This window comes from Zalophus californianus, chromosome 2, assembly GCF_009762305.2.
Source record: "Zalophus californianus isolate mZalCal1 chromosome 2, mZalCal1.pri.v2, whole genome shotgun sequence".
Taxonomy (NCBI): Eukaryota; Metazoa; Chordata; class Mammalia; order Carnivora; family Otariidae; genus Zalophus; species Zalophus californianus.
Window position 1 is genome coordinate 149,022,628 of NC_045596.1, and position 144,179 is coordinate 149,166,806.

General features: G+C 36.5%; 1 protein-coding gene, 1 long non-coding RNA gene, 1 other non-coding gene and 1 pseudogene across 3 annotated transcripts; 2 read left to right on the forward strand and 2 right to left on the reverse strand.

Moving 5' to 3' along the window:
• The first annotated feature begins 214 nt into the window (after nucleotides 1–214).
• Nucleotides 215–51,879, forward strand: LOC113925223. Its single transcript, XR_003520949.1, has 3 exons — nucleotides 215–313; nucleotides 24,203–24,411; nucleotides 51,836–51,879. It is a non-coding gene; the product is annotated as an uncharacterized LOC113925223 (long non-coding RNA).
• Nucleotides 51,880–53,798: 1,919 nt separating this feature from the next.
• On the reverse strand, nucleotides 53,799–58,542 carry LOC113925222 (disintegrin and metalloproteinase domain-containing protein 20-like). The gene is made up of 2 exons (XM_027599820.2): nucleotides 58,414–58,542; nucleotides 53,799–56,223 (listed from the first exon to the last, which is right to left on the reverse strand). The coding sequence occupies exon 2, from the start codon at nucleotides 56,085–56,087 to the stop codon at nucleotides 53,799–53,801; it is 2,289 nt and encodes a 762-aa protein (XP_027455621.1). The 5' UTR covers nucleotides 56,088–56,223; nucleotides 58,414–58,542.
• A 22,522-nt stretch (nucleotides 58,543–81,064) lies between these two features.
• On the forward strand, nucleotides 81,065–83,698 carry LOC113924966 (annotated as a pseudogene).
• Nucleotides 83,699–93,574: 9,876 nt separating this feature from the next.
• Nucleotides 93,575–93,678, reverse strand: LOC113926106. Its single transcript, XR_003521182.1, has one exon. It is a non-coding gene; the product is annotated as a U6 spliceosomal RNA (small nuclear RNA).
• Between the last annotated feature and the right edge of the window lie 50,501 nt (nucleotides 93,679–144,179).

The window sequence follows — 144,179 nt, forward strand, 5'->3', positions numbered from 1 at the left end:
AAAGTGATTGTTTGCCTCAGATTTATAACATGAGGAGGATCTAAAACAATAAATATCAATGCCACTGCAATGTCAAGTGACGCTTTAAACTGACAAGGAAGGTAATGGAGGTAGGGCCGACAGCTGTCTTCCCCCCTCCCACCCCCGAAAAAAAAGGCAGACTTCCATGCTCCCATTTTGGTTGATTATTTTATTCTTATGTTTATTTTCCTTTTTAGAAAGTGAACAAAATACGAGAGGAAGAAAAGCAAACAAGTTCAGATTTACTGTAAGAAAGAAGAGAACAAATTTATGAGTTCAGAAAATAAACCCGGTAAGTCTTCCCACACTTTAAGTTTTAATTTAGTGGCCATAAAAATGTTAGTGCACATGTCAGAAGTGATTGATAAATATTATTTCCATTTCTGGATTTCTTCATTTTTTTTCTGTGTGTTTGAAATAATGTCTATCCTTATTCTAATACAGGTTCAGTCCTACCCTCCTTTTTTGTGTTGTTATTGTCAAATATATTACATTTCTATGTTATAGGTCCAACAGTACAACTTTATAATTAATGTTTTATGCAAATGATTTTTAAATTAAAAAAAGGAGAAAAAATATGTAGTTACACCATCTCTTATCATTATCTAAATATTTACCTTTAGTGGTATTCTTTGTTTTTTTCACATGGAAATGAATTACTGTCTGGTGTCACTTCCTTTCAGAAGAAATACCAATTTCCTTTGGTATTTCTTCTAAGGCAGGTCTCCTGAAAACAAGTTCTCTCCATTTTGTTTTATTTTGTTTTGTTTGTTGTTTTTAAATCTAAGACATCATTGTTTATCCTTGGATTTTGAGGGGGTATCCTTGCTGGATGTAGGATTTTTATTTGATTTTTATTTTCTGTCAGCATGCTCAATAAATTCCATTGCCTTCTGAATTTTATTTTTTTCTGGTGACAAGCCAGCTGTCAAACTTGTGCTTTCCTTGTATTTGATAAATCATTTTTTTCTTGTTGCTTTCAAGATTTTCTCTATTATCTTTGACTTTCATAATTTTTAGTATGATGCTTCTGCAGATGGATATTTTGTGTTGATCTCACATGAAGTTCACAGAATTTCTTATATGTGTAGACTAATGTTTTCATAAAATTTGGAGAGTTTTCAATCATTATTACTTTTAATATCTGTTTTTTCCCACTTTCTTTTTCTCCTCTGAAGCTCTCATCATGGGTATATTGGGTCATTTAATGGCGTCCTGCATTTTTTAGTTGCATTATTTCTTTTTCTTCATTTTTGATGAATTTTTTTTGTTCATATTGTATACTCTCTATTGATATATATTCAAATTCACTGAATTTTTTATGCCAACTAAAATCTACTGTTGCATTCTTTTAGGGTTTTTTCACTGGGTTTGTTGCTTTTTTAACTCTGGAATTTACATGTGGCTCTTTTTGATAATGCTTATCTTTTATCGATATTCTCTGTTTGATGAGTTCTTATTACATTTTTATCTATTCATAAAAGTAGTTTCTTTTAGTTCTTGGAACAGATTTATAATAATTGTTTTGAATTCTTTGTCTGCTAATTCTGACATCTAAGTCAGCATGAGCCATTTAGTTAAAATAGTTTGTGCCTTTCTCTGGCTGACTTTTTTCACTTAGCATTAAAACTCTCTAGATCCATCCATGTTGTTGCAAATGACAAAATGCCATTCTTTTTTTATTGCTGAGTAATATTCCATTGTATATATATACCACATCTTCTTTATCCATTCGTCTGTTGATGGACACTTAGGTTGCTTCTACATCTTAGCTGTTGTAAATAATGTTGCAATAAACAGGGCTGCATATATCTTTTTGAATTAGTGTTTTTATTTTCTTTGAGCAAATACCCAGTAGTGGAATTACTTGATAATATGGTAATTTTCTTTTTTATTTTTTTGAGGCGTCTCCATACTGTTTTCACAGTGGTTGCACCAGTCTGAATTTCTACCGTCAGTGCACAAGGGTTCCTTTTTCTCCACATCCCCACCAACACATGTTGTGTTGTGTTTTTGAGTTAGCTATTCTGACAGGTGTGAGGTGATATCTCATTTTGGTTTTGATCTGCATTTCCCTGATTAGAAATGTTGAACATGTGTTTTTCATGTGTTTGTTGGCTATCTATATGTCTTCTATGATTTCATTCATATGTGGAATTTAAGAAACAAAAAAATGAACAAAGGAAAAAAAATACAAACTAAAAAAAACAGACTCCTAAATATAGAGAACAAACTGGTGGTTGCCAGAGGGGAGGTGGGAGGGAGGGGGATGGGTGAAATAAGTGAAGGGGATTAAGAGTATACTTATTGTAATGAGCACTAAGTAATGTATAAAATTGTTGAATCACTATACTGTATACCTGAAACTAATAAAACACTGTATGTTAATTATGCTGGAATTAATAATAATAATAATAATAATAATAATAAAACATAATTTGTACCCAAGACCTTTGATTCAGATTTTCACTCTACTGTTGGATGTGTGTGTGTGTGTGATTTGAGAACTGCTTTCACAGTTCAGGGAATTTGTGATTTTGTCCTGTATTCATCTAGGGACTAGTACCACTAAAGTTCTTTTCTTGATGAAGCCATTGCCATACTTGTCCATGGAAACATATATGGCTTGGGAAAGGTTTCAGATCTACCACAAGTCATACTCTGATTGCTACTGAATAGGTGCAGCCTTGCATAAATGCACAATCTTCTAGTCTCCTAAGGATGAGTGTAATCTCAAGATGAGCCTTGTTTGCTGTCTCTTTCTCTGGTTCTTTCTGTTAAAGTTCTGGCTGGTCTGTCATTTTGCTTATAGCTACTCAGTTCATTGAACTAACTCCCTCTTAATTTCTTGCTACCAAAACCTCCATTGTTTTTGACAATGCCTATAGTCATGAACATTTTTGTTCTAAATAAAGTCAGTCTCCTCAAGAATAGCTATTCTCATGGTCAAATTTCCCCTGGGTAGTACATTTATGCCTTGATGTTCAGATGTTTGGGATAATGGCCTACTTGTGAAATGAATTTTCCACTCTACAAGAGGGACTGGTAAACCCTGGTCTTCTTGACTTGCTAGTCCTGGCATGAAATCTTGGCATGGTCAATCTGGGATAGGAAAATCACATCGTCTCTATCCTAGGTCTGCTTACTGGGAGCAGAACCCACAGCCTATGAAAGGGAGCTGGGTGGTTGGGCTGGGCCATGACCACCCAGAGTAGAGCTTCCACAACACTTCAAAAGTAGCTTGCACCTGTTTGAATGAAACCAGAGTTCCAGATTTGGAGTTGAGAATTGAAGTAAGCACCATCATCTTGGCCACACATGTTCAGAATAGAATTTACATAACAAAACCTGAGAGGGAATTGTAGGAGATTGTAGCTCAAAGGCCACAGATTATTGCTGTTCTTCCAAAGATTTAGTATGTTTTATGGGTAAATTTCCTCCAATTATTTTATTTCCTGAGGTAAATTCCAGATAATTAAAAAAAGAAAAAAAAAACTTTCACTAGATAAGTGGTTGGTGTGCTGGTGAGAGGGTACACTGAGCTTCTGATACAACCAATCCAAACTTTCACTCCTATGGCAATTTGAAGAAGAAGAAAACAGGGGATTATGCTACCAGATGTCCTGAACTATGATAAAACTATAGAAATTAAGAGAGTGTGGCAATGGCCAATGAAAGAGAATGGAGAAACCAAATAGTCTTTTCAATAACTTGTTCTGGGTCAATTGGATATCCATATGGAAATGATGCACCTTTTTCTCTGTTCACACTCTATATCCCAGATGAACTTCATATTAAATGCCAGAGGTAAATTAAACTATTGGGAAAAAAAAAAGGTCAACCTTATAATCTTGGTAATGGCAAAGATTATTCAAACAAAAAGAAAATCTGTAAATGTAAAAGAAAAACTTAATGAGACTTTGAAGTTAAGAGGTCCTCTTTATCAAAACTTTCATTAAAACAATGAAAATATGAGCCATTAGTATATTTGGAGAATATATTTGCAAAACATGTATAGTAAAGGGTATGTATTCATAATATATAGAACTATTTTGAAACAATGAGGTAAAAGATGACCTAATAGAATATTGGGCAAATAACTCAGACACTTCTTGATGGCCAATCAACATGAAAAGGTGCTTAACTTTTAAGTTAAGGAGATGGAAATTAAAACTGATTAAAATTGATACCATATTACATACGCCAATAGGACTAAAATAAAAATTTTGGAACCATAAACTGTTTAGTAAGGATATGGATTAATTGGAACTCTCATATATTGACATTAGATATGTAAACATGCCTCCACTTAGAAAACTGCTTTTGAAGTATTTACTAAGCTTGATTGCACACACTCTGATTGAGCAATTCCAATCCAAGTTATAGGCCCAGTGAAAATGTCTCCATATTTTTACCAAATGACATGTAATAAAATGTTCACAGAAATACTAATTATGATAGTTAAAAAACTAGAAACACCAAAAGTCCATCAACAGTCACCTGGAGAAATAACTTGTGCTATGTTCAAATGCTGGGATAATTAATATACAGGAATGAGAAAGAATTATGTAAAATGTAAAAATATGGATGAATTTTAGAATTAATAGCATTTATCCTCATGAGAAACAAATTTACCACACAGAGTTTGTCTTATAGTTTGTTCACTTTTTTAAAAAGTTATTTAGTTTATCATCATTTTTTTCCTTCTCACTTCAGTGAAATTATGTCATATTTGCAACACAATTAAATTGTTTTGGTACTTCTATATTCCATTGCAGAATCCCATAACTCAGTATTGATTTTTGAAAGTTGCTTAAGTTTTACTCTTTGTGCATTAAAGTTCCATGAGTGTTAGATACATTCAAGTATCATGTATCCTCCATTATAATATCATACAGAATAGTTTCACTGTGTTAAAAAAAAAAATCCCTTATTCTTCATGTTTTCATTTCTCCCACCCAACCCAAGCCATGGGGTATTTAAGCCACTGCTGTTTTCCATCTGTATGGTTTTGACTTACCAAAATACCATAAACTAGACTGGACTACCATACGATGTGTTACCTTTTGAGACTTCTAATTCTCAGTATTATGAATTTAAGTTTCATCCATGTTGCAGTTATAGTTTATTACTTTCATCACTGAGAAGGATTGCATTGTATATATGTACCATAGTTTGCTTAACCAGGCACCTATTGAAAGACAGCTTTGTTACTTCTAGGTTTTGGCAATTATGAGCAAAACTATGATAAACACGCCCTTGCATTTTGTATGGACATATGTTTTCAGTTTGCTAAATATCTAGAAGCATGATTGATGGTCATATGGTAAAATTTTATATAAAGTATATTTAATGTGCATATTCCCAATAAAAGTAATGTGTGCATTTTTTCCATTCTTATTTGCAATGTGTATTTCTTCTTTGGTGTGGTGTCTTCTCGGATCTTTAGCCCAGTTTTAATTCAGCTGTTTGCTTTCTTATTGTTGAGTTGCAAGAGGTCTTTGTATATATTCAATTTATCTTTTATCAGGTATATGATATACAAGTGGTTCTTTTCCCCCTCAGTCTTGAAACTTCTGTTAACATTGTCTTCCTTAGAATATAAGTTTTTAATTTAAATAGTTTTACTTATCAATTTTTCTCTCATGGATTGTGTTTTTTTGTGTTGCATCTAAATATTTATCACCAAACCCATGAAAATCACAGATTTTCTCCTAGAAGTTTTTCAGTTTTGCATTTTACATATAGGTGTATGACTCATTCTGAGATTTGGTATAAGGTGTAAAGTCTCTGTCTGGATTATTATTATTACTATTATTATCATTATTATTATTATTGCATATGGATGTCCAATTGATCCAGCATCATTTTACTTCATCAAGTTGTCTTTGTGATTTTGCCAAACTTAGTTGACAATATTTGTGTATGTCTATTTCTAAATTTTATATTATGTTCTATTGTTCAATAAGTCTTTTTTTTTTTTTGCCAAAATCTCTGTCTTAATTAAAATAGTAACTCTTAAAATCAGCTAATATGAGTTCTGCACCTTTGTTTTTCCTTTTCTGGATTGTGTTGGCTGTTTTTGGTCTCTTGTTTTCTGTATATTAAATTTAGTTTGTAGCTTTCTTCTAAAAACCCTGCTGTGATTTTGATGAGGATTGCACTAAATCTATAGATCATATTTTTTTAAAAACTGAAAGTTTAATAATAGTGGGTCTTTTTGATATGTGAATGTGAAATATATTTCCGTGTATTTATATCTTCTCTGATTTATGTCATCAACTTGTTGTAGACTTCTGTAAATAATTCCTGCACGTATTTTGTTAGATTTATGCCCAAATACTTTTTTTGGTGCTTTGTAAATGATATTTAAAATTTTATAGGCTTTTTTAAAGAGAAATCTTGGGTTCACAACAAAATTAAGAGGGAGCTATAGAGATATCCCGTATACCCCTGCCTCTACACATGCATAGCCTCCCCCATTATTAACATCCCCCAACAGAGTGGTACATTTGTTATAACTGATGAAGCTACATTGACACAACATTATCATGCAAAGTCTATAATTGACATTAGGATCCACCCTTGGAGTTATACATTATATGAGTTTTGAAAGATATATAATGACATGTATTTATTATGATGGTATCATACATAATAATTTCACTGGGCTTAAATTCCTCTGTGCTCTGCCAGCTCATCTCTTCTTGCCCCACAATACCTGGCAACCACTAAATTTTTTACTATGTCTATGGTTTTTTCTTTTCCAAAATGCCATATAGTTGGAATTACAAAGTATTAGACTTTTCAGATTGGCTTCTTTGTAATATACCTTGAAGGTGCTTCTGTTTTTTCCATGGCTCAATAGCTCATTTCCTTTTAGCACTGAATAATATTCCTTTGTCTGAATTCACCAGTTTATTTATCCATTCACCTACTGAAGGACATCTTGATTGCTTCTGAGTTTTGGCAATTATGAATGAAGCTGCTATAAATATCTACATGCTGGATTTTGCATACATGAATTTTCAAATATTTAGGGTAAATACCAATGAGCATAATTGCTTGATTGGTGAATGTATGTTTAGTTTTATAAGAAACTGCCAAAATATCTTCCAAAGTGGCTGTATCAGTTTGCATTTTTATCAACACTGAGTGAGAGTTCCTATTGTTCCACATCCTCACCAGCATTTGATATTATTAGTGGTTTGGATTTGGGCCATTCTAATAGATGTGCAGTGGTATCTCATTATTGTTTTAATTTGCATTTCTCTGATGACATATGATACAAAGCATCTTTTTATGTGCCATCTGTGTATCTTCTTTGGTAAAAAGATATTTCTCTTTCACTTTTGAAGGATAATTCTGCTTTGTGTAGAGTTCTAGGTTGGCAGTGTTTATGTTTTTTCTTTCAATGTATTAAATATTTGACTTCATTATCTTTTTGTTTGCACTATTTTAGGAGAGAAACTGGGTGTCCTTCTTAACCTAATTCCTCTGTAATGTGTCCCTGTCCACCAGCTTCTTTCAAGATTTTCTATTTGTCTTTAAGTTCCTGTAATTTGAATATAATACAGGCACATCTTTTTTATTATGCTTTTTTTTTCTTCTTCTTCACAGATATTACTTTTTTTTAACAAATTAAAGGTTTGTGGCAACCTTCTGTTAAGCAAATCTATTGACATCATTTTTTCAACAGCATTTGCTCACTTTGTTTTTCTATATCACATCATGGTAATTCTTGCAATATTTCAAACTTTTTCATTATTATTATACTAATTATAGTGATCACTGATTAATGATCATTGATTTTACTATTGTTATTGTTTTGGATTGCCATGATCTGCACCTATGTAAGACAGTTACTTAATAAATGTTATATGTCTTCCAACTGTTCCATTGACCAGCTATTCCACCATCTCTCTCATTTCCCTCAGGCATCTCTATTCCCTGAGACACAGCAATATTGAAATTAGGTCAGTTAAAACCTTACAATGGCCTGTAAGTGTTCAAGTGAGAGAAAGAGTCACACACTTCTCAGTAAATCAAAACCTAAAAATAATTAAGCTTAGTTAGGAAGGCATGTCAAAAACCAAGATATGCTGAAAGATAGGCTTCTTGACCAGTTAGCCAAGTTGTGAATGCAAAGAAAATTTCTTGAAGGAAATAAAAAGTGCTATTCCAATGAACACAAATAAGAAAGTGGAAGAGTCTTATTGCTGATGTGGAGACAGTTTTAGTGGTCTGGATAAAAGATGAAACTAGATGCAATATTCCCTTAAGACAAAGCCTAATCCAGAGCAAAGCCCAGACTCTCTTCAATTCTTTGAAGGCTGAGAAAGGTGAGGAAGCTGCAGAACAAGTCTGAAGCTAGCAGAGGTTGCTTCATGAAGTTTAAGGAAAGAAGTCTTCTCCATAAATAAAAGCACAAGGTGAAGCAGCAAGTGCTGATGTAGAAGCTGCAAGTTATCCAGAAGATATTCCTAAGATAGTAAATGAAGGTGGTTGCATTGAACAATAGATTTTTAACGTGTATTAAACAGTCTTCTATCGGAAAAAGATGCCATCTAGGACTTTCACAGACAGAAGTCAATGCCTGGCTTCAAAACTGCAAAGGACAGGCTGACTTTCTTGTTAGGGGACAATGCAGCTAAGTTGAAGCCAAGGTTCATTTGTCATTCTGAAAACCATACGCTTCTTAAGAATTATGCTAAATCTACTTTGCCTGTGCTTTCTAAAGGGAATAACAAAGCCTGGAGGGTTGCACTTCTCTTTACAACACAGTTTACTGAATATTTTAAGCCCACTGTTGAGACTTATTACTCAGTAAAGAAGATTCTTTCCAAATAAGACTGCTCATTGACAATGCATTCAGTCATCCAAGAGCTCTGATGAGGATGTACAAGGAGAGTAATGTTTTCATGTCAGCTAACACAACATCCATGCTGCAGCCCATAAATCAAAGAGTAATTTTTACTTTTAAGTCTTATTATTTAAGAAATAAATTTAATATACTTCTAACTACCATAGATAGTGATTCGTGTGATAGATCCAGGCAAAGTAAATTGAAAATCTTCTGGAAAGGATTCACATCTGATTACCATTAAGAACATTCATAATGATGAGAAAAGGTCAAAATATCAACATTAACAGGAGTGTGGAGGAAGTTAATCAACCCTTGTTGATGACTTTGAGGGGTTAAAGACTTCACTGGAGGAAGTAATTACAGATGTGGTAGAAATGGAAAGAAAACTAAAATTATAAATGCACTGTGAGGTTGTGACTGAATTGCTGCAATCTCATGATAATACTTTAACAGATGAGAAGTTGCTTCTTATGGATGAGCAAAGAAAGCGGTTTCTTGAAATAGAATGTACTCCTGGTTAAGATTATGTGAAAATTATTGAAATGACAACAGATAATTTAGAATATTACATAAATATAGTTGACAAAGTACTGGCATCGTTAGAGAAAATTTACTCCAATTTTGAAAGACGTTCTATTGTGGGTAAAATGCTATTAAACAACATTACATGTTATAAAGAAATTATCTGTGAAAGGAAGAGTTAATAAATGTGACAAACTTTATTGTTGTCTTGTTTTAAGAAGTTGCCACAGCCACCCAACCTTCAACAACCAGCACCCTCAACAGTCAGCAGCCATAGTGTCAAGGCAAGACCCTCCACCAGCAAAAGATTATGACTCACTGAAAGCTCAGATGATGGTTAGGATTTTTTAGCAATAAAGTGTTTTTTAAATAAGTTATTGACGTATTGGTTTTTATACATAATGCTATTGCACACTTAATAGACTACACTGTAGTGTCAACTTTTGTATGGGGGAACCAAAAAATTCAATTGACTGAGATTCATATATAACATCTTATGTATATAGTAGCCTATTTTAAGTTGATGGTCACTTAAGTTTGAACACATCCTAAAACCACCACATTTTTACTCCTCTTCTCCACAATGTATGAATATGACATGATATTTTACATCTTTTTATTTTGATATCCTTAACTAATTTTTGTAGATATAATTGATTTTAATATTTTTGCCTTTTAATCTTCAGACTATCTTTATAAGCGATTCATCTACAACCTTTACCATGTATTTGCTTTTACCAGTGAATTTTTTTCTTTCATAATTTTCTTCTAGTTATGACTTTTTCTTTCCACTTAAATAAGTCCCTTTAACATTTCTTAAAGGCTGGTTTAGTGTTGATAAACTCCCTTAACTTTTGTTTGCCTGGTAAATTCTTTGTCTCCCCTTCAATTCTGAATAATAATCCTATTGGGTAGAGTATTCTTGGTTGTAGTTTTCTTCCTCTTAGCACTTTGAATATATCATGCCACTTCTTTTTGACTTGCAAAATTTCTGGTGAAAAATCAGCTGCTGGCCTTATGAGGTTTCCCTTGTATATAATTGCTTGTTTTCCTCTTGTTGCTTTTAAGATTATCTCTTTATCTTTAATTTTTTCCATTTTAATTATTGTTTGTCTTGGTGTTGGTTTCCTTTTGTTCATCTTTTGGGGGGCTCTTTGTGAATCCTTGCCCTGGATATATGTTTCCTTACTCAAGTTATGGAAGTTTTCAACCATTGTTTCTTCATATAATTATTCTGCCCCTTTCTCTCTTGTCCTTCTGGAACACATATAATGCAAATGTTAGTGTGCTTGATGTTGTCCCAGAGGTCTCTTAAACAAACAATCCTCATTATTTATTTATTTTTCTTTTTCCTCTTCAGCTTGGATAATTTCCACTATCCCATATTTTAGATTGCTAATCCATTCTTCTATATGTTGATTCCCTCTAGTGTAGTTTTTATTTTAGTTATTGTATTCTTCAGCTCTGTTTGGTTCTTTTTATATTTTCTATCTCTTTGTTGAAATTCTTCCAGGTTAATCCACTATTATTTCAAATTTGGTGAGCATCTTTTGACCATTAGTTTGAACTCTTTTTCAGGTAGATTGCTTATCTCCATTATATTTAGTTCTTTTTCTGAGATTTTGTTATGTTCATTTATTTGGAACTTATTCCTCTGTCTCCTCTTTTTCTCAGACTCTGTTTGTTTCCATGTATTACATAGGTCATCTTTGTCTCTTGATTTTAAAAGTAGTGGCCTTGTGTAGACAGCATCCTGTGAGGCCCAATAATATAATACCTCCAGGCAAGAGACCCTGACAGTCCAGGAATGTCTCTTTAGTGAGCTATGCATGCCCTTCTGTTGTGATCGGGCTGGGACTGTGGCATGCACGTTCGTGTGCAGGGCTGACTTTTGGAGCGACTGATTGAAAGGCCTGCTGCTGCTATTGCAGGCATGCCTGTAGGTGAGTCTAGCCCCCAGCACAGCTAGTGGAGGGGCCTGAGTACAATTGTAGTGGGTGTGCTGTTGAGCAGGTTGGTCTTCCTCCTGAGGACAGGAGTTGCTTTGGAAGGGTGCTTGTCCTAGCCAGGGCTACACAATGTGTTGTAGGGCAGTAGTCCCTTTGGGAGAATGCTAGTCTTGAGCAAGACTTCCCAGCAGGTGTGGTGGGGTGGAATCCATTTTGGAGGGGTGCACAGTGAGGTGAGTGGGTAAGATGGGCCAGGCCTACTGGGGAATGCCAAGGCAGGGCAAGTGGTCCTAGGAAGGTACATGGAGAGTGTCAGAACTGGCTCCCACAGTCATTGGACCAGGTAGGCTGAAGGAGAACAAGAAAAATGGCGCCAAACAGAACTTCTGTTCCTGGGGAAATTTCTGCAAATTTCTGCTCCTCTGGCAAGGCCCTAAATAGTCAATAAATTACCTTCACCTATAATTCAGGTGCTTTTCAAACTGCTAACCCTATGCTGGGTCTTGGAATGGAGTGGTATACTATGTTGGCCTATTAAGAATGAAGTTTCAGATTCCTATAACCTTCAAGCTCTCTGAGCTAAGCCCAGTGATTTTTCAAAGTCAGACTTTATGGGGGATGGTCTTCCCACTGTAGATCCCCAGGTTGGAGTGTGATCAATGTGGGGCTCAGTCAACTCCCTTCTGAGGAAGTACCTCCATGCCTATGATATCCCTCTCACTTGTGGGTTGCCATGCTGAGAGTTTGATTTCCAACTATGTCTCTGCCCCTTCTATCCTTCTCAATGTGACTTTTTCTTTATATCCTTGGCTGTGGAAGAGCTGTTCTGCTAGTCTTCAGGTAACTTTCACAGTGAGTTGCACATATGTATTTGCAGACTAAATGTGTCCATGACAGGAGGTGAGCTCAGGATCTTCTTGCTATGCCATCTTCCCAAGCTCCAAATTTACTTTACTTATTTACCATTGATGGCCACTTCAGGTGTTTCCATGTATTCCCCAATGAAAATAATAGTCAAATAGGGGTTAAGGGGAATATGGAAGAGTAGGAGGACCCAGGGTTCATTGTGTCCCAATGAATGCAGCTGGATAATACTCACATCAGTGTAAATAACCCAGAAAGTGACCCAAAGACGGACAGAACAAACTCCACAACCAAATGTAGAAAAGGGGCCACACTGAGGAGGGCGGGAAGGGCAGTGATGTGGTGGGGATCTAAACCTCCTGGGTCTGGCCACTGGAGGGAGGGAGCTGTGGGCATGAAGAAGGTTAAGAAACAAACTATTACACCAAGGAGCCTGCACAAGGAAGACAAATACCCATAGCACTTGGCTTTGAAAATCAAAGGGGCTAAATATCATGAGTTCTTATAGCAACTGGGACTTAAAGCCTGAAACTTTAAAAATCAGTGGGCTTGACTCTAAGAGATCCTAAAGGGTGATAGAAAGCTGAGTCCCCACCCTTAAAGAGACAGCACAAGAAACAAACCAAGGAGATACAGCTTAGAAGCAGCAGTTTGAAAAATGCCTAAGGTACACAAAAGGGAGAGTTAGTTACTAATCTCAGAGTTTGTTCAGGGACTTCTCCAGGAAAAAGAAGGTGGCAGATGCCATTTATGTCCCCCATCTCCCAGTATGAACATGCAGCTGTCCATAGGGAACTGCCTACCTAACTTGCTTACACTACACCCCACCCCCCTCTGGCAGGCCTGCCTTAATTCTGGCACTTCAGGTTCCTTCCCCCAGAAGACCCATGTAAACCTTGCCAACACTGTATCTCCTGACCTCCTGTTAAAGGATGTATGTACATTGTTAAAATGGCAACCATGACTTGCTTGCCCACAGTTCATAGAGTGGCCCTGGCTGGCCTGGTCTCCCCAGTTATTGTACATCCCCAGTGCAAGAGGACCTGCATGCACAGCTTGTGGTACCACACCCCCACACATGTGCTTTTTGTGGTGTGGCCCAGACAAACCTGGGTTTGGTGGCAACAGCTGTACATCCTTTGGGAAGAGGGCCAGGGACATCTTATTAAAAGTGTGCACCCACCCACTAATTTCAAGAGCAACAGACATAGCTGAATTTTCTAACACAGAGAAACAGACAGGGAGTTAGGCAAAATGAGGAGACAGAGGAATATGTCCCAAATGAGAAAACAGGACAAAATCACAGCAAGAGACCTAGGAGAAACAGATAATATGCCTGATAGAGAATTAAAGGAATGATTATAAAGATGCGCAATGGATTTACAAAAAGAGTGGATGACATCAGTGAGACCCTTAACACAGAGGTAAAAAAGAACTAATCATAGATGAAGAACACAATAATTGAAATTAAAAATACACTTGATGGAATTAATAATAGACTAGAGGAATGAACTAATGGCATAGATAACAGAGTAATAGAAATTAATCAAGCTGAGTAAGTGAAAGAAAAAAGAATTATGCAAAATGAAAATAGGCTTAAGGAACTCAGTGACTCTATTAAGCATAAAAACATTTGCATTACAGGGATCCCAAAAGAAGAAGAGAGAAAAAAGGGGGTAGAAAACTTATTTGAGGAAACAATAGCAGAAAACTTCCATAATCTGGGGAAGGAAACAGCTATCCAGTTTCAGAATATCAGAGAGATCCCCTAATAAAATCAACCCAAGAAGATCTTCACCAAGACACATAGTAATGAAAATGGCAAAAAGTAGCAAAAAAGAAAAAAAAATAATAAAAGCAACAAGAGAAAAGAAGACACATACAAGGGAAACCCATAAAGCTATCAGCAGATTTTTCATCAGAAACGTTGCAGGCCTGGGCGCCTGGGTGGGTCAGATGATTGAGCGTCTGCCTTCGGCTCAGGTCATGGTCCCAGGGTCCTGGGATCGAGTCCCGCGTCGGGCTCCCTGCTCCTTGGGAGCCTGCTTCTCCCTCTGCCTCTCTCTCTCTCTCTCTCTCTGTCTTTCATGAATAAATAAATAAAATCTTAAAAAAAAAGAAAGAAACGTTGTAGGCCAGAAGAAAGTGGCATGATATATTCAAAGTGTTAAAAGGGGAAAATATGCAGCCAATAATATTCTATCTGGAAGAGCTAGCATTCAGAATAGAAGAGATAGAGTTTCTCAGACAAATAAAAACCAAAGGAGTTCATGACCACTAAATGAGCCCTACAAGAAATATTAAAGGGGACTCTGAGTGGAATGGAAAGACCATAAGTGAGAGTATGAAAAGTAGGAAACATAAGAAAAAGTAAAAATAAGCATTTCTGTAAATATCAGTCAAGGGATTCACAGAATAAAAGGATGTAAAATTGACACCATAGACCTAAAACGTGTGTGTTGGGGGTGTGGGAGGAGGAATAAAGAATGGGTGCAAAATTAATTGACCATCAACTTCATATAGTCTGCTATATGAAGAAAATGTTGTATACAAATCTAATGGTAACCACAAATCAAAAATCAGTAATAGATATGCAACAATAAAGAGAAAAAATCCAAGTATATCACTAAAGAGAGCCAACAAACTATGAAAGAGAGCAAGAGAAAAAGGGATCAGAGAGAAACCACAAAAACAACCACAAAACAAGTAATAAAATGCAATAAATATGTATCTATCAGTAATTACTTTGAAAATAAATGGACTAAATGTTCTAATCAAAAGATATAGGGTGATGGAATGGATAAAAAAACAAGACCCATCTATATGCTGCCCACAAGAGACTCATTTCAGACCTAAAGACATCTGCAGATTGAAAGTGAGTGGATGAGAAACATCTATCATGCAAGTGGATGTCAAAAGAAAGCCAGAGTAGCAATACTTATACTGGACAAATTGACTTTAAATAACATGCTCCTAAACAATGAGTGGGTCAAAGAAGAAAAAAAATTACATGGAAACAAATGACAGTGAAAATAAAATGGTTCAAAATGTTTGGGATGCAGCAAAAGCAGTCCTAAGAGGGATTTTTATAGCAATACAGGTCTACCTCAAGAAGCAAGAAATATTTCAGATAAACAACCTAAACTTACACTCAAAGGAGCTAGAAAAAGAACAATCAAAACCCAAAACCAGCAGAAGGAAGGAAAGAGATTAGAGGAAGGAAAGATTAGAGCAGAAATAAATAATAGAAAAACTAAAAAACAAACAAAAAAAACACAATAGAACAGATAAATGAAACCAGAAGCTGTTTCTCTGAAAAGATCAACAAAATTACCTACATTGAATCAATGTTCTTTATTTATAAACAGACACCCAACTGAGTATGATCAAACATATGAGAAAATCTTCACATAAAAAGAGAAGGACCAAAGTGGCAGCAATTAACAATACTGGAGGGGATGGAGATGATTCATAGAACTTTTAAAATCCCAATGAATATATTCTAAGATTTACTGCATTTACAGACATCAAGGAGTGCTTATGTGGATCAAAAACACAAGAACGTTCCTAGAAACTTTAATTAAAATTGTCATGGGGTGCCTGGGTGGCTCAGTCAGTTAAGTGTCTGACTCTTGATTTCAGCTCAGATCATGGTCTCTGGGTTGTGAAATAGATCCCCACATCAGGCTCCATGCTCAGTGTGGAGTTTGCTTGTCCCTCTCCCTTTGCTCCTCCCCCACTAGTGCTCGCTCTCTCTTTTCTCTCTCTCTCAGATAAATGAATAGATAAAATATTTTTATTTTATTTTGTTTATTTTTATTATTTATTTTTAAAAGATTTTATTTATTTATTTGACAGAGAGAGAGACAGAGAGAGAGGGAACACAAGCAGGGGGAGCAGGAGAGGGAGAAGCAGGCTTCCCGTGGAGCAGGGAGCCCGATGCGGGGCTCGATCCCAGGACCCTGGGATCATGACCTGAGCCAAAGGCCGACATTTAATGACTGAGCCACCCAGGCGCCCCTAGATAAAATCTTTTTAAAAAATAAATAAAATAAAATTGTCACAAACTGGAAATAACCCAAATTCTACTCTAGGATGGATAAATAATATGTAATATTGCACAATGGAATTCTGTGCAACTATCATAAAATAAAACATGAACAACCGAGAGAGTTAAGTATACATAATAACATGAATAAATCTTATAGACATAATGAAAAGTGAAAAAGTCAGACAAAAAGAATACATACTGTGTGATTCCATTTATGTTAAGTTCCAAGTTAAGCAGAATTCATCCACTGTAATAGTTTCAAATTGTGATTACTTTTGCAGTATTAGGTACTCAATATGAGAAGGAATGGGGAAGCCTACTGAGTTGCTTGAAAATAGTCTACATTAACCTGAGTATTTGTTATAACTATCATCTATCTATCTATCATCTATCTATCTATCTATCTATCATCTATCTATATTTATTTATCATCTATCTATCTATATCTATCATCTATCTTTCTATCTATCATCTATCCATCTATCATCTAACTATCTACCTATCATCTATCATCTCTCATGTATCTATCTATCTATCTATCTATCTATCTATCTATCTATCTATCATCTATATCTATCATCTATCATCTATCTATCTATCTGTCATCTATCTATCATCTCTCTCTATCATCTATCATCTATCTATATCTATCATCTATTTATCATCTGTCACCATTTATCTGCATTTTTATCTATATCTATTATCTATATCTATAGGGATAACTGTACATTAAGATCACTTTCACCAGGAGAAACAAACCATCAAAGGATACTCCCAACACCATCTATTAATATCTATAACGAATAACTCTACCTTTCCTTCTGAAATTATAGAAGTGATCGTGCTCATATATAAAGCTAATCTTTCGAGTTCACGTTCGATTTCAGTCCTGCTTGTTTATTCAAGAATACCATTCCAGCAATTCTCTGTCTCTTCCTCAGTCATTTCCCACTCTCAATTAGGTAATTAACCATGTTGGTATTTTCCCTATCTTATGGAAACCCTCCGTTGTTTCCAATTCCCTTTCCTCTCTAGCTGTATTTTATTGTTATCTGCAGTTGTGCTCTTTGAAATATTTTTTCTATACACATGGTTTCTAAGTTCTCTTCTTAATATCTCTTGGATTTACTCCAGTCATACTTTCTCCTTGATCATGCCACTGAAACAGTTCTTGTCAATATCATCAATGATTTTTCCTCTGTGAAATCAAAGTCACTTTTCAATCTTCATCATACTTGACCTATTAGATATATTTTTTAAGATTTTATTTATTTATTTGAGAGAGAGAGAGAATGAAAGATAGAAAGCACGAGAGGGAAGAGGGTCAGAGGGAGAAACAGACTCCCTGCGGAGCAGGGAGCCCGACGCAGGACTCGATCCCGGGACTCCAGGATCATGACGTGAGCGGAAGGCAGTCGCTTAACCAACTGAGCCACCCAGGCGCCCGACCTATTAGGTATTTTAACAGGGTAGTTCAGTCTCTCCTTTTTGAAATACTTTGGTCACTTTTGTTATGGACAAATAACTCACCTTGTTTGCCTCTTACCACTCCTTCTGCATATTCTTAGCTGGTTACTCTCCTTACTCATAATTTATGTAATTAATTTGTCCCAGTTTTTGATCCTCTTCTAGTCTCTAGTTTGTCTTTCTTGCTCCTTCCTTTTGTGATCTGATGGCTATCAGTGCCATCAGTGTGTTGGCCATTGGTATACCCCCAGTCCTTATCTCACATCAGTTCATAGCTACATTGATGTGCATATTGGGTACTTTACATTTTGCCTGTCCAAAACTGAACCTCCTCATATTTTTTCCCAAGCCTTTTTCAGTTAAAATTGTAGCCACTTTATCATTTTAGTTGTGTTGGACTAAACTTTAAATTTTTCCTTGACTTCCTTTATTTATTCCTTTATTTATTTTACCTTGCCACTTTCAATCAACCAACAAATATCGTGGAATATCTAGACTCTGTTTTTAGAAACTCAGTCTGGCCAAGAAGTGGAGATATTTTGAAATGAAGTGCTAATGATATAACTTAAGCCAGGAAAATCAGTAACCTGTTGTACATATTCAGGCAAAAACAACAGTATTTCCTCAACCTGATAAAAATATCTGGAGAAAAGCCATAGAGCTAACATCATATTTACAGTGAAAAATTAGCAGCTTTGTCATTAATACTGGGAACAAGGCAAGGATGTCTCCTGCTACACTCCTTTTTAACATTGTACTGGAAGCCTCACCCAATAAAACAAGAAAGAAATGAAAAGTATACAGATTTGGAAGGAAGAGATAAACTGACCTAATAATTTGAGCTTTGAAAGTATTCCTTCTTTTTTAAGTTTTTGGACAATTTTGAGAAAGAATTTGCGTTAACCCCTTAAATGTTTAGTGGAATTCACCAGTAAAGCCATCTGGTCCTAATGGTTTCTTTGGAAGTTTTTGTTTACTGGTTCCATTTCGTTATTTATTATTGTTCTCTTCATATTTTCTATTTCTTCATCATTTGGCTTTGGTAGGTTATACTTCTCTGAAAATTTATCCATTTTTTTTAGGTTATCCAACTTGGGGTGTAATTGTTCATGGCACTTGCTTATGAGCTTTTTTATTTCTGTTGCATCAAATGTAATGTCTCCTCTTCATTCCTGATTTCAATTATTTGAGTCTTTTTTATTTTTTCCTTCTTCATTTAGCTATGGGTTTGCCAATTTGCCTACCTTTAAAAAAGCAGTTCTTAATTTCATCGGTTTTTTTTATTTTTTTCTACTTCTATTGCAGTGATTGCTATTCTACTCATTATTTACTTCCTTCTGCTAATGTTGGGCTAGAATTGTCCATATTGTTGGAGGTATAAAATTGATTTATTTATCTTTTTTTAATTAACTGCTTACCTCTATAACCTTCCTCTTGATAGTGTCTTTGTTACATTCCATAAATTCTGTATTTGTATTTTGGTTTTCATTTGTTTGGTATTTTTTGTTTGCTTTTCTCTTTTGATTTTTCCTAAGTCTATTGATTGTTCAGGATTGTGTTGTTTATTTTCCTCCAATTCATAATTTTTCCAGTTTCCTTCTGTTCTTGATTTCTAGTCATTTCATTGTGGTTAGAAAATATACTTGATATGATGGCAATCCTTTTTAAATATATTCAGACTTATTTTGTGCCCTAACATATGACCTAGCTTGAAGGATGTTCCATGTGTATGTGAGAAGAATATATATTCAGCTGTTTGCTGTTGGATAGAATGTTCTTCACATGTCTTTTAGGTTCATTTGGTCTATAGTGTTCAATATGCCATTTCCTTATTAATTTTCTTTACATTATTGAAACTAGGATTTTGAAGTCTCCTGCTATTACTGCATTGCTGTCTATTTCTTCCTTCAGATTTGGAAATATGCTTTATATGTGAATTATATAATGAATTTCTTTATCACTCGTAACAGTTTTTGACTCAAAGTCTATATTTGAGTATGTATGATATAAATATAGTCACCACTGCTCTCTTTTAGTTACCATTTGCATGGTAACCCTTTTTTCTATCCCTTCACTTTCAACTTATGTGTGTTCTTAAATCTAAAGTGATTGTTGTAAGCAGGATATAGTTGGATGTTGTATTTTGATCCACTCAGCCAGTTTATGTTTTTTGATTGGAGAGTTTCACCCATTTATATTTAAAGAACTTATTGATAGGTAAGGTTTTGTTTTTGTTTTTATTTTTGCTTAGCTTAGAAACCTTAGGATACTAATATAATTATATCTGTTCAGTATTTTCCATATTTTATTTATTTAATACTCCTGGTCTCCATGTTAAAGGAGCTTTTTATTTTCCTATACAAACTTTACAATACATAGCTTCGGATATTTACAACATGCTAACCCCTTCTAACTATTTGTGCCTAAAATACATTTTTAGAGAGGCTTATTCAAAATTAAGGAACCATTATAAGACAATTAGCTTTCTTGACAGTGCTCTTGGCCAATAGTTAAACACCTTTTTCTCTTTACCAGTTACAACTAAATGATAAAAAGAATAAAAAACTTTTCAACTAACAACTAATTTTCTAAAAATATTTTTCTGCATGAATGCTTATTTGTGTAACATTTACGTGTTATATCTACTAGTTCTTTTTAATACAGGTAAATCTCATGACTGGTCATACTAAAATACAATGCATATCTTTCTAATTTGGTTGATATTCAATGCTAAAGATTACTCTGGCTTCACCAGAGTTCTCATATGTCAAGATATTATTTGATTATATTATCATTATCACAAGCATAATCAAGGTATGTTTTTTAAGAAGTAATGCTTTCTAGGCACTTTGTTATAAATATTCTGTTAATCATGACTATTCTTATCCCTAAAACAAATGTTCAAAGTAACTCAATGTTTAGATTAAAGTCTATAATAAAGTCTTTTTTTATTGTAAAAAGGAAAAAAGCTCTTACTAACTTACAGACAATGTTATAAGAACCATTGTTTACTGTGATTCATTTAATACAAATTATTATTTTTAAAAAGACATCACACTGACCTCATAAGTTAAATTGATATCAGCCATATCAATCTCTCTCATATAGTCAATATTGTCCAAATAATATTATGCAACAACAACAACAAACCAGAATAAATTATTTTGAACATTTCAAGCATAATGTCGAGGAGTTCACCCAAAAGTGTTTGGATATCCAATATAATTTTGTGTATAATTTTTATGACCCAGGTGAATTGAGAAATTGAGTAAAGCAAGCCTCTAAATCTCTATCACAGTGGTCATTTCCACAGTAACAAATGACTTTTAATCAGTTGCTTAAATGATTTTAAAGGTTTTAAGTTTTATTTTATTGTTACATTTTCAAATTGAATTAAAACTTTCCATTGTCAAAGGCTAAATTTTTATATATTATCTCACACTTCAGAAAATATTATTGTGTTTTTTCCACCTGAAGAATACCTTTAATACATTCTGGAGATTAAAAAGAATCTCATTTCATAGTCAACATACTTAAGGGAACATATGAAATAACTCTTGTTAAAAAGATAATTCAAGACCGACTTTATTTCATACAGTTCGGGGAAGATTTAAAAAAAAGGACCTGCTGTGTTTTAAACCCAAAACTATATAAAATTTCAAAAATTCTAACTTGTCCTTGGCCTAGTGGTCTCTTACTATCTCTAATAAAAAATACATCGAATACTTCAAAATCTCTGTAATAATTGCTCTGTGAAATTCTTACAGAGACCAAATTCTTGGCTTGAAACCTCCTATGGTGGATTCTACATTTGTTCATTCTCATGTCTTCAGATACTGTCAGAAAACTAGTTTATTGTTCATAGCATACACCCAAGGGAGGAAGTTTCATTTCCAAAAGGGATATGCATTGCTGGATTCAACTCCATATTATATGTAACTATGAGATAGAATAAATATAGTGGAAGCAATACTAAAAAATGTCAAGTGTAGAACTGTGTCTCAAATTATCATTCCAGATATTCTTGATCAAGAATACTGTTTTATACACCAGGACATATACTAATCAATTTGAGCTTCTTCTTATAATTATGCTTTCGATCATAAAACTAGGACATCTTGTACCTCTGGAGACTAATGTAGAGGCACACTAAAATGTGTCCCAAACTAGAGGACTGTGAGTAGACTGCTAAATCACAAAATTCCACGATTAAAAAAAAAAAACTTGCCTGATGTTGACAAGCTGCAAGCAAAATCTTTCCCTTTGATTTCAGTCTTGCATCTTTGTCAACCATTCTTTTTTCAGTAAATGTACTATTGACTGAATGTTTGTATCCACCCCAAATTCACATCTTAAAGCTGTAAATCCTAATGTAATGGTATTAAGAGGTGGACTTTGGAAAATAATCACATTTAGGTAAGGTCACTGGAGTGGAGCTTCCATGTTGGGTTTAGTGACTTTTATAAAATGAGAAAGATTACCAGAGCTTTCTCACTTCACCATCTGAGATAATAACCAGTAGATAATCCTCTTTCTGTAAGCAAGGAAAACATTCTTCATCAAGAATCAAATCAGCTGGCACCTTGATGTGGACTTTCCAGGTTCCAGAATTATGAGAATTAAGTCTGATGCTAAAGTCACCCCTTCTATGGTAATATATGACAGTCCAAACTAAGACACAATATCTTTTATTTCCTAACCTGCCATTCTTAAATAACTGTAATGTTTGTCATTTTATTCCATCTTTTCAGTTTATTATCTAGCCTGAAATCTTTTTAAAATATCAATTCAAAACCTCTACATGCTTTGAGTAGACACTGGGCCCATAAAAATTATCAGATAGTTAATATTTCTCAGTACTCAAAGAAACCTAGGAAACATCACAAAATAAAGGGTCATGGAGCCAATCATAGAAATCAGAGTTCAATTATGTCATGGTTCTCATGACACCACATACTACTATTTCATACTTGTTTAATTCTTTCAGATTAATTTTTTTCTCCATAATAAGACCAATTGCGTACATATAACTGATTCCTACTGATAACCACATCTAAACACTTTTATCTCCCTAATGTAAATCTTTTGCTTCTTAACCAAATGTACTTCATGGCTTTATCAAGTGAAAAGGTGTTTTCTATATGAGCAAATAATTTTTCCAAGAACTTAAAATATTCCCATCAGTTGCTCATATTTAATAACCAAATATGTGGACTTCAACTTTACCTTGGTGTTTGAGGATTTTACCTTGGCCCAAAGTTCCTAAACTGTGATATGTGATAATAATTTTTGTGACTAATGTTCAAATAAGTTTAAAAACTTCAAATATAGAACCCCAACAACAACAACAAAAATATATAGAGATACAACAAACAAATATAATCTCACTGGCTAAAATCATAAATTATAGAACAGTTCTCAAGTATTTACACATCAGTCAATAAAATTTATACATTAGTTGTCTTTACTCATTTAGGCTGCTATAACAAAATATGACAGACTGAGTGGCTTAAAAACAGCAGAAATTATTGCTTACAGTTCTGAGGCTGGAAGTCAGAGTTTAGGGTGCCGGTATGGCTGAGTGAGGGCTCTTTTCTGTAGCACATATTTCTCTTATATCCTCACATAGCAGAAGGCACTAGTGAGCTTTATGGGATCTCCTTTATAAGAGCACTACCCCTATTCATGATGGCTATATCCTCATGACCAGCTTACTTTCAAAAGTCCTCACCAACTAATACCAATGCCCTTGGGGGTTAAGATTTCAAATATTTATTTGGGGGAACACAAACATTCAGACAATAGCAATGAATAATAAATTTTGTATGCCTGAATAAAACTGTACAAAGATGCAATACATAATATGTTACAAAAAGATAATTAATGTTGACAAAATGAATGATTTGATCTTATTCTTCTAGTTAGGAGTAGAGCATATAGAAAATTTGGGTTATTCAAAATTTCCTCATAATGTATATTGATATTCTCTTACATTTACATTTTCCTCCCTGTCTAATATCTAAGTAATTAGGTGTCACTATCCAGCATTAAATCAAGCCAAAGAGATTATAATGTGTTGAAACATGACCTCTAAAATTCATATGTTGAAGTTGTAACTTCCAGTAAACTCAGAAAGTGATGTTATTTGGAAATAGGGCCATTGCATATGTAATAAGTTAAGATGAAGTTATACTGGAGAAAAGTGAGTCCCTAATCCTCTATGATTGGTGTCTTCTTAAATAGATACATTTTGGACAGAGGGAGAACCAGTGAAGATTGGAATTATGCTGCCACAAGCCAAGGAATAACCCAATGCTAGGGGAGAAGCCTGGAATATATCCTTCCTTAGTCCCTTTGGAGAGTGGATGGTCCTGCAGACACTATAATTTTGGACTTGTAGACTACAGAATTTTCAGACAAAATTTCTGTTAAAAGACACATTTTGTGGAATTTTTTTTACAGCATCCCTAGAGAATTACTACAGAGATGAAAACCATCATGGTCCAAGTTGGTCCTCAAAGAACTAGTTGTGATGAAGCTGGAGAGAAAATGAAATCCAATGAGGGAAAAAGCATATATCTGGAATGGGCTTTCTAAGGTAGAGGGGCAATAAGAAGACACTGGCAGATATCAAACTGGCAGACATTACCAACCTCCCCTCTGCTCCACAGGTAAACTATTAAGGATTACATAGCTATTCTTGTTTCTATAGCTTACCCCCAGCGAATCTGCAAATGCAGTTTTCCCAGATTGGCAATTAACTGCCACCTAGTCAATTTACCTATTAAATTTATGTTCATGCTTTTTTTTTATAATGCTGGATTTATTCCATTTGGAGAACTTCCTTGATTCTGACAGCATGTCTTCAAATTGTTCTATGGTTAAAATTTTTTCTTTTTTGAAAGGCAAGTGGTTGTTTATCTTAAATTGTTTTTTAAGGGCCTTATTTGGCACAATAAAAATGCTATATAAATTTCCAAATTCTATTAACTTTTTGCTGGTATATGAAATTTAAATACTTGATGGAATCTAAAGCAAGCAGTCCCATGACACTATGGGATGACAGTAACAAAGTAATAACTAATGAGTGGTATCTGTTATCTGTTAGGCCAAGTAGGGAAGCTTCCAAATCAGCCTTCAGATACAAATAGACTGAATTGAGAACAATTTAATATTATATGTTAATTTGTTTTCCTCTTAAAACTGTTACTTCAACTAGGTAAATAATCACCCATTATTTTTCTCCAAAATATTGTGTTTATTATCAGTTGGCTCATCAAACTTTTATAATAATAATAGATATTGCAAATATAAATGCCATCTTAGGTACTCTCAAATCCATATCTTTCAGTGGTTAGAAGAAATGAATTTGGTTGGGTTGGCTTAGTAGGTTAAGGAAGAGGTTTCACTTTCCTCAGAGAATCATCAGCTGTCATCATAGTTCTTACATTTATTACTGGGTGAATTCAGAGATCTAACCCCCTTTCATGCACCTTGGATTTCCTTTCCTTTCCTTTTTAATCAAAATATATTTGATATATAACATCGTGGAAATTTAAGGTGTATAATTTGTTGATTTGATATATTTATATAACATGATTGTATTATAGCAATAGTTAATACCTTTATAACCTCATATAATTATGATTTTTTTTGTGGTTGAAATAATTAAGATCTAATCTCTTAGCAGTTTGATGATTATAATACAATATTGTTATCTGTATTCACTTTACTGTGCATTAGTCTCCTGCTCTTATTTACTACTAGTTGTAAGTGGTAAACATCTCTCCTATTCCTTTAGCCCCCTGGCCCTGGTAAACAATATATTACTTTCTGTTTTTATGAGTTTGGCTTTTTTTAGTTTCCACATATAAATTATATCATACAGTATTTGTCTTTGTCTGTCTGACTTATCTTACTTAGCATAATGTCCTCAAGGTCCATCCATGTTGTCACAAATGGAAGGATTCTTTTTTTTTCTAATGGCTAAATAGTATATAGATATATGATAGATAAATAGATGATAGATAGATGATAGATAGATAGATAGATAGATAGATAGATAGATAGATGATAGATAGATAGATAAATGATAGATATCCATTCATCTGTTGGCAGAAATTTAGGTTGTTTCCGTATTTTGGCTCTTGTGAATAATACTGCAATCAACATAGGCATGCATGTATGTCTTCAATATTCTGTTTTCATTTCCTTTGGGTATATACCCAGGTATGGAATTGCTGATGATATGGTAGATCTATTTTTTTTTAAGATTTTATTTATTTAGTTGACAGAGAGAATGAGAGAGGGAACAGAAGCAGGGGGAGTGAGAGAGGGAGAAGCAGACTTCCTGCCGAGCAGGGAGCCCGACGTGGGGCTCAATCCCAGGACCCTGAGATCATGACCTGAGCCGAAGGCAGACACTTAAAGACTGAGCCACCTAGGTGCCCTGGTAGATCTATTTTTAACTTTTGAGGAATCCCTATATTGTCTTCCATGTATTGTCTTACATTTCACCAACATTGTGTAAGGGTTTCATTTTCTCCATATTCTTACCAACACTCTTTATCTCTTATCTTCTTAATAATAACCATTCTAAAAGGTGTGAGACGATATCTCATGTGGCTTGACTTGCATTTCCTTGATGATAAGTGATGTTGAGCATCTGTTTGTACCCATTGGCCATGGATGTCTTCTTTGGATGTCCTTCGTCTCTTTGCACAACTTTTTAATCAGGTTGTTTTTTTATTTTGTTTTGTTTTTAAGTTGTATGCATTCTTATATATTTGGGATATTAATCCCTTTTTATTTGATATATGGCTTGAAAAATGTTTTCCCATTTTGCAGGTTGCCTTTTCACCTTTGCCTGTGTAGATGCTTTTAAGTTTGATATAGTCCCCCTTGTTGAGTTTTGGTTTTGTTGTTTGTGTTTTTGGTATCCTATCCAAAAAGTCACTGCTAAGACTAATTTTAAGGAGATTCTTCCCTGTTTCTTCTAGGAGTGTTATGGTATCAGCTCTGTGTCTAACTCTTTATTTAGAGTTAACTCCTGTGAGTAAGTGTAAGAGAGGGTCCACTTTTATTTTTCTGTATGTTCATTCAGTTTTCCTAGCACCATTTCTTAAGGAGACTACCTTTTTTTTCCCATTGGTTGTTCTTGGTTTCCTTGTCAAAACTCAGTTCCATGTGTATGTGGGGGTTTAATTCTGGGCTGTCTACTCCATTCCTTTGGTCGATGTGGTATTGTTATACCAGTACCATACTGTTTTACTATAGCTTTATAACATAGTTTGAAATTAGGAAATGTGATGCCTTTGGCTTCGTTCTTTTTTCAGGATTGGCTCTTTTGGGTATTTTGTGGTTCCATATAAATTTTAGGATTTTTTTTCTATTTCTGGGAAAAATGTCACTGGAATTTTTTTAGGGATTACATTAAATCTATAGATGGCTTTAAATAGTTGGACATTTTAGCAAAATTAATTCTTCTGATTCATAAACATAGATGTCTTTTCATTTGTTTGTGTCTTTGATTTTTCTCAATGTCTTGTAGTTTTGTTGCACAGATCTTTTCACTTCTTTGGTTAAGTTTATTCCTAGGTATTTTATTGTTTTTGATGTTGTTGTAGATGGGATATTTTTCTTTATATAGATATTTTACTGTTAATGTGTATAGAAATGCAACTGATTTCTCTAAGTTGTTTTGGATAAATCTTGCCAGAGGTTTATAGATCTTATTAATTCTTTCAAAGAACCAGCTTGTAGATCTCTGATCGGTTCTACTGTTCTTCTGGTTTCTATTTCATTGATTTCTGCTCTAATCTTTATTTATCTTCTCCTGCTTGGTTTAGGCTTTATTTGCTGTTCTTTCTCCAAGACCTTTAGGTGTAATGTTAGCTTGTGTATTTGAGACTTCTCTAATTTTTTGAGAAAGGCTTGTATTCCTATGTACTTCCCTCTTAGGACCGCCTTTGCTGTATCCCAGAGGTTTTGAACCGATGTGTTTTCATTTTCATTTGTTTCCATGACATTTTTAAGCTCTTCTTTAATTTCCCAGTTTACCTATTCATCCTTTTGTAGGATGCTCTTTAACCTCCAACTGTCTGAGTTCTTTCCAAATTTCCACTTGTGATTGAGTTCCAGTTTAAAGCATTGTGGTCTGAAAAACTGCAGGGAATAATTGCAATCTTTTGTTATCATTTGAGACCTGATTTGTGACCCAGTATGTGATCTATTCTGGAGAAAGTTCCCTGTGCACTCAAGAAAAATGAGTATTCTGTTGATTCAAGATGGAATGTTCTGTATATACCTGCAAAGTCCATCTGGTCCAGTGTGTCATTCAAAGCTCTTGTTTCTTTGTTGATCTTTTGCTTAGATGATTTGTCTATTGCTGTGAGTGGGATGTTAAAGTTCTCTACCATTAATGTATTATTATCAATATATCTCTTCACTTTGGTTATTAATTGGTTTATATAATTGGCTGCTCCCAAGTTGGGGGCATAGATATTGGCAATTTTTAGATCTTTTTTGGATAGAGCCTTTAAGTATGATATAGTGTCCCTCTACATCTCTTACTACAATCTTTGATTTAAAATGTAATTTGTCTGATATGAGGATTGTTACCCCAGATTTCTTTTGAGGTCCATTAGTGTGGTAAATCGTTCTCTACCCCTTCACTTTCAGTCTGGAGGTGCCTTCAGGTCTAAAATGAGTCTCCTATAGACAGCATATGGATGGCTTTTGCTTTTTTATCCAATCTGATACCCTAGGTCTTCTGGTTGGAGCATCCAGCCCATTTACATTCAGAGTAACTATTGAAAGATATGAATTTAGTGCCATTATATGGGCTGTAAAGTCTCTGTTTCTGTAGATTGTTTCTGTTACTTTCTGGTCTATGTTACTCTTGGGGTCTCTCTTCGCTTACAGAATGCATCTTAATATTTCTTGCAGGGCTGGCTTGGTGGTCACATATTCTTTCAGTTTCCATCTGTCCTGGAAGCTCTTTATCTCTTCTTCCATTCTGAATGACAGCCTTGCTGGATAAAGTATTCATGGCAGCATGTTCTTCCCATTTAGTATTCTGAATATTACTTGCCAGCCTTTTCTGCCTTCCCAGGTTTCTGTGGATAGGTCTGATATTATTCTGATGTTCCTCCTTCCATATGCAAAGAACCTCCTCTCCCTAGCTGCTCTCAGGATAGCTTCTTTGGCTCTAAGATTTACAAGCTTCACTATTATATGTCAGAGTGTTGCTCTATTTTTATTGATTGTAGGAGGGGTCCTCTCTGCCTTTTGGACATATATGCTTGCTCCTTTCCCAGATTAGGGAAGTTCTCAGCCATGATTTGCTCAAAAATACCTTCTAACCCTCTCTCTCTCTCTCCACCCCCTCTTGGATCCTGATAATATGGACATTGGTTGATTTCAAGGCATCATTAAATTCTCGAAGCCTTTCTTCATGGGCTATTTGTTGTCTTTCTCTCTTTTCCTCAGTTTCCTTCCTTTCCATCAGCCTGTCCTCTAGAGCACTTATTCTCTCTTCTGCCTCATTGATCTTACCTGTTAGAGCATACAATTTAGACTGCATCTCATTCATAGCATTTTTAAGTTTGGCCTGATTAGATCTCATTTCTGCAGCTGGCTGCAATACAGAGTCTGTATTGTCATTTATGCTTTTTTCAAGCCTAGCTATTAACTTTAAAATTGGTATCCTGAATTCCATCTCTGACATCTTATTTATATCCATATTGATTAGCTCTGTGGCAGAGAACATTGCCTCTGGTTCTTTTTTTTCTTGTGAGTTCCTCCTTCTAGTCATTCTGCCCAGAGAAGGATGGGTAAGCAAATGAACTGAGTCCAAAATATCAACCACAACCCAAGCAAAATGCATCCTAGAAAAAAATCTGAAGCCATCACATAAAAGCACACATAGCCAAAATGCAACAAAACTGCATATAAAAAAGGGGGGGGGGAAAGACACTATAATTTCACAGGGTAGACAAAGCAAGGTGGTCCACATGTTCCTGATTAAATTTTGGCCTGTGTGTTAGAAGACACTACATCCCAAAATTGCAAAGAGCAAAATTTATATTTATATGAAAAATAAAATTGAATAGAGAGAAAAAAGGACCAGAGTGAAACATGTATCTTTAAAATGTAGATGTGAAAAAATAAAAGTTAAAAAGAAACTTAAAAACACAAACTGGTAAAATAAGTATCTGGTTGAAAGGGAAAAATGTAAAGAAAAATAAAAAAGAAATGGAAAATTTTAGACTGAAGGATAAATGAGTCATGAGGAAACACCTGGAGCTCAATATACTGTTTTCGCTTGGTGCTGGAGTCTGACAGTCTCCTGGGATCTATACGCTTGTCACTCACCTGTTCTTCTAGTCTGTCTTCCGGAGGAGGGGACTGCTGCGCTGCTTTTTGGGTAGCTTTGCCTGGGCGGAGTTGCCCCTCCCCTTGTCAGGGGGATGGGCTTAATGTAATCTGGTCCTCTGTGTGGCTTTTGTTCCCTGGTGGCTTCCCGTGCCTCTTCAGAGGGTCAGAGCAAAAATGGCCATGACTGGATCTCCAGCCCAGAGCCAAAAGACTGTGGTACCCTCTTCAAGAGACTCTCCAGGTCAAACCATCTACACTTGTGCGCCAACCCTCGCAGACTCCCGTGGTTCATACCCACTGCAATTTTCCCCAGGGGGTGTCCCCCAGACCCGTGCCTCTCTGCAGCTTGTGTCTTTGGGACTGTGAGCATTTGTGGGCTCATGCCCGCCTCCTGCTCCCCTGCTCCCAGGTCACAGCTCGTGCTGCCTTACTGTCCGTTCTGGGGCCGCTGCCACCCTGAGAGCTGTTGCCCAGTCGTGGGTGGAGACATTTTGTCCCTCCCAGGGGATGTTCCAGTCTTTTTCCAGGTACTCACTCAAAGAGCAGTCTCCCTACCAGCCCCTCTCATGGTTTATGGTGACCAGAGCTGAGAGTCCCTCCTGGGCTCGCTGACCATAAGCAGTTTTTCCACTCCACTGCCTGGGCACTCTTTTAGTTCAGACACCCCACTCTTTCCTGGATCCTGGATCACAATGACCCACCAAGAATTCTGCCTTTTCCATCCCCTGTGCCCCTCTCAGAAAGGGAAGTGTCTCACTGGACTGGATTTCTAAGGATTCCAATTTTGCGCTCTGGTTTTATATCACATTCCAGTACTGGTTTATTGAGGCTCCCTCCCCCCTTTGTTTATCTTCTGATATTTTCCCACAGATTCACAACTTCGAACTTCCTACCTTTCAAAAAGCAGTTGCTTTTCTGCTTGTAGATTTCCAGATATATTTCCTTAACATCTCAGGCTGAATTCATGGGGGTTCAGAATGGTTTGATAGATAATCCGGCTATATTCAAGGGACCAGATGAAATGAGGTCCTCTACTCTTACTCCATCTTGCCTCCTCCTCCTGACAAAACCATTTTTGACTGAAAACGTTATATCTGTCCTAGTGGCATTTTGCAAATGGAAGAATAGTGATTTGGCACCCATTTGCCTCTTGATCTTGCATTTATTTTTGTAAAGAAAGCTTATGGTATTGACATTGGCATGACCTATGTCTAAATAAAATGTAATATACTCTGAATTGTGGAGTCATTAGTTTCATACAAGAAAACTTGTATGATTTTGCATTTACAGTGTCACATGAGGTGGGTCATTCTCTGGGTATGCTACATGGTGATGACACTTGTAAATGTGGGAATGAGAGGTGCATAATGTTTTCACAGAGAGTGACAACAACTAAACTCAGCAACACAATTATGCTAAGTACTGAACACTGGCAGAAACAAAGTATTTGTACACTTCAACAACTCCAGACAGAATCTTCAAGTATACACACTGTGGGAGCCGTGTGGATGAAGAGGGAGAAGAGTGTGACCGTGGTTCTTTAAATGCATGTACAAAAGATCCATGCTGTCACTCAAACGGCACTCTGAGTCCTGGAGCTACTTGTGCTTTTAGGTTTTGTTGCAAAGACCTCAAGGTCATGCCTTCAGGTGACCTGTGTAGAGAACAGACAAATGAATATGACCTTCCTGAGTGGTGCGATGGGAAATCTATCAGGGTCCAGAAGATGTGTATGTGCAAGTTGGGGTCGAATGCACAGGAGATAGATACTGCTATGAAAAGAGATGCAGCATTCGTGATGAACAGTGACGAGAATGTTTGGCAAAGAGGCCAAGAGTGCAAATCATAGTTGCCATAAGTAATGAACATCCAAGGTGACCATTTGGGTAACTGTGGTGTAAATGGTCCTACATCTGTACAATGTAACATATCAGATATCCTGTGTGGGAAGGTTCAGTGTCAGAATGTGACAGAAATTCCTCTTCTGAGCGATCATTCTTTTCTTTAATATTTATGTATTTATATTAATAAATATTTATTTATTTCTCTTTCAGAGAAGAGAAAACGCAAGTGGGTGGAGGGGCAGAGGGGGAGGGAGACAAGCAGACTCCCTGCTGAGCGGGCAGCCTGAAGCTGGACTCAATTCCAGAACTCTGAGATTATGACCTGAGCTGAAATCAAGAGTCAGAGGCTTCACTGACTGAGCCATCCAGGGGGCCCTTCTGAGCGATCGTTCTACTGTGCATTCTACTCACCTTAATGGCATCACCTGCTGGGGTACAGACTACCACGCTGGGATATTCATACCTGATATTGGTGCAGTGATAGATGGTAGAGAGTGTGGTGCAGAGCGTATTTGCATCCAAAGGAAGTGTATCCTTATGTCACATTTGGCAAGAGCTATTCACCTGAGACCTGCAATATGAACAGGGTGTGCAACAACAGACTGCCATTGCAAGGATGAGTGGAATCCTGCTGACTGTGGAGAAGAAGGTTTTGGAGGTAGTATAGATAGTGGCCAGACCCTCACAAGAAGAAGAACAAGATGTAAAAGAAGTTTTACATGATACTACCTGAGATAATTCTGTTTTGCTTCTTATGTGGTTTATTACTTTTGCTTTTTCTAAGAAATGAAGAAAAAGATGAGAAAAAGGAGCAAAATGTTCCACTTGTTCCAACTTTACTAGAGAAACAAAACAGAAAGCTCCACCACACCAACAAAATCTTCATGATTTTTTTAACATAGGGGATCATAAATATTAACCATTAAAAATTAACAAAATATATAATTCCCACCATGTTTCTACTTATTTTAGGCAATTTTAGTGGTTAATTTTTCATGGAATTAATCTCTTTATGTTCCTAAGCAAAGTCACACCTCATGGATGGTTTCTGTGTGTGCATGTGTGTTTAATTTGCTGTCTCTCACTTACAAACCTCCTTCCTTTTTGTAGTCTACTTTGTCACACAGGGAATGGGAACCCGCAAATTGTATTTCTTTTTTGACGGTCTTCTCCCTATATGTCAGCTGGGGGGACTTGAGGGACTCCGGAAACCTGGGAAATTTTTTGATTGATCTACATGTCAGTGTTGCTTCATTAACAACTTTCACCTTGACATCAACAGTAACTTTCTTTCGGTACAATATTTATATAGATATATAGATGATACAAAGTTGGTAGATGATAATTAGATTTTAGAATGTGTATGTCTGTGTGTGTATATAAATAGTACAAATGCAATTTTCAGAACCAACTGATAATTATAAGAAATAGAGATATTAGTACCATTATCAAGTGTCCTTCCTTGCAGTTCTAGACCCCAGGCCTCTGAAGACTCCACCAAATCCCTGAGGCTCAGCAGCATGTTGGCCAACCCTCTCCCCAGAGGTCAGAGTTTTAGATCCATGCGATCTACTCCAAAGGTGTGGGTTCCAATAAGCACACCTCTTCCCTTTGATCTCCAGTCTTCAGTGCAATAGCTACACTTCCTTTTAGGAAAGCATGGCTTCTCAGAGGAGGGCTTTGCTTGTTGTTCCTGAATTCTGACTGATACAGTACTGATCTTGGGATAATGGAGAACACTGGAAGGAGTCTGACATCAGAAGCTTTTGAATTTTCCACGCCACTGCTTTACCATCTTGGGGACATATTTTGTACTTAGATAGAATTACTTCAAAACTTAAAAGAGAGGAAAATGGTACTTGCCACTCAACCCTTGGTAAATTCTCTTGTAAAATAAGTTAAAGAAGATATGTACAATTCCATACAGGATATCTAAGTCTTAGCAGACCATATGTCCTCTGCAAAGAAAAAAAAATTAGAAATCCCAATTTTATTTTAAGAACCATATTTTAAGGACATCAGAGAGCTGAAGAAGTAATATGGAATAGATGAACTAAAATTTCAAGCAGGGTAAAATAATTCTGAAAAGGGCTGAATTTTGCCAACCATCTTTTCTCCTGAGCATATGCTGATGGCAAGTGTGAATTGAGCCTTAGGCTTGGCCCAGGTGGAGGACCTCTGCTGAGGGAAAGAGAAATCCCCAGTTTCTTAGTTACACAGGGTTAGACAGACTCTAAACATTAGACATTGAGGGCCTCTAATTCACAATTGGATTTCCCCAAGTCACAACTGCTTAATTTGAGAGCTCTGTGTGATGCTGGTGAGCTCCTCTTTGAAATTTCTCAAAGGTATAGATATGCAAATTCATTTTATATTTTGAACACAAGACATAGTGAAAGGAGGCTTATCTCAAGCACATGTTCTCAGTCTCCATAACACACTCATCTGATTTTGTTGTTGCCTGTGGCAAAACGTTGGAAGCCGAGTTGAGAACCTCTCCGTGATAGAGCCTGACCACTCATAAGCTTCAGAGCTGTGAGAATAGAGTCATATAAACTCACGGTTCAAAGCCCAGCAAACCCAAGCCTGAACAACATAAAGAAAGGAGAATTAGCCCAGGATTTACTAAGAGCCGATCACCTCTGACCTGGCACAACCCATGATTAACCTATCTTCTAACAAAGGAATAAGATAAAACCCTGGAGGAGTCACCTAAGGCTGCTATAGTTTTATACACAATTCTTGCACACAATAAAATTATCATACATGCTAAGAATCACAATTCATGATTTATTTCTAAGAGAAGAAAAAAGGAAGGAAAGAAAAGAAGGAGGAACTATAAGTATGATCTAGATGGTGGAACAAGAACACATAAAAAAAAGAAAAAACAACTATGATTACTACATTTTAAATGGAATAAAAATATACAAAATATAAGAATGTATATAGAATATCCTTAGTAAGTTGGAATCTATACAAATTTCAAGTGGAAAGAGAGATGTGAATAGAAATGATATTCAACAGCTGTCTGTTGGCAATTTTCTAAAAAATGAAAACATTAAAAAAATGAAGACATTGCTTTATAGTGGGTCACTTATTTCTGAGAGGCATGGTAAATTTTTCTTTTTTCTTTAGTTTGTGAGATTCATCTATCTTCAAAGTGTTGATTCTTTATTACATCTGCTGAAATCTTCTGCTGATCTCTTCTACTATTTTTTTTTATATTATTTGCTTTAGCTCAAGATTTTCTACTTGTTTTTTATCTATGCTTTCTGATCTCTATTCAAATACATGGCTTATGCTAGAACACAATGTTTAATTACAGTAGGTAGAGATTTTGTCTGTTTTAGCCCATAGAATATTTTTAAACATAAAAAAATGAGATATTTAAAAATAAAAATGGAAAACTAAACAAAATGGTGAAATCAAATAAGAAAGTAATTTTAGGTAATGAAAATGAATCTAATTATGGATATATAATGGGAAGTGTACTGAGAGCACAAGGAAGAAGCTGGATACTTAAAAGTAAAAGCTATACACTGTGTGTTGTATTTAAGTGAGAAATCACTAAATCCTATCCTGAAACTAATATTACACCGTGTGTTAACTAGAATTTAATAAAAATTTGGAAGAAAAATACATACAAACATACATACATACATACATACTGTGGGTGAAATAGTGTGAGCAAATTTAATAATAATAACAATAATAATCATAATGTAAAAGCCATGCTCATTTAAAGCAGAATTTTTTTTGCTTTAATTAATAGCACCAATATTTTGAAATAAAAAAAGAGGTTGACAGGTTGACTTGGGAAAGCAGTTTAGTATAAAATATAATTTCTCTAGTGATGTGTATATCATTGAAATTCTGCTGAATTACAGGCAATGATTGCCTATTATTCCAGCAATTAATAAATTTTATTTACTCTAAGTTCACTAATATTAATAAGTCATTCATTGTACCACCAGTCAGCATGATTGATTTTCAGGCCACTGAGTAACAGAGTTATGTGTTGGAAACTTAGAAAACATGAGAGCGAAAAGTAAGGTACAGTATTTAGAATGACTATGATCAAGACTATAACTATTAAGAAAAATTTTATATGGAGATTTGATAACAATCTCACTTATCTGACTTATGGAGATGCTACTTCAAAACACAACTGCCTGACCAATATTTTGACCTGAACTTTTTCATTAGTAGTTATACTAACCAAATTATAAGAAGAAAAAGAGTTATGAATTTTCATTTTCCTTTTTGACACATTGATCCAATTCCTCTAGAGGTGGAGCATATATTTCCTTGAGTGATTAACTTTGATATGTGACTTAGTAACCTCTTTAATAGATTTTATTTATTTTTATACTATTAATCTTGGAACTCTTGTTTCACTGGGCCAGAATTCTGCGTTTAAATATACTACCTAATTTTCAAATATACTACCTAGTTTTCCTTTGAATCCTAGAACACTGATTTCTTAAAATAAATTGGTATAAAATCTGTGGACTAAGGTCCAAACATAGCTGTGCTACTGTGTAATGCCATCCACCTGGTCCCCTCTATTAGTCAGTTATCCTGAATAAAACTCTGCATAAACTGTAGGGACTCACCTGCTTCGTGTTGTGGTCTCAAAGTGCCTTCTCAGTAAGGAGGACAGTTTCTCTTCCCCAACCCTCTAACAGGTACTGTTAAGAACTAATGACCTCTGCTGAGGCAAAAAGAAATCCCCAGTGTCTTAGTTACTACACAGGGTTAGATAGACTCTAAACATTGACATCAGGGGCTCTAATTCACTATCAGATTTCCCCAAGTCACAAGAGCTTAAACTGAGATCTTTGTGGGATGCTGGTGAGCTCCTCTTTGAAATTTCTCAAAGTCATCTATCCCAAAAATCATATTATATTTTGAACACAAGTCATAGTAAAAGGAGCCTTATCTCAAGCACATGATCTCTCTCCCCATAATACACTTATCTGATTTTGATGTTGCATGTGGCAAGAGGTAGAGGCTGGGTTGTGAACTTTTCGGTGATAAAGCCCAACCATCCATAAGCTTGCAGAGCTGTGAAAAGAGAGTCACATAAACTCACAGTTGAAAGCCCAACAAGCCCATGCCTGAACAACATAAGGAAAAGAGAATAAGCCCAAGATTTACTAAAAGCCACTTACCTTTGACCTGGCACCACCTACGATTAGCTCCTCAGGCTATCTTCCTAACAGAGGAAAGAGAGAAAACTCCGGAGTCACCTAGAGCTGCTATGGTTGTCTTATACACAATTCCTGCACACAATAAAAATTACCATACATGCTATGAATCACAACTCATGACTTATTACTAAGAGAAGAAAAAAAGGAAGGAAAGAAAAGAGGGAGGAACTGTACATAAGACCCAGATAGTGGAGCAAAAGTACACGAAAAACAAACAAACAAAAAACCAACAATGATTATACACTTAAAATGGAAGAAAAATATACAAAATATAAGAACAAATGTAGACTATGCTCAATATGTTGGAATCTATACAGAAATTTCAAGTGGATATTGTAGAACTAAAAAGTACAATTCATCATAGGGAATTCAATGGATGGCTTGAATGGTAGTTATATATATCAGATTGCAGAATTACTCATCTGGAAAAGGTCAGTGGAAAAATCCCCACACTGCTGTATGCAGAGAAATAAAAGCAAAATATAAAAGTCTAAGAAATATATGGAATATATAAAAAGTTCTAACATCCCTAATATTGGAACCCAGAAAAAGTAGCAAGAGATATGTGAATAGAAATGATATTTAACAGCTCATTCTTGGCAATTTTTTTAAAAAAGGAAGACATTGGTTCACTGTGGGTCACTTATTTCTCAGAGACCTGGTCAATTTTTCTTTCTCTTTTTTTTTTCTTTTCTTTAGTTTGTGAGATTCTTAATAACCAGGTGCCTGGGTGGCTCAGTTGGTTAAGCAACTGCCTTCGGCTCAGGTCATGATCCTGGAGTCGTGGGATCGAGTCCTGCATCAGGGTCCCTGCTCAGCAGGGAGTCTGCTTCTCCCTCTAACCCTCCCCTCTCCCTCTCTCTCAAATAAAAAAATAAAATCTTTAAAAAAGAGAGAGATTCTTAATAACCTATCTTCAGAGCATTCTTTATTCTGCCTGCTGAAGTCTGCTGATCTCTTCTAATAATTTTTGATATTATTTATCATTTGTTTCTTCTTATCTATGCATTCTGACTTCTCTTCAACTATATGGCTTATGCTAGGACACATGTTTAATTAGAGTAGGCGGAGATTTTGTCTGTTTTAGTCCATAGGAAGGTTTTAAACATAAAAAAATGAAATTAAAAGTCAAATGGAAAAAATAAAATGGTGAAATCAACTAGGGAAGTCATTTTACAAAATGAAAGTGAACCTAACTACAGATATGTAATGGGAAGTACACTAAGCCAATACACAAGGAAGAAGCTGGAGACTTAAAATTAAAAGCCAGGGCACCTGAGTGGCTCAGATGGTTGAGCTTCTGACTCATGATCTCAGCTCAGGTCTTGATGTCAGGGTCATGAGTTCAAGCCCCTGGTTGGGCTGCACGCTTGGGGTGGAGCTTACTGAAAAATAAAAAATATTTAAAAAATAATTAAAATCCATGCACCGGGTTTTTTATGTAAGTGATGAAGCATTAAATCCTATACCTGTTAACTAACGGGAATTGCAATAAAAACTTGGAATAAAAACAAACATTTAAATACATACATACTGTGGGTGAAATAGTGTAACCAATAATAATGATAATGATAAAGTAAAAGCCATGCTCATTCAGCAGGAGCTTTTCCTTAATTAATACCACCAATATTTTGAACTAAAAAAAGAGGTTGACAGGTTGACTTGGGAAAGCAATTTAGTATAAAGTGTAATTTCTCTAGTGATAATGTATATGATTTAAATTTTGTTGAACTATGGGCAATGATTACCTATTATTCCAGCAATTAAGAAATCTTATTTATGTACTCTGAATTCAATAATATTAATAAGTCATTCTTTGTACCACTAGTCAGCAACAACTTTCAGGCAACTGAGTAACGCAGTTACATAATGGAAACTTAGAAAACACGAGAGAGAAAAGGAAAGTACAGTATTTAAAATGATTATGATCAAGACTATAACTGCTAAGAAAAATTTTAAATGGCGATTTGATAACAATCTCACTGTTTGACTTACGGAGATTCTTACTTCAAAACAAAACTGCCTAACCAATATTTTGACCTGAAATTTTTCATTCGTTGTTATACTAACCAAATAATAAGAAGAACAGAATTGCGAATTTTTATTTTCCTTTTTGAGACATCGATTCAATTCCTCTAGAGGTGGTGCATATACTTCCTTGAGTGATGTAACTTTGGTCTGTGACTTAGTAACATCTCTAATGGATTTTATTTACCTTTACAGTGTTAATCTTATCACTATCATTTCACTGGCTAGAATTCTATTCTTAAATATACTACCTGGTATTCAAAGGAACATAGGAACACTGATTTCTTAGGACAAACTGTCATATTCATATTAGAGCAAAATCCACCTTTTCCAGATCTTTTTAGAATTAGTTTAACACATAATTATTAAAAATCATATAAAATTTATCAATGGGTATGCATAATAAAATGATAGCTAAGAAATGATAGAGTTTAGGTTAGATCACTGGGTTATATTACATCAGCAAAAGCAGTAAATATTAAAAAGCTAAGTATATAACCAAGAAATTAGAAAATAAACCGCTGAAGATACACAAACATAGAAAAGGACATGAATTAAGGTGCTACAGGAGTGTTGACAATACTGACTCCATCTTTGGCCCTCCAACTCGTTCTTGTCCTCTCTTGGGGCTACATGTTCCAGGCCCCTTGGAGATTAATATACACATACCTTAGCAAATGCCTGCCCAGGCTGTGATCGGGAAAGGCTTGCTCTGGCCCTCCATAAATTTGTTAAAGGTAACGCAGTTTCTTGCCTTCCTGACTCATAGATGGTGCCCCAAGATCTAATTAAAGGTCAGTTATCAATTAGGTGCATGTGAACCCTTTGATCTCATTACAGTGCCTTCTGCATGTCCCCTTGCTCTATAAAATCTGTGGACTAAGGTCTGGACATTGCAGAGAATAGCTGTGCTACTCTGTATTGCCATCCACCTGGTCCCCTCTGTCAGTCAGTTATCCTGAATGAAACTCTGCATGAACTGCAGGGCCTCACCTGCTTCGTGTTGTGGTCTCAAAGTGCCTTCTCAGTAGGAAGGGCAGTTTCTCCTCCCCCACCTTCTAACAGGGACTGTTAAGAATTAATAACTTTTAGAGTATGAAAATCTTTGGAGAGACTAAGGAAAAATGAAAGACAAAGATGAAAAACTATAGGGCAAAAAATGAAGATAAGACAACAGATCCAAGGGAGACTAATACAATGTTGAAAATAATATGGAAACTTAACATGAGTAAATTTTAAATGTTGAGTGGACTTTTTTTAAAAATGTGACAAACACAGAAATCAATTTTAAACACTGAACATGTTAGAATATATAAAGGAACTGGATTATTAGTATAAAATCTACCCACACCAAAACCAGCAGCCCCAGTAGGGTTTAGACATGTCTCCAAATATGCAGATTAAAAAAAAAACAAATTCAATGAGAACACTTCATATTACTATATATGACATCATATACCACTAGCATAACTAGTGGTATAAGACTAGCATAACAGAATGAAAGAATCATATAAGGATAGTATGAAAAAAATAAACTTGAAGGGAAAAGTAATTTCTGAGCCTACATAGTACTACAAGATAAATAAAGGCTAAGGGTTATTTTCTCCCCAAGGCAGTCATGAGTAGAAAATTATAAAACATAAAATAGTGGTCTGATTCCCTATGTTTTTACCACCTTAATCGAGTAAATTTTGTTTATATACTTATTTATTTATGAATTTAGGTCCTTTTTTTAAAGACTTTTTAAAAAATTTTTATTGTTATGTTAATCACCATACATTATTACATCATTAGTTTTTGATGTAGTGTTCCATGATTCATTATTTGTGCATAACACCCAGTGCTACATGCAGAACATGCCCGCTTTATTACCCATCACCAGGCTTACCCATCCTCCCACCTCCCTCCCCTTTAGAACCCTCAGTTTATTTTTCAGAGTCCATAGTCTCTCATGGTTCATCTCCCCCTCCAATTTCCCCCCCTTCATTCTTCCCCTCCTGCTATCTTCTTCTTCTTCTATTTTTTTTCCTTAGCTATATTGCATAATTTGTTTCAGAGGTACAGATCTGTGATTCAACAGTCTTGCAAAATTCACAGCACTCACCATAGCACATATCCTCCCCAATGTCTATCACCCAGCCACCCCATCCCTCCCACCCCCACCACGCCAGCAACCCTCAGTTTGTTTCCTGATATTAAGAATTCCTCATATCAGTGAGGTCATATGATACATGATTTTCTCTGATTGACTTATTTCGCTCAGCATAACACCCCCCAGTTCCATCCACATTGTTGCAAATATCAAGATCTCATTCCTTCTGATGGCGGCATAATATTCCATTGTATATATATATATACCACCTCTTCTTTATCCATTCATCTGTTGAAGGACATCTTGGCTCTTTCCACAGTTTGGCTATTGTGGAAATTGCTGCTATAAACATCAGGGTGCACATACCCCTTTGGATCCCTACATTTGTATCTTTGGGGTAAATACTCAGTAGGGCAATTGCTGGATCGTATGGTAGCTCTATTTTCAACTGTTTGAGGAACCTCCCTACTATTTTCCTGAGTGGCCGCACCAGCTTGCATTCCCACCAACAGTGTAGGAGGGTTCCCCTTTCTCTGCATCCCCGCCAACATCTGTCGTTTCCTGACTTGTTAATTTTAGCCATTCTGACTGGTGTGAGATGGTATCTCATTGAGGTTTTGATTTGGATTTCCCTGATGCCAAGCGATGTTGAGCACTTTTTCATGTGTCTGTTGGCCATTTGGATGTCTTCTTTGGAAAAAATGTCTGTTCATGTCTTCTGCCCAGTTCTTGATTGGATCATTTGTTCTTTGGTGTTGAGTTTGATAAGTTTTTCATAAATTTTGGATACTAGCTCTTTATCTGATATGTCATTTGCAAATATCCTCTCCCATTCTGTCCATTGTCTTTTGGTTTTGTGGACTGTTTCTTTTGTTGTGCAAAAGCTTTTATCTTGATGAAGTCCCAATAGTTCGTTTTTGCCCTTGCTTCCCTTGCCTTTGGTGATGTTTCTAGGAAGAAGTTGCTGTGGCTGAGGTCGAAGAGGTTGCTGCCTCTGTTCTCCTTTAGGATTTGGATGGACTCCTGTCTCACGTTTAGGTCTTTCAACCATTTTGAGTCTATTTTTGTGTGTGGTGTAAGGAAATGGTCCAGTTTCATTCTTCTGCATGTGGCTGTCCAATTTTCCCAACACCATTTGTTGAAGAGACTGCCTTTTTTCCATTGGACATTCTTTCCTGCTTTGTCAAAGATTAGTTGACCATAGAGTTGAGGGTCCATTTCTGGGCTCTCTATTCTGTTCCATTGATCTATGTGTCTGTTTTTGTGCCAGTACCATACTGTCTTGACGATGACAGCTTTGTAATCGAGCTGGAAGTCCGGAATTGTGATGCCACCAGCTTTGTTTTTCTTTTTCAACATTCCTCTGGCTATTCAGGGTCTCTTCTGGTTCCATACAAATTTTAGGATTATTTGTTCCATTTCTTTGAAAAAAGTGTATGGTATTTTGATGGGGATTGAATTGAATGTGTAGATTGCTCTAGGTAGCATTGACATCTTCACAATATTTCTTCTTCTAATCCATAAGCATGGAACGTTTTTCCATTTCTTTGTGTCTTCCTCAATTTCTTTCATGAGTATTTTATAGTTTTCTGAGTACAGATCCTTTTTCTCTTTGGGTAGATTTATTCCTAGGTATCTTATGGTTTTGGGTGTGATTATAAATGAGATCAATGCCTTAATTTCTCTTTCTTCTGTCTGGTTGTTGGTGAATAGGAATGCCATTGACTTCTCTGCATTGATTTTTATATCCTGCCACTTTATTGAATTCCTGTATGAGTTCTAGCAGTTTTGGGGTGGAGTCTTTTGGGTTTTCCACATAAAGTATCATATCATCTGCAAAGAGTGAGAGTTTGACTCTTCTTTGCTGATTTGGATGTCTTTTATTTCTTTTTGTTGTCTGATTGCTGAGGCTAGGACTTCTAGCCTCAGCAGAAGAGCAGTGGTGATAGTGGACATCCCTGCTGCATTCCTGACCTTAGGGGGAAGCTCTCAGTTTTTCCCCATTGAGAATGCTATTCGCTGTGAGTTTTTCATAGATGGATTTAATGAAATTGAGGTATGTACCCTCTATCCCTATACTCTGAAGAGTTTTGATCAAGAAAGGATGCTGTACTTTGTCAAATGCTTTTTCTTCATCTATTGAGAGGATCATATGGTTCTTGTTCTTTCTTTTGTTAATGTATTGTATCACGTTGATTGATTTGCAGATGTTGAACCAACCTTGCAGCCCAGGGATAAATCCCACTTGGTCGCGGTGAATAATCCTTTTAATGTACTGTTGGATCCTATTGGCTAGTATCTTGGTGAGAATTTTTGCACCCATGTTCATCAGGGATATTGGTCTGTAATTCTCCTTTTTGATGGGGTCTTTGTCTGGTTGGGGATCAAGGTAATGGTGGCCTCATAAAACGAGTTTGGGAGTTTTCCTTCTATTTCTATTTTTTGGAACAGTTTCAGAAGTATAGGTATTCATTCTTCTTTAAATGTTTGGTCAAATTCCTTGGGAAGTCATCTGGCCCTGGGCTTTTGTTTGTTGGGAGATTTTTGATGACTGCTTCAATTTCCTCAGGGGTTTAGGTCTGTTCAGATTTTCTATTTCTTCCTGGTTCAATTTTGGTAGTTGATACATCTCTAGGAATGCATCCATTTCTTCCAGATTGTCTAATTTCCTGGCATATAGTTGCTCATAATATGTTCTTATAATTGTTTCTATTTCCTTGGTGTTGGTTGTGATCTTTCCTCTTTCATTCATGATTTTGTTGATTTGAGTCATTTCTCTTTTCTTTTTGATAAGTCTGTCCAGGGGTTTATCAGTCTTGTTAATTCTTTCAAAGAACCAGCTCCTAGTTTCGTGGATCTGTTCTACTGTTCTTTTGGTTTCTATTTCATTGATTTCTGTTCTGATCTTTATTATTTCTCTTCTCTTGCTCCATTTAGGCTTTATTTGCTGTTTTTTCTTCTTTTAAAAGAAGATTTTATTTATTTGACAGAGAGAGTACAAGCAGAGGGAGAGAGAGGGAGAAGCAGGCTCCCAGCTGAGCAAGGAACCCAATGTAGGACTCAATCCCAGGACCCTGGGATCATGACCCGGGCCAAAGGCAGCCACTTAACCGACTGAGCCACCCAGGCATCCCTTTGCTGTTTTTTCTCTAGCTCCTTTAGGTGTAGGGTTAGGTTGTGTTTGAGACCTTTCTTGTTTCTTGAGAAAAGCTTGTATTTCTGTATACTTTCCTCTTAGGACTGCCTTTGCTGCATCCCAAAGATTTTGAACAGTTGTGTTTTCATTTTCATTGGTTTCCATGAATTTTCTTTAATTTTTTTATTGTTATGTTAATCACCATACATTACATCATTAGTTTTGGATGTAGTGTTCCATGACTCATTATTTGTGCATAACACCCAGTGCTCCACACAGAACGTGCCCTCTTTAATACCCATCACCAGGCTAACCCATCCCTCACCCCCTCCCCTCTAGAACCCTCAGTTTGTTTAATTCTTCTTTAATTTCCTGGTTGATCCATTCATTCTTTAGTAGGATGCTCTTTAGTTTCCATGTATTTGAGTTCTTTCGGACTTTCCTCTTGTGACTGAGTTCTAGTTTCAAAGCACTGTGGTCTGAAAATATGCAGAGAATGATCCCAAACTTTTGGTACCGGTTGAGACCTGATTTGTGACCTAGGATGTGATCTATTCTGGAGAATGTTCCATGGGCACTAGACAAGAATGTGTATTCCATTGCTTTGGGATGGAATGTTCTAAATATGTCTATGAAGTCCATTTGGTTCAGTGTATCATTTAAAGCCTTTATTTCCTTGTTGATCTTTTGCTTAGATGATCTGTCTATTTCAGTGATGGGGTGTTAAATCCCCTTCTATTGTTATATTATTGTTTATGTGTTTCTTTGATTTTGTTATTAATTGGCTTATGTAATTTGCTGCTCCCATATTAGGGGCATAGATATTTACAAATGTTAGATCTTCTTGCTGGATAGACCCTTTAAGTAGGATGTAGTGTCCTTCCTCATCTCTTACTACAGTTTTTGGTTTAAAATCTAATTTGTCTGATATAAGGATTGCCACCCCAGCTTTCTTTTGGTGTCCATTAGCATGGTAAATGGTTTTCCACCCCCTCACTTCCAATCTGAGGCTGTCTTTGGGTCTAACATGAGTTTCTTGCAGAAAGCATATCGATGGGTCTTGTTTTTTTTATCCAATTTGATAGCCTGTGTCTTTTGATTGGGGCATTGAGCCCATTTCCATTCAGGGTAACTACTGAAAGATATGAATTTAGTGCCATTGTATTGCTTGTAAGGTGACTGTTACTGTATATTGTCTGTGTTCCTTTCTGGTCTATGTTGCTTATCTCTTTGCTTAGAGGACCCCTTTCAGTATTTCTTATAGGGCTGGTTTCGTGTTTGCAAATTCCTTTAGTTTTTGTTTGTCCTGGAAGTTTTTATCTCTCCTTCTATTTTCAGTGACAGCCTAACTTGATATAGTATTCTTGGCTGCATATTTTTCTCATTTAGTGCTCTGAATATATCATTCCAGTCCTTTCTGGCCTGCCAGGTTTCTGTGGATAGGTCTGTTGCCAATCTAATGTTTATACCATTGTAGGTTTCATATCTCTTCTCCCAAGCTGCTTTCAGGATTTTCTCTTTGTTTCTGAGACTCGTAAGTTTTACTATTAGATGTTGGGGTGTTGACCTACTTTTATTGATTTTGAGAGGGGTTCTCTGTGCCTCCTGGATTTTGGTGCCTGTTTCCTTCCCCACATTAGGGAAGTTCTCTGGTATAATTTACTCCAATATACCTTCTGCCCCTCTCTTTCTTCTTCTTCTGGGATCCCAATTACTCTAATGTTGTTTTGCCTTATGGCATCACTTATCTCTCAAATTCTGCCCTCGTGATCCAGTAGTTGTTTATCTTTCTTTTTCTCAGCTTCTTTATTTTCCATCATTTGGTCTTCTATATCACTGATTCTCTCTTCTGCTTCATTTGTCCTAGCAGTTAGTGCCCCCATTTTTGATTGCACCACATTAATAGCCTTTTTGATTTTGACTTGGCTAGATTTTAGTTCTTTTATTTCTCCAGAAAGGGTTTCTCTAATAACTTCCATGCTTTTATCAAGGCCAGCTAGTGTCTTTAAAATCATGATTCTGAACCCTAGGTCTGACATCTTACTTACTTACATATGAGTAGGTCCCTGGCAGTCAGTACTACCTCTTGTTCTTTTTGTTGAGGTGATTTTTTCCGTCTTGTCATTTTGTCCAGAGGAGAATAAATGAATGAGAGAACAAAATGCTAACAGGGTAACAACGTCCCCAGAAAATATACTCTAAACAAATCAGAAAATACCTGAAACTGGGGGAAAAGAAAGGGAAAGAAAGAAAAAAGAAAAAGATAAAAACAAAAAAACCAATATGATAAATATGATCAGGCTGGTGCATAGATCAGTGCCACACACTAGATTTGGGGTGTATTTTGGTCTGTTAGAAGAAAGTGCCTCCCAAAATTTTAAAGAAAGAAAAACTTATATATGTACAAAAATAAGGGTTGATATGATGAAGGGATGGAATATGCCTGTAAAGATGAAAATTATACAAAATTTTATGAAAGGAATTGATAAGAAGTTGGTTGAAAAAAGAGGATTTAAAAAAAAAAGGAGAGAATGTGCTCAGGCAGGAGACTAGAACAAAGCTATACACTAGAGATTTAGGGTATATTTTGATCTGTTAGAAGAAACTGTATCTCAAAATTTTGAAGAGAGAACAACTTATATATATATGCCAAATATAAGGGTAACACCTATAAAGGGATAGAATATGACTCTAAAAATGAAAAATAAATTTTTTTTTAAAAAAAGGATTGATAAGATGTTGGTTGAAAAATGGAAAAAGAAAAATTAAAAAAAAAGACAGTTAAAAAAAATTAACTTTGAAAGACTGAAGAATCATGGTAAAAAAGCCATGAATTCTATGTGCAGTATTCCCCTAGCGCTGGAGTTCTCCCGTTCTCATTGATCGGTAAACGTGGTCTTGGCTTGCTGGCTGTTCTTGCTGATCTTCTGGGGGAGGGGCCTGTTGCTGTGGTTCCCAAATGTCTTTGCTGGAGGCAGGACTGCCCCGCGCTTGCCCCTCTGAGCTAAGTAATCTGCTCGGTTTGTTCCCGGGAGCTTCTGTTCCCTGCAAGCGTTCCCTGCAGCTTTGGAGGACAAGAGTGAAAATGGTGGCTTCCGAGAACTCGGGGCCCGCTCTTCAGTGAGCCCCAGAGAAAAGCAGTCACTCACTCCCGTCTCCCCATTCTGCGGCTGCACTCCGTGCTCACCCTGCCTGTGACCGAGCGTTTCTATCTCTGGCCCAAGACCCCATGCAGAGTCTTCAGACCCAGCAGATCCCTGTGGTGCGCACCCGCTACGCTCCTCCCGGGGGGGAGGAAGAGGAGTTTCTCCAGATCTGCCACTTGTTGGGTCCCTGCTGGAGGAGCAGGGACCCGACTGTGCCGCGGATCACAGTTTATGGCAACCCCGAGCTGCGAGCCCATGCCTCAGCTCCATCTGTGCAGCCGGCTTCCCCGATCCGATACCTGGGAGCTCTGCCACACTCAGGCACCCCTGGTCTTTCTGTGACCCTGAGGGTCCTGAGACCACACTGTCCCACGAGGGTTCCACTCCCCACTTAGCCACTGGAGCGATGTCCCTCAGTGGAGCCGACTTCTAAAATTTCCGATTTTGTGCTCCTCTGCTCTATCACTTGCCAGTAGCGGCAGACGGAGGTCCCCTCCCCCGCCGTCTATCTTCCTGAATCTCGCCTCGGATTCACTTCCCTGCATGTCCTACCTTCCAGGAAGTGGTCTTGTTTCTGTTCAGAGTTGTTGCTATTCTTTTCTTCAATCTCCTGTTGAGTTCGTAGGTATTCAGTATGGTTTGATCCCTATCCAACTGAATTCCTGGAATGAGACAAAACCCAGGTCTCCTACTCCTCTGCCATCTTTTTCCGCCCCTATTTGTTTGAGAGAGCAGAGAGAGAGAGAGAGAGAGCTTAAGCGGGGATGAGGGGTAGAGGAAGAAGGAGAAGCCGACTCCCTGCTGAGCAGGGAGCCCAATGCAGAGCTTGATCCCAGGACCCTGATCTCATAACCTGAGCTGAAGTCAGAGCTTAAGCGACTGAGCCACCCAGGTGCCCCTAAGTCCTTTTTGTTTTAAGATAATTTCAGGTGTACAAAACCATTCCATAAGCACTTCAGAGAGTTTTGGTAAATCAAATCCTGCACCTGGTTTCTCCTATTGTTAAATCTTACATTACTATCATACCTTTGCACAAATAATGAGAAAATGTTTACATATTATTATTAACTAAGGTCCATACTTCTTCCAAATTTCTTTGATTTGTATCCAATGTTCTTTTTTGTTGTTGTTATTGTCCTGGGTACCATATTGTTTTTAGTTGCCATACTTCCTTAGGCTCCTCCTGGCTGTGAGTCTTTCTCAGGGTTTCCTTATTTTAATGGCCTTGATATTTTTCAAGAGTACTGCTCAGGTGTTTTGCAAAAGGCCCCTTAATTTAGAGATCTCTTTTTGATGGTGAAGCAGGGGTTATGGGTTTTGGAGAGGAAGGCAACACAGATAAAGTAATATTATCTTCCATCATCTCAAAGGTTCATGCTACCAACATGATTTATCCATGTGATGTTAGCAATCATCTTGTGGCACAGGTAGTCTTTTTCAGGTTGCTCAGTGTAATGTCATTCCCCTCCTCCATTTCCATACAGAATTATTTGGAAAGAAGTCACTCTCTGTAGCCCACAGTTAAGGGGTGGGACTTGAGGACAGAGTGTTGACACAGAGTATTTGGAATTCTGCTTCAGAAAGTGTTCTCTTCTCCCTCATTTACTTTTCTCTTCAGTCATTTATATGCATCAGTATGGGCTGACGTTTATTTTACAATATGTTATAAATGTACAATATGTTCAAGTTTGACTTTTGAGAGGACTTTCATTTAGTTCCTGTGTCCCTTTGACATTCCTTTTGTCTTTTAGGAACTTCTTCATGTTCTGGCATTACAAGAAGTTCCAGGCTTATATTACATATTTAAAGCAAAAAGTCAAACATTATTGATTAACAGATAACATGGGTGTTTTCACAGGAAATCCCATGGGCTCCTTAAAACACACACACAAAGTAAAACATATATTTAGGCAGTGGTAAGGCACTATGTAAATTTACAAAATGAGTTATATTTTTTTTTACCAGCATCAGTTAGTTAGAAAATAAATTACATGCACAATTATATGTACAACATAAAAACTCCATAGGTATTTAATCAACTATATGCAATACCTTTCTCTTGGGAACAATAAGGCATTACTGAAATATCTAGATATTTCTAGATCTAGACCTAGATAAATGAAAATCTATACCATGTTCATGGATAAAAAGACTCAATATTTTAAGATAACCATTCTTCCCAAATTGAGGCGTAGATTCAATGCAAGCCTCATCACAATTCAATCAGGCTGTGTGTGTGTGTGGTAGGGTGAGTGGTAGGCTGATTTTAAAATTTATATGGAATTTCAAAGTATCTGCAATATCCACAGCAATCTTTGCAAAATAAAACGTTGCTATAGTAACGTTGCTATAGTAACACTACCTGTTTTCAGACTTGCTGCAGTGCTTCAGTAATCAAGACAAGATAGTATTGGTATAATGTTCAACAGCTAGATCAATGAACAACGTAATGACTCTGGAAATAGGACAATGTTTATATGGTCATTCATTTTTCAATAACAAAAAATGGAGGAAATGAAAGTCTTTTAAAGGGATGGTATTGAAATACATGTATATCTCTATAGAGTAAAATGGACCTTAACTTCTACTGTATAACATACTAAAGACACTTGAGATAGGCTGTGGACCTGAGTGAAAAACAAAACTCATAAAAGTTTTGGAGAAAACATAGGAAGATATCTTCATGATTGAAGCACATGAAGATTTCATAGACTTCAGAAATGAAAACATATGAAAAATTGATAAATAAGGCTCATCAAAAAAATTTCTCACTACACAAAGTCATTGACAAGAAAATGAAACAGAATGGATACAATTTACGAATATTAACAAAAATGTGGAGTCACCAGAACTTTCAATCATTATTAGTGGGAAAGTGAAAATAGTATAAGTACTATAGGAAAAGTTTTGCCTATTTCTTTTAAAAACCATGATCCAGTGATTATTCTCATGGGATGATTCATAGCAACTGAGTTAAAGAAGTTTGAAAAAAATGTATCATTATGCAGACTCTTAACTTTTGAGAACAACCTGATGGTTACCAGAGGGGAGGCGAGTGGGGAGATGGGTTGAATAGTGATGGGGATTAAGATTAAGGAGTGATGAGTACCTAGTGATGTATGAAATAGTTGAATCATGATATTGTACACCTGAAACTAATGTAACACTGTGTGTTAACTATACTGGAGTTAAAATAAAATGAGTAAAAATGTATAATTATGATGTGAGAATAAAACATAGAAAATAAATTAGTAACGTGAAATCCTTTTCAAAATTTCAGAGATTCACTTTAAGAGAAAACCTAAATGTTTGAAAGCTCTTGACTATTTAAAACCATCTTAGAGCTAAACCTACACTTTGTTATTTAATAATGAGGTACTTGCAATTTCATGAAGATAAAGATAACACAATTAAGTTTCCTGTCAAATTCATGCCTACAGTATTCAGATAAGCAATATTTATAGCAGCACACATACAAAGGCTAAAAAATATTTACTAACACTTGATTTTTTTCCCTTTTATCTTTCCCTACCTATAATTAGGCAATCTCTAAAAAGTTATAAAATTCTTAAATCTACTTCTTAATCTTTTATATTCTGCTTTTATTTCTCTGCATACAGCAGTGTGGGGATTTTTCCACTAACCTTTCTGGATGAGTAATTCTATAATCTGTTATGTCCAAACTACTGTTCAAGCCATCCATTGAATTACCTATTATGTATTTTACTTTTTAGTTCTACAATAGCCACTTAAAATTTTTGAATGGATTCCAACATACTGAGCCTAGTCTACATTTGTCCTTATATTTTGTATATTTTTCTTCCATTTTAAATGTATAATCATAGTTGATTTTTTTATGTACTCTTGCTCCACTACCTGGGTCATAGTTATAGTTTCTCCCTCTTTTCTTTCCTTCATTTTTTACTTCTCTTAATAATAAGTTATGTGGGACGCCTGGGTGGCTCAGTCATTAAGCATCTACCTTCAGCTTAGGTAATGATCCCAGGGCCCTGGGATCGAGCCCCACATCTGGTTCCTTGCTCGGTGGGGAGCCTGCTTTTCCATTCCCCTGCTTGTGCTCTCTCTCTCTCTTTCTCAAGCAAATAAATAAAATCTTTAAAAAAAAAAGAATATTAAGAAAAAAGTCATGAACTGTGATTCGTGACATGTATGGTAATTTTTATTGTGTGCAGGAATTGTGTATAAGACAACCATAGCAGCTCTAGGTGACTCCAGAGTTTTCTCTTTCCTCTGTTAGGAAGATAGCCTGAGGAGCTAATCGTAGGTGGTGCCAGGTCAAAGGTAAGTGGCTTTTAGTAAATCTTGGGCTTATTCTCTTTTCCTTATGTTGTTCAGGCATGGGCTTGTTGGGCTTTCAACTGTGAGTTTATGCGACTCTCTTTTCACAGCTCTGCAAGCTTATGGATGGTTGGGCTCTATCACCGAAAAGTTCACAACCCAGCCTCTACCTCTTGCCACATGCAACATCAAAATCAGATAAGTGTATTATGGGGAGAGAGATCATGTGCTTGAGATAAGCCTCCTTTTACTGTGTCTTGTGTTCAAAATATAACATGATTTTTGGGATAGATGACTTTGAGAAATTTCAAAAAGGAGCTCACCAGCATCCCACAGAGCTCTCAGATTAAAGCTTTGACGTGGGGAAATCTGATAGTGAATTAAAGCCCATGATGTCAATGTTTAGAGTCTATCTAACCCTGTGTAGTAACTAAGACACTGGGGTTTTCTCTTTCCCTCAGCAGAGGTCCTGCATCTGGGCCAAGTCTAAGGCTCAATTCACACTTGCCATCAGCATATGCTCAGAGGAAAAATGACTGGCAAGATTCAGCCCTTTTCAGAATTATTTTACCTTGCCTGAAATTTTAGTTCATCTATTCCATATTACTTCTTCAGCTCTCTGATGTCCTTAAAACATGGGTTAAAATAAAATTGGGATTTTCTAGCTTTTTTCCTAGGTTTTTTTTTTCTTTGCAGAGGACACATGGTCTGCTAAGACTTAGATATCTTACATGGAATTGTAAATATCTTCTTTGTCTTATTTTACAAGTGAAGTTACCAAAGGTTGAGTGGTAAGTAACATTTTCCTCTTTTCAGATTTTGAAGTAATTCTACCAGAGTATAAAATATGTCCCCAAGATGGTAAAGGCAGTGGTGTGGAAAGTTGATGTCAGACTCCTTCCTGTGTTCTCTGTTATTCCAAGATCAGTACTCTATCAGTCAGAATTCAATCACAACAAGTGAAGCCCTCCTCTGAGAAGCCATGATTTCCTAACAGGAAGTACAGCCATTGCACCAAAAACTAGAGATCAAAGGCAAGAGGTGTGCTTATTGGAACCCACACCTTTGTAGTAAGTCCCATGGATCTAGGACTCTGACCTCTGGGGAGAGGGTTGGCCAAAGTGGTGCTCAACCTCAGGGATTTGGTGGAGGACTCCAAGACCTGGGGTCTAGAACTCCAAGGGTAAGACACTTGATAGCTGTGCCAATATCTCTGAAGCTGACAGTACTGTTGGGTCTGTGAATTACCAAAGAAAATAATGTGTATGCATATATATTACAGATATATGTATATATATATCATATATCAGATCATTCTGTCCTTATCTATATCTACATTTATATCTGTATGTGGTAACGTAAAGATTGTAAGGCACTGCCTTTGCCAGGGTGAGTCAGTGAGGCAGCTCTGACGAACAACATTCCCAAAACATTTCCCATGTCCACGTTCCCTTTAGTTTCCACTATTCATGGTAGTTAAAAATGGAGGACTCACAAAGAAGAAATATGATTTGTAGTTTCTTATTCCCTGTGTACGAAAGCAGATTACAAAGGGGAAGGATGTTTGGAATTGTCAGAGAGCAAGTTAAACACACACACACACAGACACACACACACACACACACACACACACCCTCTGAGGGCACTGCCATTGCTCAGGAAACAGAATCATTCCATAAAAATTAATTGCTAAAATTGCCTAAAATAATGGAAAAGAGAAATGCGCTGAGAATTAGTATATTTTACTTGTTGTTCAATGGCTAGTGTTTATGATCCCAAATGATAAAAAAAAAAAAAAAAACACGGATTTTTTGTCAGTGATCTGTGGTACAAGCTGTGACATTTTTACTGCCAGGGGACTAAAACTTAAAAAATGGGCAAATTCATTTGGGATTGGGTTTCTTTTTGGAAATCGTAACTTTTTAGTTTTCATTCTCAGGTGCAGGTGGATCACTCACTTCTTGATTCTGTTCAGGTGGTGCATTCTGCTGTTCATTGGATGAAGGTGGAACATTCTGCACTTTTTTCTTATCCTTTTTTTTCCTTCTCATAAAAAACAAAATTAACAAACAACATAATAAAACCGAAGAAGGAATCAACCAAAATAATAGCTGGTAGGTCTTCTTTTGCTGTTTCTTCTGTGGCATTTCAGTCTCGTTTCTTATTGGGGGTGGGCCACTATCAACACTACCTCCTTTGCCTTTTACCTGGCAGTCAGGGGGATCCCACTCATTGCTGCAATGGCAGTGATGTCTATTGTTGCAGACCCCATTCCTATTGCAGGTCTCGGGTGAACAATTGGTTTTCAAATATGCCAAAGGGATACACTTCCTTCGGACACAGATATGTTCTTTACCACACTCTGTACCATCTTTCACTTCACCAAGATCAGGCAAGGGCATCCCATAATGGAAGTCTATACCCCAACAGATGCTATCATTGAGGTGAAGCCAGTGCAGAGTAGAATGGTATCTCAGAGTGGGGATTTTTGTCACATCCTTACACTGCACCCTCCCACACAGGGTATCTGAGGTATTACATTTTATAAATTGATTGTTCTTGAGACCACAGTTACCAAAACGGTCCCCTTGGATATTCACTGTACTGTAGCAAATCTGACTTGCACTCTTGGCATTTGGGCCAAAAAGTTGGCTACACAGTTCATCACGGCTATTGCATCTCTTTTCATAGCAGTAGCCACCACCTGTGCATTCGACTCCATCTTGCACATGCACATCTTCTGGGCATTGATGGGATGTCCCATCACACCACTCGGGAAGATCACATTCATTTGCCTGTTCTCTACATACATCACCTGATGGCATGAACTTGCAGTCTTTGCAACAAAGCCCAAAAGCACAAGTAGCCCCAGGACTCAGAGTACAGTCTAACTGACAGCATGGATCTTTTGTACACAAATTTAAGGATCCACAGTCACACTCTTCTCCTTCTTCAACCACACCGTTCCCACAGCGTGTAGACTTGAAGGTTCTCTCTGGAGTGGGTGGGTGGAAGATACATCTTGATCTTGCAGAGGTGTGCCAATATTGAGCATAACTGCAGTTGCTGAATTTAGTTGCCCAAGACTGTGCTGCATACATTATGCACACATTGTCTGCACATTTACATGTTCCCTCATCATGCCACATACCCAGAGAATGACCGAGTTCATGTGACACAACAAATGCAAAAAGAACCAAATCATTACTTGTGAAAGCATCCACTGCACAATTAGTATTGTAGTTACATACTGATCCAACATAAGATATGCCAAACGTACCATATCCTCTTTTTACAAAAACATGCGCAGCATCATGGGGCACACGGGCACTAAAGCCTTTTTCCTTCCAGGCGCAAAATAAATCCACGAGTATATTCATGTTCTTTATTTCAACAGGGTTTCCTTCATTCCAGACCTCCATTCCAACTAAACTCACGTCAATATTTAGTGGTTGATAGAAGGTATTTACGTTGTTCATAGTAGTAATCACTTCCAGTTCCACAGTTGTGACATTATATTCACGATAAGCGTATCGATTGTAGTCTACCACCACTGCCATTTCAACAAATTTCTTGTGCGTCCACAGACCTTTATACCCACTTTGCAAAGTGGAACTATTGCTCTCTTGAAACTTCATTTGTTGGGCTATTTTTTCATCTGTCAATCCACACTTCATGGGTGAGAATTGTTTCTCCTCGCCATACATCTTAAATATCAGATGTTCAAATGTGGTAGAAAGCCTTTTGGGCAAAATTTCATAAACAATGTGATTTATCTGTAATATTCCTTGAAAGCCCCCAAAACAGGTACTCAGAGAAACCAGGGAATCCGGATCCCCCTCCACATAACCATGATAATAGCAATCCTTCTGGATAAATGGCTGGTCTTCAAGAAGAGCACCCTGGTCTGTGTATGTGAACACTGGGAAGTTTTTGGACAGCAAAAGCTTCTTGACCTTCATATGGAAAACATGTCTCTGGCCTCCAAAATGCAGGCAGTAAGAGATCCAGCCTGGAGGTTTCTTGACAATGTTAGTGCCTGTTATCCTCAAAGGAATCACCACTTCTGGGGGACCATGGTGATAGGAATGCCCAACATGGGACCATCCAGAAAGGAGCAGAAACACCCTCAGCCAGAGAATGGGGACAGTGATCCTCACATGTACCAGGATCTCACCCACAGCCATTATGGAGCCACCACATTCAACCATTGGTGAGAGCAAAACAGAGCAGGTCAGGAAGCATTACTGTTCTGCCTCCTCCCTCTGAGCTGGATGTATGCTGATAAAAAAAGTGCTGATATTTAAAGATCTGTCTTCTAGTAGTCACACCATTAGAGCAGCAACACTAAAAGAAAAAATAGAAAGAAGGGCAGAGACAGGGGTGGGAGATATAAGCAAGTCAAGGTGGAGGATGAAGAAAGGCTATGGGTTAAAATGGGTTGGTGTTTGGCTCAAGACTCAGTATACTGCATTGCATTTTCTCTTAAATAATGGTAAGGCAGAGTGAGACTGGGTGTACAAAACAATGGTGATTGGCCATAGGTTGACACTTGCAGAACCTGGATGAAGGACACATACTGTTTCATTATACTGTTCTGTAAATATATGAATGTGTATCAACATTTTCACAGTAAATATATAAAACAAAAGGGTATTAATGGAAGCATGAACACCTATAATATTTTAATGTAACAGTCTCAATTTATACATATGGACTGGTTATGAATATCACTATATAGGTTTTCCTTTCACTTACAAATGATAAATTATTTAGTCACGTACATTACTCAGGGAAGATATAAAGATTACTCACATATATTATTATTTTTTTCTCATTGTCTGTCATATATGTTTCCATGTGACAAATTATTCATTATCCTATCTCCTTCCTGCATTCCTCTTTTCATCTAAGCCTGTGAAACTGCAAGGACCAAAGCATCAGTTGTTTTCCCAAATATTGGCATCAAAGCCTGAATTTATAAGATCGCAAGGTAATCTGTTCCTGGGTTTGATGGTAAAATGTATTTATTTCATAAATAAAAATACATATATATATATATTTGTATGAAAAATAGAAGCAAGAAAATGGTACGACACATTCAGGAAATATAAATGAACATATATGTTGTGATATTAATGGTCTGGAGATATTAATGGTCTTAAATTTGGACAGAGTGTTTGGGACAAAGAAACACATTAGAAATTTGTAAAATTTCAGTCTTTTATGTATATTGCTTTTTTTATTATCTAGTGAGAATATCACAGTCTTTATGAGATCATTAAAGTCATATGAATGCTTGAAGTAATAACACGAAGAACTCTTCCTCTGGTTGAAAAACCAGGAAAGTGAAGTCAGCTATGAGGGATCTAATGTAAACTCATCAAACCACCTCCCACAGTAGGTAACATAAAAATAAAAGATGCATGATTAGGGACCTATCATCTCCTAGTCCTTATACCCAATTATGCTTAATCTTTAAAAAAAAAAATCTTGATTCTACATTCCTTGACCTCTTTTCTGCAGAATTGCCATGTTATGTACGGAATCTTCCTTTCATGAAAAACAAAGATCTCTCTACCCTCACTTTTTCAGGGAAAGCTACTTATTCCTACTTCATTTTACTAAACATACCAGTCAACAATTCAAAGCCAGGCAGAGAGAAAGATTTCCATTCTCAGTACTCTCATATGGCATACAGAACAGATGACTGGTCCCAATTTGCATTGATTACCAAAGCCACTTCCAAACCACTAAACTGGTAGCCATCTCATCAGATCACTATTTAGCTTTCTTTCTTACTCATACACCGATACCCAAATGCTACACAAACCTCAAGAAATTAGGTGTCTGATTTACTAATGTATTATCCACCAATAATTTTACCCACATTTTGGGTTTAAGTGAGCATGTGGAGAACCCATATAACACCTAGTTTATTTGAGCTTTACAAACTCGTTTTCAACATTTAGCCATTGGTCTATGACGAAGCATTATATATTAGTATCACCTGTATCTAATTATCAAACTCTAACTTTAACCCTAACCCTAACCATAACCCTACTCCTAACACTTATCACCCTCCATTGTCCTGACTCTTACATATTAAACAGTTAACCACAACTCTTATTCTAATTCAACTTAATTCCTTTCTTAATAACCATTTTCATTAGTAATGTGGTAGAGTGCCATAATAGTACAGAAACTTCCAAGTAGATGGCCATACATCACTTTTTACAATTTGTTTTTTTCCTTTCCCCAGGGCTTCATCAAATTAAGCAATCTATCTACTCTAATTACTACCACCCCTCTCACTCTCATTTATAGTCTATCAGTTTTTCCCAAACTATGAGTAACAACAATTTTGTTCATTCAACCAAGTAAAATAGACCAGGATAAGATATAATCCAGGTCACAGATCCTCCTTAAGATTAAAAAATTGACAAAGAGTCATGTGGTGTGTATGTGTGTGTGTCTTCATGTATGCACAAATACTAGTGCTTCTCTCCTTTATAGCTAAATTCTTGAAAGACTTACCAGCAGTAGAATTAATGGCTCCCACTATCTTTTCTAACTATAGCCCTATCATAGATAGAGGTAGTACAAACTACCTCTTTATGTACAAAGATTTTTATTTGAAACTTTACATAACAAAGAGAAATAACAATTCCTTCCCTTTCATCTCTCATTTGATTGTGTTCTAGATTTAACTGCTTAGCAACAAGACTTTCTCAATTCTAAAGACCATGGCAACTGGATAAAAGTTCTCCTACTCTGGCTCCATCGTCTCCATCAGGCTTCATCTCTTAATTACTCTTCAGTATGAATAAAGATGACTGTATTTTTTATCCCTATCTTACGTGCTCCCTGCACACAGTAGAAGCACTTTGCCTTCAGTGCTTTTGCTCACACTGTTGCCCTGACCCCAGATTATTTTCTCAGCATTGAACCATATTACGGAATACTTGAATTACCTCAGGTTCCAGAAAGAAGTTTGACCCTATTTAAATCATTTTACAAGTATTTAAACATCAGTAACCACATGTAACTTTCTTTATTAGATTAACAAATAACTCAGAGATATTTCACATCTACAAATAAAGTGCTTCATCTATTAGGGAGTATTGCTAGCAAGAAAAGGCAAAACAAAATTTAAAAGAAGAGAGATGAATTAAATATAGCGTGGGTGGTGATGTCAGTAACATGGTGGCATAGATATTCCTCATTTATTCCCCCCAATTTTTTTTAAACAATGAATTAGACATCCATACATAAAAAAGAGGACCTCAGCACCTGGGAGGAATCCAAGAGAACCTGTGCTCATATGTGCATCAGAAAATAAACAAACAAGACTTTAGTAAGAATGGATCCAAGGGAGTTAGCGAACCTGTCTCACCTCCACTTGCTTTGGTCAAGGAAAAAACCTGGAATGTGCTGCCTGGACAGAAACACACAGATGAGATAAAATTTATAAAAGTCCAGGCCTGCTATAGTGGAGATTTCAGCATCACCACTGGAGCAGAATAAAAATGAGTTTGGAAGCAGTGCACAGAGAGGAACTCTACTAAAGCTGTCCCCTCCCCAAGTGACACTGCATAGGACTAATCTCTCTGTCAGTGGCAGCAGAGATGTTTCTCACAGAGATGGTGGAAAGGGGTGACCTCCCCAAGAAGTAGTTGGAAAGCAGTGGGTGACTGTCAGGTGAATCTACTTGTGGGGTCAAAACTGGAGAAATCTGTTTCTTTTCAGCAGACCCTGATTTCTGAGAACGTACCTCCATGACTAGGGGCAGACAAAGAAAGGAAAGAAAACAGACAATAACTTCAAAGGTCATGAAAGGAATACAGTTTTCTACTGTGGATTCGGGACTTCAGCAAGAAATCTTGCCACAAACTTCTGGGGGTACCCTGCTGGAGGATATCCCTATCAACCTGCAGGCACCCTAATTAGAAGAATAAGATTAAAGGTGTTGTTTGGTCAACTTTAGTTAACTGGTGGCCCTTATTTTTTTATAACAGACTATGTATTTCATCTTTGTACAAGTTTTACTTAGCCATAAAAGAGGTATTATTTACAGATGTTTGTATATTATTTGAATATGTTGAAATCCTAACCACCAAAGGTATTTGTATGAGTAGGTGAGGCTTGGGAGGTAAATTGGTCATGAGGATGAGAATTCATGAATAGAGCTAATGTTCTAGTAAAAGAGCATTCATAGCTAGCCCCTTCTGCCATGTGAGGATACAAGAAATATATGACATGGAAGAGGACCCTCCCTCAACCGTGCTGGTAATCTGATCTCTGACTACCAGCCTCCAGAACTATGAGCAATATACATAATATTTAAATATATATACACATATATATTTATATATTTGAATATATATATTTGCTTATAAGCCACCCAATCTGTGGTATTTTGTTATATCAATTTGAATGGACAAAATCACTTTATGGATTTTGTGTTGACTGATGAGAAGCATTGAGAACTATTTTTAGTCAATGAAAATATATGCTTGTTGGGTCTTTATCTGAAATTTTTTTCATTTATTTAGACCTTAGTCACAAAAATTATAATCACATAACATAGTTTAGGAACTTTGGGCCAAGGTAAAATCCTCAAACACAGAGGTAAAATCAAAGTTAACATGTTTGGTTCTTATTAAATAGGAGCAACTGGTGGGGAATGTATGTCCCTTTTGGACACAAAACCTCTTCTGTTGGATGTATGGCAATGGGTAAATACCCTAGTTTTCTGAAAATACCTGACAAGATCAGAATATATCAAGGTAGAATATGTACCAAGCCAAAAATTTGGGTCTCTTTGTAAGAACTTCATATATCAAGCATTATGGAGATTTTGTTGTAATTCAGGCCATTATATTATGAAAACTAAGCTACTTTCTCCCCCTTAGTTAGAGGAGCAGCATTTTTAAAGCATAAGTTGAACATCTTTTCTAGAAAACTTGTTTCCCTTACATAATGTATATGAATACTCTTTATTTAAACCAGTCAAAACAGTCACTTCCATGCAAACTTTGGAAAATCTGTAGTTAGATATATTAATTACCTCCAGAAGTAGAAAAGTTATGCAAATTTCTTTTTAAAAAGAGTTTATACAATTTTTATCAATTCTTGGGCTTATTGTCATAAGCTGCAAGATTTAAAGTTGAAACAGAAATATTGGTTTTTATTAAGAATGTTGATTAGTGAGTGAATTAAACAATATAATTAACATCATTGGATCTTTCAGAGGAGCATCACTGTTAAAATATGAAAGTTCTGTGAATTTTCTTGTGACTCTAGTAGGATAGTTATTTTCCAACTGGTAGGGTAGTGGAGAGACACTTGTAATAAGAGAGAAACTGTAATAAGCCAGACTCTTAGACATATAGCTGCAATATACAAATCATGCTGACAATGGGAATGAGGTTAGAAGTGGGTTTATTCTCAGTTGACTGCCAGATGAAAACACAGCCTGACGAACACCTTGATTACAGCCTTCTGAGACCCTGAATAGAAGACCTAGTTATACTGTGCCCAGATGTCTGATTCACTAAAACTCTAAGATAATAAGCTCTTAAATTTGTATTGTCTTAAACCACTAGATTTGGAGAAATGCCTTATACAACAATCAATAACTGTTGTACTTTGAGGAAATGATTTTCCTTTTTCTACCATCTTTAGTCTTATTTGAAGAGTCTTGAAAAGATAATAATACTATGTTCTATTTGTTTTACATGCTAACCAAAAGAAAAGAAAAAGAAAAAAAGCTGAGATTTTTCTTTTTATTCTAAAGTGCTACTTAAATATGTCACTGTACTAGATTCAAAAGTTCACTGTAAGCCATTGTATATAAATATAATCTGGTATAGTAATTCCTTTCTGTAGGTATTGTTAACTACATGGCCCATATGAGTAGAGATAGAAAAGGATTGGGATTTTGTTGGTGTGAAAAGACAGTGATTTGAGTTAAAAAATAAAAATCACACATTTATGCAAGACAATACAAACATAGATGCTCTATCTGTGATTGAAATGCCAAGACACTAATGACTTCTGTGACATGTAGTCTCAAATATCAAAATATCTGAATCCTAAAGAAATATATAAATAAGCAAACAACATGAAAAATCCAAGTTCATTTGCCTCTCATTTGCCACTTGAAAAATAGATCTATATACTACCCAACAGAAACCTCTAAGTGAATGTACCACATAATTAAAAATCAGAATCCATACCTATGTCCCTAATAAAGACAAATAATTGTCAATGTTTGAACCAAAATCTGAACCTAAATTAGTCTTAGATAAGAAATATTTGACACTAATGGGAGGAATTAAGAACAGTGACCCAAGTGCTTAAGTGCTCTGGGAATGCCAAGATACATGTTGATAAAGTATATTTTGTTAGTGATAAGTAAGTGAAATGTCCAGATGTCAAGGAATACATCAAAGACTAATAAAAGACTCTTAGAATCCAATCAAATATTGCAAATAGATTTTTGTGGAGTGAGCCTTAGGGATATTCTTGACCAAAAATACACAAAAAAGGGATACACAAAAAAAGGATGTAAAATATGACATCCTATACATAAAATGTGGAGAAAGGGGGAAAAACTTACTGCTTTTAGAATGTGTTCAACCTTAAATGACTATCAACTTAATATAGACTGCTATATGCATAAGATGTTATATATAAACCCCATGGTAATCACAAATCAAAAGCCTAAAATAGATACACAAAAAATAAAGAAAGGAATACAAACATAACACTAAAGAAAGCCATCAACGCATAAGGGAAGAGACCAAGAGAAAATGAAACAAAGAACTATGAAAACAACTGGAAAACAATAAAATGACAGTTAAGTACATATCTATCTATAATTACTTTAAATGTAAATGGACTGAATGCTTCAACCAATGGATAAAATGCAAGACCCATTTAGGTGCTGCCTATAAGAGACTCATTTCAGACCTAAAGACACATTCAGAATGAATGGATGTAAAATACATACTACGCAAATGGAAGTGAAGAAAAAAAAAAACCCGAGTAGTGATACTTATATCAGACAAAAAAGACTTTAAAACAAAGACTACAATAAGAGACAAATAAGGACATTGCATAATAATAAAGGGAATAATCCAACAAGAAAATATAGCAATGATAAATATCTATGCACCTAAATATATAAAGCAATTGAAGGGACCTTAACACCCCACTTATATCAATGCATAGATCATCCAGACAGAAAATCAACAAGAGAACAGTGGCTTTGGATAACACATTAGACCAGATGGACCTAACAGGTATATTCAAAACATTCTATCCCAAATCAGCAGAACACATGTTCTTTATAAGTGCACATGAAATATTATTCAGGATAGATCATGTTAGGTCACAAAACAAGTCTCAATAAATTCAAGAATATTGAAATTATACCAGGTGTTGTTTCCAACAATTATATGAAACTAAAAATCAATTGCAAAAAAATCTGGAAAGAACACAAATACATGGTGGCTAAACAACATGCTAATAAGCAATTAATGAGTCAACCGAAAAGTCAAAGAGGGAATAAAAAATACATCGAAATAATTAAAAATGAAAACACATTGATCCAAAATCTTTGCAATGTAGCAATAACAGTTTTAAGAAGGAAGTTTATAGCAGCACAGGCCTACCTCAAGAAACAAGAAAAGTCTCAAATAAACAACCTAAACTTACAGCTAAAAGAGCTAGAAAAAGAACAAACAGAGCCCAAAGCAAATAGAAGAAAGGAAATAATAAAGATCAGAGAAGTAAATGAAATAAAGACAAAAAAATTCAGCAAAACCAGGAACTAGTTGTTTGAAAAGATAAATAACCTTTAACCAGACTCATCAAGGAAAAAAAAGAGAGAAAGAAAGAGAGAGAGGACTGAACTAAATAAATCAGTAATGAAATGCAGAGGATAATAAGAGAATATTATGAAAAATTATATGCCAACAAATTGGAAAACCTAGGAGAAATGGACACATTTCTAGAAATGTATAATCTTCCAAAACTGAATCAGGAGGAAATAGAAAATTTGAACAGACCAATAATTAGCAATGGCATTGAATCAATAACCAAAATACTCCCAATAAACAAAAGTCCAACACCAGGTGGCCTCACAGGTGAATTGTACCAAATATTTAAAGAAGAGTCAATACTAATTCTTCTCAAACTATTCCAAAAAACAGAAGAAGGAAAAAACTTCCAAATTCATTCTATAAGGCCAGCATTGCCCTGATACCAAAACTAGACAAAATAAAACTATAAGAAAAGAAAACTACAGGCCAATATCTCTGATAAACATAGATGCAAAAATCCTCAACAAAAATATTAGCAGATCAAATTCAACAATACATTTTAAAAACTCATTCACCATGATCAAATAGAATTTATTTCAGGGATGCAACAGTTGTTCAATATTCACAAATCAACCAATGTAATATATCACATTAAAAAGAGAAAGGATCAAAACCGTATGATCATCTCAATAGATGCAGTAAAAGCAGTTGACAAAGTATAATATCCACTTATGATAAAAACTCCCAGCAAACTGGGTTTAGAGGGAATATATCTCAATATAATAAAGGCCATATATAAAAACCGCACAGCTTACATCATAATTAATGGTGAAAAACTGAGAGCTTTTTCTCTAAGATCAGAAACAAGACAAGGATGTCCACTCTCACCACTTTAATTCAACATAGTACTGGAAGTTTTGGTTGCAGCAATCTGAAAAGAAAAATAAATAAAAGCATCCAAATTGATAAGGGAGAAGTAAAACTGTCCTATTTGCAGATGTCATGATACTATATATAGAAAACTCTAAAGATACCACTAAAAATCTATTAGAACTAATAAATAATTCAGCAAGTTGTAGGATACAAAATTAGTATTCAGAAATCTTGCATTTTATACACTAATTACAGAATAGCAGAAAGAGAAATTAAGAAAACAATAGCATTTACAATTACACCAAAAAGAATGAAATACCTAGAAGTAAACTTAACCAAGGAGATGAAAGACTTGATTGATGAAAGAAATTGAAGACAACACAAACAAATGGAAAGATATGCTGGGCTTATGGACTGGAAGAATATCATTAAAATGTCCATACTACTGACATCTACAGATTCAATCAATTCAATCAATATTTTTTAAAGATTTTATTTATTTATTTGAGAGAGAGAGAATGAGAGATAGAGAGTACGAGAGGGAAGAGGGTCAGAGGGAGAAGCAGACCCCCCCGCCGAGCAGGGAGCCCATCTCAGGACTCGATTCCGGGACTCCAGGATCATGACCTGAGCCGAAGGCAGTCGCTTAACCAACTGAGCCACCCAGGCGCCCCAATCAATATTTTTATTATAAAAATAACACAGCATTTTCCACAAAACCAGAGCAAATAATCCTAAAATTTGTATGGAACCACAAAAGACCCCAAATAGCCAAAGCAATCTTGAGTTAATATCCAACATATATAACAAGCTGTCCAAAGAAATAACAAGCATTGACAAGGATGTGAGGAAAAAGAAATCCTCATACACTGTTGGTGGGAATGGAAATTGGTGTAGCCACCATGAAAAACAGTATGGAGTTTCCCTAAAAGAATTAAAAATAGAAATACCATACAATCCAATAATTCCATTATTGGGTATTTACCCAAAGAAAACAAAAACTCTAATTTGAAAGATATATGCACCCTTATGTTTATTGCAGCCTTATTTACAATAGCCCAGATATGGAAGCAGCCCAATTTCCATCAATAGATGAATGGATAAAGGTGATGTGATGTGATATATGTATATATCCATGTATATAATGGAATAAAAAAGAGTGAGATCTTGTCATTTACAACAACATGGATGGATCCAGTGAGTGCTATGCTAAATGAAATAAGTCAGACAGAGAAAAACAAACATCAAATAATTTTATGTGGAATCTAAAAAACAAAGCAAAGAGTGGAGGGGGGTGGGAGGGATGGGGTGGCTGGGTGATGGACATTGGGGAGATTAAGTACTATGGTGAGCGCTGTGAATTGTGTAAGACTGATGAATCACAGACCTGTACCCCTGAAACAAATAATGCATTATAAGTTAATAAAAAAATACAAAATAAATAAATAAATGTTTGGTAGAATTCCCCTGGGGGGGGAATTAAATAAAAAATAAAAAACAAAGCAAAGACATAAGCAAAACAAATGAAAAAGCAGACTCTTTTCTTAAAATTTTTTTTAAAGATTTTTATTTATTTATTTGAGAGAGAGAGAGAATAAGAGAGAGAGAGTATGGGGGGAGAGTCAGAGGGAGAAGCAGACTCCCCACTGAGCAGGGAGCCCAATGTGGGGCTTGATCATGGGAGTCCGGGATCATGACCTGAGCTGAAGGCAGTCGCTTAACCAACTGAACCACCCAGGCACCCCAAAAAATCAGATTCTTAAATATAGAGAATAAACTGTTGGTTGCCAGAGGGAAGGTAGGCAGAGTGATGGCAGAGAGATTAAGAGGTACAAGCTTCCAGTTATAAAATAAATAAGTCATGGAAAGGAAAAGTACAGCATAGAAAATATAGTCAATAGTATTTAAATAACACTGGTGACATGATGATCATACTTATTGTGATGAGCACTTAGTAACATATAGAATTGTTGAATTACTATATTGTACACCTGACACTAATATAATGCTGTATGTTAATTATACTTCAATAAAAAATACCATAATTATATACCTCAAAATTGGTAAGAGACTAGATCTTAAATGTTAAATTATCACAGATAAAAAGATAGTTATGTGAAAAGATGGAAGTGATAACTAATCTTACTGTGGTAATTATTTTGCAATATATACACATATTGAATCATCATATTGTACCCCTTAAATTTGTATATTTTGTACTTCAATGAAACCTCAGTAAGTTGGGGAGATGCAAAAAATCATTTTAAATTTCAAAGAAAAATTTTTAAAAATGTATTTTTATTATCTCATTTTATATCTTACAAATTTAAGACAAATATACCAAAGAAAAATGCCTTGGTTATTTCAGAATAGAAAGGAAAACAATAATTTAAAAAATATTTTGGGGGCTTCTGGGTGGCTCAGTCTTTAAGCATCTGCCTTTGGCTCAGTCCATGATCCTGTGGGCGTGGGATCGAGACCCGCACTGGGCTCCCTGCTCAGCAGGAAGACTGCTTCTCGCTCTCCCTCTGCTGCTGCTTCCCCTACTTGTGCTCTCTCTCTCTCTCTCTCTCTCTCTGTCAAATAAATAAATAAAATCTTTAAAAAAATAAAAAAGTATTTTTAATTCACAGAAGCCCAAAAAACAAGAAACCAGAAGTGTAACTGAGAGAATTAGGAAACATGAAGGAAACTGATACAAATACTTAGGTAGTCATAACTCCCTTTTTACAATAAAAATGATTTTACCATATTACAGTTGTGTTTTTTGGAATAGATCCTCAAATTTTAAAGTATAGTATTGAATGTTTTTACAAATGATTATATAAAAATGTAAAGATCATATGCCATTAAGGAATTGTAAATTAAAAGAACAATGAGATAGCAACTATAAACTTATTATGATAGCCCAAATCCAAAACCAGACATCACTAAATGCTGGCAAGGGTGTGGAACAACAGGAATTTCTCATTCATTGCTGATGGGAATGCAAAATTTTACAGCTACTTTTGAAGACAGTTTGACAGTTTCTTATAAAACTCAACATACTTTCACCATATGATCTAACGATCCCTCTCCTTGGTATTTACCTAGAAGAGCTGAAAATTTAGGTCATCATAAAAACCTTCAGAGAGATGTTTATAGAAGTTTTATTCATAACTGACAAAACTTGGAAGCAACCAAGTAATCCTTCAGTAGGTAAATGGATAAATAAATATCCAGACAAAGGTATATTATTCAGCACTAAGAGGAAATGAACAATCAAGGCATGAATAGAATGGAAGAAGCTTAAATGCATATTACTAAGTAAAAAAAAAGACAATCTGAAAAGGTTACATACTGTATTATTCCAACTATGTGACATTCTGAGAAGACAAAACTAGGAACACAGGAAAAAGATCCATGGTTGCCAGGGGGTTGGGGAGAGGCAGCGATAACTAGGTGGAGCATAGAGGATTTTTAGGGCATATGATACTGATATGACGGATATATGTCATTATACATTTGTCAAAACCTACAGACTATATAACACCAAGAGTAACACCAAGTGTCACATTCCCAACAACTAATAAAAAATATGGACTTTGAGTGATAATGACAGGTCAGTATAGGCTTATCAATTGCAAGAAATGTACCACCTGGTAGGGGAGATGTTAAGGTTGGGGGGGACTGTGCATATGTGGAGGCAAAGGGAAAATGGTAATACCTATATCTCTTGCCCAATTAAAAAAGAGTGTTAGAGAAAATAATTTAAAGGTTCATATAAACTAAGAAACGTAGAAATTGAATGTAAACATTAGAGAATAAAATCCTTAACCTATTATACAAAAGTTAATATTTTACCAGCAGTTTATGGATATCCCATAAAACAAGGATTTATGAAATTCTCCTTGTATGTGCAAAATTCTATAGGCATGTGTTCATAATTGTATGGCAGGGTAAGCAGGCCGAAAGAAATAAAGAAGCAATGAGGAGATGGTGTTTCAATGAAGTAAAAAATAATGGATTTTCGATCAATTGATCAAAATGATAATTTGATTTTAGCTCATTCCACCAGGTACTACTGATTTTGTACTAGGTTCTTGAGCTGACTCTCAGTGTTGTCACCAGTAAGTGAAACTTAAAATAAAACCAATGGTGTGTGTAAAAATCCAGTGACTGCATTTATTAAGCACTCTAGTTTCACCTAGAGTATGAATTCATAATCACAACTGGGATTGGGAAAAAAATAAGTCTTTGTTTACTTAGAAGGACATATGTATCCAGGAAACTGAGTAAGTGGAATATAAAGTTAACAAATGTACTAACAGTTCTGAGAAAATAAAATTTAAGCATAAATACAGTTTTAAAACTATTTTTGGTGTAATCTTGTTTTTACTCATAATGTCATTTTTTCTGTGTATCATTATCACAAAATGCTTTTTCATAATATTTATTTTTCTTTAGAAACTCTACCTTAATCATTTACTCAGTTCTACATAATTTTTTAAAATTTTTTGTTATTATGTTATGTTCATCACCATACATCACATCATTAGTTTTTGATGTAGTGTTCCATGATTCTTTGTTTGCGTATAACACCCAGTGCTCCATGCAGTACAGATATGGCATCAGTTTTGTATGTGGTCACTTTTAGAAGAAAGACATTTAACACTAGTGTTGTGCATTCTCTGCAGCTTAGAACACCCCTTTCCCTGAAAATAGTTGTGTACATCAAAGTTTCTAGAATTTACCATCCATAAAGCTTATGTTCTTGGCCATGATGAAGGCCCTTCCTATCATTTAAATAGGGTATTGGACTATATGCTTTCCAAATTTCACACTACTACATATTTAACTCTTATCTAAAAAAACATAGTCTCTCTGCCAAAGAGGCTTACTTTTTGCCTAAAGAATTTACTAAATGCAAAATATAGGAATATTTATTTCATATCAACTGTATGCCAGGTAAGATTCTGAATACATAGAACAAAGTTTTATAATTAGTAACCTTGAAGCATTCGATGATTTGGGTTAAGAACCAAAGGACTCCAATAAGCACTATAGAGTGTGAGCAGTGCTGTGGTGGCTCCAGATTTTCCGTATAGGAGAAGCTTAAGTTGGCAAGGTGTGGTTGTGGGGAGCTAGAAGACTTGCTTGAAACTGCATTTCTCTAGTTGTTTTGCTAATTTTACTTAGATTGTGTTTTCTTTGGAATATTTCAGAATGCTGAGGGAATTTAATGCTCTCTGCCTGTCCCTCCATCAACAAGTCATAATTTAGTATTAACAAGGAAATGTGTCATCCTGAAAATAAGCTTGATCAGAAAAGGGTTTAGGGAAGACTTCAGAGGATATAGAGGTGACTTGAGTCTTTAAGGATGGGTACAGTGAATCATGAGGGGAACCATGGTAATTTAATATACAGAGTAAGGCTTGACACATAGAGGGCCACTACTACACATCAGTTGGATGGATTTGAGAGGAAGAGATAAAAGGAAGGTTGCTCCATGCATGATACCATGGAGTAGGAAGTCAGAGATATGAGAGAGTCTTCCACATTCGGGGTTTCTACCTTCAGCATTTGCCTTGTTGTTATGTATAAGAGTTTGGAGAAGAAGAATATAAAGCTGGAATGTGTCTTGTATTTGTTAGTTTACAATTATTTTAAAGGTGTTGAGGAAAGACTGAGGGATTATAAGGAGGTGAGTTAATGAGGAGATTTACACTTTTACCATGTACAACTCTAGCTGTAGTGAAGAATAGATGGGGGACACTGAAGCCTGGAGCAGAAATGTCTGTTAAAGGGTAGTGCAGTAATTCAAGTGAGAAATAAAAGGAAAAGTTTAAATTCTTAACTATAAAGTGTCAAAAGAAATAACACTTTTTTTAGGTGTATAAACTATTTTATTAACAGATAAGGCCTACAGATTTATTTCTTCTTGGACACACCCACGGTGTGGTCACGGCGCCCTGTGGTCTTGGTGTACTTTTCAATAAGGGATAATATAAAGAATAATTTTTGCTCCCTGTTCAATAAAAGCCAAATGACATTCAAGTTGATTTTCTAGACCACTGAGAAAATCTTTATTTACAATAAATTTCAGTAAAATTTGTATAAATATATTCCCTCCCCCTCAAAAAGAATAATTTTGGGGAAAATATATGAGTAAAAACATCTATTCAGTGATACTAATCAGCATAATTAGTATTTTTATTGATGTATAATCGACATACAACATCCTATTAGTTTTAGAAGTATGCTATAGTGATTTGATATCTTTTATACATTTTACATATTACAAAACTATCTCCATAAAAAGTCTGATTATCATATGTAACCATACAAAATTATAACAGTATTATTGACTGTATTCTGAACTTTGCCCTATATAAACTTTAGAATCACCTTGTCAATATCAACAAAATAATTTGCTGGGATTTTGATTGGTATGGTTGGATGTATAGATCATGTTGGGAAGAACTAACATCTTGACACTATGGAGGCTTCCTAGTTATGAAATATTTCTTCACTTACTAGTTGTTCTTTGATTTATTTCTTCAGAGTTTTCCTCATATATATCTTTGATATTTTGACTCACACTTTTGTACTTAGATTTTTGGATTGCTAATGTAAATGATAGTGTGCTTTTAAATTACAACTCTAATTGTTCATTTCTGGCATTTAGACAAATAATTGATTTTGTATATTAACATTGTATCTTGTGACCTTGTATAATATAATCACATATTATTAATTCCAGGATTTTTTTTAGGATCAATTTGTTTGGATTTTCTACATGGACAATCATGTCATCTCTAACAAAGAAGTTTTCATTTCTTCCTTTCAAATCCATATATCATTTTTTATTTCCCTTACTTTTCTTATTGCATTAGGTAAGATTTCCAGTACAATGTTGAAAAGAAGTATAGGTAGGAAAATCCCTGCCTTGTTCCGAGTCCTACTGGGAAAGCTCCTAACTTCTCACCATTAAGTATGTTGTTAGTTTTAGGTATTTTTTATTATTCCTTCTTCATGTCACAATATCTCCCCTTTTGGGCAGATTGATTTATTATAAACATGATTTCTTGATATTGCACAATATTTGTTTGTTGATTCAAAGTGGTTGAGAGATAAAATAAAAGTGAAGTAAAGAAAAATTTCAGAATTTTAGTCTGATACACCTGAAAAGATAAAATGACCTAAATCTAAAGTGAGTGGTGCAGAGTTGGGAAGATATATGAAAAGGTTCAGTTTTAGACAGGTTAAATGTAAAGTATCCAACATGCAGTTCTACCTAGATATGGATTGATATGAGACATGGATTGGAGGTACAGATGGCCAGCACACTGATGTCATTAATAGTCATGAGATCACAAAGGGAAAAAGGAAGAGTGGTAGGAAAACAAGGAGATAAATAGAAACTAGAAGAGAGTAAAAAGTGGACAGAGTGACATCAGCATCATGGTGTCAGAAAAGGAGTTGTTCCTTTTCTCTATCCTTTTTGATATACAAGTACTCCTAATTCATAAACAAACAAACAAACAAATCCCTGTGCACAGCACAGAAAAAGCCAAGAGATCCATCCATCTGTGCCCACAAAACTGGGTAGACTGGCTTTTGAAGGAAACTGCAGAGTAGGAGTGTTGGCAGATATAGCAGTTGGCAGACCAGGCAACATGCCTTCAGGACCTTTCTGGAAGAGGAGGTAGAGGGTGAAAACAGAGGGTGGGGCGTCTTCCTGGCTCAGGGCTGCAGATGGAGGAACCCATTTGCTATCTCTGAGGAGAGACCCATGTGACTTAGAGTGAAGGAAAGAGAAGGGAAGAAGGTAGACAAAAAGAACTGAAAGAAATCATTTCCTTTCAACTGCCTCTGGATTCTGGAAAGAGGACTGCTCACAGAACTCTGAGACATCCCACTAGAGGATCCCCTTACTGGGCCAAAAGCACACCTGAAGCCCCAAGTGCCAAGCACACACAACCTCCTCCTCTGCTCCTCCTCCCCCCTCCTCCCCCCTCCTCCTCCCCCTCCTCCTCCCCCTCCTCCTCCCCCTCCTCCTCCTCCCGCTTCTTCTTATTTTCCTTTCTGTGCCACTTTTTTTTAAACATGTATGTGCTCCCAATCTTAGAAGCTGTGTGCGCCTGTGTAAGAGAAACAAACAAAAAAAAAACTTGTGGTATATCGCCACCTTCTGGAAGGTAAGAGGAAGGCTCCTAATTAACAACTGGTTCAATTGTTAAAATCAAAGTAAACAAAACCTTACTTCAATAAGAAAGATTCTCACTACTTGTGGTATGGCAACAGAGGCATTTATCATTAAACACTGTGAAAAATCACTGTAGTACAATGCTGTAGGCAGTACTAAATCCTTACATATCAATAACCATCATGATGTAAATGGATTAAACTCACAAATCAAAATGCACAGAGTGAACGGAAGGATACAAATGCAAGACCAAACTATATGCTGCCTACAGAAGACTCATTTCAACTCTGAAGACATGCAAAGCCTCAAAGTGAAAGGGTGGAAGATGATATTCCAAGCATATGAAAACCAAAAGGAGGCAGGCATAGCCATACTTATATTAGACAAAACGGACTTCAAGAGAAAAAGGGTAACAGGAGACAGAGGTCATGATATAATGACAAAGAGGTCAGTACCTTAAAAGGACACAACAACTGTAAATATATACACTCCCAACGCCATAGCATCGGAATATATTAAGCAAATAATAACACACCTTAGGGGAGAAATAGACAATATAATAATATTGGAGGACTCCACGATCAACAGTGGATAGATCATCCAGACAGAAAAACAATAAAACATTGGAATTGAATCACACATTAGAAAAAAGATGGATTTAACAGACATATAAAGAACATTTCATCCAACAGCAGTGGAATACACATTCTTCTCAAGTGCATATGGAACTTTCTCCAGGATAGATCATATGATAGGCCAAAACAAATCTTAGCAAATTCAAAAAGACTGAACTCATATCAACTCTCTTTCTTGATCACAGTGGTATGAAACTAAAAATTAGCAACAAGAGGAAAGTGAGAAGATCTATAAATACACTACATAACACACTTCTAAACAACCATTGAATAAAAGAACAAATTAGAAGGGAATTCAAAAATTATCTCAGAACAAATTAAAATGGAAAATAACATATCAATTATTGTGGGACGCAGGAAAAGCAGTTCTGAGGGAAAAGTCAATAGAAATAAATAAATATATTAAGAAATTAGAAAGATCACAAATAAACAACCTAAGTTTATACCTCAGGTAAGTAGAAAAAAAAGAACAAAAGCCCAAAGGTAGCTGAAAGAAGAAAATAATAGATGTCAGTGTGGAAATAAATGAAATAGACACAAGAAAAACAATACAAAAGATCAACAAACTAAGAGCAGATTCTTTGAAAAGATCATCAAAATTTACCGTTTAACTAGATTAACTAAGAAAAAATGGGAGAAGATTCTAATAAAATTAGAAATAAAAAAGGAGACATTACATCTGATACTTCACAAGTACATAGAATCAGAAGAGACTACTATGAACAACTATATGTCAAAAATTATATAAGGTAGAAGAAATGGATACACAGTCTACTAAGACTGAATCAGAAAAAAATAGAAAATCTAAACAGACCAATAATGAGTGGAGATATTGACTCCATGATCAAAAAATTCCCAACACAGAAAACTCTGGGACGAAAGGTTTCAATGGAGAAGAATTAACATTTTTTTTAGAAGAATTAACATTTAAAGAAGAAATAAAACTTAAAGAAAAATTAATTTCAATCCTCAAACTCCTCCAAAATACCAAAGAGGAAGGAACACTTCCAAACTCATTCTATGAGGCTGGTATTATCTGGTACCAAAACCAAATAAGGACATGACAAGAAAAGAAAACTATAGATCAATATCCCTGATGAATATAGAAACAAAATTTTTCAATAATTTTTTAGAAAACTGAATTCAAGAATACATTAAAAAAGTTGTACATCATGACCAAGTGAGATTTCTTCCTGGGATGCAAAGAGTGTTTCCATATACAAAAATCAATAAATGTAACATATCACATCAGTAAAATGAAAGATAAAAACCACATGGCCATCTCAATAGATGCAGAGCAGCATTTGACAAAATACAGCATCCTTTCATGATAAAAATCTTTCACAGACTGGGTATAGAAGGAACATGTCTCAATATAATACAAGGCATAATTACCAAATCTACCACTAACAATACACTCAATGGAAGAAAAGCTGAAAGCTTTTCCTATAAAATCAAGAACAAGGCAAGGATGCCCACTCTCACCACTCCTATTTAATATAATACCAGAAGTCCTAGCTAGAACATCTAGGTAAAACAGAAATAAAAAGCATCCAAATCAGAAAGGAAGAAGTAAAATCATTGTTATTTGCTGATGATATGATGTTATATATAGAAAATTCCAAAGAGTCAGTCAAAAAACTGTTGGGATTAATCAATGATTTTGCTAAAATGGCAGGGTACAAGATCGATATATGAAATCAGTTGCATTTCTTTACACAAATGATGAAACATCTGAAAAAAAAAATAAAATTATCCTATTTACGAAAGCATCAAAAAGTGATACAACACTTCGGGTTAAATTTAACCAAGGAAATGAAATTTCTGTACGATGAAAACCACAAAATTTTGCTGAAAGAAACCAAAGAAGACACAAAGAAATAAAAAGACATTCTGTGTTCATGGATCAGAAGAATTAATATTATTAAAATGGCCATACTACCCAAAGCCATCTACAGATTCAACACAATCCCCAAATACCAAAGGCATTCTTCACAGAAATAGAAGAGGCAATTCTAAAATTCATGTGGAACCACAAAAGACTATGAATAGCCAAAGCAACCCTGAGGAAAAAAAGAACAAAGCTGGAGATATCATACTTCCAGATTTTAAATTACACCGCAAAGCCATAGTAATAAAAGGAGTATGGTACTTGCAGAAAATAGACACATCAACCAGTGGAACAGAATAGAGAGCCCAGAATTAAATTGTCATATACAGAAAACTAAGGAGCCAAGAATACTCAATGAGAAGAGGATAGAGTTTTCAACAAACGGTGCTGGGAAAACTGAAGAAATGCATGCAGAACAATGGAATTAGATCCAAGCTACACCACTCAAAAAAATTAACTTGAAATAGATCAGAGACTGAAGCAAAAAAACCAATATCATAAAATTTCTAGAAGAAAACATAGGGTAGAAGCTCACTGATATCCAGCTTAGCAATTATTTTTAAACAAGATGCCAAAAGCACAAATAATAAAAGCAAAAACCAACCAATGGTACTACATCAGACTCAAAAGTTTCTGCCCAGCAAAAAAACCAACAAAATGAAAAGACAACCTACAGAATAAAAGAAAATTTTTGCAAACCATATATCAGATAAGGGGTTAATATCCAAAATATATAAAGAACTCGGGCAATTTAATAACAAAAAAACCAATCTGACGAAAAATATAGGCAGAAGGACTAAACAGACATTTTTCCAAAGACAAGAACAAAAGTGCCAAGAGGTACATGAAAAGACTTTTAACATCACTAACCATGAGGGAAATGGAGATCAAAATCACAATGAGATATCACCTTTTAGAATGGTCATCATCAAGAAGACAAGAGACAACCGGAGCTGGTGAAGGTGTGGGAAAAGGGAACCCTTATACATTGTTGATAGGGATGTAAATTAGTTTGACCACTGTGGAAAACAGTATGAAGATTTTTCAGAAAAATGTAAAATAGAGCTACCATACATTCCAGCCATTTCGCTTCGTAGTATATGCCCAAAGAAAATGAAAACAGGATTTCAACAGGATACGTGCACTTCCACGTGTATTGCAGCATTATTCACAGTAGCCGAGATATAGAAACAAACCAAATGCCTATCAGTGGATGAGGGGATAAAAAATACGGTATACATAAGCACAATGGAACCCAGCCATAAGAAGGGAGAATATATTGCCATTCATGACAATGTAGGTGGACCTTGGACACATTATATCAAGTGATATGAGTCAGACAGAGAAAGACAAGTTCTGTGTGATATAAAATGTGGAGTCTAAAACACTAAACCTGTAAAAAACAGAAAGTAAAATGATAATTACAGGGGATGGGAGAGAGAAGATTGAGCGTGTAAGGGTGAAAAATTGTAATGAGTGGTAAATAAGCCACATTAATCTAATGCACAGTATAATGAATATAAATAATAATATTATACAAGTATACAATGTGATATCCCTCATTGTAGGAGTGACCAGTGAAGCAGAAGGTAAAGTGAGTTGTTTGTCCAAGACAAAAATGACCGAAGTACTTAAGAGAAGAGAGTGAACCACCGTGTCAAAATCTCTAATAGGTCAAGTATGATGAAGAATGAAAAAATATACATAATTTTAAAGATATATTTATTTACTTATTTGAGAGGGAGAGCTTGCGCGAGCAAGGGGGAAGAGCGGTGGGAGAGGGAGAGAGAGAAGGTCAAGCAGATTTCCCGCTGAGCTTGGAGCCTGAAGCGAGGCTCCAGGCAGGGCTTGATCCCATGACCCCAAGATCATGACCTGACCCAAAATCGAGAGTCGATCGCTCAAGTGACTGAGCCACCCAGGCACCCCCAAAATTGATATTTTGATGTAGCAAGAACTGTTTTAGTGGCATGATCAAGGAGAAAGCATGACTGAAGTGAATTTAAGAGCTGTTTGGAAGCAAGGTCTTGGAGACCATGAGTACAGAAAAAATATTTCAAAGATCTTAAATGCAAATGAAAATAAAATGGATTCAGAGAGGAAGGGGAATTGGGATCAAGGGAAGATTTTCATGAGATAGGGAAAGAATCAATATGGTTAATTATCTAATTGAGTGTGGGAAGTGACTGAGGAAGGGATAGAGAAGAGAGAATTGCTGAAATGATGTTTCTGAATAAATCATAGGGACTAAAATCCAATGCAAACTCAGAAGATTTGGCTTTGTATTTGAGCACACTTTCTTCTATAATTACCAGAGAGAGGGTAGAATTGTTTGGTACAGATATCAATAGATGGTGTTGGGAGTGTCTTTTAATTATTTTGATTTCCCCAGTGATATGTAATTTAAGCAAATAGATTGATTATATAGAGAGAGATAGATACTTATATCTATGTACCTATATATCCATATATCTTATTCTCTTTCCCTTTGAGTACCTGACACCTCCAAAGGTAATCACAGTTCAAATATCTGTTATAGTAGATGGCTTCTGCCTAACTTTGAATTATGTGCGACAGGAATCAAACATTGTCTGGTCTTTTTTCTGACTTCTTTCACTCCCCATTTTTGTCCATGAAATGCATTCATATTACTGGGTGGAATTAGTTTTTTGTTATTATTGTTTTACTTTATGGTTGTTGCACAGAATCCCATTGTGCAAATTTTACATTTTATTTTTCCATTCTATTACTGAGAGAAATTTGGGTTATTTCCAGTTTGGGCAATTTTAAGTAAAGCTTCTGTAAGCATTCTTGTACATGTTTTTGCCCACCTAGACACTTCTTGATATTTACATATACGGTCAAACTCATACTGTATTCATTGGAATTTTTGTAAATTTCTGAATTATTTCCATTACATCCAGTGTTAATTGCTAATTGTCACCACTTTGGTCCTTCGCTTTGTTATTTTCAGGTTTTCTTGTCTATCTGGTCATCGTTAGTTCCTCTGTCCTCGTTTACGAATAAAGGATGCTTTAGTTTAATGTAGGTAACTTGAAAGTATTATTTCTATCAATATTTACCTATTAGGTTTCTATATTTCACAATAGAAAGTTGAAGGGCTCATTGGATCTGCATGAAAATATAACTATCTCTTTCATAGAGAATAGAAAAACAATAGACGAAATAAGGAATCCTCCAAATGCCAAATTGTGCAAGATTATGCAGCAAGGCAGAATGCCCTCATTAGATATCCTGACACTGACCTTGCAGACAGTCCTAAATCTCCACACCCAGTTCCTTAGTTTTAACCCAAAGTATATATTTTTTCACTCACACTGGGAGTGAGTGTATAGAATTAACAGATTACAGATATTCAGCATACATATTACCATCATTCCTATCTTATTCCTACTTTTATTTCTCTGCAACTTTTTGACACTCTGAAAGGAAGTATGGTTTCCATGCCTGACTGGATTTCCTCTGAAAATTCTTGTTAGAATACTATGATTCCATACACCCTTTGTCTTTCAAAAGTTTTTTAGTTTGATGGTGTTGTGAACTCTTCCAGTCCTACTCCAGTATTCTGTTTTAAACTATTCCCATGTTCTTTCTTTTTAAAATTTTTTTAAATTTTATTATGTTATGTTAATCACCATACATTACATCATTAGTTTTTGATGTAGTGTTCCACGATTCATTGTTTGTGCATAACACCCAGTGCTCCATGTAGAACGTGCCCTCTTTAATCCCCATCACCAGGCTAACCCATCCTCCCACCCCCCTCCCCTCTAGAACCCTCAGTTTGTTTCCCATGTTCTTTCTTTACTGACATTCCAACTGTGTTAAGGAAGATTCTCAGAGTACCATCTTGAAATGTTGTATTTAGGCTTTGTGTGCCTGTGAGCGTGTGTGTGTGTGTGTGTGTGTGTGCATGTGGTTTTATTGCACACTGCTTCTTGAAGGCAGAATTATTTTCTCTAGCACCTCAAACCCATAAACCACTCAACTCCATCACAACTTACAATCCATGGATCCTATCAACATTTGAATAACCTTTGCCTGGGCACGCCATCCATTCCCTATCTACCCAGTACAATTTAAATGACACAGTCTAATTTTGCTGTTTTTTTTCTTTCCTATTTATTCAATTCCTTTGTTTTTTACTGTGTAAATTGTCCCCATCTGGAACAAATCTAACCATGTTTGAAACCCTTTATCTATAGGCTAATTGCTCATGTTGCAGACCTATGCTCCTCTTATTAGAATTTGAGCTCCACAAACCAGAAATTTTGTAATATGCACAGTACCAAGAACAGTTGTGATGTCATATGGACTGTCAAAAGTATTTAATAATTGTGAAATAAATAAATGGCTTTTTAATCTTTGGATATTGAATTCCTAAAATGTGTCTAGATCTTCATTAGAAACCCAATATTTTTGCTGAACTATAAAATAATTTCATACTACTTTTTTTTAAAGATTTATTTATTTTAGAAAGAGAGAGTGCAAACAGGGGAAGGGGCAAAAGGACAGAGAGAGAGAGAGAATCTTTAAGCAGAATCCCTGCTGAGCACTGAGCCCAACACGGAGCTCCATCCCAGGACCCTAAGATCATGACCTGAGCTGAAATCAAGAGTCAGATATTCAACCGACAGAGTCAGATATTCAACCGACAGAGACACCCAGGAGCCCCACATACTAGTGTTTCTATTTCCCTTTTACTAATATAATTCTTACATGTATTTTACCTGCTACTTTCAAAATTAAACGCATCCCATTATCTGTTTGTTTTTTTTTTAAAGATTTTATTTACTTATTTATTTATCTGGGAGAGAGAGAGCACATGAGAGGGGGGAGGGTCAGAGGGAGAAGCAGAGTCCCTGCTGAGCAGGGAGCCCGACGCGGGACTTGATCCCGGGACTCCAGGATCATGACCTGAGCCGAAGGCAGTTGCTTAACCAACTGAGCCACCCAGGCGCCCCGCACCCCATTATCTCTTAAAGTTCATACATTCTAAACAATTTAGAGCCCATATAAAAACTGGGAGATCACAGAATTTTATTTCATTATATTCTGTATTTACACTTTACATCTTCCTTAGTTAAATATCAGCTTTCCCCATTAATTACATTGTTTGGAATCTTCTCAAGTGTTTTTATAGAGATGACTTCAGCCAAACAAATATAAACAAAACAAAACAAAAATCTTTATGTTGCCAGAAGTGGCTTTTGTATTTTAGCTGATTTGCTTACTGCTCTTGATTCATAAGAGCAGCTTTATCATGTCTCTACTTGCAATGACTTGAGATTTAGCACACTGACATATACTCATGAAAGAAACAGTCTATATGTTCCTAATGGCATCTCCTGATTTATATGTTATCTTAGTTTTCTCATCATATTTAAAGAGACATAGCTTGGGGCGCCTGGGTGGCTCAGTCAGTTAAGTATCTGCCTTCGGCTCAGGTCATGATCCCAGGGTCCTGGGATTGAGCCCCACATCGGGCTCCCTGTTCAGTGAGAAGTTTGCTTCTCCCTCTGCTCCTCTCTCTCTCTCTGTCAAATATATAAATAAAATATTTTTTTAAAAGATACATAGTTTCTGGCGCCGGGCCGGTGGGGGCGGCTCACGCAGATCGCCCGGCCGGGAGCCGCGCTGGTGGATGGTGGCTGGCGGCTGCCTGGTCGGAGCTGCGGGCCAGGAGCCGCCTGGGGCTCTGGGTAAGCGAAGCGCCGCGCAATGCGGAGCCCACCGACCACTGGGAGCCATGGAAATCGGCCTCGAGATCAGCCGCAAGATTCGGAGTGCCATTAAGGGGAAATTGTAAGAATTAGGAGCTTATGTTGATGAAGAACTTCCTGATTACATTGTGGTGATGGTGGCCAACAAGAAAAGTCAGGACCAAATGACAGAGGACCTGTCCCTGTTTCTAGGGAACAACACAATTTGATTCACCGTATGGCTTCATGGTGTGTTAGATAAACTTCGCTCTGTTACAACTGACCTTTCCAGTCTTAAGTCTTCTGATACTAACATCTTTTTTTTTTTTTAAAGATTTTATTTATTTATTTGAGAGAGAGAGAGAGAGAGAGAAACAGCATGAGAGGGGAGAAGGTCAGAGGGAGAAGCAGGCTCCCCGCTGAGCCGGGAGCCCGATGTGGGACTCGATCCCGGGACTCCGGGATCATGACCTGAGCCGAAGGCAGTCGCCTAACCAACTGAGCCACCCAGGCGCCCCTGATACTAACATCTTTGATAGTAATGTGTCTTCAAACAAGAGCTGTTTCGGTGGGGGAGGTGAGAGAAGGCATGAAGCCCCAGTACCACCTCTTGCGGTTGCTAGCACTAGACCTGAAAAAAGAGATTCCAGGGTTTCTACTAGTTCACAGGAGCAAAAAACCACTACTGTCAGACAGACTTACGATGATGGAGCTGCAACCCGACTAATGTCAACTGTGAAGCCTCTGAGGGAGCCAGCACCCTCTGAAGATGTGATTGATATTAAGCCAGAACCAGATGATCTCATTGATGAAGACCTCAATTTTATGCAGAAGAATCCCTTATCTCAGAAAAAAACCTACAGTGACACTTGCATATGGTTCTTCTCGCCCTTCTATTGAAATTTATCGACCGCCTGCAAGTGGAAATGCAGATAGTGGTGCTCATTTAAACAGGTTGCAATTTCAGCAGCAGCCAAACAGTATTCATGCTGCCAAGCAACCTGATGTACAGAACAGCCGGGTATATGAAACAGGACGTTAGTGTGAACCAGAAATGCTTAACAGCTTAGAAGAGACTTATAGTCCTTTTTTTCAGAAACAACTCAGGAAAAGTGAGTACTGAGGAAGAAAACTTTTGGAAGAGAAATTTGCCTGTGATAAGTTCAGTTGTTAAAGTAAAAAAATTCACTCATGATGGAGAAGAGCAGGAGGAAGATGATGACTGTGGGTCTCATACAGGAAGCATCTCCAGCAGTGTGTCAATGCCAGCAAAGCCTGAAAGGAGACCTTCACTTCTACCTTCTAAACAAGCTAACAAGAATCTAATTTTGAAGGCTATATCTGAAGCTCAAGAATCTGTAACAAAAACAACTAACTATTCTACAGTCTCACAGAAACAGACACTTCCAGTTGCTCCCAGAACTCGAAATTCTCAAAAAGAATTGCTGGCAGAAATGGTCCAAGGGCAAAGCAGGGCCCCCAGAATAAGTACCCCCATTAAAGAAGAGGAAACAAAGGGAGATAATATAGAAAAAAGCCAAGGAACTCAACAGAGGCAGTTGTTATCCAGACTGCAAATTGACCCAGTAATGGCAGAAACTCTACAGATCAGTCAAGATTACTATGACATGGAATCCACGGTCCATGCAGACACAAGATCATTTATTCTGAAGAAGCTGAAGCTGTCTGAGGAGATAGTAGTGGCACCAAACCAAGAGTCGGGGATGAAGACTGCAGGTACCCTTTGGGTACTTTCAGGACACCTTATGCAGACATGGGATCTTGTACAACCAGATAAACCTGCAAGTCCCAAGTTTATAGTGACGCTGGATGGTGTCCCCAGACCCCCAGGATACATGTCAGATCAAGAGGAGGACATGTGCTTTGAAGGAGTGAAACCTGTAAACCAAACTGCAGCCTCAAACAAGGGACTCAGAGGTCTCCTCCACCCACAGCACTTGCAGTTGATGAGCAGGCAGCTCAATGACCCAAATGGTAGCTTTTCAAATGCTGAGATGAGTGAACTGAGTGTGGTCCAGAAACCAGAAAAACTTTTGGAGCGTTGCAAGTACTGGCCTGCCTGTAAAAATGGGGATGAGTGCGCTTACCATCATCCTGTTTCACCTTGCAAAGCCTTCCCAATTGTAAATTTGCTGAAAAATGTTTGTTTGTTCATCCAAATTGTAAATATGATGCAAAATGTACTAAACCAGATTGTCCCTTCACTCATATGAGTAGAATTCCAGTACTGCCTCCAAACCCAGCAATTGCAACACCAGCCTCACCTTCTAGTAGTCCACTGTGCCGTTATTTCCCTGCTCGTAAGAAAATGGAATGTCCCGGGCGCCTGGGTGGCTCAGTTGGTTAAGCAACTGCCTTCGGCTCAGGTCATGATCCTGGAGTCCCGGGATCGATCCCACATCGGGCTCCCTGCTCAGCAGGGAGTTGGCTTTTCCCTCTGACCCTCTTCCCTCTCGTGCTATCTCTCATTCTCTCTCTCTCAAATAAACAAATAAAATCTTAAAAAAAAAAGAAAGAAAGTGGAATGTCCCTTCTATCATCCAAAACACTGCAGATTTAACACTCAGTGTACAAGATCTGACTGCACATTGTATCATCCTACCATTACTGTGCCATCACGACATGCCTTGAAATGGATTCGACCTCAAACCAGTGAATGACAGTCCTACTTGGCAGAAGATTGTGGAGTTTCCATCTCCTGGCAAAAATACTCTGCAGAACTTGTCAAACCTTTGAAGCTTGGAATATATTGCTTTCATAATAGGAAGTTTATTGCCTATCTGAAGTGTCTAATTTTTCAAGTTTGTAAGTTTATGAAGTGGTTTTAACATTCAGTATTTTTTGTTGTTTGTTTTGACTATGAGAAGACCGTTTAAGGAAAAGATACATAGTTTCTATTTCATGAGGGCAAAGCTTGTTTGAATTTATGGGCTCAAACAAGTTTACTTCTATTCTCTGAGACCAGCACAGAATCTCAGTATTCCTACATGGTAGAAGATAAACAACAATTTGATACATTAGAAAAAATACTATTCAGTAAGTCATTTGCCACCGGCAAACCCATTTCAGGCTTATGACCTCCAGAACAGTAAAATTAAAAAAAAAAAAGTGTGTTATTTTAAGTCACTAAATTTGTAAAATTTATTTGCAGCAATAGAAAACTATTATAAGTATATTGCGTAAATATCATTTTACTATTGAAAGCCAGGAACTACGGATTTTCCTGCAAATTATGGCATTTAAAGTTGTTAATTTTATATAAATTTTATGTACATGAATTCCAAAGAGTTTCCAGGTTTTCCTGACTCAGATAGCCACAAATAAATGTTTTATAAAAACCGTTCATTATACATATAAAAATATCTGAATAAGTTATCTTTCTACTTAGAAGTTATCCAGCTTAAGAAGAGAACACAGGTAGGGGTTCCTGGATGGCTTTGGTTTGAGCATCTGATTCCTGATTTCGGCTCAGATCATGATTTCAGGGTCATGGGATCAAACCACAAGTGTCAGGCTCCCCACTCAGTGGGGAGTCCGCTTCTCTCCTTCTTCCTCTCCCTCTGCGCCTCCCACCCCCTTACCTCGTGTGCATGCACTCTCTCTCTCTCAAATAAATAAATCTTTAAAAAAAAGAAGAGAACACAGATAATTTATATAAAGGTTAGCAATTCAAGGCAGAATTGTTGATTAGGAGATAACTTTTGTATCTTTATTTGAAAACAGAACAACTCACTTAAATATAGTAATATGTGAGCCACGAGTAAGCAATGAAATAGGTCTGTGCCTTAGTTTCTTCATCAGCAAAATGGGAATAAAAGTAATACCTTGAATAACACTTTTGAGACCAAAAAGTCTCGGTAAGCAAAACGTCTAGAACATTGTTATTATATAGAATAAAATAAAATAAAATAAAATAAAATAAAATAAAATAAAATAAAATAAAATAAAATAAAATAATATAATATAATATAATATAATATAATATAATATAATAAATACCTAAAAAATCTTAGTGTTTACTATGACTATTTTTTAATATGGAAGCCCATTGTCTACCTCCTTACCTATTGAATATTAACAACATATAATATTTGAGTCTAAAATCAAACTCCATTTGAATGCCTCTATCTTATTTTTAATTTGCTACACTTTTTCTTTGTGACACTAGTTAATTTACAGAGGCATAAATTTATAAGTGTAAATATTTTTTTGCTCATTAGTGAAGGCCACAGATGAATTTTTTTAAATGTTTTACAATGCTTTATATTTACATGGGGTACAGTTCCTCACATATAATTCCCAACTTTGGTATCACTAGAAAATTGATATTCCTCTAAATACTTTATAGTGCTTACACAATTAATGAAGCTAAACACTAATGAATATTTAAAAAAATACTATATCTCTTGCTGGGGCTACAGCCTCCTGAGTCAGCAGCATGTTGGAGCTGGTCATCGGGCCTCAGTTTTAGCATCACTCCCCAGAGAGCTCTCTACTCCCATCCCTGGGTCATACTCATGCCACCCCGTTTTATATATTGTAAAATTGCAAAGCCAGGGTTTGAAATTAGAAATCCAATGTGTCTTGGTCTGCCTTCCCTGGCAGACTGAGTCCAGATCAGGCAGGACCCTTGTCTGTCTGGTTCACGACTGTGTCCCTGTCCCAGGGCCATGCCAGGCACGTTTTGGAGGAGCAAGACACCTTGTGTTGTTGGGAAGGTGATGAATCTCAGCTCCCAGGTTCCGTTCAGAGCTACCCCTGCCTCCTGGGAGCCAGGCCCTTTAGGGCCGGCTAGACGAACAGCCGGCTTGAACACAGGTGAAGGTTAAACCTTTAGCTTGTCCAATAAGTGGCACGTTTACATTCAGAGGCAGGGCTGCCGTGTTCTCTCTCTGGGGGAGGGTCATCTGGAAGTTCAGTGAGTCCCTAGTGGGTCGCCTCTCATATTTGTGTCTTAGTCACCCACGGAGCAGGTGTCGACTACCTCCTCTGTGCCAGGCGCTGGGGTTTATTCAGAGTCTGCTCTCGGGGCACTCGCGAGATATGGGTGGACAGATGAGAAATACGTGAGGGACTTTAGCACTGTGAGGGAAGCCCAGGCAGGGCATGAGGCAGAGGCCTCTTGTGGGCAGAGGCCGCGAGAGAGAGCGGGAACCCTGCCTGTGTCTTGGGGCGGGGGTTTCCTGGGCCGGGTCTAAAAGCCTGAGGTGGCAAAATGAGTGGTTGTGCTTGAGAAACAGCCAGGGAGCCTGAGAGGTGGGGAGGTAAGTGGGTGGGGGGAGAGAGTCAGGAGCATGGCAAACCCGTCCGGAGAGTTCCAGGAAGGTGGCTCTGGCTGTGGTGCCAGAAGTGGACTCTGGCGGGGAGGCCCCGGTGATCCAGGCAGAATGGGCTGTGATGTGGACCGGGGGCGGGGAGTCAGAGTGGGAAGTCCAAGGAGATTCCAGGATGCCTCAGCCTCTGGGTGAAGGTGGCAGCACCTGCTAGGTTGAGGGGGGCCTGGGAGCAGTGGGGGCGGCAGGGGTGCTGCTCTGCGTGTGGAATGTGCTGTTTGATGAGGTGTCTCATAGATACCCAGGTGGGGCTATGCAGGGCTGCTCATCGGTGTCTAGGAGTATACCTGATTGTGCCTGGATTAGGCCACCCAGAGGAGTCACAGAAAAGAAAAACTGGATTGTTCTGGAAGGTTTAGAGCAGGGGTTGGCCCAGGATCCAAAGCCAGCTTGTATTTGTATGGAGAGTGGTTTTTACATTTTCCAGAGATTACATTAAAAAATGTTTTTAAATTGAAAAAAAAATACTATATCTCAAATTTAATATTTATTGCACTATACAGATGGTCCCTGACTTACAATGGGTCCATTTACAATTTTTTGATTCTTCAATTGTGCAAAAGCAATACCCATTCAATAGAAACTTGACATTGAATTCTGGTCTTTCCCTGGACTAGCAATATATGGTATGACATTTTCTTGTGATGCTGTCTTGTGGCAGGCAACTGCAACTCCTCAACCATATGATTTTAAGGGTAAACAACTGATACACTTACAACCATTCTGCACCCATATAATCATTCTGTTTTTCACTTTCAGTGCAGTATTCAATAGATATTCAACACTTATCAAATGGGCTCTGTGGTAGATGATTTTTCCCAACTGCAGTCTAATCTAAGTGTTCTGAGAACATTTAAGATAGGCTTGGCTAAGTTCTGGTGTTCTGTCGGTTAGGTGTGTCAATTACATTTCAACATTTTATGTTTTTAACTTATTATGGGTTTATTATTATGCAAGCCCATGAGTAAGATCTATATTTAGTTAAAACTTCCAGAAATCTAACAACAAGCTTATTCTCTTAAATGTTTTAACATTTAAAATTACATACATTATAAAGGACATGACATAGGTCAGTTTATTTAAACGATTAATTCTGTGAATAGCCAACCATTTCCCATTTCCAGCTGGAAAGAAAAAAAAAAGGCAAAACCAAACCAAACCATATTACACTTTCATTTCTCTTTTCCTTCCTTCCTTCCTTCCTTCCTTCCTTCCTTCCTTCCTTCCTTCCTTCCTTCCTCCCTCCTTCCCTCCCCTCATCACTACCTCCTTCCCTCTTTCCCACCCTCCATCCCTCCCTCCTTCATTTCCATCCTTAATTCCTTTCTTTCTTCTTGTTCACACAAAATATAATTTCGGCTTAGGACATTTATATTCTGAAAGGTATTACTGATTTAACAAAGAAACGATGACTGTGTTTTCTGACTCCAAAGGCTGATACTTTAGAGAAGGCATGAAATACATGCTCTGGGAGGATATAGAAAGGAAAGATAGAGCAACTGCGGCTACTCCCAGGACTAAGGGCAGTTGCTAGAATGAGAAACACAGAAGCAGAAAGCACAGAAAGCAGTAGGCACCTTCTCCAGTCACCACATATCAAGAGCTCTGGAGCATCCCCGTTGGCAAGAAGTCACCTGACAAAGACGTGCTATTTGCAAACTACTTATAAAGGCAACACAAAGAGTGAAATAAAAGTGTAACTTTAGAACTTGAGGCAATAGTTCAATAACCATGTCATGGTTTTCTATCATTTCAACCCAATAAAGTAGTTGAAAATGTGAAAGCCTCAGTACCCCTTTAAATATTTTTACACTTAACACTTTGGTATGCACTCAATTGGATGAGTGGAGAAAAAGTCTGTCATAAAGTCAAATGAAATATAACATCTCAGAGATTTTATTAGAAATCTAGCTAGACACAGGAAGAAATGATGAGTTAGTTGATAAACTACTTTGAATGTCCTCCTAAAGGGTGAGGTAATTAGAAATAATCCTGAGAAAATGAGCCCAATTACCTAAATACTAGCATGTTTAATTGGGCTGTTATCACATTTTCAGGACTCATTTGGTACTTCCCTTCTTTTATTCCTTACTTTTGTTTCCTCTGTAAAAATGCCTAAGCAAACTGGAATGTCCCGCCATATTTATCTAGTGTAGGAGACACCACTGGTGGTCTACCCCAGATCCTGGGGAAGGGGCTGGTGCACGCCTTCCTCACCAGCTGCCTACCCCTCTTCACCTAAACTGACATGATGGTAATGCTGCTACTGATACACAGCTGCATTCCTCTCTTGAGAACTGTCCTTGAATCAACTTGAGTAAGCATCTGAGGCCGGATGGTTTTATAATCTTTTCCTCCTTCTCTCCAACACTTGCTCACCTAAGTAGCCTGTGGCTTATGACTGATTGATGCTGAGCTACCGAGCTGGGTGAACAAAAGGCCATTCCTGCAGCCTCAACATGAAATGTACTCAGTGGTAAAATTCATGTTCCAGAAATACCTGTGTGGATGAGCTCACACTGCATTCTAGCAAAAACGCAATTTTCCTTAGAACTATTCCCTTCCCTATCAGGTTTCCTCTCTTTCTTAACACTTTTCTGTCAGAGCATCATCATTCTAAAGCTCTTGAAGCTGATTCCCCATCCCAGGATATGATTCTAGGGAATCTGATTAAGGTATTCAGAATCCAGAAATGTGACATTAGAAGAATTTCCAATAAAAGATCTTCCTTATTTTGAGAAGTGAGTGGTCACTACAACCTGCATAGTCCAGAAGTTTCTGTTACTCCTCTGGGACCATTTATCTTCCAAGTTATCATGGGAAGTTTATAAGTTTAGGATTTGCAATAAACAGCTTGATGAAGTGTCCATGAAAACTATAGTTTCAGTGTCTGTTACCCTCTGAAGGACTTGCCCTTCTCCTGACCTTTCTAGATATCTAACCAAGACTCTCACCCTAAATGAGACATTGCCAAAAGCTGGTACATCGAGTAAAATGTTTTGAACAAGAATGTTAAGGGATCAGCCAATTAAATCACTGTTATTATTTAGACAAAAATAAATAAAATGTGTTAATTAGAAAATAATAAAAAATAAGAACCACTAATCACCAAAAACACACATACAAATTGTCTAGTTAGAGAAGAAGAAACCATCACTTCTGAGTGCAAATTACTGCACCTGAGATGCAGGTGTTTAGCTAAGCAGAAATAGAATTATTTTATTTAATATTTTATTTATTTATTTATTTATTTATTTATTTATTTATTATTTTATTTTTCAGGAGCAGAATTTTAAAAGGATGCCTTGTCATTTTGTGTGTATGGTAGAGGGCTAACCATTTCACAGCTGACTCAAAGAACATTAGCCGTCTGAGCTGGACTTTAATCGAAGCAGAAAATAATATGTATGCAGATTTTCGGATAGATGGTTTGGGATGTATTTTAAGTCTCTGCATGAGTACCTTTGATGAAAGGATTCCAAAGAACTGCTGCAATTATAAGCTTCCATACCAATCAAGAGGTAATCCACAGTGGACAATCTCTGATCTAAAAACAAGGAAAGAGTTAGAATCAAAGTTCATAAATTCAGTTCCAGAAACCATTGTCAGGCCCACATATCTTGCATTTTAAATCATGCCAACTGAAACTCTTGTTGACCTAGCTATAACTGCATTATCGTAAGATCTGTAAATAGGGTACAAAAGAGCTGAGAAAATCCAAAAAATTTTTCTTAAAAATTGTAAATAAAGACATCTCATGGAAACCCAAAGTAGCCCTCTACCCATTAAGTAATAATGGACTGCCTGAATCTTCAGTATAGTCATTTTCTTTTCTTTCTTTCTTTTTAAGATTTTATTTCTAAGTAATCTCTCTACCCAACGTGGGGCTCAAACTCACAATCCTGAGATCAAAAGTCTCATACTCTATGGACTGAGTCAACCAGGCACCCCTCCTTTTTCTTTTAGATTGAGAAGAGAGCAAGGAGAAAGGTCTGATTACCTGATGCTTTGTATTTTACTCCTAGATAGACAGAAACTGTTCAAACAGCTAAATATTTATAGCTGGAAGTCTCTAAAGAGTTAAGCTTTACAGTCTCTGAATGCCAAATATCTGAAAGCAGAAGTAGGAATAATATCGGGCATGAAAATCTGTGGGGTATTATATCCAACTGGATGCAATTCAGTAGTTGAATAGATGTAAATCATAGTCGAAGATACCTAGATAAAAGTAACAGGAAGCTGAGAAGTAATAGACCATTATTTGTATTGAACTATTGCTTAGTCCTATGTTGACTACAGAATGGATACTCAAAAGATGTTCATTAGCAACATACCTTTTAAGGATATTCACAGCACAAATGAAACAAAATTGTGAGGAAAATAGTTTCCTTTGTGTTATTAGAAGATTTGGGAAAGATGGTCTTCCTTATCCTGATAGTGCAATTAACTTTTATACTTGTACAAAATCAATTATTATATATGAAACCCTTGTAATTGATCTAAAGAACAAACAGTTTAAACATTTGTGTGTGTCTGTCTATAGGGGGTGAATGTGTGAAGAAAGGAGAAATATACTCAACAAGGAAAGATAGATCAGTCTTCCATATTTCGCATTGCTGATTTGTAAAGCATTTAGTTAAAGATATGGAAAAATAAATTTTAGCAATTTTTATTTGTTAAAGAACTTTCTTTACTTAGAGGGGGGGCAGAAGGAGAGAGAGAGAGAGAGAATCTTAAGTAGGCTCCATGGGAACCCAATGCGAGGCTCGATCTCTTGACCCTGAGATCACGACCTGAGCTGAAATCAAGAGTTGTATGCTTAACTGAATGAGCCACTCAGGAGTCCCATAAAATTACATAAATTTTCAAATAAAAAGGGAACTATTCAAATATATATTAGTAATATAGCCTTTTTAATAAGCAGATGTAAAAAGGAACTTAATAATGACATCCTATACAAGCCCACTTATTCATATATTTAACTGTAAAACCTATTGATGGTAGATGATCATCACCATATTTGGAAACAAATATTGTTTCTAAGCAACCATGTGGTTCAAAAGCAAAACACAAAAGGGTATCAGATTTTGAACTGAGTGAAATTGAATTAAAAAACAAACAAACCAATGTATAAGGTTTATGGGATGCACCTAAATTAGTGCTTAGTGGAAAATAGATTGTGTCAATAACCTATATTTAAAAAAAGCAAAAGAAGAGCAAGCTAAGCATAAACCAAGCTGAAGAAAGAAGATAATTAAGATGAAAGCATAAATCAATGAAATAGAAGACAGACAAAATAGAAAAATCAATGAAATTAGAAGTTGGTAATTTAAACAGATTAACAAAAATGACAAACTTTAGCAAATGATCAGAATAAAAAAGATGGATGTAGACTCATTCAGATAGACTGATAAATTCATTAATCCTTACATAAATGTTCAATTACTTTTCCAACAATATGCCCATCTAATTCTAGGGGACATAGACATGTATTTTCTCTAATTTTTGTTTGGACAACTGGCTAGCCATGTGCATGGACAAAAAAAAGAACTTAAACTCTTACCTCATGCCATCTGACAACTAACTCAAAATGAGATTGTAGACATAAATGTAAGAAACAAATCTACTTGACTTCTAAGAGAAAACAGGGGAGAAAATCTGTGTGACCTTCGTTTGGGCAAATGGTTTTAGATATGAAGGCAGAAGCATGACTCGTAGAAGGAAAAAAAAATAGGGTTCATCAAAATGAAAAGCTATGTGCTTTAAAAGAAACCATTAAAGAGAAAACCTACAGACTGGAAGAAAGTGTGCTAATCATACATCTCTAAAAGACTGCATTCAAAATATATGAATTCTTAAGACTTGTTAATAAGAAGACAAAAATCCAACAAAAAAACCAGGAAAAGACATTTTTACAGACAATGTACTGAAGAAGGTATATGAATGGCTTGCAGGAAATTGAAAGGGTTCTTAGCATTGTTATTCATTAGGAAAATGCAAATGAAAACCACAAAGAAATATCACTAAATCCACTAGAAATGGAATATATAATAAAAAAGAAAATATTTAGTGTGGGTAAAGATGTGAAGTACTGGAACTACCCCACATTACTTGTGGGAATGGAATGTACTACAGACACTTAGGGAAATTAGTGTGATAGTTTTCTTAAAAGTTACACAGAAACTTACAATAAGAACTAAGAAAAATAAAAATGTGTTCATACAAAGACTTGTACTTGAAATTTTTGGAGGAATTATAAACACTAGCCAAAACCTGGAAGTGATGTATTGTTTATGAACCAGTGAATGAATAACCAACATGTGGTACATCTGTACAGTGGAATGCAATTCACCAGTAAAAAAAATGAATGAACTGCTAATACATTTTACAATATAAATCTCAAAAATGTTATTTTTAAATGAAAGAAACCATAAACAAATGGCCACATGTAATGGGATTACATAATATGAAATGACAAGCAAAGGTAATTTTAGAGTCAGTGGTTGCCGTGGAAGGAGGTCAGAACAGAATAAACTTCACGTAGCATTTGAGAGCTTTTTGAGATAATGGGAGTATTCTAAAACTGGATCGTAGTCATAACTGCACAGCTCCATAAATGTACTAAAAATAAATAAAATGTCTGTAGACCTACAATGAGGGAATTTTACGATATGTAAGTTAGACTTGATAAGAAGTTAAATTTTAAAATGCTTTAATAAAATAAATATTCCAACAGTGCCAAGGAATACTGAAATAAGGTATCTAATGTAGATTTAGGATTCTAGTTCTCAGTCGGTTTTTAATTTTTTTTAATGGTTTGGCTCTGTCTTTTCATGTGCATCCCCCTTGTTTACAATACAATGCTAATAGAGACAAAGGGGAGTTTTTTTTGTCAATGGCAAGTACTTTGGCAGTGTTATTTTGTTAGTCCTTGGTGGATTTCTGGGGTAAGTGGCAGAAATGCAGCAATAGTTGCTTGTTAGAAGATACTTTGAAGAATTGATGAGTAAGTTCCAAATGTTCCCAATATTGGTCTAATTATTTTACTGGAAATTGTTCCAGTATATTTGATTTAAAAATTCGATTTTAAGTGTTCATTTCTTAAGCCATTTGATTTCTCCTCAGGGTAGCTGAAGTTAGGATATTGCCCTCTTATATCATTTAGATAGGAAGAAGCAGAAGAACCATCAACTTTTTTGTTCGTTTAATAAGGAATGCTTCATGAATTTGTGTGTCATCCCTGAAAAGGAGCCATGCTCAACTTCTCAATATTCTTCCACTTTTAGCCATGTGTTGCTGAAGTGAGCCCAAACCATCAACTTTTGAGATTTACCTCTTTAATGCTTTGAGTAAATCAATTTAATGTGAATTCTTCACAGTGATTTTGTTAATTTACTGTTGCCAATTTAAAAGGGAAAATGAAATACTTGGAAAATGTTACCAAATAAAATACTTTTATGAAAATTCTTTTCCAATAATATTTAAATAATTTTTAATTTTCTGGGTTTTGAAATTTCTAACTTAAGTTAACCAATTTTTAAAGATACCAAAAATTAATTTAATTACAAAGTTTTGAATTCATTAACTTACTGAGTCTTGATGGAAGTATATAAATACATATGTACTAATATGCAATATTAATATTATAAGATATATATAATTAACTACCTGAACTGTTTAGTTTATGTCCAAGATATAAAAAAGAGAAAGGAAGTAAGTAATTAGTGAGTGTAGGAATAGAATATGCCATCATTTAACGCACTGGGATTTTTTTTTTTAAATATCAGTTTAAATACCATTCATTAAGGTATAATCCTTAATGAAATACCAGATAAGAAAAATCCTCATATTAACTCACAACTATTATTGGTTGGGTTAAAAACATTTGAAGAGTGATATTTTAAAAAATACAGCATATTTGGTGATGCCTTATTTAAATATATTGAAGCAAGGATGAAAAAGTTACTTCTTAAAAACTGTATGTTTTTCACAGTACAGTTCATAATATAAAGCTTTATTTAGTAACAGCATTCGAAGATTTAGAAAGTGTAATAAAGTAAGCAATGGTAATTCAGGTTAGTTCTAAATAGAACAATATCCTGTTAAATGTAAAAGCTCTGTTCAGATCAGTAGGATTTATGACCTATTTTATCTAGCAACACCAACAACAAACTAGCCTCTTATGAGAATCCAATATTTTACTTTGCTGTTACTTATCTTTCTCCATTTACTTGCAAATAATAAACATCCTTATGACAATTTCTGGAAAAGGATTTCTGATTCGGATATGAAAAGTTGTAATTAATTACCCCAGTGATTTTACTTTGGTTTTTATAAATATTTAGAGATTTAGTTTTGATTTAAGAAATTTTATAAATTTGTAGAGATTTCCTAATTTTAGATAGGAAACAATAAAAGGAAAAACTCAAGTTTTAGTCAATGTCTTTTAGCCTTTGCATGTGTTCTATTACAAATATAGCTTATCTGAATACTGTGGGCATGAGTTTGACAGGAAATTTATCTATTTATTATTTCTTTATTTATTTATTAGTAAAAATATTAGACATTTATTTTTTTAATTCCTTGAAAAGCTAAAAGGCAGGGTAGTATTTTTGCTTTTTAGACAGAATTTAGGATTATAGAATTCATTTCATTTGGCTAGTGTTCTAGCAAACTTAGTCAATAGAAGAATAAATAGACCTTAGTTGCCAAGATTTACATCAAAGGAGCATAGATGACTGGATCAGGAGGCTTCACACCTGATTTGAACTCCAAATCAGTTCATTAATGTAAACTGTAAATCAAAGGCCATAGCCCTGGGGCTGGTGATAAGGCAGACTAACATATAAGCCAGGAGGTCTGAACAACAAATCAAAGTGGAGACCAGGCAAACCATAAAGCCCATATCACTGGGCACAGACAGCTGGCCTAAAGCCGGAAATCAGGACAAATAGGCACAGAGCCATAAGTTGATGCCAGAAGTGGGATAGACTCCAGACTTTGCCCAGTGGTTATTTTTCTTTTTTAAAGGAAAAAAAAAAAAGATAGAATTTTACTGTGCTTTAATTTGCATGTGTTTCTTCATTGTTTTTATTTTATTATGTTGTGTTAGTCACCACACGGTACATCATTCGTTTTTGATATAGTGTTCCATGATTTCTTGTTTACATATAACACCCAGTTCTCCATTCAATACGTGTCCTCCTTAATGACAGGAAATTTAATTGTGCTATCTATCTGCGTAAATTTGCATGTACTTTATTATTAAATATTAAAATGTAGGTTTAGCTCTAAGATGATTTTATATAGTCAAGAGCTTTCAAACATTTATTCGTTTTTTAAATTAAAGCATATCTCTGAAATTTTGAAAAGGACTGTATAGGACTAATTTATTTTCCTTATTTTATTCTCACAACAGCATAACTATGCACTTTAAATATTCATTTAACTCAATTGCTATGAACATAACATGAGAGGAAACTCTAGATCATAGTTTTAAAAAGAAGTAGCCAAATCTTTTTTTACAGTACTTGTACCATTTTCACTTTCCCACTAATAATGGTTGAAAGTTCTGGTGACTCCACTTTTTTGTTAATATTGTAAATTGTAACCATTCTGTTTCATTTTCTTAGCAGTGGCTTTGTGTAGTGAGAAATTTTTATTTTTGATGAGCCTTATTCATCAATTTTTCATGTTTTCTTTTTTGTAGTTTATGAAATCTTTGTGTGCTCCCATCATGAAGATATTTTCCCATGTTTTTTGCAAAACTTTTATGAGCTTTGTTTTTCACTCAGGTCCACAGCCTATCTCAAATGTCTTTAGTATGTTATACAGTAGAAGTTAAGGTCCATTTTATTCTGTAGAGATATACACCATCTCTTTAAAAGACTTTCATTTCCTCCATTTCTTGTTATTGAAAAATGAATGACCATATAAATATTGTCCTATTTCCAGAGTCATTACACTGTTTATTGATCTAGCTGTTGAACATTATACCAGTACTATCTCGTCTTGATTACTGAAGCACTGCAGCAAGTCTGAAAACAGGTTATACTTTGTGTGTGTGTTTTAAGGAGCCCTTGGGATTTCCTGTGAAAACACCCATGTTATCTGTTAATCAATAATGTTTGACTTTTTGCTTTAAATACGTAATATGAGCTTGGAACTTCTTGTAACACAGAACATGAGGAAATTCCTAAAAGACAAAAAGAATGTCAAAGGGACAGAGGAACTAACTGAAAGTCCTCTCAAAGGTCAAACCTGAACATATTGTACATTTACAACATATTGTAAAATAAGCATCAGCCCATACTGATACAAATAAAGGACTCAAGAGAGAAGTAAATGAGGGGGAAGAGAACAGTTTTCAAAGCAGAAGAATTCCAAATACTCTATGTCAACCCTCTGTCCTTAACTCTCACTCTTTTACTGTGGGCTACAGTTAGTGACTTCTTTCCAAATAATTCAGTATGGAAATGGAGGAAGGGAATGATATTAGACTGAGCAATCTGAAAAAGACTACCTGTGCCACAAGATGATTGCTAATATCACATGGTCACTTAGGCCTCGGCGTTCCAAAGGCCTACGCCCTTCTCTGAAACCTTCCCTCACACCCAACAGCCTCCGTGTTACATTTTAGCAAGCTAGGTATTATGGCTGATTTCATGCTCTACATTAACCCCAACAATATGTTAATTAAAAAAATAAAAAAAATTTTAAAAATAAAATAAAAATCAGAATAAAAACTATCATAAACCTGAGGAAAAAACAAAAAAACATTGGATACAAATGAAAGAAATTTGGAACAAATGTGGACATTAGTTAATACTAATGTGTAAACATTTTCTCATTATTTGTGACAAATGTATGATAGCAAGGTAAGATTTAACAATAGGAGAAACTGAGTGCAGAATTTGATTTGCCAAAACTCTCTGAAGTATTTATGGAAGTTTTATACATCTGCAACTATTTAAAAAAAATGTTACCTAAATTCATAAATAAATAAGTATATAAACAAAATTTACTCAAGGTGGTAAAAACATAGGGAATCAGACGACTATTTTATATTTTATAATTTTTGTACTCATGACTGCCTTGGGAAGAAAATAACCCTTAGCCTTTATTTATCTTGTAGTACTATGTAGGCTCAGAAATCACTTTTCCCTTTAAGTTTATTTTTTTCATACTATCCTTATATGATTATTTCATTCTGTTATGCTAGTCTTATAAAAAGTGGTATATGATGTCATATATAGTAATATGAAGTGTTCTCATTGAATTTGGATTTTTTTTAATCTTTGCATATTTGGAGACATGTCTAAACTCTACTGGGGCTGCTGGTTTTGGTGTGGGTAGATTTTATAATAATAATCCAATTCTTTTATATATTCTTTTTTTTAAGATTTTATTTATTAATTTGCTAGAGAGAGAGAGAGCATGGGTGAGAGAGAGAGAGCGTGAGTACAAGCAGGGGGAGCTTCAGGCAGAGGGAGAAGCAGGCTTCCAGGTGAGCAAGGAGCCTGATGCGGGACTCAATCCCAGGGCCCTGAGATCATGACCTGAGCCGAAGGCAGCCACTTAACCGACTGAGCCACCCAGGCGTCCCTCCAATTCCTTTATCTATTCTAACATGTTCAGTGTTTAAAATTGATTTCTGTGTTTGTCACATTTTTAAAAAAAGTCCACTCAACATTTAAAATTTACTCATGTTAAGTTTCCATATTATTTTCAACATTGTATTAGTCTCCCTTGGATCTGTTGTCTTATCTTCATTTTTTGCCCTATAGTTTTTCATCTTTGTCTTTCATTTTTCCTTAGTCTCTCCAAAGATTTTCATACTCTAAAAGTTATTAATTCTTAACAGTCCCTGTTAGAAGGTGGGGGAGGAGAAACTGCCCTTCCTACTGAGAAGGCACTTTGAGACCACAACACGAAGCAGGTGAGGCCCTGCAGTTCATGCAGAGTTTCATTCAGGATAACTGACTGACAGAGGGGACCAGGTGGATGGCAATACAGAGTAGCACAGCTATTCTCTGCAATGTCCAGACCTTAGTCCACAGATTTTATAGAGCAAGGGGACATGCAGAAGGCACTGTAATGAGATCAAAGGGTTCACATGCACCTAATTGATAACTGACCTTTAATTAGATCTTGGGGCACCATCTATGAGTCAGGAAGGCAAGAAACTGCGTTACCTTTAACAAATTTATGGAGGGCCAGAGCAAGCCTTTCCCGATCACAGCCTGGGCAGGCATTTGCTAAGGTATGTGTATATTAATCTCCAAGGGGCCTGGAACATGTAGCCCCAAGAGAGGACAAGAACGAGTTGGAGGGCCAAAGATGGAGTCAGTATTGTCAACACTCCTGTAGCACCTTAATTCATGTCCTTTTCTATGTTTGTGTATCTTCAGTGGTTTATTTTCTAATTTCTTGGTTATATACTTAGCTTTTTAATATTTACTGCTTTTGCTGATGTAATATAACCCAGTGATCTAACCTAAACTCTATCATTTCTTAGCTATCATTTTATTATGCATACCCATTGATAAATTTTATATGATTTTTAATAATTATGTGTTAAACTAATTCTAAAAAGATCTGAAAAAGGTGGATTTTGCTCTAATATGAATATGACAGTTTGTCCTAAGAAATCAGTGTTCCTATGTTCCTTTGAATACCAGGTAGTATATTTAAGAATAGAATTCTAGCCAGTGAAATGATAGTGATAAGATTAACACTGTAAAGGTAAATAAAATCCATTAGAGATGTTACTAAGTCACAGACCAAAGTTACATCACTCAAGGAAATATATGCACCACCTCTAGAGGAATTGAATCGATGTCTCAAAAAGGAAAATGAAAATTCGCAATTCTGTTCTTCTTATTATTTGGTTAGTATAACAACGAATGAAAAATTTCAGGTCAAAATATTGGTTAGGCAGTTTTGTTTTGAAGTAAGAATCTCCGTAAGTCAAACAGTGAGATTGTTATCAAATCGCCATTTAAAATTTTTCTTAGCAGTTATAGTCTTGATCATAATCATTTTAAATACTGTACTTTCCTTTTCTCTCTCGTGTTTTCTAAGTTTCCATTATGTAACTGCGTTACTCAGTTGCCTGAAAGTTGTTGCTGACTAGTGGTACAAAGAATGACTTATTAATATTATTGAATTCAGAGTACATAAATAAGATTTCTTAATTGCTGGAATAATAGGTAATCATTGCCCATAGTTCAACAAAATTTAAATCATATACATTATCACTAGAGAAATTACACTTTATACTAAATTGCTTTCCCAAGTCAACCTGTCAACCTCTTTTTTTAGTTCAAAATATTGGTGGTATTAATTAAGGAAAAGCTCCTGCTGAATGAGCATGGCTTTTACTTTATCATTATCATTATTATTGGTCACACTATTTCACCCACAGTATGTATGTATTTAAATGTTTGTTTTTATTCCAAGTTTTTATTGCAATTCCCATTAGTTAACAGGTATAGGATTTAATGCTTCATCACTTACATAAAAAACCCGGTGCATGGATTTTAATTATTTTTTAAATATTTTTTATTTTTCAGTAAGCTCCACCCCAAGCGTGCAGCCCAACCAGGGGCTTGAACTCATGACCCTGACATCAAGACCTGAGCTGAGATCATGAGTCAGAAGCTCAACCATCTGAGCCACTCAGGTGCCCTGGCTTTTAATTTTAAGTCTCCAGCTTCTTCCTTGTGTATTGGCTTACTGTACTTCCCATTACATATCTGTAGTTAGGTTCACTTTCATTTTGTAAAATGACTTCCCTAGTTGATTTCACCATTTTATTTAGTTTTTCCATTTCACCTTTAATTTCATTTTTTTATGTTTAAAACCTTCCTACGGACTAAAACAGACAAAATCCCCACCTACTCTAATTAAACATGTGTCCTAGCATAAACCATATAGTTGAAGAGAAGTCAGAATGCATAGATAAGAAGAAACAAGTAAAAATCTTTAGCTGAAATAAATAATATCAAAAATTATTAGAAGAGATCAGCAGACTTCAGCAGGCAGAATAAAGAACGCTCTGAAGATAGGTTATTAAGAATCTCTTTTTTTTTGAAGGTTTTATTTATTTATTTGAGAGAGAGAGAGAGAGCATGAGAGAGGGGAGGGTCAGAGGGAGAAGCAGACGCCCTGCTGAGCAGGGAGCCCGATGTGGGACTCAATCCCGGGACCCTGGGATCATGACCTAAGCCAAAGGCAGACCCTTAACCAACTGAGCCACCCAAGCGCCCGGTTATTAGGAATCTCACAAACTAAAGAAAAGAAAAAAAAAGAGAAAGAAAAATTGACCAGGTCCCTGAGAAATAAGTGACTTACAGTGAAACAATGTCTTCCTTTTTTAAAAAATCGCCAACACAGAGCTGTTAAATATCATTTCCATTCACATCTCTCTTGCTACTTTTTCTGGGTTCCAATATTAGGGATGTTAGAACTTTTTATATATTCTATATATTTCTTAGGCTTTTATATTTTGCTTTTATTTTTCTGCATACAGCAGTGTGGGGATTTTTCCACTGACCTTTTCCAGATGAGTAATTCTGCAATCTGATATGTATAACTACCATTCAAGCCATCCACTGAATTCCCTATGATGAATTGTACTTTTTAGTTCTACAATATCCACTTGAAATTTCTGTGTAGATTCCAACATACTGAGCATAGTCTACATTTGTTCTTATATTTTGTATATTTTTCTTCCATTTTAAATGTATAATCATTGTTGTTTTTTATTTTTTGTTTTTCGTGTACTTTTGCTCCACTATCTGGGTCTTATGTACAGTTCCTCCCTCTTTTCTTTCCTTCCTTTTTTTCTTCTCTTAGTAATAAGTCATGAGTTGTGATTCATAGCATGTATGGTAATTTTTATTGTGTGCAGGAATTGTGTATAAGACAACCATAGCAGCTCTAGGTGACTCCGGAATTTTCTCTTTCCTCTGTTAAGAAGATAGGCTGAGGAGCTAATTGTACGTTGTGCCAGGTCAAAGGTGAGTGGCTTTTAGTAAATCTTGGGCTTATTCTCCTTTCCTTATGTTGTTCAGGCATGGGTTTGTTGGGCTTTCAATTGTGAGTTTATGCGACTCTCTTTTCACAGCTCTGTAAGCTTATGGATGGTTGGGCTCTATCACCAAAAATTTCACAACCCAGCCTCTACCTCTTGCCACATGCAACATCAAAATCAGATAAGTGTATTATGGGGAGAGAGATCATGTGCTTGAGATAAGCCTCCTTTTACTATGACTTGTGTTCAAAATATAACATGATTTTTGGGATAGATGACTTTGAGAAATTTCAAAGAGGAGCTCACCAGCATCCCACAAAGATCTCAGATTAAGCTCTTGTGACTTGGGGAAATCTGATAGTGAATTAAAGCCCTTGATGTCAATGTTTAGAGTCTATCTAACCCTGTGTAGTAACTAAGACACTGGGGATTTCTTTTTCCCTCAGCAGAGGTCCTGCACCTGGGCCAAGCCTAAGTATTCTATCAGTCAGAATTCAGTCACAACAAGCAAAGCCCTCCTCTGAGAAATCATGCTTTCCTAACAGGAAGTGTAGCTATTGCACTGAAAACTAGAGATCAAAAGGAAGAAGTGTGCTTATTGGAACCCATACCTCTAGAGGAGATCCCATGGATCTAGGACTCTGACCTCTGGGAAGAGGGTTGGCCAACATGATGCTGGGCCTCAGGGATTTGGTGGAGGACTCAGAGGCGTGGGGTCTAGAACTGCAAGGAAGGACACTTGATAATGGTGCTAATATCTCTATTTCTGATAATTATCAGTTGGTTCTGAAAATTGCATTTGTGTATATATATATGTATATATATATATACACACACACACAGACACACGTATTCTAATTATCATCTATCTACGTCTTTGTATCATCTATCTATCATATAAATATTGTACAGAAAGAAAGTTACTGTTGATGTCAAGGTGAAAGCTGTTAATGAAGCAACACTGACATGTAGACCAATCAAAAAATTTCCCAGGTTTCCGAAGTCCCTCGAGTCCCCCCAGCTGACATATAGAGAGAAGTCCGTCAAAGAAGAAATACAACTTGCAGGTTCCCATTCCCTGTGTGACAAAGTAGAATACAAAAAGGAAGGAGGTTTGTAAGTGAGAGACAGCAAATTAAACACACACGCACACACACAGACCATCCATGAGGTGTACCTTTGCTTAGGAACATAAAGAGATTAATTTCATGAAAAATTAACCACTGAAATTGCTTAAAATAAGTAGAAACATGGTGGGAATTATATATTTTGTTAATTTTTAATGGTTAATATTTATGATCCCCTATGTTAAAAAAATCATGAGGATTTTGTTGGTGCAGGTGGAGCTTTCTGTTTTGTTTCTCTAGTAAAGTTAGAACAAGTGGACAATTCTCTTATTTCTCATCCTTTTCTTCATTTCTTAGAAAAAGCAAAAGTAATAAACCACATAAGAAGCAAAACAGAATTATCCCAGGTAGTATCATGTAAAACTTCTTTTGTATCTTGTTCTTCTTGTGGGGGTCTGGCCACTATCTATACTACCTCCAAAACCTTCTTCTCCACAGTCAGCAGGATTCCACTCATCCTTGCAATGGCAGTCTGTTGTTGCACACCCTGTTCATATTGCAGGTCTCAGGTGAATAGCTCTTGCCAAATGTGACATAAGGATACACTTCCTTTGGATGCAAATACGCTCTGCACCACACTCTCTACCATCTATCACTGCACCAATATCAGGTATGAATATCCCAGCGTGGTAGTCTGTACCCCAGCAGGTGATGCCATTAAGGTGAGTAGAATGCACAGTAGAACGATCGCTCAGAAGGGCCCCCTGGATGGCTCAGTCAGTGAAGCCTCTGACTCTTGATTTCAGCTCAGGTCATAATCTCAGAGTTCTGGAATTGAGTCCAGCTTCAGGCTGCCTGCTCAGCAGGGAGTCTGCTTGTCTCCCTCCCCCTCTGCCCCTCCACCCACTTGCGTTTTCTCTTCTCTGAAAAAGAAATAAATAAATATTTATTAATATAAATACATAAATATTAAAGAAAAGAATGATCGCTCAGAAGAGGAATTTCTGTCACATTCTGACACTGAACCTTCCCACACAGGATATCTGATATGTTACATTGTACAGATGTAGGACCATTTACACCACAGTTACCCAAATGGTCACCTTGGATGTTCATTACTTATGGCAACTATGATTTGCACTCTTGGCCTCTTTGCCAAACATTCTCGTCACTGTTCATCACGAATGCTGCATCTCTTTTCATAGCAGTATCTATCTCCTGTGCATTCGACCCCAACTTGCACATACACATCTTCTGGACCCTGATAGATTTCCCATCGCACCACTCAGGAAGGTCATATTCATTTGTCTGTTCTCTACACAGGTCACCTGAAGGCATGACCTTGAGGTCTTTGCAACAAAACCTAAAAGCACAAGTAGCTCCAGGACTCAGAGTGCCGTTTGAGTGACAGCATGGATCTTTTGAACATGCATTTAAAGAACCATGGTCACACTCTTCCTCTTCATCCACACGGCTCCCACAGTGTGTATACTTGAAGATTCTGTCTGGAGTTGTTGAAGTGTACAAACACTTTGTTTCTGCCACAGTGTTCAATACTTAGCATAATTGTGTTGCTGAGTTTAGTTGTTGTCACTCTCTGTGAAAACATTATGCACCTCTCATTCCCACATTTACAAGTGTCATCACCATGTAGCATACCCAGAGAATGACCCACCCTCATGTGACACTGTAAATGCAAAATCATGCAAGTTTTCTTATATGAAACTAATGATTCCACATCAAGAGCATATTACATACTATTCCAATGTAGGTCATGCCAATGTCAATACCATAAGCTTTCTTTACAAAAATAAATGCAAGATCAAGAGGCAAATGGGTGCCAAAGTCACCATTCTTCCATTTGCAACATGCTACTAGGAGAGGTTTAATGTTATCAATCGAAAGGAGGTTTTGTGCTGTCCATATCTCAATTCCTATTAAAATCATATCAAGGGCTCTGGGTGGCTCAGATGGTTAAGAGTCTGCCTTTGCCTCAGGGCATGATCTCAGGGTCCTGGGATCGAGTCCCACATTGGGCTCCCTGCTCAGCGGAGAGCCTGCTTCTCCCTCTTCCTCTCTCTCTCTCTGTCTTTTATGAATAAATAAATAAAATCTTTAAAAAATTATATCAAGATCCAGTGATTTAAAAAACTGATTTACATAATTGATAACAAGGCACACTGTATTCTGCACATTTGAGGTATTACCACAAACATTGATTGTGGTCGATCACTACTGCCAGTTCAAGAAACCACCTGTGGTCCACTAGTCTTTATACCCACTCTGCATCAAAATGGAACTATCAACTTTTTAGAAATTTCAACTGTTGTGCTATTTCTTCATTTGTTAATGCACATCTCATGAGTTGGAATTGTGTTTTCTCACTGTTGATATTATATATCAGTTGTTCAAATGTGGAGGAAGGTCTTTTGGGCTCGATTTCATAAGCAATCTTTCAATATTACAGACATTTGTCTGTAATATTCCTTGAAGGCCCTTAGAACAGGTACTGAGAGCAAACAGGATTCTGTGTCCCCTTCCACATAACCATGATAGCAGCAGTCCTTCAAGACAAAAAGCTGATCCTCAAGGAGAGCACCCTAGTCTGTGTGGGCAAACACTAGGAGGTTTGTGGACAGAAAAAAATTTTTTGACCTTCATGTGGAGAATGTGCTTCTGGCCTCTAAAACGGAGGCTATAAGAGAACCAGTCTGGAAGCTTCATGCCAGTGCCATGCCTCAAGGGAATCAACACTTCTGGGCATCACAGTGATGGGGTGCACAACCTGGAACCATCCAGAAAGGAACTGACACACCCCCAGCCAGAGCATAGGAAGAGATCCTCACATGCCCCAGGGCCTCCACGGCTATTGTGGGGAACCACCATATTCAGCCATTGATTAGAGCAAAAGAGGGCAGGTCAGGAAGCATCACTGCTCTGTTTCCTCCCTCTGAGCTGGATATGGTGCTGACCTTTAATCTGTCCTTTTGCTAAGCTACACCATTAGAGCTGCAGCACTAAAAGAAAAAAAAAAAAGACGAAGGACAGAGATAAGGGTGGGAGGTATGAGCTGGAGGAGGAAGAGAAAGGTATGACTATGGGTTAAAATGGGTGTCTGTTTGGCTCAAGACATGACTCACTATACTGCACTGCATTTTGTCTTAAATAATAGTAAGGCAGAGTGAGACTGGGTGTACAAAACTATGGTGATTGGCCATAGATTGACAGTTACAGGACTTAATTGAAGGACACATATGTATCCATTATACTGTTTTCTAAATATGTGAATATGTATGAACATTTCCACAATAAAGATATAAAACAAAAATTCTTAATGGAAAGGTGAACACCTATCATGTTTGGACGAAGAATTCTTGATATACACATATGGGCTAGGTATAAATATCAATACATGTCTTCCTTTCATTTTTCAAGGAATTATTCAGTGACATTACTCAGGAGAGATATAAAAATTACTCACATATATTTTTTTCTCATTGTCTGATATATATGCTTCCATGTAACAAGTTATTAATTATCCCGTCTCTTTCCTGCATTTCTCTTTTCACCTAAGACTGTAAAACTGCAAGGATCAAGGCATCAGTTGTTTTCACAAATGTTTGTAACTACTATAATGGTATCTTCATTCTGTAATCAATACATAATGGTAGTATTGGAAGATGGAGTACATTGGGTTGGTGATGGATGTTACTCAAACATGTTTATCTTTGATTCTGCGCTTAAGAACAACAGCATTTTAAAAACTTCTAGCCATGTAAAATGGAAGGAAATCAAACCAGCTGGAAGAGTAACAGCTAGAGATCAGCATATACTGAAGGCAAAATAAAGTTACTTCAGAAATGCAAAAGAAATCAATAATCCTAGAAGGAAGGAAGAAAGCTTTGGGGAAGGTAGTATTGTCTCATAGTAGCAATGCATCAAAGCCTGCATTTATAAGATTGCAAGGTAACCACTGTCCAAGGTTTGACAATAAACTACATTTATTTCATAAATAAAAATACATATACATATTTTGTGTGAAATATAGAAACAAAAAATCATCTCAATAACACAAATGTATTATCACATATTTGTGAAAATGAAATTGATATCAGCACAATGCCTGGCTGGTGATAGTGATTTGTTGCTTTCTTCTTTCAATAAAGTGTTTATAAAAACACATAATGTGCACAAGTGCTCAAATGTGAGAAACATAAATGAGCATACATGTCAAGAAAATTTAATAATATCGAGCTCAAATTTAGACAGAGGGGATGGGGCAAAGATACACATTAGGAATTTGTAATTGAATTCAATACTTTACATATAAAATTTTTATTTCTATTTATCTAGGGAAACACCCACAGTCTTCATCAGATCATTAAAGTGAGATTGTTTAAAGTAAAAACTCTTGGGTAGTTGAAAAAACACAAAATATTGAATTTGGCTATAAGAGATCTAAAACAGACTAATCAAATCCACTTCCCATTGTTGATAATATGAAATTGAAAGATGCCTATTAAAGACCTATCATCTCTTAGATCCTGTACCCATTTTTGCTTATTGTCTTTTATAAATCTTGATTCTATGTTCTTTGACCTTTTTTCTCTGGAATTATTTTCCTGTCATTTATGGAATTTCCCTTTCATAAAAAGCAATAATCACTTCTCTATCAAACTTCTCCATGGATAGCTCCTTATTCATGACTAATTCTATTACACAAAACCCACCAGTTGACAGATGAAGAACATGGAAAGACCAGCAGAAAAAATTTCCATACTCAAAATATCCATATGCCATACTACCAGACATCTGGTTGCAGTTCACTCTATACCCTGATAGCTAGCCATCCCATTAAACCACTATTTAGCCTGTTTTCCTATTCATACACCAACTACCAAATTAGTCCTACACAAACTTCAAAGAATTAGATGTCTTATTTCCTAATGTATTATCCACCAGTAATTTTACCCACATTCTGGGTTTAGTGAACATGTGGACAACTGATATAGCACCTGGATTATTCTAGCTTTAAAACTCATTTTCAACAATTGACCTAGGGCTACACATTGTATCTTACTATCACCTATTACTACTTTCCACTGTCCTAACTCTTACATATTAAATAGTTAACTACAAGTCTCATTCTCATTCAGAACTTACTTCCCAAATTTCTGGGCAAAAATAACTTTTCATTCCATTGTTTCCCACTTGTTAAGTTCCCTTATTTTACCTCTTATCCCAATAGCCTGGCTCTAGACTCCATCAATTCAGCCACTGTAGGCTCAACCCAGACAGGATTAAACTTTTTCCTGCTTCCTATACTCCTACAACAAACTACACAAACTGTAAGAAAATCAGAGTATCTCTAGGGGAATGAATGTGTGAAAAGTGAAAAGTACAAACTGGATAAGACAGCCTGACATTTCAGCCTAAAGGATGAAGTCAGGAACAAATGTTTATTTCAACCCCTTGACGCTTCTAACAATTTGAGCTTTGTTGCTTTGTTTCTTAATTTTTTTTTAATTTCCTCATCAATACACAGGACCCTCAGCTGACAATCTATTGTTTCTCTTTTACAAGTAATTATTATTAAGTTTCAATAATGGTAGTTTAAGTTGTAAAAAAAAAAAGAATTTTTCATTGGTGCACATTTAATAAGGATCTGATATTTTTATTTGTCCTTTCTTGTTGCTTGATTCTATAGTCTTTGACCTTTTTTCTCTGGAATTAGAAAAATTGGTGAGAAACTTATTTCAGGCTGAACATTAACCTCATCATTAAAATGACCTCAATGCCTAGAGTGTGTGGATACTTTTCTAGGACTAAAGGGGAGGGATATTTCACAAGAGCCCACAAGAAGACATAAGATCCCTAAATTAATTCTCTTTAGAGGACATTTCTATAAATTGTGAGTAAAATCCTAAAATACCGATTTGATTTCCACGGCCCTCTTGATATATATTTGGTAATTATTCTGGAGTATTGATTGTAACAGAAAAAACTATTTTTAAATAATATAGTGTTAAGAGTGAACTTAATCAATTTAAATCGACCAGAATTAATTCCTAAAATGTCAGCTTGCAAACAGGTAATAGGAAAACAAACTCCAAAAAATATTTGTCAGATTGAATTTGTCTTCATAACATTCTTTTATAGAATGACACAAAAGACATACCTCCTGAGAGAGTATAACATTTTCTTTTCTTTTTTTTTTTAATTTTATTTATTTATTTGACAGAGAGATGGAGAGAGAGAGCACAACAAGGCAGAGTGGCAGGCAGAGTGGAAGGGAGAAGCAGACTCCCCACTGAGCAAGGAGCCCAATATGGGGTTTGATCCCAGGACTCTGAGATCATGAACTGAGCAGAAGGCAGCCTCTTAACCAACTGAGCCACCCAGGCACCCCAAGTATAACATTTTCATTAATGTGGTAGAGAGCCATAATAGTACAGACACTTCCAAATAGACCATCATACATAATCTTTTATGAATTCTTCTTTTCTTTCCCTACAGCTTAATAAAATTCATCAATCTAGTTACCCTAGAGGGGAGATGGTAATCTCCCCTCTCGTTTTCATTTATAGCCTAATTCAGTTTTTCCCAAACAATGAGTAGCAACCCATTAGAAACACAATTTTGGGGTTCCCACTGAGTAAATAGTCCAGAATCAGACATAATACAGGTTACAGATCCTCCTCAAGATTAAAAAATTGGCAAAGAATCATGCTGTGTTTGTATGTATAACCTGTGTATGTATTCATGTATGCACAAATACTACTGCTTCTCTCCTTTATTGCTAAATTCTCAAATGACTTACCAACAGTAGAATTAATGGTCCCCCTGGTCATTTCACACTACAGTCCTGTAATAGATTAATTTGACCACTGATCGCTATGAACAGATTCTTATTTGAAACTTTACATGACAGAGTAGTAACAATCCCCTCCCTTTCATCTCTCATTTAATTGTGTTCTAGATTGAACTGCTTAGCAACAAGACTTTCCCAATCCTAAAGCCCATGGCAACTGGATAATAGTTCTCCCACTCTGGCCCCATCATCTCCATCAGGCTTTATGTCTAATTACTCTTCAATATGAATAAATGTGACTACATTTTATATCCAAATTCTATGTGCTCCCTGCACACAGTAGAAACACTTTATCTTCAGTACTTTTGTCCTGGCCCCAGATTATTTTCTCAACATTGAACCACATTATGGAATACCTGAATCACTCTAGGTTCCAGAAAGAAGTTTGACCTTACTTAAACCATTTACAAAGATACAGACATCAGTAATCATCTGTGACTTTCACTATAAGGTCAGTAAATAACTCAGGGATATTTCATATCTACAAATAATTATGCTCATCTATTAGGGAAGACTGCATCAGCAAGAATAAGGAAAGTAAAATTTAAAAGGAGAGAGAGGTGAATTGAATATAGTGTAGGTGTCGAGGTCAGTACCATGGCGATATAAGACATTTGTCCCTTCTCACCCCCCTTTTTAAACAACCACTTTCAGACATCCATACATGAACAAGAGTGCCTCAGCACTGGGAGGGACCAGGGAGGACCCCTGCTTCTTTGTGCATTGGGAAAATAAACAAACAAGACATTGGTAAGGGATGCAAATCCAAGGGAGTTGACAAACCTGTCCCACCTCCCTTTGCTTTGGCCAAGGGAACAAACAAACCTGGAGAGAACTGAACTGGGTAGAAATGAATAGGTGAGATAATTCATCCAAGTTCAGCCTGCCAGAAGGGAGATTCTAGCATGCCATTGGAGTGGGGTAAGGACAAGTTTGGTTGCAATGGACAGTGAGAACTCCACTAAAGCCACAGCACCTCCTCAGGGTGAGACTGCAATGGGCTACACTATATGGCAGTGGCAGCAGAGACATTTTCTGCAGAGGTCAAAATAGTCAACTTCTCTTGTGGGGGAGTTGGAAAAAGTGTGTAGCTGCTCAGCTAACCTAGTTTTGGGAGTCTCAAGTGGAGAAACCTGTTTGTGTCCAGCAGCTACCAAGTTTCTGAGGAAGAACCACCATCACAGGGTGAAGAAAGGGAAGAAAGCAGATAAGAATATCAAAAGTTCATGATAGGAACATGATTCATGCTCTGGCTTTAAGACTTCAGCAAGAAGTCTGCACACAAGCTTCTGGGATTGCCCCACGGATCTCTTTACCAACCCAAAGGTATCTTAAAAGCCCCAATTGCTGAACTCACACTTGCCCCCACTGTGTGGTGGGCACCTTGTATATGCTCCTGAGTGTGGCAGTGAGAGCAGGTAGATAATCTATGTGCTTTCAGAAAAATGGTCCAGTCTGTGGGTGAGGGGGATCATAAACTGGAGCCGTGGTATCACCTTCTGGGAAAACAAAATAGAGGTTTCTCAGCCAGTTTGATAAGTTATGAGATCAAGAGAAAAAAAAAACAAACCAAAGCTTATGAATTCTGCCACAAGAGGGAATAAGAGTGAAGCTGGTCTACCCAGGACAAACCTAGGATCCCTAGGGAAGAACACCAAGCAACAGTACCCATCTGAAGATAACCTTGCTCATAAGCAATTGACAATAGCTGTATTGAAGGAATTCAGCAAACTATAAGAGATCTCAGAAAGACAGTTCAGTGAGATGAGGAAAAAAAGGAATGAACAGAATGAGTTCTTTACAAAAAAAGACAAAAACCGTAACAAACCAAAATTCTGGAGCTAAAGAATTCAATGAATGAGATGAATTTTATAATTAAGAGTATCTAGAGGGGAGTAGAGAAGATAGAAGATAGAACAGATGACTTAGGAATTTTTTTTTAAGATTTTGTTTATTTATTTGACACAGAGAGAGCAGAGGGAGAAGGAGAAGCAGACTCCCCGCTGAGCAGGGAGCCCGATAGGGGGCTTGATCCCAGCATGACCTTAGCTGAGGGCAGATGCTTAACCAACTGAACCACCCAGGCGTCCTAGATAGGAATTCTGAAAGGCACCCCTATTAGGCTGTCAGTGGATTTCTCAGCAGAAACCCTTCAGGCCAGGAGAGGGAAGAACAAGTATTTAAATTGCTAAAAAATAAAAATTGCCAGTTAAGTGTACTCTTTCAGTCAAAATTATCCTTCAGATTTGAAGAAAAAAGACTTTAGAACTGAGGGAATTTATCACCACTAGACGGACCATACAAGGCATGCTGAAAGTTCTTCCAGCTGAAATGCAAAAATGCTAATCAGTGAGATAAAAAAATACAAAGTATACAATACACTGGTCAAGGTGAAAAATATATGGTCAGGTGTAGAAAACTCCAATCATGTCATAGTATGGTATATTAACGTAACAATTGTGTAAAGGTTAAAGGAAAAGAGTATTAAAAATAACTGTAGCTACTACAATCTGTAACAAATTCATAACATAAAAAGAGGTAACTCGTGACATCAAAAATTAAAAAACGGATAATGAAAGTGTAGTTGCTTTATAGGCAAAGAAGCGGCTATCTTCATAAAATGGACTGTTTTATCTTTGAGATGTTTTCTGTAAGCCTCAGGGTAACTGCAGAGTGAAAATCTATAGTAGACTGATGAAACAAACAAACAAACAAAAATTGGGGAGACAGACCACACCACTACGGAAAAACATCCATTTAAAAGGTAGACTGAAAAAGAGAGAAAAAAACAATGAAATAGAAAACAAATAGAACGCAATCAATAGGATGGCCATAGTGAGCTTTTTACATATCAATAATCCCTTTAAATTTATTTATTTTATTTAAAGATTTTATTTATTTATTTGAGAGAGAATGAGACAGAGAGAAGAGAGCACAAGAGGGGGGAGGGTCAGAGGGAGAAGCAGACTCCCCGCCGAGCAGGGAGCCCGATGCGGGACTCGATCCCGGGACTCCAGGATCATGACCTGAGCTGAAGGCAGTCGCCCAACCAACTGAGCCACCCAGGCACCCTCCCTTTAAATTTAAATAGACTGCATTCACCAATTAAAAAGGCACAGACTGACTGGATGGAATTAAAACAAAAACAAAAACAAAAACAGTCCCAATTATATGCTGTCTATAAGAGACTCATTTTAGTTTTAAAAGACACATAGGCTTAAAGTGAAAGAATGGAAGAAGATATTCCATGCAAGTGGAAATGAACAAAAGGTGGGAGTAGACAAACTTACATCCCAACAAACAGACTTTAAGCCAAAAACAGTAACCAGAGGCAAAGAAGGTTGTTATATAATGATGTAGGAAAGATGTTAGGGTTCAAAGCAGACTGGCAAAAAGAATTCTTGAGAAGTCTTTGGTGCAAAAAAGTGGTTTTATTGAAGAATGGGGACAGGACCCAAGGGCAGAAAGAGCTGTGCTGGGGTCATGAGCATATTACATACTTTCAAGTTGGCAGGGAGGTTAGGGAGAGCATAAGCCTCCCAGGTATTTTGGAAACAAGGGTTCCAGGATCCTGAGGGAGCTAGCTATTTTTAGGAAAAGGTCATTTATTATTGTTTAGTAAACCCTCAGTCATGAGAGCCTTCAGATGTATATGGGTCATATGCTTGGAGGATGATTGCCAACAGGTATCTTGGCAAGGGTGGGGGAGGTGGGGGGGTGGATGTTGAGAGAAAGGAAGTTTCAAAAAGAATTCTTATATGTTAAAGTAGACTTTAGAGAATCTTGGGTGTGGGGCCTAAGATTGCCTTTTGTTCTTAGCAAAGTATTAACATCAAGGCAGCTGAGCATGTAGAGGAATGTCGCTCTGCCTGTTTCAAGGACATGTCAATGGGCTGTAATAAGGAAAGTAGTAAGGAAATTTAATTCTGCCTTTTGTTTTCCACATCATAAAATAATAAAGGGACTAATGTATCAAGAAAACGTAACAATTATATATATGCACCCAACTTCAGAGCACCTAAATATACTAAGCACATACTAACAGATCTGAAGGGAGAAACAGACAATAATACAGTAAGAGTAGGGGACTTTAATACCCCACTTTCAGAAATAGATAGATCACCCAGACAGAAAATCCATAGAAAAACTTAGGAATTGAACTCTACTTTAGACCAGATGGACTTAACAGATATATACAGAACATTCCAACCAATAGCAGCAGAATACACATTCTTCTCAAGAGCACACGGAACATTCTCCAAGGTAGGTCATACGAAAGACCACAAAACAAGACTTAGCAAATATAAGAAGACTGAAAATATACCAACTATCTTATCACACCACAAGAGTATGCAACTAGAAATTAACACAACAACACAAAACTGGAAAATACAAATAAACAACGTACTTTATAACAACCAAGAAGAAATTGAAGAAGAAATCAAAATTTTAAAAAATCTCAAAATAAATGAAATGAAAATGTAACATACCAAAATCTATGGGATCTACACAGGCGGCTTCAAGAGTTAAGTTTTTAGTGATAAATACATATGTTAAGAAATTAGATAGACTTCAGATAAAGAACCTAACTTTACACCTCCAAGAACTCAAAAGAGAAGAGCAAATTAAGATCAAAGGTCAAAGAAGGAAGAAAATAATAAAGATAATAGCAAAAATACATAAAAGAGAGAAGAAAAAAAGCAGAATCAATCAGTAAAACCAAGACCTGGTTTTTCATAAAAATAAACAAAATTGACAATCTTTACCTTGAGCAAGAGAGAGAGAAGAAACTCAGTAAAGTTAGAATGAAAGAAGAGATGTTATAAGGGAAACTACAGAAATACATAGGGTCATATGACACTACTATGAGCAATTATATGCTGACAAATTAGATAATCTAGAAGAAATTAATAAATTCATAGAAACATACAAGCCAGCAATACCAAATCAGAAAGAAATGGATAATCTAAACAAACCACTAATGACTAAAGAAGTAAATCAGTAATCAAAAACCTCCTAACACAGAAAAAACAAGGACCAGATAGATGGTTTCTTTGGCAAATTCTAGCAAACATTTAAAATTGGGGGGAACCCAAGATGGCGGCAAAGTAGGAGGACCCTAGGTTCGTCTCATCTCACAAACACAACTAGATCACTATCAAATCATCCTATATAGCCCAGAAATATTGACGTGAAGACTGACAGAACAAACTCCACAACCAAAGGGAGAGAAGAGGCTACATCCAAGAAGGTAGGAAGCGCAGAGACATGGTTTGGGGAGGAAAAGTCTCACTATCACCGGTGCTGCAGAGAGGAGGGAGCTGTGGTCTTGGAGAAGGTGGGGAGAGAGAGAGAGAGAGAGAAGGGAGAGAGAGGGAGGGAGAGAGGAGCACAAAGGGACACACAAGAAAAATGTTTCCCCAAAGTCATTAGCTTGGAAAAGAAGAAGGGCTGAATTTCCCGAGTTCTTGCAACCAGCGGGACTTAAAGCCTGGAGTTTAAGGGTCAGTATGTGGTGTCTAAACGGGGTGTCTCTCTATCAGATGGGGGTCCCCTGGATGCGGGTCAGCAGTTGGGTGGAAGCCAATGGTGCTGGAGGTAAAAGAATTCACCTGAGGCAGAACAAAAGAGATAGAAGATTATTGAATACACCCCAAAGGAGCAGTGGGCCAGACAGCAGAGGAGACTGTCTGCAACGAGGCTGTGGGTGGAGGCTGTTCTAAAAGGGGGAGGATGAAGAGGTAGGGTGACTTGTGGAATTTTCCCTTTTTTGGTATCTGTGCCTAGTTGTAAGTAGCCCTTTGGGTAGTTAGGGCCTATGGATGTTAGGTTGTGGGCCACCCTACGGGCATGACTCTATTCAGCCAGGAGGTTGCTGTGGGCCCTTTCTACATCCCATCCCTCAAGCCTGTTGCCTAGAAGCAGCCTCTGGGCTAAAAGCCTGTTGCCTAAAAGCCCTCAAGCCTGTTGCTGCAAAGCATCAGGCTTGGCTGGGGTAGAGCCCAGGAGGCACTGTGCTGCTCCTGCAGAGAAGGCAGGCCAACAACCCTGAGACAGACAGCATGGAGACAGTGATCTGAAGAATGCCTGGGGCACACAGTAAGGAGATTATTTGCTCATCTCAGAGAGCATCCCTGGGAGGCAGTGTTCAGAGATGCCTCTCCAGGAACAAGATCACTGGCAGGAGTCATTTCCCTCCCCATCCCTCAGCATAAACACAGAGCCACCAGCAGGAGGCGCTGACAAGGGCTGCCTACCTTGCTTACACTGAGCCCCAACCTCCTGCGCTCTGATGGGACTGTCTTTCTCCATCAAGCTTGCCTTAGTCCTAGTGCTTTGCATATACTGGATGTGGCAGTAGTATCAGTAGTAATGACAAACAGTTATTGGTGCTAACGACTGTACCGGGCATGGCTCTTCCCATACAATCTCTATTAGGTGGATGAAAACACTGCTGCGTTCGTGTCTTGGGTAATTAGCTCCAGAAACCTGGCACCAGATTATATTATCACACTATCAATTCTCCATAAAAAGTAGATTTGGTTGAATTACTTAACTTCTTTATGAAAATTCTTTAAAAAAAAAGATTTTATTCATTTGATAGAGAGAGACATAGTGAGAGAGGGAACACAAGCAGGGGGAGTGGGAGAGGGAGAAGCAGGCTTCCCGCGGAGCAGGCAGCCCAATGCAGGGCTCCATCCCAGGATCCCAGGGTCCTGCGATTGAGCCCGGCATCAGGCTGTTAGAAAGGGAGCCTGTTTCTCCCTCTGCCTGCCGTTCTCCCTGCTTGTGCATGCTCTCCTCTCTGTCAAATAAATAAAATCTTTTTTAAAAGTTGCTAAAAGGCGGAGCAGGATGGCAGAGGAGTAGGAGACCTAGATTTCGTCTGGTCTCAGGAATTCAGCTGAATAGGGATCAAACCATTCTGAACACCTACGAACTCAACAGGAGATCAAAGAGGAGAGTAGCAACAACTCTCTGAACAGAGAAGCGACCACTTACTGGAAGGTAGGACGTGCAGAGAAGTGAATCCAAGGATAGATGGCGGGGGAGGGGCCTCAGCCGGCCGCTTCTGGCAAGTGGTAGAGCCGGGGAGCACAAAATCGGACCTTTTAGAAGTTGACTCCGCTGAGGGACGTCGCTGCAGTGGCTAAGCAGGGGGTGGAATCCTCCCGGGACAGTGTGGTCTCAGGACCTCGGGGTCACAGAAAGACTGGGGGTGCCTGAGTGCGGCAGAGCTCCCAGGTATCAGAGCGGGGGAAGCCGGCTGCAGAGACGGAGCCGAGGCGCAGGCTCTCAGCTCGGGGTTGCCATAAACTGTGATCCGCGGCCCAGCCGGCCACTGCTCCTCCAGCAGGGACCCAACAAGCGGCAGAGCCGGGGAGACTCCCCTTCCTTCCCGGGGAGGAGCAGCGCGGGAACACACCGCAGGGATCTGCTGGGTTTGGAGACTCCACACGGGGTCGGGTGCCAGAGATAGCAACGCTCGGTCACAGGCCGGGTGAGCACGGAGTGCGGCCCGAGACCGGGGACACGGGAGTGACTGCTTTTCTCTGGGGGTGCACTGAAGAGCGGGGCCCCGAGTTCTCAGCTCCTCCGGGTGGAGATTGGAAGGCCACCATTTTCACCCTGGTCCTCCAAAGCTGTACCGAGAGCTTGCAGGGAACAAAAGCTCCTGAGAGCAAACCCGAGCAGCTCCCTTAGCCCAGACGGACAAGGGCGGGGCAATTCCGCCTCCGGCAAAGACATTTGAAAACCACAGCAACAGGCCCCTCCCCCAGAAGATCAGCACGAACAGCCAGCAAGGCAAGACCAAGTTTACCGATCAAGGAGAACGGGAGAACTCCCGCACTAGGGGAATACTGCACATAGAATTCATGGCCTTTTTTTACCATGATTCATTAGTTCATCAAAGTTAATTTTTGTTAACTGTTTTTTTTTTTTATTTTTCTTTTTCCCTTTTTCAACTAACATCTTATCAATCCCTTTTTTAAAAAAAAACATTTTTTATTTTTCATTTTTAGAGTCATATTTTATCCCTTCATAGTAGTTAACCTTATTTTTGGCATATATATATAAGTTGTTCTCTCTTTAAAATTTTGAGATACGGTTTCTTCTAACAGATCAAAATATACCCTAAATCACTAGTGTATGGCTTTGTTCTAGTCTCCTGCCTGATCACATTCTCTCCCTTTTTCCTTTTTTTTTTAATCTTCTTCTTTCTTTTTTCAAACAACTTCTTATCTTATCAAGTCCTTTTATAAAATCTTTTATAATTTTCATATTGACAGTCATCTTCCATTCCTTCATTGTATCAACCCTTATTTTGTACATATATGTCTTTCTTCCTTTAAAATTTTAGGAGGCACTTTTTTCTAACAGACCAAAATACACCCAAAATCTAGTGTGTGGCACTGATCTATGCACTAGCCTGATCATATTAGATCATATTCTGCTTTTTTTGTATTGTTCTGTTTTTGTTTTTATTTTTTTATTTTTTTTTTCTCTTTCTTTTTTCTTTCTTTCCCTTTCTTTTCCCCTGGTTTCAGGTCTTTTCTGATTTGTATACAGTATATTTGCTGGGGACGTTGTAAACCTGTTAGCATTTTGTTCTCTCATTCATCCATTCTCCTCTGGACAAAATGACAAGACGAAAAAAATCACCTCAGCAAAAAGAACAAGAGGTAGTACCGTCAGCCAGGGACCTACTCAATACGGACATTAGTACGATGTCGGACCTAGAGTTCAGAATCATGACTTTAAAGATACTAGCTGGGCTTGAAAAAAGCGTGGAAGTTATTAGAGAAACGCTTTCTGGAGAAATAAAAGAACTAAAATCTAACCAAGTCAAAATCAAAAAGGCTATTGATGAGGTGCAATCAAAAATGGGGGCACTAACTGCTCGGATAAATGAGGCAGAAGAGAGAATCAGTGATATAGAAGACCAAATGATGGAAAATAAAGAGGCTGAGAAAAAGAGAGAGAAACAACTACAGGATCACGAGGGCAGAATTTGAGAGATAAGTGATACGGTAAGACAAAACAACATTAGAATAATTGAGATCCCAGAAGAAGAAGAGAGAGAGAGGGGGGCAGAAGGTATATTGGAGCAAATAATAGCAGAGAACTTCCCTAATGTGAGGAAGGACACAGGCATCAAAATCCAGGAGGCACAGAGAACCCCTCTCAAAATCAATAATAATAGGTCAACACCCCGACATCTAATAGTAAAACTTATGAGTCTCAGAGACAAAGAGAAAATCCTGAAAGCAGCTTGGGAGAAGAGATATGTAACCTACAATGGTAGAAACATTAGATTGGCAACAGACCTATCCACAGAGACCTGGCAGGCCAGAAAGCACTGGCAAGATATCTTTAGAGCACTAAAGGAGAAAAATATGCAGCCAAGAATACTATATCTAGCTAGGCTGTTAAGGAAAATAGAAGGAGAGATAAAAAGCTTCCAGGACAAACAAAAATTAAAGGAATTTGCAAACATGAAACCAGCCCTCCAAGAAATATTGAAAGGGGTCCTCTAAGCAAAGAGAGAGCCTAAAAGCAGCAAAGATCAGAAAGGAACACAGACAACACACAGTAACAGTCACCTTACAGGCAATAAAATGGCACTAAATTCAAACCTTTCAATAGTTACCCTGACTGTAAATGGGCTAAATGCCCCAATCAAAAGACACAGGCTATCAGATTGGATTAAAAAACAAGACCCATCAATATGCTGTCTGCAAGAGACTCATTTTAGACCCAAAGACACCCCCAGATTGAAAGTGAGGGGGTGGAAAACCATTTACCATGCTAATGGACACCAAAAGAAAGCTGGGGTGGCAATCCTTATATCAGACAAACTAGATTTTAAAACAAAGACTGTAATAAGAGATGAGGAAGGACACTATATCCTACTTAAAGGGTCTATCCAACAAGAAGATCTAACAATTGTAAATATCTATGCCCCAAACATGGGAGCAGCCAATTATATAAGGCAATTAATAACAAAAGCAAAGAAACACATTGACAACAATACAACAATAGTGGGGGACTTTAACACCCCCCTGACTGAAATGGACAGATCGTCTAAGCAAAAGATCAACAAGGAAATAAAGACTTTAAATGACACACTGGACCAAATGGACTTCACAGACATATTCAGAACATTCCATCCCAAAGCAACAGAAAACACATTCTTCTCTAGTGCCCATGGAACATTCTCCAGAATAGATCACATCCTAGGTCACAAATCAGGTCTCAAGTGGTACCAAAAGACTGGGATCATTCCCTGCATATTTTCAGACCACAGTGCTTTGAAACTAGAACTCAATCACAAGAGGAAACTCGGAAAGAACTCAAATACATGGAGGCTAAAGAGCATCCTACTAAAGAATGAATGGGTCAACCAGGAAATTAAAGAAGAACTAAAAAAATTCATGGAAACCAATGAAAATGAAAACACAACTGTTCAAAATCTTTGTGATACAGCAAAGGCAGTCCTGAGAGGAAAGTATATAGCAATACAAGCCTTTCTCAAGAAACAAGAAAAGTCTCAAATACACAACCTAACCCTACACCTAAAGGAGCTAGAGAAAGAACAGCAAATAAAGCCTCAACCCAGCAGGAGAAGAGAAATCATAAAGATCAGAGCAGAAATCAATGAACTAGAAACCAAAAGAACAGTAGAACAGATCAACGAAACTAGGAGCTGGTTCTTTGAAAGAATTAACAAGACTGATAAACCCCTCGCCAGAGTTATCAAAAAGAAAAGAGAAATGACCCAAATCAACAAAATCATGAATGAAAGAGGAGAGATCACAACCAACACCAAAGAAATACAAACAATTATAAGAACATATTATGAGCAACTCTATGCCAGCAAATTAGATAACCTGGAAGAAATGGGTGCATTCCTAGAGATGTATCAACTACCAAAATTGAACCAGGAAGAAATAGAAAACCTGAACAGACCTATAACCACTAAGGAAATTGAAGCAGTCATCAAAAATCTCCCAAGAAACAAAAGCCCAGGGCCAGATGGCTTCCCAGGGGAATTCTATCAGACATTTAAAGAAGAATTAATACCTATTCTCCTGAAACTGTTCCAAAAAATAGAAATGGAAGGAAAACTTCCGAACTCATTTTATGAGGCCAGCATTACCTCGATCCCCAAACCAGACAAAGACCCCATCAAAAAAGGAGAATTACAGACCAATATCCTTGATGAACATGGATGCAAAAATTCTCACCAAAATACTAGCCAATAGGATCCAACAGTACATTAAAAGGATTATTCACCACGATCAAGTGGGGTTTATCCCTGGGCTGCAAGGCTGGTTCAACATCCGCAAATCAATCAACGTGATACAATACATTAACAAAAGAAAGAACAAGAATCATATGATCCTCTCAATAGATGCAGAAAAAGCATTTGACAAAGTACAGCATCCTTTCTTGATCAAAACTCTTCAGAGTATAGGGATAGAGGGTACATACCTCAATATCATAAAAGCCATCTATGAAACACCTACAGCGAATATCATTCTCAATGGGGAAAGGCTGAGAGCTTTTCCCCTAAGGTCAGGAACGCAGCAGGGATGTCCACTCTCACCACTACTATTCAACATAGTATTAGAAGTCCTAGCCACAGCAATCAGACAACAAAAAGAAATCAAAGGCATCCAAATCAGCAAAGAGGAAGTCAAACTCTCACTCTTTGCAGATGATATGATACTGTATGTGGAAAACCCAAAAGACTCCACCCCAAAACTGCTAGAACTCATACAGGAATTCAGTAAAGTAGCAGGCTATAAAATCAATGCACAGAAATCAGTGGCATTCCTATACACCAACAACAAGACAGAAGAGAGACAAATCAAGGAGTCGATCCCATTTACAATTGCACCCAAAACCATAAGATACCTAGGAATAAATTTAACCAAAGAGGCAAAGGATCTGTACTCAGAAAACTATAAAATCCTCAGGAAAGAAATTGAAGAAGACACAAACAAATGGAAAAACGTTCCATGCTCATGGATTGGAAGAACCAACATTGTGAAGATGTCAATGCTACCTAGAGCAATCTACACATTCAATGCAATCCCCATCAAAATACCATCCACTTTTTTCAAAGAAATGGAACCAATAATCCTAAAATTTGTATGGAACCAGAAGAGACCCCGAATAGCCAGAGGAATATTGAAAAAGAAAAGCAAAGCTGGCAGCATCACAATTTCGGACTTCCAGCTCTATTACAAAGCTGTCATCATCAAGATAGTATGGTACTGGCACAATAACAGACACATAGCTCAATGGAACAGAATCGAGAGCCCAGAAATGGACCCTCAACTCTATGGTCAAGTACTCTTTGACAAAGCAGGAAAGAATGTCCAATGGAAAAAAGACAGTCTCTTCAACAAATGGTGTTGGGAAAATTGGACAGCCACATGCAGAAGAATGAAACTGGACCATTTCCTTACACCACCCACAAAAAAAGACTCCAAATGGTTGAAAGACCTAAACGTGAGACAGGAGTCCATCAAAATCCTAAAGGAGAACACAGGTAGCAACCTCTTCGACCTCAGCTGCAGCAACCTCTTCCTAGAAACATCGCCAAAGGCACGGGAAGCCAGGGCAAAAATGAACTATTGGGATTTCCTCAAGATAAAAAGCTTTTGCACAGCAAAAGAAACAGTCCGCAAAACCAAAAGACAACCGACAGAATGGGAGAAAATATTTGCAAATGACATATCAGATAAAGGGCTAGTATCCAAAATCTATAAAGAACTTATCAAACTCAACACCAAAGAACAAATAATCCAATCAAGAAATGGGCAGAAGACATGAACAGACTTTTTTCCAAAGAAGGCATCCAAATGGCCAACAGGCACATGAAAAAGTGCTCAACATCGCTCGGCATCAGGGAAATCCAAATCAAAACCTCAATGAGATACCACCTCACACCCGTCAGAATGGCTAAAATTAACAAGTCAGGGAACGACAGATGTTGGCGGGGATGTGGAGAAAGGGGAACCCTCCTACACTGTTGGTGGGAATGCAAGCTGGTGCAACCCCTCTGGAAAACAGTGTGGAGGTTCCTCAAACAGTTGAAATTAGAGCTACCATTCGATCCAGCAATTGCACTATTGGGTATTTACCACAAAGATACAAATGTAGGGACCCGAAGGGGTACGTGCACCCCAATGTTTATAGCAGCAATGTCCACAATAGCCAAACTGTGGAAAGAGCCAAGATGTCCATCGACAGATGAATGGATAAAGAAGAAGTGGTATATATACACAATGGAATAGTATGCAGCCATCAAAAGGAATGAGATCTTGCCATTTGCAACAACGTGGATGGAACTGGAGGGTGTTATGCTTAGTGAAATAAGTCAATCTGAGAAAGACATGTATCATATGACCTCACTGATATGAGGAATTCTTAATCTCAGGAAATAAACTGAGTGTTATTGGAGTGGTTGGGGGTGGGAGGGATGGGGTGGCTGGGTGATAGACATTGGGGAGGGTATGTGCTACGGTGAACGCTGTGAATTGTGCAAGACTGTTGAATCACAGATCTGTACTTCTGAAACAATGCAACATATTTTAAGAAAAAAGAAAAAGAAGAAGATAGCAGGAGAGGAAGAATGAAGGGGAGTAAGTCAGAGGGGGAGATGAACCATGAGAGATGATGGTCTCTGAAAAACAAACTGAGGATTCTAGAGGGCAGGAGGGTAGGGGGATGGATTAGCCTGGTGATGGGTATTAAAGAGGGCACGTTCTGCATGGAGCACTGGGTGTTATGAACAAACAATGAATCATGGAACACTACATCAAAAACTAATGATGTAATATATGGTGATTAACATAACAATAAAAAATTTTTTAAAAAGTTGCTAAAATTTATTTTTCCATATCTGTAACAAAATGCTTTACAAATCACCAATACCAAATATGGAGGACTGATGTATCTTTCCTTGTTGGGTAAACTTACTTCTTTCTTCACACACACACACACACACACACACACACACACACACACACACACAATGTTTAAGTAGTTTACTCTTTAGATCAATTACAAATTTCATATATAATAACTGATTTTGTACAAATATGAAAACCAATTTTGCTATCAGGACAGGGAAGACCATCTTTCTCAAATTTTCTAAACAACTCAATAGAAAGTACTTTCTTCACAATTTTATTTCATTTGTGTTGTGAATATCCTGAAAGATACATTACAGATGAACATTTATTGAGTATCCACTCTATAGTGAACATAAGGTTAAGCAATATTTTAATACAGGTAATGGTCTGTTGCTTTACAGCTTCCTGCTATTTTAACTGGGTATCTTAGACTATTGTATCTATTCAACTACTGAATTGCATCCAGTTGAATATAATAGCCCACGATTTTCATGCCCAATGTGATTCCTACTTCTGCTTTCAGATATTTGGCATTCAGAAACTATAAAGCTTAACACTCTAGAGACTTACAGCTATAAATAACTGTTACAACAGTTTCTATCTAGGAGTAATATACAAAACATCAGTAATCAAACCTTTCTCTTTGTTCTCTTCTCTATCTAAAAGAAAAAGGAAATGACTGAACTAAAGATTCAGGCAGACCATTATTACTTAGTAAGTGAAGATCTATTTTGGGTGTCCATGAGATGTCTTTATTAACAATTTTTAAGAATTATTTTTTGGGATTTTCCCAGCCATATTGTACTGTACTTACAAATCTTGCATGAAATGCAAGTGTAGTTAGGTCAACATGAGTTTCAATCGGCATGACTTAAAATGCAAGATGTCTGGGCTTGACAATGGTTTCTGTAACTGAATTTATGAACTTTTAACTCTGTTTATTCTTTTATGTCAGAGCCCTTCCACTGTGGATTACCTCTTAATTGATATGGAAATTTATAATTGCAGCAGTTCTTTGGAATCCTTTCATCAAAGGTGCTCATGAAGAGACTTAACATACATCCAAAACCATCTATCTGAAAATCTGCATACAAATTATTTTCTGCCTCGATTAAAGTCTAGCTCAGATGGCTAATGTTCTTTGACCAGCTGTGAAATGGTTAACCTCTACCATACACACAAAATGACAAGGTATCCTTTTAAAATTCTGCTCCTGAAAAATAAAATAAAATAAAACAAAATAAAATAAAATATTTCTATTTCTGCTTACCTAAACACCTGTATCTCAGATGCAGTAATTTGCACTCAGAAGTCTTGGTTTCTTCTTCTCTAACTAGACAATTTGTATGTATGTTTTCGGTGATTAGTGGTTCTTCTTTTTTTATTATTTTCTAATTAACACATTTTATTTATTTTTGTCTAAATAATAACAGTGATTTAATTGGCTGATCCCTTAACATTCTTGTTCAAAACATTTTACTTGATGTACCAGCTTTTGGCAATGTCTCATTTAGGGTAAGAGTCTTGGTTAGATATCTAGAAAGGTCAGGAGAAGGGCAAGTCCTTCAGAGGGTAACAGACACTGAAACTACAGTTTTCATGGACACTTCATCAAGCTGTTTATTGCAAATCCTAAACTTATAAACTTCCCATGATAACTTGGAAGATAAATGGTCCCAGAGGAGTAACAGAAACTTCTGGACTATGCAGATTGTAGTGACCACTCACTTCTCAAAATAAGGAAGATCTTTTATTGGAAATTCTTCTAATGTCACATTTCTGGATTCTAAATACCTTAATCAGATTCCCTAGAATCATATCCTGGGATGGGGAATCAGCTTCAAGAGCTTTAGAATGATGATGCTCTGACAGAAAAGTGTTAAGAAAGAGAGGAAACCTGATAGGGAAGGGAATAGTTCTAAGGAAAATTGTGTTTTTGCTAGAATGCAGTATGAGCTCATCCACACAGGTATTTCTGGAACATGAATTTTACCACTGAGTACATTTCATGTTGAGGCTGCAGGAATGGCCTTTTGTTCACCCAGCTCGGTAGCTCAGCATCAATCAGTCATAAGCCACAGGCTACTTAGGTGAGCAAGTGTTGGAGAGAAGGAGAAAAAAGATTATAAAACCATCCGGCCTCAGATGCTTACTCAAGTTGATTCAAGGACAGTTCTCAAGAGAAGAATACAGCTGTGTATCAGTAGCAGCATTACCATCACGTCAGTTTAGGTGAAGAGGGGTAGCCAGCTGGTGAGGAAGGCGTGCACCAGCCCCTTCCCCAGGATCTGGGGTAGACCACCAATGGTGTCTCCTACACCAGATAAATATGGCAGGATGTTCCAGTTTGCTTAGGCATTTTTACAGAGGAAACAAAAGTAAGGAATAAAAGAAGGCAAGTACCAAATGAGTCCTGAAAATGTGATAACAGCCCAATTAAACATGCTAGTATTTAGGTAATTGGGCTCATTTTCTCAGGATTATTTCCAATTACCTCACCCTTTAGTAGGACATTCAAAGTAGTTTATCAACTAACTCATCATTTCTTCCTGTGTCTAGCTAGATTTCTAATAAAATCTCTGAGATGTTATATTTCATTTGACTTTATGACAGACTTTTTCTCTACTCATCCAATTGAGTGCATACCAAAGTGTTAAGTGTAAAAATATTTAAAGGGGTACTGAGGCTTTCACATTTTCAAGTACTTTATTGGGTTGAAATGATAGAAAACCATGACATGGTTATTGAACTATTGCCTCAAGTTCTAAAGTTACACTTTTATTTCACTCTTTGTGTTGCCTTTATAAGTAGTTTGCAAATAGCACATCTTTGTCAGGTGACTTCTTGCCAACGGGGATGCTCCAGAGCTCTTGATATGTGGTGACTGGAGAAGGTGCCTGCTGCTTTCTGTGCTTTCTGCTTCTGTGTTTCTCATTCTAGCAACTGCCCTTAGTCCTGGGAGTAGCCGCAGTTGCTCTATCTTTCCTTTCTATATCCTCCCAGAGCATGTATTTCATGCCTTCTCTAAAGTATCAGCCTTTGGAGTCAGAAAACACAGTCATCGTTTCTTTGTTAAATCAGTAATACCTTTCAGAATATAAATGTCCTAAGCTGAAATTATATTTTGTGTGAACAAGAAGAAAGAAAGGAATTAAGCAAGGGAATGAAGGAGGGAGGGATGGAGGGAGGGAAAGAGGGAAGGAGGTAGTGATGAGGGGAGGGAAGGAGGGAGGAAGGAAGGAAGGAAGGAAGGAAGGAAGGAAGGAAGGAAGGAAGGAAGGAAGGAAGGAAGGAAGGAAAAGAGAAATGAAAGTGTAATATGGTTTGGTTTGGTTTTGCCTTTTTTTTTTCTTTCCAGCTGGAAATGGGAAATGGTTGGCTATTCACAGAATTAATCGTTTAAATAAACTGACCTATGTCATGTCCTTTATAATGTATGTAATTTTAAATGTTAAAACATTTAAGAGAATAAGGTTATTAGATTTCGGAAGTTTTAACTAAATATAGATCTTACTCATGGGCTTGCATAATAATAAACCCATAATAAGTTAAAAACATAAAATGTTGAAATGTAATTGACACACCTAACCGACAGAACACCAGAACTTAGCCAAGCCTATCTTAAATGTTCTCAGAACACTTAGATTAGACTGCAGTTGGGAAAAATCATCTACCACAGAGCCTATTTGATAAGTGTTGAATATCTATTGAATACTGCACTGAAAGTGAAAAACAGAATGGTTATATGGGTGCAGAATGGCTGTAAGTTGTATCAGTTGTTTACCCTTGAAGTCATATGGTTGAGGAGTTGCAGTTGCCTGCCACAAGAAAATGTCATACCATATATTGCTAGTCCAGGGAAAGACCAGAATTCAATGTCAAGTTTCTATTGAATGGGTATTGCTTTTGCACAATTGAAGAATCAAAAAATTGTAAGTGGACCCATTGTAAGTCAGGGACCATCTGTATAGTGCAATAAATATTAAATTTGAGATATAGTATTTTTTAAATACTCATTAGTGTTTCACTTAATTGTGTAAGCACTATAAAGTATTTAGAGGAATATTAATTTTCTAATGATACCAAAGTTGGGAATTATTATATGTGTGGAACTGTACCCCATGTAAATATAAAGCAATGTAAAACATTTTTAAAAAATTCATCTGTGGCCTTCACTAATGAGTAAAAAAAATATTTACACTTATAAATTTATGCCTCTGTAAATTAACTAGGGTCACAAAGAAAAAATGTAGCAAATGAAAAATAAGACATAGGCATTCAAATGGAGTTTGATTTTAGACTCAAATATTATATGTTGTTAATATTTAAAAGGGAAGGAGGTAGACAATGGGCTTCCATATTAAAAAATAGTTATAGTAAACACTAGGATTTTTTAGGTATTTGTAATAAGTCAGTGTTCTAGACACTTTGCTTACTGAGGCTTTTTGGTCTTAAAAGTGTTATTCAAAGTATTACTTTTATTCCCATTTTGCAGATGAAGAAACTAAGGCCCAGACCTATTTCATTGCTTACTCCTGATTCACATATCACTATGTTTAAGTGAGTTGTTCTGTTTTCAAACAAAGTTACGAAAGTTATCTCCTAATCAACAATTCTGCCTTGAATTGCTAACCTTTATATAAATTATCTGTGTTCTCTTCTTTTTTTTTTTTAAGATTTATTTATTTGAGAGAGAGAGAGTGCGTGCACACGAGGTAAGGGGGTGGGAGGCGCAGAGGGAGAGGAAGGAGAGAAGCAGACTCCCTGCTGAGTGGGGAGCCTGACACTTGTGGTTTGATCCCATGACCCTGAAATCATGAACTGAGCTGAAATCAGGAATCAGATGCTCAAACCAAAGCCATCCAGGAACCCCCACCTGTGTTCTCTTCTTAAGCTGGATAACTTCTAAGTAGAAAGATAACTTGTTTAGATATTTTTATATGTACAGTGAACAGTTTTTATAAAACATTTATTTGTGGCTATCTGATCAGGAAAACCTGGAAACTCTGGATTTCATGTACATAAAATTTATATAAAATGAACAACTTTAAATGCCATAATTTGCAGAAAAATCAGTAGTTCCTCGCTCTCACTAGTAAAATGATATTTATGCAATGTACTTATAATAGTTTTCTATTGCTGCATAACAAATTTTACAAATTTAGTGACTTAAATAACACTTTTTTTTTTGGAATTTTACTGTTCTGGGGGTCATAAGTCTGAAATGGGTTTGCCTGGGGCTGAAATCCAGAGCCATGCTCCTCTAGAACTCTAGGGGGAGGCCTTTCCTCTGTCTTTTCCAGCTTCTAGAAGTCATCAGCATTCCCAGGCTTTTTGATCCATTCCTCCATCTTCAAAACCAGCAATGAAGTTCTTCTAATCTCTCTCTTATTCTGAACCTGTATTCTGTGGTCACATCTCCTTCTCTGATATTAACCCCTCTGCTTTCCTTTTATGAAGATCTTTGTGATTACAGTGGATATCCTGGGTAACGATGGATAATCTTCCCATCTCAAGACCCTTAACTTAATCATATCAGCACAATCCTTTTCTCATGTAAAATAGCACATGAACAGGTGCAGGGGTCAGGATATGGACATCCTTCAAGGTGAATTTTTATGTCTGCTGACAACTAATGTTCATTCACTGATTTAGTATATATTCAGCCCTGAACATGTTCCAGGCATTATTCTAGGAATGGGAATAGCACTAAACAAAAGGGCAAATTCTGTCCCCTCTGGAGTTTACTGTCTAGTGAGGAAGACAGAAACTAAGCAGAACTAAGGAAGGAATACATAATCAGACAGAGATAATGTTCTGAAGAAAAATTACATAGGAAAGCAGAGTACCGAGAGTCAAGGGTACTACATTGTAAACATTGTGAGTAGAGAAGACCACTCTCAGAAGCAAAAACCCCAAGGTAGCAAGGGCTTCAGGTAGGAGTACGTCAGGCGTGTGTGAGTGGTCACATAGTGAGCACAGATGAGAGCAGTGGGATCCGAGGTCTCTGAGGAATCAATAGGGAGCCAGCCTTTGCAGGGCCGGAGAGCACACCTCTGTAAGTTTGGCCAGTTAGTGGTGATTCTCAGTGACTGACATCTTGATAATAAGCAGTATTGTAAAAGAGTTGGCTTGGGTTTTAACAGGTCCATATGGCTGTTGCTATGAAAATAGATGGAAGGAGAAGAATAAATAGAAAAGATTAATTATAGACTACTAAAATAAGGGACACCATAAATTGAAGGAAAAGAGAAATAGAGAGGCAGAGTGTGTGTGTGTGTGTGTGTGTGTGTGTGTGTGTGTGTGTGTGTGTGTGTGTGTGTGTGTGTGTGTGTGTTTGGTGCTGGAGGCTCAGGTGCTGGAGGCTCAGGTGCTGGAGTCTGGATTAGAGCTCAGCTGGGATGTGTTAATATGAGACATCTCTTGGCTGTACAAGTGGTGGTGTCTATTACAGGTGGAATTAAAAAACTGGAATTCAGGGAAATTATTAACCTATGAGATGATAAATGAAGCCATGAAACAGAATGAGATCACCAAGGACATATGTGCAGACAAAACTTAGAAAAGATTCAAACACTGTCCCCCGGGGCACTCTGGATTCAAGTGTGTCAGTCAGAACATCCAGACACTGATGAACTTATGGAAATAACATTAAGTTTTTCATAATTATTAGATATCATCTGTAATTGTTATGTGTATATATCCATTATTTTTACAAGCAACTGAATCATGTGAATTGTTTATTAAAATGGCATATTATTTTATTTCAACAAATTATATTTTTTCATCCTATACAGCTTATCATTTTCCACCAAGTATTAAAAGTAAACAAATTAAAAGGCTTTCACCCTTTTTTTCACATATTTTCAAATTATTAAACCATTTAGGGCGCCTGGTGGCTCAGTTGGTTAAGCAACTGCCTTCGGCTCAGGTCATGATCCTGGAGTCCCTGGATCGAGTCCCTCATCGGGCTCCCTGCTCAGCAGGGAGTCTGCTTCTCCCTCTGACCCTAACCCTTCTCATGTGCTCTCTCTCATTCTCTCTCTCTCAAATAAATAAATAAAATCTTTAAAAAAATTATTAAACCATTTAATAATTTTTCTACTTGTGTCTATGTTACAATATATTTCATTTCAAACAGTATATCACTTCCAAATTCTGTAAAACAGTCTACATCTTTTGGCAATTTCATTTATTTAGTTTATTGGCTCTCTCATTTTTATGGTTTGTCAAATTTTCAGTTTTAATAACCAAATATTGTGTTCTTTGGAAAGCTAAGGAAAGTATTGACAACACTGGTAAAATATCACTTATTAAAGTCAAGTTTCTTTTTAAATACTATTTTATTTTGTCCATACTTTAATTGGCATTAGAAATGTTCTAAGCTGCTCTGATTTTACATCAGAGAGATTCAAGGATTTATGACTTTATATTTAAGGAGAATACAAAAATACTTATTGTTGTAGTATTATCCCTTAAGTCTGGATATTTACTTTTAATATTCCAATAATTTTGTGTTTATAAATATCAACATACTCCATGTTTACTACTCACATGCAACGACAATAAGCTAAAACTAAAGTAAAAATTCATTATAATTAGTGGTAATTTTATAATTCAAGTTATTGATATTATACTTTATATAATTTATTACTCTTATACTTTCAAAATTAATATTATACAGATAACCAAAGCTTGATATGGAAGCTTACCAATCTTTTAAAACAAGTATACCTATGCCTTACTTCCATGCCATGGAGCAAACAACTCTCTTAGGTATGGTGGTTTTGAAAGCCTCTTTTAAGGACTACCCCGAAAGAAGCAGAAAATCCTACAAATGTAAAAGTGGATTCAAACAGGAGGTAAAGATGAGCAGTGCCAAGAACTTCAGAAAGGGGATAGATAGATGATAGATAAATAGATAGATGATAAATAAAAGTTAGAGAATGTGAATTTATGTGTTTGTATGTTATCTATATGTATATACATACCTTAGATACTTTATCTTAGTAATTTTTTCTTAGTCGTGGAATAATTGCGAACAGTCTCCGTGCTTCTGCAGTCCTCTCTATTCAAGACTCACAATTGTAGTTAAGAGCATCTGACTGGTGGACGTAGGTCAAAGACCCATTTCTTAGCCAAAGAATAGATACAGGAACATCTATTACCTATAGCTTCAGTAGTACAAGGTGTATCCCTACATCCCACTTACCTGAGGATGGGCCAAAAGGAGAAAGCTAGATGATTAATGTACCCAATGCTTCCTCAAAATGGGTGCTAGAAACCTGGAAAAAACAAAATTACAAGCATATAACTATATCCACTGCAGCTGTTATTATTTCCTATTATTTGTGACTTGAGTATTGTGGAGATGTTGGCTTCATGGTCTTTCCTAAATCATTGCCCTCTCCTGGGCAGCTTTACAGATGACTGCCTCACACTCGGACTGTAGCAGATGGAGCTTCCACTTATTTCGGTTGTGGTACTTACAAACACTTTTAGGAAGAGCTGGCAGAGCTCTTCCAACGGTTTAGCTCATTCCTAATCCAGGTCCCATATTAACTGCAAGCCCTTACATGCCTATTTTGGCTTTCATGACCAGTGCAAAATTACTTGGAAGCTTTACTTGGCACTCTGGTCTCTCTTCATTCTCTAGCCAAGGAAGTAAAAGTGTAGAAATCTTATCCAAAGAAGACTTCAGGAATTTTCTTTTCTCTTGTTGGCAAATTTTAACTTGATTCAGGATTTCTCTTCTATGCTTTTGTTGTTCCCTGGCAAGGATGCTAAGATAGAGAGGCCATCTCACAAATAAGAAATGCAAAGACCATAAGAATAGGAAACCTTTGTAACCACCAGTTATTTCAAGGGTATCCATAATCAGCAACATCCTGGGAAGAAAACTCTTCAACACAGTAAAGAGAAGTCTATGTGTTTTGCAATGCAAATACTACTGTTTTGTCCGTAGCTCTCAATTTCCTTTAACTGTACACTGGGTCCAAGCTTGTGCTCATTGTTCTGTATCTTCCTCCTTTCTCCAAATTATCATAACCTGATAGGAAAATTCCAAGTCAGCAGGACATTTATGTTCTGAGAGTCTATTTATTATTTTATCCTTCAGTTTGTCCAATGGCTTACAGCATCACCTGGAATTATTTTTGATCATGAATCTTTAATATCAGTTGTCTATTTTGGTTTTATTCCCTTCTTTCCAAGATCGGACCAATTTCGCTTTGTACCCACAAATCCTATGATTATTTCATTTATTATTGTTAACAAATTTAGAGACTCTCTGGATGCGGACTTTTGACTAGGGAATGTAAGGGACTCACTTGGGGCAGAGAATGAAATAAATGGATCTGCAAAAAAAGCCAAAAATTTCACTATTGTATTCTACAAAGAAGGCTACAGCAATATACCTCTATCTTCTATCAATGATATACCAATGTTATATCTATCACTGGTATATCAATGCTCCTCCAAGGAGAAACATGCCCTTGAATATTAGCTGGCATTCGTAACCAGCTTCTAATGAACAATCTGACTGAAGTGACCCTGCATAACTTCCTAGTGTAAGTTATACAAGGTGATTCAGTTTCTACCGGGGTCATCTCCCTGAGCATATGGACCATGAGAGCCCAGTGCTGGTAAGTGAGAAGTTCAACGTCCCTGACACTGTCATGCTGAAAAAAATCATGTGTAAGACCATGTAGACATGACAAAACTTAAAGATTCAGACTGATCTAGCCATCGGCTTTTTTAGTTTCTCAGCTCAAATATCAGAAATATAAGATAGCATCTTCAGATTATTCACTCCTTACTTTGGAAGCTGTCACCTGGTAAAAGAGAGAAAAACTATCCTCACCAAGTTGTACTGAAATACAGATTCATGAGCAAGATAAATATTTTAAGCCACTCAGTCCCAAGAGTTTTCTTTTCTTTTTTAATGTAGCAAAATATAACTGAAAAAGTGGGAAAAAATACAGAAATAAGAAATGATCTAGGGCAATAGTCACCAAACACTGTAAAATTTTGTTCCAATTAAGGGAAAATGCTATGAGTGAACATTTTTTTAAAAAAATAAAGTGCTACCAGAATTATAGGTATATTCTGAGACCAAACCAACATTCTATTATTTGAAATAGGGGGTATGTGGAGAGCAGAGTGGCTAATGCACTACTCAAAGTTATGATAAACATCAGAGTTAAAGAAAAAACTGCATATATGCATCATATTAGCCAGTGGATTTATATACACCATTAAATATATGTTGTATATAATTATAATATAGTGGTTTAGTGTGGAAAAATAGAACAGATTCAGGCAGGTTCAAGTCTTCAGCCTCTATTTGTAATGGCTGAAAATAAATAAGTCACCAGATGCGGGAACTTTATGTGGTTTTGTTGCTAGTAGACTGATGTCCTCTTGAGCAGGAGTAAGGACATAGACTCAGGGTTGTTGATAAGAAGGTAACAACAGAAAAGTGACAAAATCACAATTGTCTGATGTCTTGGCTCACATCTCTGCCCCCTTTCTTACAGAATTCTTAAGCAAAAACTTAAGAAATTATGATAACCAGAAATTATGGATTCTACTCACATCTGGAATAAGAAGGAATTATACCTTGAAAAAAGAGAAAATTAGAAAAGATATTTCTTTGTGATATAAAGCAAATCTAAGAAACTAAGAAAACATAGTTTTCCTACAAGAGCTTAATGAGCTGATAAAAGATGTGCAAATAAATAAGAAAAAAGTTAGCTAATATAGCACTGAAAAGAAAAAAAAATTATAGATAGGAAGCTATAAAAAGAGCACAAGACATGTGAAAACAGCAATATGAAAGACAGATTTGAGAAAATCGATCCATATTAAATTGAAAGAGCCAATACATAGAGAGATTAGAGGCAGAATGATCACTGTGGGAATCAGAATAAAGATTGTTTCTATGTGCACTACCAACCCGAGTTAAACACAGCTCCCAGACTCATCATACCCAAATCTGTGACTAGAAAGAGCCACAATCATTTTGAGTCCCATCAAATGCATCATAAGATAAGGACGACCATCAGTGCCATCCTGCAAATGCATGACATATCAGAGTCCATTCACTCTTTGCTCTTCTCTGAGATTACGACACAAATTTTTTTCTCTCCCATAGTCTTGAAAATAGGGAATTTAGTTAGTAATATCTTACTTGAATTAAGAAATATAGTGGTGTAGTATTAGGAAAAAAATAGATGATCAAAATGAGCCAGCAGAATTAGGCAGAGAGTATCAGGGATATTTAAATTTATACACACATCACAGAGTATCTCAACAACTGATACAGAAAATGAAATGAAAATAGTCTTGCACTGAAGTCTATCCACTGCCAACACATTTAAAAAAGTAGGGGTAGGTTAAATAATTGATCACAGTCCAGCATCTGGATCTTAGATTTTCAGGAAAGAAGTATATAGGCATGCCTTGTTTGTTACATTTCCTCTTACTGTGCTTTTCAGATACCGCATTTTTTGTTGTTGTTGTTTACAAATTAAAGGATTGTGGCAACCCTGAACCGACAAGATTATTGGCACTATTTTTCCATATTTTGCTCACTTAATGCCTCTATGTCACATTTTGGTAATTCTCACAATATTTCATTTTTTTAAAGATTTATTCATTTATGTATTTTAGAGAGAGAGAGTGGGGGGAGGAGCAGAGGGAAAGGGAGAGAGAAATCCAAGCAGACTCCATGCTGAGCACAGAGCCCAATGCAGGGCTCGATCTTATAACCCTGAGATCACCTGAGCTGAAACCAAGGGTGAGACCTCTAACCAACTGTGCCACCCAGATATCCCCTCAATTTTTTTCATTATTACATTTGTTATGATGATCTGTAATCAGTAATTTTTGATGTTACTATTAAAATAGTTTTGAGGCACCATCAACCACACCCATACAAGAGGGCAAACTTAAATAAGTAAAAGTTGTGTGTGTTCTGACAGCTCCATAAACCAGTCTTCCTCCATCTGTCTCCCTCTCCTTGGGCCTCCCTATTCACTGGGACAAAACAACACTGAAATTAGTACAATTCTAACTCTATAAAGGCCTCTAAGTGTGCAGGTGAAAGAGTCACTCATCTCTCACTGTAAACCAAAAGCTAGAAATGATTAGGCTTAGTGAGAAAGGAATGTTGAAAGTTGAGATGGCCCAAAGGCTGCACTTCTTGGGCCAAATAGTTAGCCAAGTTGTGAATGCAAAGGAAAAGTTCCTGAAAGAAATTAAAGTACTACTACAATGAACACACAAATGGTAAGAAAGCAAAGCAGCCTTATTGCTGTCATGGAGAAACTTTGAGTGGTCTGGATAGAAGATCAAACCAGCCACTACATTCCTGTAAGCCAAAGCTTAAGCCAGAGCAAGCCCCTAACTCTCTTCACTTCTACTGAGGTTGAGAGAGGTGAGGAAGCTGCAGAAAAAAAAGGTGGAAGCTAGCAGAGATTTGTTCTTGAGGTTTAAGGAAACAAATCATCGCCATAACAGAAGTGTAGAAGGTGAAGCGGCTAGTGTTGATGTGGGAACTTGGAGCAAGTTATTGAGAAGGTCTAGCTAAGATAATTAATGAAGGTGGCTGCACTGAACAATAGATTTTCAAAGTAGATGAAACAGCCTGCTATTGGAAGAAGATGCCATCTAAGACTGCCATAGCTAGAGACAAGTCAATACTTGGCTTCAAAAATTTAAAGGACAGCCTGACTCTCTTGTTAGAGGCTAATGCAGCCAAGTTGAAGTCTATGCTCATTTACCATTCTGAAAATCCTAGGACCCTTAAGAATTATGCTAAGTCTATTTTCCTTGTGCTCTCTAAATGAAACAACAAAGACTGATGACCAAAAATTTGTTTACAGCATGATTCATTGAATACCTTAAGTCCACTGTTGAGACCAACTGCTCATAAAAAATATTCCTTTCAAAATATCACTGCTCATTGACAATGTACCTGGTCACCCAAGAACTCTGATGGAGTTGTACTAGATTCATGCTGTTTTCATGTCTGCTAGCACAACATCTATTCTCCAACCCATGGATCAATAAGTGATTTTGACCTTAAGTCTTATTATTTGAGAAATACATTTCTTAAGGCCATAGTTGCCATAAACTGTGATCCCTCTGATGGATCTGGGCAAGCATATTGGAAACTTCCTGGAAAGTATTCATCATTTTAGATGTCATTAAGAACATTCATGATTCATGGGAAGAGTTCAAAATATCAACATGAAGAGGAGTTTGGAAGAAGTTGATTCCAGTCCTCATTGAAGACTTTGAAGGGTTCAAGACTTCAGTGTGGAAGTAACTGAAAATGTGGTGGAAAAAGCAAGAGAATTAAAGGCGGAACTTGAAGATGTGATTGAATTGCTGCAATCTAAACTTTAACAGATGAAGAATTACTTTTTATGGATGAGCAAAGAAAGTGGTTTCTTGAGATGGTATCTACTTCTGGTGAAATGCTGTGAAGATTGTTGAAATGACAACAAAGGATTTAGAATATTACATAAACATAGTAAACAAGATAGTAGCAGGTCTCAAGAGGAATGACTCCAATTTTGAAAGAAATTCTGCTGTGGGTAAAATGCTATCAAACAACAATGTATGCTACATAGAAATTGTTCATGAAAGGAAGTCAACTGATGCAGTAAACTTTATTGTTGTCTTATTTTAAGAAATTTCTTTTTTTTTTTAAGATTTTATTTATTTATTTGAGAGAGAGAGAATGAGAGATAGAGAGCACAAGAGGGAAGAGGGTCAGAGGGAGAAGCAGACTCCCTGCTGAGCAGGGAGCCCGATGTGGGACTCGATCCCGGGACTCCGGGATCATGACCTGAGCCGAAGGCAGTTGCTTAACCAACTGAGCCACCCAGGCGCCCCTTATTTTAAGAAATTTCCACAACTACCCCAAACTTCAGCAATCACCACTCTAATCAGTCAGTAGCCATTCACATTGTAGCAAGACCCTCCACCAGCAAAATAAATAAATAAATAAATAATATGTATGACTTACTGAAAATTCAGATGATGGTTAGCATTTTTTTAGTAATAAAATATTTTTTCATTAAGGTATGTACAATTTTTAGACATAATGTTATTTCATACTTAATAGAGTACATTATAGTGTGAACATAACTTTTATGCATTAGGAAATCAAAAAAACCTGACTTGATTCACTTTATTTCAACATTTGCTTTATTATGGTGGTCCAGAACTAAACCTGCAATACCTCCAAGGTATGCCTGTACAAATGTGTCAAGATGCTAGAGGGTAATTCAGTACAGAACAATAAATGACTGACCAGAATACTGGCTAATTTACAACTGAATACTCCTATTTGCCATCTATGTACACCTTCTTGCTACAAGATACCTAGTACAAAAATAGATTCTATATATCCAGTATAACAATTACTCATTTAGGTAACTGCATACCCCTATTCTAAAGACAGATGGGTGAATATTTTGAAATCTTCCTATTTCTCTGGTCTTTCTGAAAAATGTATGTACATGGAGATTATAATCGATCTTTTGACAGAGACCTCAACACTTAACACTATTTCCATTATAAATCAGGCTATGGTATTTTTTTTCACACATCTCAGTAACTTATCTATCAGTCACATGTTAATCTTTCTTATTTTAGTTACAAAAGGGTAAACTTATCTACCAGTTCTGAGATATTTTATCTAAAAATTTATGTATTGAGTATAGAAATATACAAACAGCTCTTTATTTGACTAATGACAGTAATGATACTGGGAAATGTGAAGTAGGAAGTAGTTTCCAATAAATCACCTATTTGTGTTATTTGATAACCATGAATAATTCCCAGAATTGTGATTTTTATACTGCACCAAATTGTTGTCTTCTACCATATAGGGATACTGCAATTCTGTGCTGATCTCTAGGAATAAATAACTTATTTAAGCACATATGTTTAAAACAAGCTTTGTCTTCATGAAATAGAGACTTGTGCCTTTAAATAATGAAGCTTGTACTTGAATATATGAAGTATAAACCTCCTTATTTAAAGCAGAAGATATTAAAAAACACTGATTTTTGATGAAATACATGTCAATATGCTAAATCCCAACCCACTGAAAATAATATTATGAAGTAACACCAAGAGTAGTATGGTACTACTAGTAGTATGGTACATGGTAAAGCAACTTGCATGAATTGAGAATAGTAAGTAAATCAGTGAAAAGCCACTTCCAGCAACATATCTGAATTCATCTTTATGCTACCACTTGAGAATTCCAAAGCTTGAAACTAAAGCAGAAATCTGAAACTTAATTCGGGAGAATGTGCAGGGTAATGAATATAATGAAGGATAATTCTGTGATCTCCCAGATTTTATATTGGTTCTAAATTGTTTAGAAAGTATGAATTTTGAGAGATAATGGAATGCATTCAATTTAGAAAGTAGTATGTAAAATAGCTATAATAATCATATTAGTAAAGGGGAACTAAACAAAATACTATGAAATACTTTTTTTTTGAGAGAGAGAGACAGCACAAGGGAAGGGTGGAGGGGCAAAGGGAGAGGGAGAAAGAGAATCTTAAGCAGGCTCCACACTCAGTGCAGAGTCCGACATGTAGATCTCATGACCCTAAGATCATGACTTGAGCTAAAATCAAGAGTCAGATGCTTAATGACTGAGCCATCCAGGCTCCCCTGAAATACCTTTGGACTACAAAAAAAATTAGTTTTTAATCAAGATCCATACGTACTTTAGGAATTCAGTATTCCAAAACTAAAAAGGCACTTATTTATTTCACAATTATCAAATAGTTTTGATAGTCTGAATATAACAGCAGTACTATTCTTGGTATGGCACATATAGCAATGAATGAAATAGGCAAACTTTCTGATTTGTCGTGCTTAGTTTCTAATGAGAGGGGATAAAGAGTGATTCCATATTAAACACGTAGACATTGGTGTGTTCAAGGAGCTGTAATAATCCAATATGTCTGGAAGGTAGTGAGGACAATAGAACAGAAGAGTTAGATACAGTTGGGAAGGTAATCAGGTAATCATAAAAATACTGGGGTTTTGCAACATTGTAAGTAATTATAAGTGATACTGGAAGCGATTAGAAAATTTTGAAAAAAGAATGAAAGTAGACTACATTTTTAAGTCTCTCTGGATGTTCTGTTGAGAAGAATCTGTATCAAACTAAGAGCAGAATCAGAAAATGTTTAGAAGACTATTGAAGAAAAAATCAAGGACACAGATATGTTACTTTGGACCAATGTGATAGAAGGGAAGGTGATAAAAAGTAGTTAGATTCTAGACATATTTTGACATCAAAGAACAAGATTTCTTATCTCACCAAAAAAAGTGAAGGAAAAAGCAGCAGTCACAGATGAAATGACAGATGATTGGTCTGAGCGGTACAAGATGGGTTTGACCTTAAGTGAAAGGGGTAGACTGTAGAACAAGGATATTGAGAGAAGGGAAGAATAGAAGTTGAGTTCATAATATCTTAAATTTATGATGACTGTTAGAACTCTAAATGGAGGCATTCGGTAGATCATTGATATATATGAAAACTACAGTTCAGAATATGAGGCAAAGCCAGGAATATAAGTTTGGTAGTCAATAACATAATCATATTTAAAGCTTTGAAACTGAGTGATATCATCAAGAGAGTGAAGGTAGCAAGAAAAATGAAAAATTTCAAACACTGAGGCCAGAGCCCTTCAAATTTTATGAATAAGAAAAGAAAGTAAAGATATTTGAGAACAAAAGGACTGAAAGATATGAAGTAGGCAGAATAATATGGTGTCTTATAAGTCAAATGAAGAAAGTATTTATTTGTCAACCATGTCAGATGTAATTAACAATACCAGAGGGAACAAAGATATTCAGAGAATGTTTACAAATTCTAGTGAGTATATTCTGAGATTTACTACATTTTTAAACATTAGGGAGTGCTTATGTAGACCAAAAGCATGTACAAGAATGCTCATAGAAGCTTTACTTAAAATTGAAACTAGAAATAACCCCAATTTCCCTTAGTATTAGAATGGATAAATAAAATAATGTTTTGATTTCATTCATATGGAGTACAGTTAGGTAGAATCCATCTATTGTTAGAGATATTTAGATTGATTGATTTTAGAAAGAGAGAGAGCAGGGGAAGGGGTAGAGGGAGAGGGAGAGAGAATCTCAAGCAGATTCCATGGTGAACGTGGAGCATGATGCAGGACTCGATCTCACAACCCTGAGATCATGACCTGAACTGAAATCAAGAACCTGACACTCAGACTGATCCACCCAGGTGCCCCTATTGTTAGAGATATTTAAATTGTGATTACCTTGAAGGCAATGGTAGGAGGAATGAGGAAGCCTCCTGAGGTGCTGAAAACAGACTATATCTTGATCTGGGTATGGGAGAGATCTATCTATCTATCTAAAAAAGATAAGTTTGTATATTTATATTATGGATATAATATATAAATTATATATAAATTATATATTTATACACATATATACTTTATATAAGTATATATAACTAACATATATATATATAGTTATTGATCTGCTGACATAGACCAAATTTCACTGGGAAAAATCAAAATAATCAAAGGGACTCTACACTATCTATTGATGTCTGTACCAAATAATTCTACCTTCTCTCCTGTAATTATAGAGTCTTTTACACTCTATATACAAACCCAAATCTTCCAATTTTGCAGCAGATTTTACTCCCTCTAGTTTATTCAGTAACATCACTCCAGCAATTCTTTTTTCTCTATCCTTACCTTAGCCATATTAAAGGCCATATATTAAAACAAAACAAAACAGAATTTACTCAATGATTTCGTTGGTGAGAGGTGAAAATATAGTGGAAACAGTAAAAGGTGGAAAAGTTTGAGTCTCAGTTTGTAGATTGGAACACTGTTAGGTTTTAAATAGTTGATTGAATTGAGACAAGAGAGTAGTGTTGTTTTAGAAAATAAATTACTTAATAATGTAATATGTGTAGCCGATATTGAAGTTGATGAGAACAGAATGCCTGATGTTACACCACCCTAATGATGTATGACCTTTACATTTCTATATACTCAGTTGTAAAAAAGTTCAATACCTTACTAATGTGCCACAAAATTTGTCCAAGAAAAATTAAGTTCTATTCCAACAAATACAACTATTATATAGTAAAGAGGGTTTTTTTTTTAAAGATTTTATTTATTTATTTATTTGAGAGAGAGAGAGCGTGAGCAAGGATGGGAGAAGGGCAGAGGGAGAGGGAGAAGCAGACTCTCTGCTGAGCAGGGAGCTCAATATAGGGCTCCATCCCAGGGCTTTGAGATCATGACCTGAGCTGGAAGCAGATGCTTAATTGACTGAGCCACCCAGTTGCCCCATAAACTAGTTTTTATGGTAAAAGATGAGTTATGGCCTCCTAAGTATTTGTATCAATTTCCTTCATGTTTCCTGATCTTCTGAGTTATGCCTTTGGTTTCTTGTTTAGATTTGGTGAGTTCTAGGATGCAGAGGATGCTGCCATCTTAAACACTCAAATATTTAAAGAAAAAATATTTACTCTTTTAGTCCATACTAATATTTAATCAATAAATTTCAGAAAATTTAAAATTTTATTAAAAATATAACAAATTAAATATATCCTTTCCATGAGCTATCTTATTAATGGAGTACAATAGTTAGTTGTAGAGACAAACTTAAGTAAGGCCAGATCATTTTTTTTAAGATTTTATTTATTTATTGAGAGAGAGAAAGAGCATGAACGGGGTGAGGGGCAGAGGGAGAAGTAGACTCCCGGCTGAGCAGGAACACGATATGGGGCTCTATCCAAGGACCCTCAGATTGTAACCTGAGCTGAAGTCAGACACTTAATCCACTGAGCCACCCAGGCACCCCAAGGCCAGATCTTTTCTAAATTAAAATGTGCTGTCTGTCCCTCCAGGTAATCTGTCAGGAGCTATCATACTTAAAAAAATATTTTAAATATATTGAAAGTATAAAAGAACTATAATGAAACCTTTAATACCCAAATTATCAAGATTTTGCCACATGCAGTTTAACATGCTCCTTTTTTTCCTGTCTTTCTTTGCTAAAGCATTTAGAGCAAAACACACATGCCATTTTACCCCTGAAACTCTTTTTTAAAAAAAAGACACCATGAAATATTAATACCAAACTTAAGTATTTTCTTGATATCAGTTAATAATCAATAATCAATTTTTCTGTCATAAAAAAATCTCTCCATGCTTATGTAAATGAGAATCCATGCCAGGTTCACACTACATTGCACTCAAAATTGTGTTTCTTAAGTTACTTGTATTCTAGATAATTTCCCCTCTACCTACGTATTTTTGTATTTGTTGTTGTTAATGACTTTAATTTATTGTGGAAATTAAATTAGTCATCTTGAAGAAAGCATTATTCCTTGGATATATCTGTTTTTTGAGGTGTGCATTAAACTGTTCCTCTATCACTTCTTTTTCCATGTAAATGTGATTAGACTCTCAAATTGTGGTTATATGCAGACCAAGTCTTTTAGCAAGGAGACATAATAGATTGGTCTAATTGCTTGGAAAGCACACTAAGACTGCTTGCTCTGTCTTTGGGGATGTGAAAGTTGAAGAATAAATTTAGATGGTGACAGCTTCATTTTTGTATTTTACAGTAATCCAATTAATTTTTCATGTCATTATTAAAATGAAATTTTTCTGCACTGGCTTCGCTAGACAACCATGATTAACACAAACTAATATTGAAAAAAAGAATTCAATGTTTCTCTATTTCTGAACATCATACTTTGAGACAACAAGAGTTGATTATTTCAAATGAAAACTTACAATGAGATTAATTATTTAATTTTTATACCCTTAATTGTTAATTGTGTTATTTTAAAGCTATTCTCCCCACTGCTTTCCCAGTCACATACACACAATGACTATGAATGTTTCTCTTAAAAAATAATGATAACACATAAAATACTATCATTAACTTGTAGAAAGGAAGCAATACTAAATACAATATAAGTCTTAAGTGGCTAATTTTACAATGATTTTTACCAGGAGAAAGTGTCCCTCGGAAAGCTGCAGAAGCCAGTGAAGTCTTATGGAGTCAGAGAATCCACATGCAGCATATGATTTGGCTAGAGTTTGTATCATGATACATTAAACATAAATTCTCTACAATAAATAACACAAGATACAATAGTGTTTAACATAAAATTGATTTGAGATCTAGTGATAATAAATGTTTTTCTTCTTTAAAAAATATTTATTTATTTATTTGATATATATAGAGAGAGAGTGCACAAGCAAGGGGAGTGGCAGAAGGAGAGGGAGAAGCAGGCTCCCTGATAAACAGAGAGCCCGATGTGGGGCTTGATCCCAGGACCCTGGGATCATGACCTGAGCTGAAGGCAGACGCTTAACTGACTAAGCCACCCAGGTGCCCCTATTTTTCTAATTCTCATTTTATTTTCTATTCTGAAATGGCCTAAAGCATTTTTCTATGGTATAACTGTCTTAAATCTGTAAGACATAAAATGAGGTGATAACAAAGATAAATAATTTTTAAATAGTTCTATGAAATTCAAAATGATTTTTTAAATTGTTTTCCAACCTATTGAGATATTATTAAAATATGATATATGTAGGGGCGCCTGGGTGGCTCAGTTGGTTAAGCAACTGCCTGCGGCTCAGGTCATGATCCCAGGTTCCTGGGATCGAGCCCTGCATCGGGCTCCCTGCTCGGCGGGAAGCCTGCTTCTCCCTCTCCCACTCCCCCTGCTTGTGTTCCCTCTCTCGCTGTCTCTCTCTGTCAATTAAATAAATAAAGTCTTAAAAAATATGATATATGTAAATTTAAGGTGTACAATGTGATTATT

What these genes read in the sequence shown, in the direction of transcription:
- LOC113925222 (XM_027599820.2), bottom strand. Translation starts at nt 56,087, where the DNA reads ATGGTTGAATGTGGTGGCTCCATAATGGCTGTGGGTGAGATCCTGGTA.